The 144,179-nt window shown below is 43.8% G+C and overlaps 3 protein-coding genes across 6 annotated transcripts; all 3 read right to left on the reverse strand.

Annotated features, from left to right (window-relative positions):
* Positions 1 to 54,957: 54,957 nt before the first annotated feature.
* LOC122919800 (ras-related protein Rab-38-like) lies at positions 54,958 to 69,371 on the reverse strand. Its single transcript, XM_044268987.1, has 3 exons — positions 69,170 to 69,371; positions 56,269 to 56,543; positions 54,958 to 55,113 (listed from the first exon to the last, which is right to left on the reverse strand). The coding sequence occupies exons 1-3, from the start codon at positions 69,369 to 69,371 to the stop codon at positions 54,958 to 54,960; spliced, it is 633 nt and encodes a 210-aa protein (XP_044124922.1).
* A 5,149-nt stretch (positions 69,372 to 74,520) lies between these two features.
* On the reverse strand, positions 74,521 to 83,792 carry ITGB1BP2 (integrin subunit beta 1 binding protein 2). Of its 4 annotated transcripts, none has more exons than XM_044306282.1 (12): positions 83,693 to 83,792; positions 83,258 to 83,418; positions 83,103 to 83,152; positions 82,963 to 83,019; positions 81,652 to 81,815; positions 78,844 to 78,947; positions 78,716 to 78,771; positions 78,562 to 78,632; positions 76,463 to 76,574; positions 75,652 to 75,762; positions 75,125 to 75,187; positions 74,521 to 74,988 (listed from the first exon to the last, which is right to left on the reverse strand). In XM_044306282.1, exons 2-12 carry the CDS (start codon positions 83,367 to 83,369, stop codon positions 74,764 to 74,766), a joined length of 1,125 nt encoding a protein of 374 aa, XP_044162217.1. In that variant the 5' UTR covers positions 83,370 to 83,418; positions 83,693 to 83,792; the 3' UTR covers positions 74,521 to 74,763. The 4 variants fall into 4 exon arrangements, with proteins under 4 accessions (XP_044162217.1, XP_044162219.1, XP_044162220.1 ...); XM_044306284.1 differs by having other exon boundaries at positions 83,258 to 83,415; positions 83,693 to 83,760; XM_044306285.1 differs by having other exon boundaries at positions 83,258 to 83,444; positions 83,693 to 83,737.
* A 1,632-nt stretch (positions 83,793 to 85,424) lies between these two features.
* LOC122919801 (mitochondrial ornithine transporter 1-like) lies at positions 85,425 to 115,372 on the reverse strand. The gene is made up of 7 exons (XM_044268988.1): positions 115,220 to 115,372; positions 108,980 to 109,055; positions 103,280 to 103,538; positions 89,495 to 89,635; positions 88,326 to 88,492; positions 88,095 to 88,253; positions 85,425 to 85,552 (listed from the first exon to the last, which is right to left on the reverse strand). Exons 1-7 carry the CDS (start codon positions 115,370 to 115,372, stop codon positions 85,425 to 85,427), a joined length of 1,083 nt encoding a protein of 360 aa, XP_044124923.1.
* Positions 115,373 to 144,179: the final 28,807 nt, after the last annotated feature.

Raw genomic sequence — 144,179 nt, forward strand, 5'->3', positions numbered from 1 at the left:
TATTTAAAAGAAGAAATACTGCTACAAGAGGACATAGTTTTAAATTAGAGGGGCAAAGGTTTAAAAGTAATATCAGGAAGTATTACTTTACTGAGAGAGTAGTGGATGCATGGAATAGCCTTCCTGCAGAAGTGGCAGCTGCAAATACAGTGGAGGAGTTTAAGCATGCATGGGATAGGCATAAGGCTATCCTTCATATAAGATAGGGCCAGGGGCTATCCATAGTATTTAGTATATTGGGCAGACTAGATGGGTCAAATGGTTCTTATCTGACATCACATTCTATGTTCTATGTTCTATGATGTTCTGACAACAGGGCATTGGCCTAGAGCTTCAAACATAATGTCATTACTTTTGGAGGCATTGTGGTGGCTCTGCGCCATTTGATCGGGTAAAGGAGACAGATATTTAAAAATAAGACATTTATTAAGTATATGTTTGTTGAAATTAATGCAAATGAGTAGGCTAACCCCTTTAATAAATTGCCAATTAACACATGCATTGCAATTCTAAACCTTATGCAGAACAGAAAATATAATAAAAGCTACAAATACAACAATGCATTCACAGCATCACATAATTAGTGCAACATTTTCTTATTAAAAAAAACACATTTATTCCTATGAGAAACAGCTTTGGAAAAAGTAGAATACCTTCTGTGCCTTCTCTTACAGGAGCAAGAGATTCCAGATCAGATAAGCTAAGGACACATTGTAAAGAGAATCATTCGCTGACAATGTTTAACATTTTAGGAACAGCCATCAGCCAAAAATGCATTTATCTTTTTTGTGGCCAAAAGAAAAAGCCTAACTTTCTATTAAGAATACTCAGAAGAGACGTCCAAGAACCACATTTATAGATGGACCAATACAACAAGGGAATTTCTCTAATACCAAGCCAGATATAAAGAGAATTATCTTCTGCAAAATAACAAGGACCACCCCATCAATTCTGATGTTGCCCTTATAGAAAACATGTTTCAGATGTTCAAAATGTAAAATAAATTTATCTCAGTCACGTAGATTCTTATACATGAGCTGCAGGTACCAGAAGTGAAGTGGGTATATTCACACAGTCATTTAGTGTAATTGATTCAGACCACGCTGCTCAAAATTCTTACAGAGATCCCTTCTCAAATGTAGCCAGGCCTATACTCAAACTTAGGGTACTGACAATTTCCACCCGATTTTTATCTAGCCTTTTAGGGCTCCTCTGTGGAAAATCTGAAATCACGCAGATAGTGAAGTACCTTCAGCACAGATGGATAATAAAGTTTTTATTAAACTCACAAGACGCGTTAAAATTTAACAACATATAAAGTGGATATCTTTCGACTGCTCGACCCGGGTTTCCCATAAGCTTCCTCAGTGTCGAAATCTACAACTTTCTTTGTGACACACCTATTTAACCTTTCCCCCAAAAAATCTGGAGGGAGGAAACACGTCATCCATTAAAACATATTAAGAATTATATTAAAAATAGCTACGATCCTACAAAACATTTATTCTCACAGAACACATATACAATACCATTATACATATATGACCAATCCCTTTGCACCCTATTTTACATCAAGATCTATGGTCCTGCTGCTTTAATGTAGAGTAAACCCATTCTTCATTCATACTCAGATCACATGTTGCTTTTTAACCTATCAGAAACTACACTCATTCATATTCTCTTATGAAACCGATCACATGGTTCAAACTAGCCTATCATATATTACAACTCCATTTCACCTCAAGGCAGCGGACGGATACTCTTTAAATCAGATCCTAATGTAAGTATCTCGGACCACAAATTATTCTCCAAGTAATAGTATACCCCGGTACCGAATATACTCACATTCCCCCCGATCATCTTTTCTTGATATCCTCCCGGGGTGGCAACCTTTCAGGTGTACATTGGCATCTATCTCTAGTTCTTATCCCCAAACTTGGACCACATTCACACATATGTCTGGTATAGTAAGATATAGGTTGTCCGCACCCCTTGTAGATTTCCATATTCAAACCTCACTCTAATCAAATCAAACAGGGTTTGAGATTGAATTCAATATTTAGTCCATTAGGCTCGAGTGTATCTAACGTGTAGATCCACTGTACTTCACGCTTATTGATTTGTGCCACAGGGTCCATCCCCCCCGCTGCCAATGGGTCTTGACTAGTTCGATCCCCATGAATTTTAAACCTCTCTGGTTTTTTTCATGTTACTTTTTAAAATGCAGCGGAACACTATGTGTAACCAGACCTTTCATGATGTTCCTAATATGCTCTTGAACCCTAACCTTCAACTTTCTCTTCGTCCTCCCCATGTATTGGAGGCCACAAGGGCACTCCAGAAGGTAAAGCGGACTTTAAAAAAGAGTGCTTTTCAACTACGGAACGTGTTGTCACCTATATGTTAATAAAAATAGAACTGTCTCAATGATTTAAGGTCGTGGTTTTTGCACCAAGAAGTATCGAAAACAGTGGACCCCCATTACTCCACACCCCTAACATATCAATCATCAATGTACCGCCTCCAAAGAGACAAGGCACCATTTTGTGTCTTCTGACATAGGACTGGATTGATTTTATTCTCCTCCCAGAGCATCATAAATAGGTTTGCAAAACTGGAGGTGAATTTCACTCCCATCACCGCCCACATGCGCCGCAAGTAGAACGTTGTGACGAAACCAACCTCGCCATGGTGTTTTGGAGGGGGCTGGTTGCTAGCCTCTTGCCTCAGGATTATGGCCCATACTAACTTTAAAGAAAACAGGCCGGCCGCACAGCTTAAATCTGTCTTTGGAATTGTGTTTTATGTTATTATGCTTTCAGTTAAATTGTATGTTATGTGAGGGCACCCAGATAGCTAATATTATTGTATTCGTGTATTCTGAGTGCCATTCACCTAATGATATGCACTCAGACTTGAGCTATCTGGGGATATGTTAAATGTCTGTGTTTGCTGTGGGGGTGTGCCATTGTGTATTTGGGTGGTGATTCCTGTCCTGTTGTTCCCACATGTGTATTGGTGTTTTCCCTTTGTCCTGAGACATAATTGGATTGCTCCTCGGGTGTCGCCAGGCAGAGAGGAGGAAACCATGATGCATTGTGGGGATGTGTTGTGTCTGTGTATCCTGAATTTCTGCATATCTGTACTGTGTCGCAGTCTCCATTCTGGTCCCCTAAGGGCGTGGCCACCAGATGGGGACCTGCATAAATACGGGCGGGTAGCCCTCAATAAAGTGTTCCTGTTTTATCCTTCATCATGCTGAGACTGGTGTTTGGATAACTGATCAAACTGGGGGATTGCTATACGCTGAAGATTTGCTATACTCCCCTGGCATAACTACTAGCTCTTGTAAGAGCTGTTCCTGCTCTCTGGCTGTAGGAGAGGTTCACCCACTGGAGCCTGGAGCCTTGTCGTAGGTCCAGCGTGGGTGGAGGACGGTGAGACCCCAACCAAGCTGCGGCGGTTCGTGGGGTCTGCAGGGCGTACGGTGTCAAGTGGAGTGCTTGGAGTCCTCGGAAAGCACTAGGAGCATCTATCGACGGAGGTACCCGGTCGGGGTGCTAGGAAATCCGTTACATTGGTGGCAAGCAGTGGGATGGCGTCCTAGTGTGAGGAGAAGCAGCTCGGAGACACCGTTCGTGGAGTATATTGAGGGCAACGCTAGTATCCGTACAGCGCCCCTGGCTACAGCAGGATGGAATCGGCTAGTCTTCGAACAGCGTTCCACTACGAGGAGGATGATGACCCGGACTGGAGGGATGCAGTCCGGAAAGGCGTCTGGCACGAGGCCCTGGAAGATGTACAGCGTCGGCGGGGCGAGTGTCTCCCCAGTGAGGAGCAGCAGTTGCGGATGCGAGTGGCCCTGCGAATGCCCCTTCTGGGAGAGGAGCCCCTGAATGAGTGGGTGACAGAACTGGAGAGCCTGGTATGGAAGGAGCTTTGGCTAGATGACGCCTACCAGGCACTCTGGTGGTATGTGATTCGGCACTCTCCCTGGATGGCTGAGCACGACAGACCCGAGGGTGAGGATTATGATGGCCCTGGCCTGTTGTTTGAGGCCTTCGCAGAACCGGAGTTCGGAGATGCTGGAGGGTCCCGGTTCTGGGATATCTATGACTACAGAGATGCTATGCATGATTGGGCTACAGCGAGAGAGGTGAGACAAGACCTGGCATCTCTAGTCACAAAGGAGTGGGAGCTGGAGCAGGACTACCAATACTTCTTCAGCTCAATTCGGTCCCAATATACACTGCCAGAGAGCTGGGTGGCAGTCCCAGACCTACAACCCTACAGCTGGGAAGACCCGACTGAAGTATCCCCTGCTTCAGTACCAGCTACAGAGGTAGGGGTCCTCATAGACTGGTCCTGTGAGGAACCACAACAGGCAGGTGGAGAAGGGACCGAGGGCTCTCCACCGGGATGCTGGGATGCTGGCCCAGACCCTCAGCGGCAGCCGGAGTTGCCAGGTGTGGACGCAGGTGATCCTGACTCGCAAATGTTGAGGGACCTCACAGACTGGTCCTGGGAGGACCCACAGATGGCAGGTGGAGATGGGACCGAGGTCTCTCTACTGGCCCTACAGGGATGCTGGGCCGTCTGCCCAGATCTCCAGCGGCAGTGCATATCACAGGGAGAGGAGACAACCGGTCTCTCTCCCCAGCAGCAACCTGAGTTCCAGGGGGAGGAGATGCGGGGTCCCTCTGCCTTACAGCAACCAGAGTCCTGGGGAGGAGAGGCAACCGGCCTCACCTTCCACCAGCAGCCGGAGATACCGGGAAAAGGGGAACACAAGCCCCTCTGCATGGGCGCAGATGAGACCGCGGGCTCGGTGCCAGTCCTACAGGGATGCTGGACAGTCGGTCCAGATCCCCATCCATCTCCGCAGGGATACCAGGAGGAGGAGATAAGCGAGCCCTCCCCTTCCCAGCTACTTCCCAACAGAGTTCTGGGGGCAGGGGATGAGCCTGCGCTACCCACTGATTTCTTCCCAGCGGAAGAGATGGCATCAGGGCAGAGCGCAGTCGGCCTCTGCCCTCCTCTATCCTCTTCTCCAGAGCCGGACATCCCACAGGCTACCCCAGCGGAAGTGCTGGCATCTGGGCAGAGCGCAGTCGGCCTCTGCCCTCCCCTATCCTCTACTCCAGAGCCGGACTTCCCACAGGCTACCCCAGCGGAAGAGCTGGCCTCTGGGCAGAGCGCAGTCGGCCTCTGCCCTCCCCTATCCTCTTCTTCAGAGCCGGACTCCCCACAAGCGACCCCAGCGGAAGAGCTGGCATCTGGGCAGAGCGCAGTCGGCCTCTGCCCACCAAGTACCTACAGCTCCAAGCTGGAGAACCACAAGGCAGCAAGGAGTCGCAGATGCCCGCTCAACAGCTGGGGACATACGGAACAGAGCCAGGCCCCAAAATTCAACAGGTCCAGTATGGGGTTGTGGTTGGACTGCCAGACTAACTCAGGTACTGACCGTGAGGTCAGGTATCTGGTTAGTCTTCCCTGGAAGGGGGAGATGTGTGACGAAACTAACCTCGCCATGGTGTTTTGGAGGGGGCTGGTTGCTAGCCTCTTGCCTCAGGATTATGGCCCATACTAACTTTAAAGAAAACAGGCCGGCCGCACAGCTTAAATCTGTCTTTGGAATTGTGTTTTATGTTATTATGCTTTCAGTTAAATTGTATGTTATGTGAGGGCACCCAGATAGCTAATATTATTGTATTCGTGTATTCTGAGTGCCATTCACCTAATGATATGCACTCAGACTTGAGCTATCTGGGGATATGTTAAATGTCTGTGTTTGCTGTGGGGGTGTGCCATTGTGTATTTGGGTGGTGATTCCTGTCCTGTTGTTCCCACATGTGTATTGGTGTTTTCCCTTTGTCCTGAGACATAATTGGATTGCTCCTCGGGTGTCGCCAGGCAGAGAGGAGGAAACCATGATGCATTGTGGGGATGTGTTGTGTCTGTGTATCCTGAATTTCTGCATATCTGTACTGTGTCGCAGTCTCCATTCTGGTCCCCTAAGGGCGTGGCCACCAGATGGGGACCTGCATAAATACGGGCGGGTAGCCCTCAATAAAGTGTTCCTGTTTTATCCTTCATCATGCTGAGACTGGTGTTTGGATAACTGATCAAACTGGGAGATTGCTATACGCTGAAGATTTGCTATACTCCCCTGGCATAACTACTAGCTCTTGTAAGAGCTGTTCCTGCTCTCTGGCTGTAGGAGAGGTTCACCCACTGGAGCCTGGAGCCTTGTCGTAGGTCCAGCGTGGGTGGAGGACGGTGAGACCCCAACCAAGCTGCGGCGGTTCGTGGGGTCTGCAGGGCGTACGGTGTCAAGTGGAGTGCTTGGAGTCCTCGGAAAGCACTAGGAGCATCTATCGACGGAGGTACCCGGTCGGGGTGCTAGGAAATCCGTTACAAACGTATTCTTAAACCAGAAATAATTATGGTCCAAACAAAATTCCACACATTCTAAGATAAACTTTCTTTGTAAACCAGACATTGAGGGATCCTTTCCTAACTTATCATCAATCGCTTTTAATCCTAATTCCTTCGGGGTAACAGTGTAGAGTGAAGCGACTTCCACAGTGGCGAGACACGTGTTTTCACGGCTCAAGCTCAAATTTTTAACCAGTTCAATTACACTCCCCTTATCCTTCAAGTAAGAAGGAATTTGGGTTACGGTACATATGTCAGAAGAAAGAAATCAATGTATTCAGTTAGCCTACTAGTGAGTGAATTGATCCCTGAGACTATCGGTTTTCCTGGGGGGTGAATGAGACTTTTATGAATTTTTCGCAGATGGTATTTTACCATGTTACTGGGAACTTGACTGTGAGGTAGTCAAACTCTTTCTTATGTATAATACCTTTATCAAAACCCTCACAAAGTAGCATATCTATCTTCTTATATTCCACTGTGGGATTACCTTTTAATATTGAATATGTCTCCTGGTCAGCCAATAATCTCGACATTTCATTCTCATATTTATCTACATCCATTATCACCACTCCTCCCCCTGTATCTACAGGTTTTATAACTGTTAGGGAATTAGATTCATGTCCATATTATCCTATTCCTTCAGATGTTCTCCATGATCATAAATGGTTCCTGTGTTGGGATATAAAAAAAACTAATATAATGTTCCTGCTGTTCCAGTCCTATGAGGATGTAAATCTTTCACAATGACATATAAAGGATTCCTCAGATGCTTCCATCACTAGTACTAGTACTGTCCAGTTTACCACTTCAGTACAGTGTAAATGGTGATTTTAAAGGGGTTGTCCAAGTTATATTTATTGATCAGGATCAGGGATCAGATTCCACCATGCATAAAACACATGTCATTCAGTAGATTCAGTGTATGTTGTTAGGAGGGCTAGAACCATAACAACTCTGCAATAGTGATACTGATCCAATGGTCCATTGCCTGATTCCAATATAAACATGCTGAAGAGGGCTGTAAAACCAGAGGCACTAACATAAAACAGACTGACCTCCTTTCTTATAAAATATACAGTATAATAGAGTTGACTTTGTAACTAAAAATAAAGAACTTTAGGGTCTAATTAAAGTATTTTCAAACAACTTCACGGCTGGATCTAATAAAAACCTTAGACCATTGAAACCATTTCCCTAAGCAGAGTTGGTAAAGATTCCCTTTCAGGAAATTCTTGTTCTTATAATTTGAATCAGTCTCACATCATATTAATTCATATAAAAGACAGAGACCCTGGAGATATAATCTTGTATAAACAATCCTCATTGCTAAGCTATGATTAAGACATTGAGTCAGAAGTATACAGTGTTATTCTTCGCATTCACAAGAAGTCACTGTAAGATTCCAGCCTTGAAGAAAAGCAATTTTTTAGGACAGTTTGTTCTATTGTTTAGCCACGACATTCAGACTAACTTAACTAGCAGGCATGAGCATATCATAGGTGTGTGTAAACTATTTCTTTTCAAAGGGGATTCAATTAAAGGGGTATAAGTGCATAAAATAATTATTTTGAAAAATGCATGTTGACATAATGCCAACACATAGCAATATTCTTTAAGTCAGGGGCATAACTAAGATCTAGGAACTTGGATCTGGGCTCCTGCACACAAATTGCTCAGATGTGTGAGACCCAGTGGCATTCCTAGGGTGTATAGACATATGTCATCCCTCCCACCACATAGTGACAGAACTTTACCGCCATACTGATACTAAATAGAAACCATTGTACTAAAAGAAAAATTACCGCCATAGAGTGGCCATACATTGGTAAATACTACTTCTACATAGGTGTTCTGTAGGCTGTTTAAGTGTTTACAGTACAGTTATATCCAGTGATTTACAAGTGATGTTGTTCACTTTCCCTTTTCATCCAGCCCAGACCACCTTGAAGGCTTTCTCTAGCCACAACTATACACCTCGGCCTCAAGCGCTTACTGCACATGTCTGGATCCTGGCCACTGATGGCAGTATTTAGTGATTCAGCTCAGCGATGGACACGCCCCAGTGACTCCTCTTAGACAATATTCATGACGTCAGGTACATTTTTATAAGTAGTTTTTTTCACACAAACACACTGATTATAGTTTCCCTGGATTCTCCAATTGGATTAGCTGGATTCAGGTCTGCTAACTTGGTGAGCGGAGGTCAGGAGTTGCACCTCCGGCAGATTGTCAGAAGCAGAAGAGGGTTACGAGAAGTTCCTCACTTTGTTTTGTAGTCAGATCCTAAAACAGAATAACATCCAAATAAGCAAAAGAATCTACAAAAAAACAAGAAGGAGTAGTGCTGTAGTTATAGCTGGTGCAGCCCTAGGCACCAAGTCTGGATACTCCCTATTAGAGGCAGGATGAGGGGAGTGGTAGACAGAGTAGCGGCTGTCTGGGGTGGGCACTGACTGGCAGACTGGGAATTTAAAATGACCTCATGTTGTAGGTGGGGCCAAATTGACAGAAGGTGAGGCCAACACAAGTACATGGTGTCAACTCAATTATGTGGGGCTAACACACATAGATAGTGCCAACAATACCATAGAGGAGCAGTATATTGTGCTACACTTTGGTATTTGGTTTAGCAGCCAAACCAAATACCAAAGCACAGCTCAATATACTGCCCCAGCAGAACCAAATACCATAGTACAGCACAATATACTGTCCCATCAGAACCACATACCAGTGCAACACAATATACTGTTCCAGAATAGCCTACTACCACAGTGCAGCACCATATACTGCCCCAGCAGAACCAAATACCTCAGTGCAGTACAATATACTGCCCCAGCAGAACCAAATGCCATAGTGCAGCATAATATACTGCCCCAGCAGAACCAAATACCACAGTGCAGCATAATATACTGCCCCAGCAGGACCAAATACCTCAGTGCAGTACAATATACTGCCCTAGCAGAACCAAATACCACAGTGCAGCACAACATATTGTCCCAGCTGAACCAAATGCCATAGTGCAGCATAATATACTGCCCCAGCAGGACCAAATACCTCAGTGCAGTACAATATACTGCCCCAGCAGAACCAAATACCACAGCGCAGCACAATATACTGTCCAAGCAGCAGGGCCGGACTGGCCTACCGAGATACCGGGAAAATTCCCGTTAGGCCGGTAGCCCTGAGTGCCGCACGGCCGGCCGCAGGCGACAGCAAGGAGGCTCCTCCATGGCAGGACGCTAATCTCCTGACGTCACCAATGCGGAATGGCTGTGCGCTCCAGGGTGGCCTCGATGTCACAGCGGGCTGATGGAATGGCTGCTGCTGGCGGGGAACGGCCTTCTGCTCACTGTCCTAGTGCTGGTGCTGAGGATAGGGCTGGTGCTGCGGGGATCGGGAGACCACAAACATTACAAGAAAGACCATGTCACCATGCTGGTGGTGGCAGGTTTTGGTGAGTTCCCACTCAAAGAATGCCCCAGACTCAGGAAGGTCCAGTATAGCAGGGAGGGGACTGGTGGCTTCACATTACTTATATCTATATGTCCTGGTGGGGTGTACTGCTACCATAGAGGCCCTCTTGGCAGGTGTAGGCGTGTAGCTGACTGTCGTACTGTGTAACTACTGTAGTTACACAGCAATATATACACCACTAACATTGTAAGCAGTCACTATTTCCTTGTAGCTTGCCTTTTACTCAGTACATAAATACACAAAGGTGCACCAAACATGGCTCCTGTAGTACAGACACGTTATGAAAGCAGCTTTCACTCTAGCATTCGATAGAGCACTTACGTTGTCGGCAGCGTAACACAGTTGTGTATCTAAGGCTACTTTCACACTAGCGCCACGGACTTTCGGCAGGCTGTTCCGTCGGGTGAACAGCCTGTCGGATCCGTCCTGCTGCTAGTGACCATGTGCCACCGGGACTGCCGCTCTGTCCCCATTGACTATAGCGAGGGCGGAGTTCCGGTGAGGCACGACGAGAGGCTGCCGGAATAAAACTACGACATTTATTCCGGCAGCCTCTCGCCGTGTGCTGCTGTGCCACGCCGGAACTCCGCCCCCATTATAGTCAATGGGGACAGAGCAGCAGTCCGGGGGCACACGGTCACTAGTGGCAGGACGGATCCGACAGAACATCCTGCCGGAGGTCCCTGCCGCTAGTGTGAAAGTAGCCTAATGCTCCCCCTTGATTGGTTGCCTGCAAAAGACCGGACGTGACGTAGCCTTACACCCGGAAGTGCTCTGTGTGCATTGCTTTGAATGAAATCCAGCTGATTCACTGTTGCTGACAGAGTGAAAAAACGCTGAAAAGGCTTCGTTCTTCTACCAAAAAGTTTATTGACAGGTAAAAGGGTGATTGAAGCCATATTACCTCAGCATTTCAACCAGCCTACTGTCACCGTGGTGTGTATGAGAGCGCGAATTGTCACTAGGCCTCAGGTTCCTCCTGGGACTTAAGTAGTTTGTTCACGCGAATGCTGTGGTCGTTGTACTGGACTGCTGTATTGAGTTCTCCTTTAGGTTCCGCTCAAGTGTTTTTGATATTGGAGAGGGGCAGAGCGAGGTGCAAGCCAGGTCGGGGAAATGCTGAGTCATGTTGTGCACCCAGTGTGCCAGCCCACGCACCAGACTCTGACTGGTCCTCTGCCAAACGCTGTCTGGGCATTCTGAGAGTTGTAGTTTTGCAACAGCTGGAGGCATCCTGGTTGGGAAAAGCTGGTCTACTGTGATAATATGAACAATGGGCGTTCTACAAAAGAGCTATTGTGGGGCAAAGTTCATATTCGTGTTTACACACGTGTTTTAAAATGAATGCTTTCCCTTTTATAAACAAGTAAATAATGACGCAATGCTGTGGTGCTGGTATGCAACTTTTTCCAGGGCAGTTTTTATCCCCAGTCCGGACCTGCCAAGCAGAACCAAATACCACAGTGCTGTATAATATACTGCCCAGCAGAACTTCTTGTTGCCCTGTGGTACTTGCAGCAGAACCAAATACTGCAGTGCAGGACAAAATATTGCCTCTGCAGAACCAAATACCACAATGCCCCTCCATTCGTCTCTAAGATATTGAGGAGGGGGCTGAGGAGGTGAGACGCGGGTCACAGTGGCAAGTCAGCTCTACCAAACATACTTGAAAATACAGCACTACATACCTCTTACATTCAGTGATGTCTTCTCTGATGTAGATATTCTCTTTACTCATCTTCTCTGTTTGGCCCAGACTGCCACAACAAATTATTTCAGCCGCATCTTATCTATTCATATTTTTTTTGTTATACAGACATGCTAGATTCCTCACTTTTCCATCATCCTGCCGCCACTCCTAATATTGATCGTGCCAAGCTCCCAAATTCTCCCAATTACCATTAATAATAATGTCCCCTAAAATGCCCCCAGTAATAATAATAATGATACCCCAGTGAGGTCACAGTAATAATGCACATGTACAGTAGTACCTCTAGAAATGATGTCCCCTAAATGCCCCCAACAATAATACATCCCTATTGTACCCCCATTAAAAATGCCCATTTAGCGCCCCTAGTATTAATAATGCCCCCTATAGTTCCTCTATCAATAATAACACCCCCTATTGTGCCCCCAGTAATAATAGCAAATAATCCCCCTATAGTGTCCCAGTATTAAAACTTGCCAGTGACTCCAATACTGCCAGCTCCAGTAGTAATGTTCTCCATACTGCCCCCCACAGTAGTAATGTCCCCTATAATGTCACCCCCAATAGTAATGTCCGCCACAGTCGTAATGTTCACCACTGTGCCACCCCCAATACTAATGTCACCTACAGTAGTAATGTCCCCCACAGTGCCACCTCAGTAGTAATGCCCCACACAGTGCCATCTCCAGTAGCAATTCCCCTAATTCCCTGCCAGTAGAAATGTCCTCTGCAGTGCCACCTCCAGTTGTAATGTCCTCACAGTGCTTTGCCCCCAGTGGCAATGTCCTCCCCAGTGCCACCTCCAATAGTAATGTCCCCCACATTTGCCCCCCCCCCTTCCTTCCCGGATTGTCCCCAAGTTGTTGGTGGCCCCTTGAAGGTCCCCCATTTCTGGGTATTGAAGTGGTCTTTTCACCACCATAACCACTGTCAAAAGCTACCATCCCAACGTCATCTGCATACTAGCATGGGCCAATATAAATTTTGTTATTACTGTCACTGTGAACAGACACCATCTCCACATTGTCTGGATACTGACATCCATTCTCTCTAAAGTCATCACCACAGGAATTGTCTTTGGCATTACCCATCTCCTCTTCCAAGACACCCCCATGGTGAGGGTCCTCTAGAGAAAATGACACTGGTATCCAGGTGTGACCCCAATTAATGCTCTGCACTCTTGATATTAAGTCACAAGTAAATGAGTCATGCCCCCCCCCCCCATTATGACACTGCAAGTAAAGGAGTCATGCCACTGATTATGATATCATAAGTAAAGGCTTCACACCGTAGGTATAGCAATCAGGGGTGTAGGGAAAAAGGCTGCTGCAGGCCTCATGGCATGGTAAGGACCACCACTCTCAGGATGCCTATACAGTTAAAACCTCTGATAAAGCAGGGAGCCATAGACTCCCTTTCCTACCATTCTCTGTGTTGAAACCGTAGCCACTTTAGGCCTACTGACTACAAGCTAGAACATGCACAGGATGTCAGTGTCCCAGTGAAGGTAGTGCAATGATGTTCAAAGATGATTCACCATGCTCATTGGGGATTGAGGTAAGGTGAGTGCAAAGTTTATTTTTGTCCTCTGGTAGCAATTGTTGAAAGGGCAAGAGTGGGCATTATTATTTCTTCGGGGGGCATTATTATTGTCACGGGTGAAGTTGCAGATAGCTGTAACTTATAAATAAACAACTGACTGGCTTGATCCCAAACTAAGGAGCATAAAGGTGAGCCCTTTAAAACCCTAAGAGCTCTCCCTGACTGCTATGCACATGCAAGGGTCTCAATGTTAGACGATTGCATGCCCACGTACCTACGACTGTGTGACACCTGAAAACCCTATAATAGTGAGAGGACACGACCACCAGCCCCCTGCACTTAATACGGACGGAATCAGGGTCACCTAGAATCAAGCCAGCAAGGAAACACAATAAAGGAAAAGGCTTATATGAGCAAACAGCAGCAGCAGCCTCCAGCAGTGAAGACTTCATCCAGGAAGTATTATAAACTGCAAAGTGAGGCAGTATGGGATGGATTATAAAGGAAGACACTTAGTCTAACTAAGTGACACCTGGCAGAAGGAAAGGAGAGGACAAAGTGAAACTAAAACAAAGAACGTCATACAAGAGGTAGAGAAAAACGTCTGTCAGACCTTCTCACAGAACTGGCGGTGACAATTATTTCTTCAGGGAGCACAAGTGGCATTACTTATTCAGGGGGTACAATGGGCATTGTTAGACATCTCATGGGCACAATGGGCATTATTATGTATTTAAGGGAACAGGAGCATTATTACTTATTAAAGAAGGAAATAGGGACAGATGAGGCAACAACAGGCATATAATTTGAGATAACAGCATCATGAGGAGTTTGTGTTGGTTGGGAAAATGCAGCAAGAATGATGGGAACGTCAGGACCTAAAGATGTCTATGTTGCAAACTCTGCAGACACAAGTCGTGACTGGAGAAAGTTGTCATGGTGGTCTGGGCTCGGTGGAAAAAACATGGAAAGTGTAAATTATTGCAGTCAGAGACATCAGTTGTGAGTCACTGGTGCACAGCTTAATAAATTCCCTCCACTGTCTCCACTTATCCTATACCCTCTGTGACTTCACTTTCCTCTTACAGGGCATATAGATGATGGGTGTCGTTATGAAAAACCCCTTGTGGGGCCTGTCAAATATTTAAGGACAAGACTACATAGATTACTACATTGCTGCTGCAGCTTTGCAGTCCAAACAGCTAAACACTGTGTATCTTGAAACAATACCTGATACCTTGTTCTCACATCTGTCAATGATACTAAGGGTTGACCAACGCCTGAAAGGAACGTCAAAATGAAAACAAAAAATATTTTAATAATGAAAATAAATAAAAGTGGGGTACAGGGCCCAAAGTAATATCCAAAGATCAGGCTAAAGTGTGCATATTAGTGATGAGCGAGCACCCGAGTATATTGGAAGTCAATGGGAGACAACCAGGTACCCCCTGCTCGGAAGAGAAGAGGGTGTCTGGTTCATAAAAAAAGGTTAGAAATTCATAGAAACCCCATCAAAATGGTTTGGAAACAGCATTAGGAAGATACCTGGATGCGTCTTAGACTCCTATTATGTACGACATACAATAGACATCCACACAAAGGCTGTATGCCAAAAGCCAGGTATGTGCAAGCCATCACTTTATCTTTGAGACAGATGGCAGGCTTAGTCAGCATACCTTACAATGGCAGCCTTGTGCACTATGAGATATTCCAAACCAGCTCTCATCTGACTGAGAACCAGTAAACCTCAAAGTTATTTTGCATTTGTTTGATGGCTTGGGTGGACCTGCACACCTAGATCAATATCATTAGAGCGACAAAATGTTTTCCGATTGTCCTAACATAATATTCAATAACCTTTCTATACAGTTTTGTCATGTAAAAACTAATTTGCATAAACATGCAAATGAGCAGAATCTGCCTTGTTTTTCAGCTGTCATAAGACTATGAAAACCAATAGAGGGCACTATTGAGTTATGAACAGCGCCCTCTATTGGTTTCACAGTCTTATGAGAAGACAAATATTCTTGTCAGAAGACTATGAAACCAATAGAGGGCGCTGTTCATAACTCAATAGCGCCCTCTATTGGTTTCATAGTCCCCTGACAATAATATTAGACTGAGTCTTATGGCAAGCTTATTAGTGTAGCCTTTCGCATGGAAAATGCTCGATAAAAATTTGCGATTAGAATATTCGCGATCTACACTAGGATGATATCTGACACTGGGAAAGCTGGGTAATAACTCAGTGATAAAATCTGACACTGGGAAAGCTGGGTAATAACTCGCAATCCACACTGAGTTATTACCCAGCTTTTCCAGTGTCAGATATTATCACTGACTTACTACATAATTATTACATAATATTCGCTATATTGCTATATATTCGTTTTTTAGAATATTACGAATATTCTAAAAAACTAATGTATAGCAATATAGCGAATATTATGTAATAATTATGTAGATCGCAAGTTATTACCCAGCTTTTCCAGTGTCAGATTTTATCACTGAGTTATTACCAAGCTTTCCCAGTGTCAGATATCATCCTAGTGTAGATCCCGAATATTCTAATCGTGAATTTTTATAGCGAATTTTCCATGCAAAAGGCTACACTAATAAGCATGTCATAAGACTCAGTCTAATATTCTTATCAGAAGACTATGAAACCAATAGCTGGCGCTATTGAGTTATGAACAGCGCCCGCTATTGGTTTCATAGTCTTCTGACAAGAATATTTGTCTTGTCATAAGACTGTGAAACCAATAGAGGGCGTTTGATAATACAATAGGCCAAGAGCACTTCACATGTACTGAGTGACAGCACAACTACAGTGCCTTATGGTTATAAGACACTTTAATCACTGAACAGCAACCAGGGTGCCGTTTGCTACTGAGACACCCAGTTGTCTCATCTCAATAAGTCTGCTCAACGCATTATTTTGCGGAAGGAATAATGCAATTCATCAGGAGTAGGGATGAGCGAACTCGAACTGTATAGTTCGGGTTCGTACCGAATTTTGGGGTGTCCGTGACACGGACCCGAACCCGGACATTTTCGTAAAAGTCCGGGTTCGGGTTCGGTGTTCGTCGCTTTCTTCGCGCTTTTGTGACGCTTTCTTGGCGCTTTTTGAAAGGCTGCAAAGCAGCCAATCAACAAGCGTCATACTACTTGCCCCAAGAGGCCATCACAGCCATGCCTACTATTGGCATGGCTGTGATTGGCCAGAGCACCATGTGACCCAGCCTCTATTTAAGCTGGAGTCACATAGCGCCGCCCGTCACTCTGCTCTGATTAGCGTAGGGAGAGGTTGCGGCTGCGACAGTAGGGCGAGATTAGGCAGATTAACTCCTCCAAAGGACTTGATTAACTGATCGATCTGCAGCTGTGGATCATTGAGCTGCTGATCCTCAATTGCTCACTGTTTTTAGGCTGCACAGACCGTTTGTCAGTCTCATTTTTCTGGGGTGATCGGCGGCCATTTTGTGTCTTGTGGTGCGCCAGCACAAGCTGCGACCAAGTGCATTTAACCCTCAATGGTGTGGTTGTTTTTTGGCTAAAGCCTACATCAGGGTGAAGCTGTCACACCAAGTGCATTTAACCAGCAATAGTCTGTTCATTTTTTGGCCATATACAAAATCAGGGGCAAGCTGCGCCTGTCACCAAGTGCATTTAACCCTCAATGGTGTGGTTGTTTTTTGGCTAAAGCCTACATCAGGGTGAAGCTGTCACACCAAGTGCATTTAACCAGCAATAGTCTGTTCATTTTTTGGCCATATACAAAATCAGGGGCAAGCTGCGCCTGTCACCAAGTGCATTTAACCCTCAATGGTGTGGTTGTTTTTTGGCTAAAGCCTACATCAGGGTGAAGCTGTCACACCAAGTGCATTTAACCAGCAATAGTCTGTTCATTTTTTGGCCATATACAAAATCAGGGGCAAGCTGCGCCTGTCACCAAGTGCATTTAACCCTCAATGGTGTGGTTGTTTTTTGGCTAAAGCCTACATCAGGGTGAAGCTGTCACACCAAGTGCATTTAACCAGCAATAGTCTGTTCATTTTTTGGCCATATCCCAGTCTAATTCTGTCACTAAATCCATACCGGTCACCCAGCGCCTAAATACTAGGCCTCAAATTTATATCCAGCTAAATCTGTCCCTAGTGCTGTAGCTGGGCGAGTTATTTAGTGTCCGTTCAAGCACATTTCTTGTTCTGGGTTGAAATACAATTCCCAATTTAGCAATTTCATAATTTAGTGGTTCCTGCTATATCAGAGCTATTTGAAATCTATCCCAAAAAGGGTATATAATATTGAAGGTGCACATTGGGTCATTCAGAATAACTTCACACACACCCGCTACTGTGTATTTCCAAGTCTAATTCTGTCACTAAACCCATACCTGTCACCCAGCGCCTAAATACTAGGCCTCAAATTTAAATCCCTCTAAATCTCTCGTTACCCACCGCTGTACTGTTGTTGCTGGGCAAGATATTTAGTGTCCGTCAAAGCACATTTTTTGTTCTGGGTTGAAGTACAATTCCCAATTTAGCAATTTCATAATTTAGTGGTTTCTGCTATATCAGAGCTATTTGAAATCTATCCCTAAAAGGGTATATAATATTGAAGGTGCACATAGGGTCATTCAGAATAACTTCACACACACGCTTCTGTGCATTTCCAAGTCTAATTCTGTCACTAAATCCATACCGGTGACCCAGCGCCTAAATACTAGGCCTCAAATTTAAATCCCTCTAAATCTCTCGTTACCCACCACTGTACTGTTGTTGCTGGGCAAGATATTTAGTGTCCGTCAAAGCACATTTTTTGTTCTGGGTTGAAGTACAATTCCCAATTTAGCAATTTCATAATTTAGTGGTTTCTGCTATATCAGAGCTATTTGAAATCTATCCCTAAAAGGGTATATAATATTGAAGGTGCACATAGGGTCATTCAGAATAACTTCACACACACGCTTCTGTGCATTTCCAAGTCTAATTCTGTCACTAAATCCATACCGGTGACCCAGCGCCTAAATACTAGGCCTCAAATTTAAATCCCTCTAAATCTCTCGTTACCCACCACTGTACTGTTGTTGCTGGGCAAGATATTTAGTGTCCGTCAAAGCACATTTTTTGTTCTGGGTTGAAGTACAATTCCCAATTTAGCAATTTCATAATTTAGTGGTTTCTGCTATATCAGAGCTATTTGAAATCTATCCCTAAAAGGGTATATAATATTGAAGGTGCACATAGGGTCATTCAGAATAACTTCACACACACGCTTCTGTGCATTTCCAAGTCTAATTCTGTCACTAAATCCATACCGGTGACCCAGCGCCTAAATACTAGGCCTCAAATTTAAATCCCTCTAAATCTCTCGTTACCCACCGCTGTACTGTTGTTGCTGGGCAAGATATTTAGTGTCCGTCAAAGCACATTTTTTGTTCTGGGTTGAAGTACAATTCCCAATTTAGCAATTTCATAATTTAGTGGTTTCTGCTATATCAGAGCTATTTGAAATCTATCCCTAAAAGGGTATATAATATTGAAGGTGCACATAGGGTCATTCAGAATAACTTCACACACACGCTTCTGTGCATTTCCAAGTCTAATTCTGTCACTAAATCCATACCGGTGACCCAGCGCCTAAATACTAGGCCTCAAATTTAAATCCCTCTAAATCTCTCGTTACCCACCGCTGTACTGTTGTTGCTGGGCAAGATATTTAGTGTCCGTCAAAGCACATTTTTTGTTCTGGGTTGAAGTACAATTCCCAATTTAGCAATTTCATAATTTAGTGGTTCCTGCTATATCAGAGCTATTTGAAATCTATCCCAAAAAGGGTATATAATATTGAAGGTGCACATTGGGTCATTCAGAATAACTTCACACACACCCGCTACTGTGTATTTCCAAGTCTAATTCTGTCACTAAACCCATACCTGTCACCCAGCGCCTAAATACTAGGCCTCAAATTTAAATCCCTCTAAATCTCTCGTTACCCACCGCTGTACTGTTGTTGCTGGGCAAGATATTTAGTGTCCGTCAAAGCACATTTTTTGTTCTGGGTTGAAGTACAATTCCCAATTTAGCAATTTCATAATTTAGTGGTTTCTGCTATATCAGAGCTATTTGAAATCTATCCCTAAAAGGGTATATAATATTGAAGGTGCACATAGGGTCATTCAGAATAACTTCACACACACGCTTCTGTGCATTTCCAAGTCTAATTCTGTCACTAAATCCATACCGGTGACCCAGCGCCTAAATACTAGGCCTCAAATTTAAATCCCTCTAAATCTCTCGTTACCCACCGCTGTACTGTTGTTGCTGGGCAAGATATTTAGTGTCCGTCAAAGCACATTTTTTGTTCTGGGTTGAAGTACAATTCCCAATTTAGCAATTTCATAATTTAGTGGTTTCTGCTATATCAGAGCTATTTGAAATCTATCCCTAAAAGGGTATATAATATTGAAGGTGCACATAGGGTCATTCAGAATAACTTCACACACACGCTTCTGTGCATTTCCAAGTCTAATTCTGTCACTAAATCCATACCGGTGACCCAGCGCCTAAATACTAGGCCTCAAATTTAAATCCCTCTAAATCTCTCGTTACCCACCACTGTACTGTTGTTGCTGGGCAAGATATTTAGTGTCCGTCAAAGCACATTTTTTGTTCTGGGTTGAAGTACAATTCCCAATTTAGCAATTTCATAATTTAGTGGTTCCTGCTATATCAGAGCTATTTGAAATCTATCCCAAAAAGGGTATATAATATTGAAGGTGCACATTGGGTCATTCAGAATAACTTCACACACACCCGCTACTGTGTATTTCCAAGTCTAATTCTGTCACTAAACCCATACCTGTCACCCAGCGCCTAAATACTAGGCCTCAAATTTAAATCCCTCTAAATCTCTCGTTACCCACCGCTGTACTGTTGTTGCTGGGCAAGATATTTAGTGTCCGTCAAAGCACATTTTTTGTTCTGGGTTGAAGTACAATTCCCAATTTAGCAATTTCATAATTTAGTGGTTTCTGCTATATCAGAGCTATTTGAAATCTATCCCTAAAAGGGTATATAATATTGAAGGTGCACATAGGGTCATTCAGAATAACTTCACACACACGCTTCTGTGCATTTCCAAGTCTAATTCTGTCACTAAATCCATACCGGTGACCCAGCGCCTAAATACTAGGCCTCAAATTTAAATCCCTCTAAATCTCTCGTTACCCACCGCTGTACTGTTGTTGCTGGGCAAGATATTTAGTGTCCGTCAAAGCACATTTTTTGTTCTGGGTTGAAGTACAATTCCCAATTTAGCAATTTCATAATTTAGTGGTTTCTGCTATATCAGAGCTATTTGAAATCTATCCCTAAAAGGGTATATAATATTGAAGGTGCACATAGGGTCATTCAGAATAACTTCACACACACGCTTCTGTGCATTTCCAAGTCTAATTCTGTCACTAAATCCATACCGGTGACCCAGCGCCTAAATACTAGGCCTCAAATTTAAATCCCTCTAAATCTCTCGTTACCCACCGCTGTACTGTTGTTGCTGGGCAAGATATTTAGTGTCCGTCAAAGCACATTTTTTGTTCTGGGTTGAAGTACAATTCCCAATTTAGCAATTTCATAATTTAGTGGTTCCTGCTATATCAGAGCTATTTGAAATCTATCCCAAAAAGGGTATATAATATTGAAGGTGCACATTGGGTCATTCAGAATAACTTCACACACACCCGCTACTGTGTATTTCCAAGTCTAATTCTGTCACTAAACCCATACCTGTCACCCAGCGCCTAAATACTAGGCCTCAAATTTAAATCCCTCTAAATCTCTCGTTACCGCTGTACTGTTGTAGCTGGGAAAGTTATTTAGTGCCCGTCAAAGCACATTTTTTGTTCTGGGTTGAAGTACAATTCCCAATTTAGCAATTTCATAATTTAGTGGTTCCTGCTATATCAGAGCTATTTGAAATCTATCCCAAAAAGGGTATATAATATTCAAGGTGCACATTGGGTCATTCAGAATAACTTCACACACACGCTTCTGTGCATTTCCAAGTCTAATTCTGTCACTAAATCCATACCGGTCACCCAGCGCCTAAATACTAGGCCTCAAATTTATATCCCGCTGAATTTGAATACAATACATTGGGCCAAATAATATATTTGTTGTTGTGGTGAACCATAACAATGAGAAAAACATCTAGTAAGGGACGCGGACGTGGACATGGTCGTGGTGGTGTTAGTGGACCCTCTGGTGCTGGGAGAGGACGTGGCCGTTCTGCCACATCCACACGTCCTAGTGTACCAACTACCTCAGGTCCCAGTAGCCGCCAGAATTTACAGCGATATATGGTGGGGCCCAATGCCGTTCTAAGGATGGTAAGGCCTGAGCAGGTACAGGCATTAGTCAATTGGGTGGCCGACAGTGGATCCAGCACGTTCACATTATCTCCCACCCAGTCTTCTGCAGAAAGCGCACAGATGGCGCCTGAAAACCAACCCCATCAGTCTGTCACATCACCCCCATGCATACCAGGGAAACTGTCTCAGCCTCAAGTTATGCAGCAGTCTCTTATGCTGTTTGAAGACTCCGCTGGCAGGGTTTCCCAAGGGCATCCACCTAGCCCTTCCCCAGCGGTGAAAGACATAGAATGCACTGACGCACAACCACTTATGTTTCCTGATGATGAGGACATGGGAATACCACCTCAGCATGTCTCTGATGATGACGAAACACAGGTGCCAACTGCTGCGTCTTTCTGCAGTGTGCAGACTGAACAGGAGGTCAGGGATCAAGACTGGGTGGAAGACGATGCAGGGGACGATGAGGTCCTAGACCCCACATGGAATGAAGGTCGTGCCACTGACTTTCACAGTTCGGAGGAAGAGGCAGTGGTGAGACCGAGCCAACAGCGTAGCAAAAGAGGGAGCAGTGGGCAAAAGCAGAACACCCGCCGCCAAGAGACTCCGCCTGCTACTGACCGCCGCCATCTGGGACCGAGCACCCCAAAGGCAGCTTCAAGGAGTTCCCTGGCATGGCACTTCTTCAAACAATGTGCTGACGACAAGACCCGAGTGGTTTGCACGCTGTGCCATCAGAGCCTGAAGCGAGGCATTAACGTTCTGAACCTGAGCACAACCTGCATGACCAGGCACCTGCATGCAAAGCATGAACTGCAGTGGAGTAAACACCTTAAAACCAAGGAAGTCACTCAGGCTCCCCCTGCTACCTCTTCTGCTGCTGCCGCCTCGGCCTATTCTGCTGCTGCCGCCTCGGCCTCTTCCTCCGCCTCTGGAGGAACGTTGGCACCTGCCGCCCAGCAAACAGGGGATGTACCACCAACACCACCACCACCACCTCCGTCACCAAGCGTCTCAACCATGTCACACGCCAGCGTTCAGCTCTCCATCTCACAAACATTTGATAGAAAGCGTAAATTCCCACCTAGCCACCCTCGATCCCTGGCCCTGAATGCCAGCATTTCTAAACTACTGGCCTATGAAATGCTGTCATTTAGGCTGGTGGACACAGACAGCTTCAAACAGCTCATGTCGCTTGCTGTCCCACAGTATGTTGTTCCCAGCCGGCACTACTTCTCCAAGAGAGCCGTGCCTTCCCTGCACAACCAAGTATCCGATAAAATCAAGTGTGCACTGCGCAACGCCATCTGTAGCAAGGTCCACCTAACCACAGATACGTGGACCAGTAAGCACGGCCAGGGACGCTATATCTCCCTAACTGCACACTGGGTAAATGTAGTGGCAGCTGGGCCCCAGGCGGAGAGCTGTTTGGCGCACGTCCTGCCGCCGCCAAGGATCGCAGGGCAACATTCTTTGCCTCCTGTTGCCACCTCCTCCTTCTCGGCTTCCTCCTCCTCTTCTTCCACCTGCTCATCCAGTCAGCCACACACCTTCACCACCAACTTCAGCACAGCCCGGGGTAAACGTCAGCAGGCCATTCTGAAACTCATATGTTTGGGGGACAGGCCCCACACCGCACAGGAGTTGTGGCGGGGTATTGAACAACAGACCGACGAGTGGTTGCTGCCGGTGAGCCTCAAGCCCGGCCTGGTGGTGTGTGATAATGGGCGAAATCTCGTTGCAGCTCTGGGACTAGCCAATTTGACGCACATCCCTTGCTTGGCGCATGTGCTGAATTTGGTGGTGCAGAAGTTCATTCACAACTACCCCGACATGTCAGAGCTGCTGCATAAAGTGCGGGCCGTCTGTTCGCGCTTCCGGCGTTCACATCCTGCCGCTGCTCGCCTGTCTGCGCTACAGCGTAACTTCGGCCTTCCCGCTCACCGCCTCATATGCGACGTGCCCACCAGGTGGAACTCCACCTTGCACATGCTGGACAGACTGTGCGAGCAGCAGCAGGCCATAGTGGAGTTTCAGCTGCAGCACGCACGGGTCAGTCGCACTACAGAACAGCACCACTTCACCACCAATGACTGGGCCTCCATGCGAGACCTGTGTGCCCTGTTGCGCTGTTTCGAGTACTCCACCAACATGGCCAGTGGCGATGACACCGTTATCAGCGTTACAATACCACTTCTATGTCTCCTTGAGAAAACACTTAGGGCGATGATGGAACAGGAGGTGGCCCAGGAGGAGGAGGAGGAGGATGAGGAAGAGGGGTCATTTTTAGCACTTTCAGGCCAGTCTCTTCGAAGTGACTCAGAGGGAGGTTTTTTGCAACAGCAGAGGCCAGGTACAAATGTGGCCAGCCAGGGCCCACTACTGGAGGACGAGGAGGACGAGGATGAGGAGGAGGTGGAGGAGGATGAGGATGAAGCATGGTCACAGCGGGGTGGCACCCAACGCAGCTCGGGTCCATCACTGGTGCGTGGCTGGGGGGAAAGGCAGGACGATGACGATACGCCTCCCACAGAGGACAGCTTGTCCTTACCCCTGGGCAGCCTGGCACACATGAGCGACTACATGCTGCAGTGCCTGCGCAACGACAGCAGAGTTGCCCACATTTTAACCTGTGCGGACTACTGGGTTGCCACCCTGCTGGATCCACGCTACAAAGACAATGTGCCCACCTTACTTCCTGCACTGGAGCGTGATAGGAAGATGCGCGAGTACAAGCGCACGTTGGTAGACGCGCTACTGAGAGCATTCCCAAATGTCACAGGGGAACAAGTGGAAGCCCAAGGCCAAGGCAGAGGAGGAGCAAGAGGTCGCCAAGGCAGCTGTGTCACGGCCAGCTCCTCTGAGGGCAGGGTTAGCATGGCAGAGATGTGGAAAACTTTTGTCAACACGCCACAGCTAACTGCACCACCACCTGATACGCAACGTGTTAGCAGGAGGCAACATTTCACTAACATGGTGGAACAGTACGTGTGCACACCCCTCCACGTACTGACTGATGGTTCGGCCCCATTCAACTTCTGGGTCTCTAAATTGTCCACGTGGCCAGAGCTAGCCTTTTATGCCTTGGAGGTGCTGGCCTGCCCGGCAGCCAGCGTTTTGTCTGAACGTGTATTCAGCACGGCAGGGGGCGTCATTACAGACAAACGCAGCCGCCTGTCTACAGCCAATGTGGACAAGCTGACGTTCATAAAAATGAACCAGGCATGGATCCCACAGGACCTGTCCGTCCCTTGTCCAGATTAGACATTAACTACCTCCCCATAACCATATATTATTGGACTCCAGGGCACTTCCTCATTCAATCCTATTTTTATTTTCATTTTACCATTATATTGCGATGCTACCCAAAGTTGAATGAACCTCTCCTCTGCCTGTGTGCTAGGCCTAAATATATGCCAATGGACTGTTGCAGTGGTGGGTGACGTGAAGCCTCATTCTCTGCTATGACATGCAGACTGATTCTCTGCTGTCATGAAGCCAGATTGTCTGTTACGGGACCTCTCTGCTCTGCCTGTGTGCTAGGCCTAAATATATGCCAATGGACTGTTGCAGTGGTGGGTGACGTGAAGCCTCATTCTCTGCTATGACATGCAGACTAATTCTCTGCTGACATGAAGACAGATTCTCTGTTACGGGACCTCTCTCCTCTGCCTGTGTGTGTGCTGGGCCTAAATATATGCCAATGGACTGTTGCAGTGGTGGCTGACGTGAAGCCTCATTCTCTGCTATGACATGCAGACTGATTCTCTGCTGACATGAAGCCAGATTCTCTGTTACGGGACCTCTCTCCTCTGCCTGTGTGCTAGGCCTAAATATATGCCAATGGACTGTTGCAGTGGTGGCTGACGTGAAGCCTCATTCTCTGCTATGACATGCAGACTAATTCTCTGCTGACATGAAGACAGATTCTCTGTTACGGGACCTCTCTCCTCTGCCTGGGTGCCGGGGCCTAAATATCTGAGAATGGACTGTTCCAGTGGTGGGTGACGGGAAGCCAGATTCTCTGCTATGGAACCTCTCTCCAATTGATTTTGGTTAATTTTTATTTATTTAATTTTTATTTTAATTAATTTCCCTATCCACATTTGTTTGCAGGGGATTTACCTACATGTTGCTGCCTTTTGCAGCCCTCTAGCCCTTTCCTGGGCTGTTTTACAGCCGTTTTAGTGCCGAAAAGTTCGGGTCCCCATTGACTTCAATGGGGTTCGGGTTCGGGACGAAGTTCGGATCGGGTTCGGATCCCGAACCCGAACATTTCCGGGATGTTCGGCCGAACTTCTCGAACCCGAACATCCAGGTGTTCGCTCAACTCTAATCAGGAGCATGGAGAGTCTACTAATTGCATCACTAGCCAGTTAGTAGCCAATTAACTGCCCATAAGGAGCTGCAAAGACAATAGCAAGGTATCAGCGATATGATGGCCGTACGCGGCCATATGAACGCTGATGTTAAATAGCCGATACCCCACCCTCCATGAGACATAGCCAGTCAGAGGTAAGGGACGGCAGCTGCAGCACCCATCGACTGGCTATAGGATCAGCTGGTAAAGGGTCACGGAGGGGAGTGCTTACTGCGCTACTGGTAACAGGGAACAATCACGGCAGTTAAATTATAGGAGACATAAGCGGGAGGGGTTAAGGATGATTACTGTTAGAGTGAGACAGGACCCTAAGATTCTGGGTTTGGGGCACTAGGAATCGAAGACCGAATCTCTCTTTATGCGGACGATATTTTATCTTATTTTCAACGGACACAATCTACTTTTCTGAACATTATTCAAATGATACATCAATTCGGAGAGGTCTCAGGTCTGGATGTAAACTACCCTTATGCCTTTGGATAATAGGATCATGTCGTTAGATAACCTTTCACTCCCTAACGAGGCCCCTATGAACACTCTGAAAATTTCTGATTCTTTTGAGTATTTAGGTATTATAATCTCTCCTAGGATGGAAGACTTTATTTCGGTTAATCTGATTCCACTGATAAATAAGCTGAGGTCCAAAATAACAACATGGCTCCGTTTATCTCTATTGAGGGCTGATAAGGTATGTCTAATTAAGATGGTGATCCTCCCCCAGATATTATATGTCTTTAAGAATTCTCCAGTTTGGATTGGGGATAGATTTTTTAAATTGATAGAAGAGTTATTAGGGACTTATTATGGGGGCAGAAAAGACTCAAATTAGATTATTGGTATAAGCCCTTACAGAGAGGAGGAGTTAATCGCCCTTTCTTCAGGGGTTATTTCTTGGCCGCACAGTTCTGTTTTCTCCGTGAGTGGATGGATAGTCCGCTCTGCAAGCATTTAGTGAACAGATTTCCTTATGATAATTTTTTTACTCTGCTGGAGTCGGATCAATTGACCGACCCCGACAGAGAATTTAAATCCGCCAGGAATTTGTTTATGAAATCATGGTATTTGATTAGACTTTGGTATGGAGTGAAAGGGTCAATTGGATGTACTCTGCTGTGGTACAATAAGCACTTACAAACTTTAGCTGAATTAAGTAGAGATCTATATTGGCAAAAAGGTAATATTTTATATCTGACACAGGTAGTAGGAAGTGGGGATATTGTTTCGTTCACGGAATTATCACAAATACAAAAATCACATAAATTATCATGGTTTCGGTATTTACAGTTAAAGGGGTTGTCCAGGTTCAGAGCTGAACCTGGACAGCCCTCCATTTTCACCCAGGCAGCCCCCCTGACATGAGCATCGGAGCAGTTCATGCTCCGATGCTCTCCTTTTCCCTGCGCTAAATTGCACAGGGCAAAGGCATTTTTCTGAGTTCCGGTGACGTATCAGGGCTCTCTATGGGGCTGACAGGAACCCCGATGACGTCACCGGCACTGATGGGCGGGATTTGGCTCTGCCCTAGCCAGTAAAACGGCTAGGGCAGAGCTAAAGCCCGCCCCTCAGCGCCGGTGACGTCACCGAACACACTGCTGGGCGGAAGTTACCACCCGGCAGTGTGTTATTGAAAACACAAGAGCCTGTGCCCTGCGCGATCTAGCGCAGGGCACTGGAGCGCATCGGAGCATGAGATGCTCCGATGCTAGGCTCAGGGGGGCTGCCGGGGTGAAAATAAGGGTATGTCCGGGTTCAGCTCTGAACCTGGACAACCCCTTTAAGATCGGCACTTTTAAGTATTAAAGAAAAAAACAGGTTGCAAATTTACACTGGTACACAATTTAATATATTGATAGAGAACTTGGGGCAAAAGATTAAGATTTCTCAACTTTATAAAAGCTTAATAATAGCACGATTTGGTGATATTTGGTCCCCGGGACAGAGGGCCTGGCAAAAAGAATGTTTAACGACACATTTGGAGGATCAGGAGAAGTCAGCTCAGGATTTAAAATTGGTATTACATAATTTCAATCACGTTCTGGTGCAGTTTAATATTTTACATAGACTTTATGTCACTCCTTCCTGGCTTAATAAATGTGGTATTAGGGATCATTCTAATTGTCCTAGGTGTGATGTTTCTGATGCAGACTATCTGCACATGTTCTGGTCTTGCCCAGAGTTGAAACAATATTGGGAGACTATTCACGATTACATAGAGAGAAAACTGAATGTGCGTATTCCTTTTATTGCTGAATGTGGTATTGGGGGATCTTGCCAAGGCGGGTTGTCAACAATATAAAAAAAATCTTCTGTTTAAAATAATGTTTTTGGCAAGACTCCTAATAGCACGGTCTTGGTTTGCGCGAGATGTCCCTAGTATTAACACATGGTTAAATTTGGTAAAGACCAATAAGAGATATGAACATATTTTGTATAAGCAAAGAGATATAGAGAAAAAATGAGTAGAATTTGGGGAGAATGGAACCCATAGAGTTCCCTCTGCTCTCCATCTCTCTCCACCATTCCTCGGTCATGTTACGGAGGGCTGATGGAGAAGTAGGACACATCATGGGATGGAAGGGGGAGGGAATTGGGGGGGGGGCTTCAGTTTGGAAAATGATGTTAATGATATAAATCTGTTTGTTAATATTGAAATAATAATAAAGAAAGTTAATTATTTTTTTTAAAAAGGATGATTACTTAGTTAATAAATACAAGGGATGTATTAAATACGCATTAAATACTAGCGGAGACTGAAACATGTCATGCATTAGTATGATCGATGCATGAAGTAATTAGATAACACAGAGCCAAGGACATCATTATGACAGGGACATCATTATGACATGACAGAGTTTCACATGGGCATAGATAGGTGGGATAGGCGGGGTACTAATTGTTCATCTACTCCACAGTAGGTATAAGAATCCCCCAGTATAAGTACAAGTACATCCAGCTACTAAAACTCCCCCTGAATGTTAAAACAGCTTGGGGGCTTAAAGGGGTTATCCAATACTATAAAAAGTTCCCCCATATGTCGGGCCCCTCACAATGATTATACGTACCTGGCTCCTCGCGCTGCTCCTGGTCCCTGCACTACCACTGCTGCTTCTTCCCCTGCGTGGATGAAAACATCCGGTGTCGGGGAAGCAGCCAATGGCAGGCGAGGACGGGGACGAGCCTCCCTAGCGTCACCCTGCCTGCCATTGACTGCTCCCCCTGACACCGGATGTTTTCATCCATGCACGGGGAGAAGCAGCAGCGTCGCGATGCGGGGACCAGGAATGACGCGGGGAGCCAGGTAAGTATATTCTATGTGAGGGGCCCGGTGTATGGGGGAGCATTTAATAGTCTTGGATAACCCTTTTATAGCTGTCATTGTTGGACTGGGGTTCCTTAGCCCACCAGGGGAAATTATTCTCAAGGTCTGACCCCTATATCATCAATAAAGTCTAATGGTTTTAAATAAAATAAATCTCATGGACCTTTGGGACCCACTAAGGCATTAGAGCCTGTGGCCACCGGCTGGTCTTCAGGTACTCTGGTGGGCCAGTCTGACAGTTTTTGCTGTGCTTCTTCCACTGGAAGATATGATTTATCATCATGTGTATTTATTCTTCTGGACCCCTGCCTTCCCTTTGGCAACAAAATAGACACTGTCTTATTTGGGCTAAAGACTGGATTTCTTTCTATTAGCTCACTACCGTATAACTGCAATTTGTGCATTATTCCGCGTGCCCACACACTGGCTGATTCAGGATGGTTCTGCAGCTGTCAGCCCATTAAACTGTTACTGTTGGAAATTAGCAGTGTAAATGCTCATGTCCAGTGTTGCAGGGTACCCGACAGTATCCGTTTTTGCGGTTTGCAAAACACAGATACCTGCCGAGAGCCTCCTGCCTGTTTTTTTTCGAGTGCAGAAATGTCCTATCTTTGTCCCCAAAACAGACAAGAATAGGACATGTTCTATTTTTTTGCGAGGCCACAGAATGGACTTACAGATATGGGTGGGCTGTCCGCATTTTTCACTGCCCCATTGAGATGAATAGGTCCACATCTGATCCGCAAAAAATACAGACCAGATCCAGACTAAAACTACGGCCATGTACATGAGCCCTAAATCTGATTTAAGAGAGCTGAGGTTCTCCAGGCACTTCATACTCACACATGGCAGATTTGTTACAGAAATTATTGTGGCTATGCTATCCATCTGAAAGTCGTGTGGACAAATCCATGCCTGTGACAAAGAAATGACACTTTTTAAATGTATGGAACAGATTTCAGTTGCTGAAATGTCCGCAACAAAGATCTATGTATCCAAATATCAACTGCCTAATGATGAAAAACAGCTTTTGGGGAAAAAAAAACTGTAATGCTGATAATCTTGAGGATTCAAAAATGTTACAAAAGATCACCCCTGCCAATCATCCTTTGCATTTGTGCGTAGACATATAGATGGATTGTTCTTGTCTTGAGCATAGATGACTCTTCAGCTCACATAATGAGGCGCCTGCACCACCTAGTGGAAGCATATGCCACAGGGTATTGGTCTTGTTTTCTGAATATATAGCATTTTTTTTAAAATATTTGCTTTACATTCTTTTGTGTAGGATTTTTTTGTGGCACATGTGGTCCGCTGCCGGTATCCTCCATTGTATGCATTATTTGCTGGGGATTGCCGTTTGCAGCTGATCACATGTGGAGGTTTTGCAGTATTTGGGGTTCTGAGCATTTCCTCCCATTTAGGCCACTTTATTGTCTCTATATGTATAGAATGTGCCATATTTTTTTTATCTTTAGTAACATTCTGGTGCACCGGGTAGCCTGGGTCACACTAGCCTGTTATAGGTGGGGCTCACAGCCTCCTCCCTCATCCCATTGTATTTGTGATCTCACTTTGGAGGTTTGTGGAAGCTTGGCTGTGAGTCGGACCTTAGCACCTATCAGACAGTGTTCATAAACTATAGATAGGTTTAGCGGTAGGTCCCGCACCAACTGAGATACCTTGACAGGGTGCGCAGGCTTCGATATGTTCTTGAACGGAATATATTGGCTAAAGTCTCATTTTAACATCTAGCGTGAGGGTTTAGCCTTGTATTTTCATTTGCATATATTGTAGTGCACCTTTGCAGTGATTTATTTATTCTCATAGTCTAATCCACACATTACTCCATATTGTGTAGTATTTTTTTGTGGCACATTTGGTCCGCTGCCGGCATCCTCCATTGTATGCATTATTTGCTGGGGATTGCCGTTTGTAGCGGATCACATGTGAAGGTTTTGCTCCCCCGGTTATAAATATGCTACAGTATTTGGGGTTCTGAGCATTTCCTCCCATTTAGGCTACTTTATTCAGTGATTGGAGTCTGTGGGAGAGACACAGGGAGGCACACTAAGGGCGTAGGTAACACTACCACATGATCTACACTAATGTTATCGGTGGTTGTACATAGGACTGCAGGTAACACTACCACATTATCAGCACTGGTGTTATCTGTGGTTTTACATAGGACTGCAGGAAACACTAACACATTATCAGCACTGGTGTTATCTGTGGTTTTACATAGGACTGCAGGAAACATTAACACGTTTTCTGTACTCAGATAGCCATCACTGTGTTATCAATGTTATTACATAGGACTCCAGGTGATATATACTATATTATCCGTACTCAGAGAGTTATCACTGTGTAAGTGGGCCCACTAAGACTTTATCCCCAAGAGCCGACATGAACCTGGAGCCGGCCCTGTTCTCTATAGAGCTATATGACTGCTTCAACCCACTGGTAAAGGTTCTGGATATGGATGGATGTTAATATCTGTGTAAACAATACTAGTTGGAAAGATTTAGTAAGGGCACATGCCCATACACAGTGGTATGATATCTGCAGCAAAATCCTCCTGTGTTTCATAGGAATTTTGCTATGAATGTTTCTCCGTGCATAGCATGAATGGCTGCCATGTAATGCTACACTTCCCCCTGCAGTGGCCAAGAGGTCAACATGGTCCTTGTAGGGCAGAGACCGTCAGAGCACCAGGGAAGCGCTGGAATGGGAGCAATGAAAAAATAGCTGGACAACCCCTTTGACTTGATAATATGTTGAGGCACTTCAACTTACCTACATAGTGTGACAACAGCAAGGTTGCCAGTTGTATGAGAGTGAGTTGTAATTGCAGAATTGGCCATGTTGTTCTAGTCAGACAACTTATATCTCTCTTTTAAAGAACTTACTGAGAAAAAAGTATGTCTATTCGTGTATGAAGTTAATAGAGAATAAATGTCTTCAGTAAATATAGGAAATAGCTTTCAATAGAAATAGCCAAGTCTTAATTTTGACTTTTTAAGAAAAGCAAGATATTCTTCAGACTGGTAATGGAGTCCCAGTGATAGATTAATGTACTTAATGCATCCTTCTAGTATAGGGTGTCACTATATTTATGATTGTGCCTAATACGGGCAAGCATCAAGTTTTGATACTTTATGAACAATGTACAGTATTCTTTTAGTGAGTATGAGAAAAAAGGAAGAACGATTAAAATTATTGCTATATGACTCCTAAGACAATATATTAGGTATTCCTGTGCTTAAAGGGGGTTGTCCGGGCTTTTAATATTGATCACCTATCCTAAGGATAGGTGATCAATATAAGATAGGCGGGGGGCTGACACCCGGAACCCCTGCTGATCAGCTGTATGAGGAGACAGCACACTCATTGCATGCGGTCTTCTGTCTCTCTTCCTGCTCGCCATAGACATAGCAGCAGCGGTCAGAAAGAGAGAAGGGAGACGGCATCCGCGCAATGTGTTCCCTTCATAGAGCTGTCCGGGTGTTGGACCCGTACCAATCTGATATTGATGACCTATCCTGAGGATAAGTGAAAATCAAACAGCGGTGGCAGCATCTCCCATCATTTCATCTTTATTAGGACTTCACAGCATACAAAAAATCTGCAACGTTTCGGCTGTGCAACAGCCTTTGTCAAGCATAAAAAACATATGGCAGAATTGCATATAAATATTCTGCCATATGTTTTTTATGCTTGTCAAAGGCTGTTGCATAGCCGCAACGTTGCTGATTTTTTGTATGCTGTGAAGTCCTAATAAAGATGGAATGATGGGAGATGCTGCCACCGCTGTTTGATTTTCAAGTATTCTCTGGCTGATTGGATCCGCGGCTGGTGCGAGGCTGTTGCAACTCCCTACAACAAGGACGGACCATTAACTGCTGCTCCTGCACATTTGTCTCTACTATCCTGAGGATAAGTCATCAATATTAAAACCCTGGAGAACCCCTTTAACATGATAGAAAATATTGAATCAAGAATTAGAAGGTATACCTGTCACCGCCAGTTCTGTGATAAGATCTGGCAGACATTCTTCTCTACCTCTTGTATGATGTTCTTTGCTTTGGTTTCACTTTCTCATCTCCTTTCCTTCTGCCAGGTGTCACTTATTTCGACTAATCGTCTTCCTTTATAATCCCTTCCATACTGCCTCACTTTGCGGTTTATACTACTTCCTGGATGAGGTGTTCACTGCTGGAGGCTTCTTCAGCTGTTTGTTCAGATAAGTCATTTATTTTATTGTGTTTCCTTGCTGGCTTGATTCTAGGTGACCCTGACTCCGTCCGTATTAAGTGCAGGGAGCCGATGGTCGTGTCTCCTCACTATTATAGGGTTTTCAGGTGTCACACAGTATTAGGTACGCGGGCATGCAATCGTCTACCATACAGACCCTTGCATGTGCATAGTAGTCAGGGAGAGCTCTTAGAGTTTTATAGGGCTCACCTATAAGCTCCTTAGTTTGGGATCAAGCCAGTCGATCGTTTATTTATATGTTCAAGCTATCTGCTAACTTCATCCGTGACATTATAAACCGCCATAACCGTCTTAAGCATGGATCCAGTTTCAGCCTTGATTGACCGCATGCAAGGTCTTTCGCTGGAGGTAGCAGATCTCCGTAAAACTGTGTCTCAGTTTCAGGTGACCGGTTCTGCTGGCGTTCATGGAGTTTGTTCCGAGCCTAAGATCTCGCTTCCGGATACGTTCTCGCTTCCCTCCAATCGGTGGATTAATGTTTTGTAGCCCTGGGGCAGATATATGATGACCTGGATCGTATTGCTCTGGCTGAATCTAAACTGCGTCTTTTATGCCAGGGTAAACAATCCACAGAGATATATTGTTCTGAATTTCAGAGATGGGCAGCTGATACTGGTTGCCATGATGCTGCACTCGAAAGTCACTGTTGCCATGGTCTTTCGGAAAGATTGAAAGATGCATTTGCTTTTCATGAGAGACCAGCGTCGTTAGAGTCAGCCATGTCTCTAGCTGTTCGTATTGACAGGAGTCTTAGAGAGAGAGAGGACACTACTCTTTCCTGTCATTTTCAGCCCAAGGACAGTGGGGCTGTCTCATTCAGTGTGCAGGGGTCTCAGGCTGTCTCAATTTCCTCTGAGGAGGAGGCCATGCAGCTGGGTTTGCTTGCCTCTGATAGTAGAGGATTCAGCTCTCAGAGGAGGGTTTGTTTCTGTTGTGGGGGTATAAATCATTTGGCTTATGTTTGCCCCTCTAAGAGATTCATGGCATTTTCTGAGGGTAATAAAAACAAAACAAAACAAAAAAAAAACTTTCCATTTGCTACTATTTGCAAGGTTGATGCGGAAATTAAGGTTTGCCGTTTGCTTGTAGTTCCCATTTTCTCCAGACAGCAAGAACATTGTTTGTGAGATTTTTGTAGATAGTGGAGCAGCTGTCAATCTCAACGCATGGTTTCCAGGCATGCACTTTGGAAAAGGATATACCTGTTTTTGCTATCGATTCCGCTCCACTTTCTCAAAGATCGTTAAAGGGCATAGTTCACAATATCTGTTTGACTGTGGATGACGCTCATGTTGAGGATATGTCATGTTTCGTCTTAAGCGGATTACCTACTCCTCTAGTGTTGGGGCTACCCTGGCTCACTAAACATAACCCCACCATTGATTGGCAAGCAAGGCAAATAAATGGTTGGAGTGAGTTTTGCAAAGAGAATTGCCTCATGGCATCTCTTTCAGAGGTTTCTACCAAGGCTGTGCCATCTTTTCTCTCTGAATTTTCGGATGTGTTTTCCGATAGTGATGTCCTGGAGTTGCCCCCTCCCCGGGAGTATGACTGCCCCATTAATCTCATCCCAGGTGCCAAGCTGCCAAAATCACGACTATACAATCTCTCCCAACCTGAAAGAGTGGCTATGAGAGCCTGAGAAAGGGACACATCCGACCCTTGAAGTCACCTGTTGCTGCAGTTTTATTTTTTTGTTAAGAAAAAGATGCTTCTTTAAGACCTTGTCTGGATTTCAGGGAGCTGAACCGTATCACGATTTGTGACCCATATCCGCTTCCTCTGATCCCGGACCTATTTTACCAGATTGTTGGAGCTAAAGTTTTTTCTAAGTTGGATTTAAGAGGGGCATACAACCTGGTCAGGGTCAGAGAAGGAGACGAATGGAAGACGGCCTTCAATACCCCTGAGGGTCATTTCGAGAATTTGGTTATGCCTTTTGGTTTGATGAATGCTCTGGCCGTCTTCCAACATTTTGTGAACAGCATTTTTATCATTTAATGGGGAAATTTGTACTGGTGTATCTAGATGACATTTAGATTTTTTCTCCTGATTTCAAGACTCATCGGGACCACCTATGTCAGGTCTTGCTGATTCTGCGGTAGAATAACTTATACGCTAAACTGGAAAAATGTGTGTTTGCGGTTCCGGAGATTCAATTTCTTGGTTTTCTTCTCTCCGCTTCTGGTTTTTGGATGGACCCTGAGAAGGTCCGCGCTGTGCTTGAATGGGAGCTTCCTGAGAATCAGAAGGCGCTGATGCGGTTTTTGGGTTTTGCCAATCACTACAGAAAGTTCATTTTTAATTATTCCTCTGTTGTTAAGCCACTCACTGATATGACTAGAAAGGGGGTAGATTTTTCCTCGTTGTCGGTAGATGCACTTAAAGCCTTTTCTAGTATTAAAGAGAGTTTTGCTTCCGCTCCCATTTTGGTACAACCTGATGTCTCTCTACCTTTTATTGTTCATAAATTCAGGACCTAACCTGGGCAAAGTTAATCACAAAAGTATTTACAGATGCCTGTGAAGGCAATAGAAACCTATCTTGGCCCAAGTTAAACTAATACTTCACTTTTATTAAACTATTCATTAAAAAGTCTCACTAGTAATTGTGATTCACATGTAAAGGGACACAGACAGACAACCAGAATAACCTTCTAAGGTATTAAAAACACAGTTTATGGCCCACCGTGAGAGATGGTGAGTGTCACCGGTTGGAGGCGATATGTATGATCGCTCACTCCAAACAAAAATGAGAACAGCAAAGGTACTGCCATATGCCCACAAGTGTTTTGCCAACTAGGGACCAGCTGGAAATAATTTGTATTATCAGATATCAGTAGTGGGAGACTAGTGCCATCGTCCCACTATATGAATTGAGAGACTGTGTGACAGCCTACTATTTGCCAACACACAAAGCAATTATCAAATGTGCAGTAGACTGGAGTGTGTGAGCTACTGCTAGTGCCAGTGAGGTGCCAGTGGACGGGCCCAGCCACTATTTATTACTGACTGGGTACGTTATCACGTCTATAAATGCTGTTGCCAACTCAAGCTGGTTATCAACAAAAGGCAACAAATTTGCAAAATGTTGCCCTTTGTTTGTGAGGGGGGATTTGTGGCATCCACCCTCCACACAATTGGACGTGCTCTTGAGCAACTAGCCCTTAAATAAAGACGATGGCTACACTGTTGGTCACCTGAGTGTGCGGGCTGCTGGTGGATACCAGACAGTTCATGTCAGCACATTCAGGACTAACAAGATCGATATCTACCTAGAAAGACAGCCTGCTTATAATGTCAGGCATGTACTAATAATATATGTAGGGCTGGCAGAACTGCTGTCCTCCTAAATGTGTGGCCTGTCATTGGTGCCAAACAGGTCACTGCTAATGATCTTCAACAGTGGACCACATGCCTGCTAATTAAAACCTAAAACTGCCCCCCAACATGTTTCGCCAGTCTCTCTGGCTTTCTCAGGGGTAACGGGCAGCAATGGATGGAAACCTGTACCGGAAGACTACATAGTGTCACCGTGATTGACAGATGCTTCCAGCCCATCAGTGATAGGGGCGGAACCTGCCATCGCCCAATCGCCGTAAACGGAGGTGGCTGACATCATCTCCCTGTGCCAGCCCTCTCCGTCACCTCCCACTTAGCGCCATCGCGGCGTCAAAATACCTCAACGCGCATGCGCCGGCACTCCGATGCGAGCCCTCCGGCAAGGCAGCTCAATGCGCATGCGCTGCGCAGTGGATGGCTGCGCACAGACTCTGGACGGAATGAATCACTCCGCAGGAACTAAAGCACCAGGTCTGGTCTCACATCAAAAGAGGTATATATTGACAGTCATATAGAATACCAGATTAGGCACAATCTGGCAGTCATTGTGGGAAAAATAACTAGGATGACAGGTAACATTGCAACTACTGGATGTTCACCTGAAGCTATGCTGGTGATTTGTATCAATGTCACCCCATTAATCAAAAGAGATCTTTTTGGGGGGGGTGCTACTGCATTGTGGAACGAAGCAGAACAAACCCCCATATTGCCTAACATACGCTCACAAGTGTATATTTATATTTATATTCATCAACCAGCATAGCAACAATCACTTGTAATGGGACAATAGATGCATCTTATCAGTCCTGAACACAGTATGATTTATTATTTGACAATAGAACATTCTAAATATGTGGAGTGATAATCCACATAGTTATTGGGATTGCCAAGTGCTTATTTTAATGTGAATGCTTTAATCCGGTACAAAGGATCCAAAGCCTATTACTCTGACACTGTGTCTGTGCATGAATGTGGATTCTACTGACAATCCAAACACTATAATAGTGGATGGATGGAATATTCGAATATCTGGTCAATTCCCAAAAATACCTTTCAATAATTATAAAAAAGCTGTGAAAGCAAACCCTTCATTGAGTCCCTTTGGGTTCAGACTATCAAGGCGATAAATCCACCTGGTTTCCTCTTGTAGAAGAATAACATCCAGGTCGCCTTTTCTTGCTCCTAAAGTTTTTTTGCAGATGCCCCAAAACTTCAAAACCCTATGGTCTCCCCCATGATGACTTCTGACATGTCTGGAGATGGATGTGTCTGCAAGAGTGTTGATACTACTGATATGTTGACAAATCCTTCTCCTGAATTCTTGAGATGTCTTCCCAACATAAATCTTGAGACAGGGGCATTGAATGGCGTAAACTATACCTTTGTTCTTACAATTGATATATTGCCTAATCTGGTATTCTTTTTTGTCAACAGGGTTTACAAAGGACCGACATTTTCTCACAAGTGGACAGTATACACAGTTCCCACAAGGGTAAGTGCCCATAACATTTGATTTTAACCAGGTTATCTTTGGTGGTTCTGGACGAAAGAAACTGTGGACTAATACGTCCTTTAAATTTCTTCCACGGCGATAGGTCACACTGGGATTGGATGTAATGACTGTCCTCAAATCATTATCGGCCCACAGGACATGCCAGTGCTTCCTAAGGATCCCAAACACTTTATTATTTTGCGCATCAAAAGTGCCAATACATCTGACCGTAGGCATCTTTGAAACCTTAGACGAATTGGTCAAGAGTTCCGTCCTACTGGTCCTACTTGCCCTGGCATAGGCATGGTGTAGGACTTTTTTTGGATAGCCCCTGGCTCGGAATCGATCATATAAGATCTTACTTTCTCTTTCAAAGTTAGCTTCGTCGGAGCAATTCCTACGGGCCCTGATGTATTGCCCTATAGGTATTCCTTTCCTAAGGGGTCTAGGATGGAAACTATTCCATTCCAGTAAGCTGTTCGTTGCAGTAGGTTTACAGTAAACTTCTGACCGGATGTGGCCATCAGGGTCCAAGGACAATTTAAGATCCAGGAAAGTGATAGTGCTATCATTAATCTCTGATGTGAATGCCATACCAATGGCATTAGTGTTGAGTGCAGTAACAAAACGGTCAAAGTTATCGGTGGTGCCATACCAAAGGATTAGCACATCATCGATATACCTACCCCAAAATAAAATGTGCTGGGTGAATTCACAAAAATCAGACGTGAAAACGATAGTGTCCTCCCACCACCCCAAAAATAAATTAGCGTAATTTGGTGCACATTTACTTCCCATTGCGGTCCCGACAGATTGTAAATAATACTGGCCGTCAAACAGGAAGTAATTGTGAGTGAGTAAATAACGGAGGAGAGTTAAAATAAACTCATTATGTGCGTGAAACTGAATACTTTTTGTTGAAAGGAAAGTGGAGACCGCCTTTATCCCTAAATTGTGCCTTATATTTGTATATAGGGCCTCAACGTCAAGGCTGGCCAATTTGGTTGTCGAAGTGACCTGGATGTCCTGGAGCCTGATGACCACATCCTTAGTGTCCTTAATGAATGATGGAAAACTAGGCACAAAAGGTGCTATAAATTCGTCAATATACTGACTGATGTTTTCGGTCAGACTATTATTACGAGACACGATGTCAGCCACCTCCGTTTACGGCGATTGGGCGATGGCAGGTTCTGCCCCTATCACTGATGGGCTGGAAGCATCTGTCAATCACGGTGACACTATGTAGTCTTCCGGTACAGGTTTCCATCCATTGCTGCCCGTTACCCCTGAGGAAGCCAGAGAGACTGGCGAAACATGTTGGGGGGCAGTTTTAGGTTTTAATTAGCAGGCATGTGGCCCACTGTTGAAGATCATTAGCAGTGACCTGTTTGGCACCAATGACAGGCCACACATTTAGGAGGACAGCAGTTCTGCCAGCCCTACATATATTATTAGTACATGCCTGACATTATAAGCAGGCTGTCTTTCTAGGTAGATATCGATCTTGTTAGTCCTGAATGTGCTGACATGAACTGTCTGGTATCCACCGCACACTCAGGTGACCAACAGTGTAGCCATCGTCTTTATTTAAGGGCTAGTTGCTCAAGAGCACGTCCAATTGTGTGGAGGGTGGATGCCACAAATCCCCCCTCACAAATAAAGGGCAACATTTTGCAAATTTGTTGCCTTTTGTTGATAACCAGCTTGAGTTGGCAACAGCATTTATAGACGTGATAACGTACCCAGTCAGTAATAAATAGTGGCTGGGCCCGTCCACTGGCACCTCACTGGCACTAGCAGTAGCTCACACACTCCAGTCTACTGCACATTTGATAAGTGCTTTGTGTGTTGGCAAATAGTAGGCTGTCACACAGTCTCTCAATTCATATAGTGGGACGATGGCACTAGTCTCCCACTACTGATATCTGATAATACAAATTATTTCCAGCTGGTCCCTAAATGGCAAAACACTTGTGGGCATATGGCAGTACCTTTGCTGTTCTCATTTTTGTTTGGAGTGAGCGATCATACATATCGCCTCCAACCGGTGACACTCACCATCTCTCACAGTGGGCCATAAACTGTGTTTTTAATACCTTAGAAGGTTATTCTGATTGTCTGTCTGTGTCCCTTTACATGTGAATCACAATTACTAGTGAGACTTTTTAATGAATAGTTTAATAAAAGTGAAGTATTACTTTAACTTGGGCCAAGATAGGTTTCTATTACCTTTTATTGTTGAGGTGGATGCTTCTGAGGTGGGTGTGGGTTTGGTCTTATCGCAGGGTCCCTCTCCTGCCAAATGGCGACGTGTGCCTTTTTCTCAAGGAAACTCTTCTCTGCAGAGAGAAATTACGATGTGGGAGATAGGGAGTTGTTGGCCATCAAATTAGCTTTTGAGGAATGGCGCGCCATTGGTTAGAGGGAGCCAGACACCCTATAACCGCGTTTACCGACCATAAGAATCTGGCCTACTTGGAATAGGCCAAGCATCTGAACACGAGACAGGCCTGATGGTCTTTGTTCTTTTCAAGGTCTAATTTAGTTGTTACCTTTCTCCCTGGGGTTAAAAATGTGAAGGCGGATGCCCTGTCACATTGTTTTCCGGGAGGGGGAAACTTTGAAGACCCGGATCCCATTTTGGCTGAAGGGGTGGTCGTCTCTGCTCTTTCTCCTGATTTGGAGGGAGAGGTTCAGGCAGCCCAGGCAGAGGCTCCTGATTTTTGTCCTCCTGGAAGGTTGTTTGTGCCTCTCGCTTTGCGACACAAGGTTTTTAAGAAGCACCACGATACTGTCCTTGCTGGGCACCCGGGGAGTAGAGCCACAGTGGATCTCATTGCTCGGAGATTCTGGTGGCCGGCTCTTCGTATCGCAGATCGGGTTGACAGATTACTGAGAAGGGCTGGAGAAGATCCAGCGGTCATGGTCCATATCGGAACCAATGACAAAGTTAGAGGAAGGTGGAGCGTCCTTAAAAATGATTTTAGGGATTTTGGTCAAAAGCTTAGGGCAAGGACCTCAAAAGTAGTGTTTTCCGAAATACTGCCTGTACCATGAGCCACACAAGAAAGGCAGCAGGAGATTAGGAAGGTTAACAAGTGGCTCAAGAACTGGTGTAGGAAGGAGGAGTTTGGGTTCCTGGAGAACTGGCCCGACTTCTCTGTCAGCTACAGGCTCTATCGTAGGGATGGGCTGCACCTCAATGGGGAAGGTACAGCTGTGTTGGGGGCAAAGATGGCTAGAAGGTTGGAGGAGTGTTTAAACTAGGGACTGGGGGGGAGGGTAATTACATTATAGGATGGGAAGATAGTGCAGATAGAGACCGGGGGCAAGGTAGTGGGACTGGGGGAGGAATGGAAGGAGGGACTAGAACAGTTCAGAAGGAAAGGTGTAGGGTAAAAATATACATAAACCTCTTAATTGTATGTATACTAATGCCAGAAGCCTGACTAATAAAACTGGGGAACTGGAATTAGTGATGTGTGAGGAGGACTATGACATAGTGGGAATAACTAAGACATGGCTGAATGATAGTTATGACTGGGCAGTTAATGTACAAGGTCACAGTCTGTTTATAAAGGATTGTCAAAACTGGAGAGGGGGAGGGGTCTGCCTTTATGTAAAGTCCTGTCTAAAGCCCACAGTCCGAGAAGATATAAGTGAGGGACAAGAACATGTGGAGTCACTGTGGGTAGAAATACATGGAGGCAAAAATAATAATAAATTACTAATAGGAGTTTATTATAAACCACCTAATATACCAAAGTCTACCGAAAATCTACTACTAAACGAGATAGACGAGGCGGCAATTCATAATGAGATGGTTATTATGGGGGACTTCAACTACCCAGATATAGACTGGGAAACTGAAAGGTGTACATCTCATAAAGGAAACAGGTTCTTGGCAATAACCAAAGACAATTACCTTTCCCAACTGGTTCAGGACCCGACTAGAGGGAGGGCCATACTGGACTTAGTATTAACCAGTAGACCTGACAGAACAACAGATGTGCAGGTTGTGGCACACCTGGGAAATAGTGACCATAAAGTAATAACCTTCTAATTATCCTTCAAATGAGCGTTTCAACAGGGAGGAACAAAAATTCCAAACTTCAAAAAAGCTAAATTTAGCCAACTAAGAGAGGCCATAGGTGTAACTAACTGGGGCAAAGTCCTCAAAAATAAAAATACAGCCACAAAATGGGAGATTTTTAAAAGTATCTTAAAATCTAGTTGTGAGAGGTACTGTACATACCTTAAAGGAATAAAGGGTTAAGGAACAAGAAGAAACCAATGTGGATAAATAGAACTGTAAAGAAAGCAATAAATGACAAAAAGAAACCATTTAAATCACTAAAACAGGATGGGAGCCAGGAAGCACTGAAAAACTATAAGGAAAAAAATTGAATATGTAAAAAACGAATAAAAGCCGCCAAACTAGAGACCGAGAGATTAATTGCCAAAGAGAGAAAAACTAACTCTGAAATGTTCTTCAATTATTTAAATGGTATAAAGTATAAATCTGAAGGTGTCAGCCCTCTACAGAACAATGAGGGGGGAGTTGCAGAGAGGATCGAGGAGAAGGCAAAGCTATTAAATATTTTTTTTCTCCACTGTATTCACTGAGGAAAATAAACTGTCAGATGAAATGCAGAATGTAAAAGTAAATTCCCCATTAAAAGTGTCCTGTCTGACCCAGGAAGAAGTACAACAGCGACTTCAAAAGATTAAAATAGACAAATCGCCAGGACCAGATGGCATACACACCCGTATCCTAAAAGGATTAAGTAATGCTATAGCCAGACCCTTATTTCTGATATTTACGGACTCTATACTGCCAGGGAGTGTTCCACAGGATTGGCGCATAGCAAATGTGGTGCCAATATTCAAAAGGGTTCCAAAAAGAGGGCCCGGAAACTATAGGCCGGAAAGTTTAACATCTGTTGTGGGTAAACTGTTTGAAGGTTTTCTAAGAGATTCTATCTTGGAGGATCTCAATGAAAATAAGCAAATAACGCCATATCAGCATGGCTTCATGAGGGATCGGTCATGTCAAACTATTTTTAATCAGTTTCTATGGATGTCGTATATCTGGACTTCTCCAAAGTATTTGACACTGCACCACATAAAAGGTTAGTATATAAAATGAGAACGCTCTGACTGGGAGAAAATGTCTGTATGTGGGTAAGTAACTGGCTCAGTGATAGAAAACAGAGGGTGGTTATTAATGGTACACGCTCAGATTGGGTCACTGTCACTAGTGGAGTACCTCAGGGATCAGTATTAGGCCCTCTTAGTATTCTTAGTATTCTCTTCAATATATTTATTAATAATCTTGCACAGTAAAATATAAATTTTTGCAGATGACACTAAACTGTGTAAAGTAATTAACACTGAAGAGGACAATATACAGCTACAGAGGGATCTGGATAGATTAGAGGCTTGGGCAGAGAAGTGGCAGATGAGGTTTAACACCGACAAATGTAAGGTTATGCACATGGGAAGGAATAATGCAAATCACCCGTACATACTAAATGGTAAAACACTCGGTAACACCGACACGGAAAAGGACCTAGGAATCACAGAAATCGGACCTAAGGAGGCAATGGGGCCCGCATATACCGTGGCGTTCATCGCGCGTCTCAAAATCCTCATTGCGCATGACCGCACTGACATCATCAGATGCGTCACAGTACAAAGATCGAGCGCATGCGTTCTGTGTAGTTGACGTAAGGGCGCCATTACGTCAACTACACAGAACGCATGCGCTCGATCTTTGCACTGTGACGCATCTGATGATGTCAGTGCGGTCATGCGCAATGAGGATTTTGAGACGCGCGATGAACGCCACGGTATATGCGGGCCCCATTGCCTCCTTAGGTCCGATTTCTGTGATCCACATTCATTATATAACCACTTTTGTAACTGTGATTTATAAACTTAAACAAAGTATTGTATACATTTTTAATTCACGTTGTAGGGATGGCATCCCTAAGTTATAAATTGCACCTTACTGGTCACTTTATGCACAGGCACTTTATTGTATTGATTTGTATCAGATGTTCGTAATTGTAATAGATTGTAACCACACCCATATGGGTTGGACACTTTTGAAATGCCTTTATAATGCTTTCACTTTCACTGTTACCATGCTTGAGGAAGGCTCTTGTGAGCCGAAACGTCGCAAGACTTGCCATATTATGGGTGAATAAACCACTGCTGATTTTATCACTATTTTGGAGTGCAGTCCTATTTCTTCAATTTCTATATAAATATATATATATATATATATATATATATATATGTAGAGGGAAGTGTAATAAATATTCTCTAGCTTCAATTCCCAACTCTTATCAACAGTTCATCCCCCATGTTTAGAGAAAAACTTGTGCTGATAGCCTGTAGGATAACAGCTGATTAGTATCTAGTCCTCTTTTGTTCAGGCCCCAAACAATCAGACTCTCTGGCACCGGGGCTAAACTCCATGCCCCTATTCCAGGCACCTTGGGACTAGGGGGGGGAGGACTCTGGGGATTTGAGGAAGGCACACTATGATGTCACATCCCTGAGGAGGGGGAGGTGAGCTGTTTTTGAGGCTGATATAGGAGCCCGAAGCCAGGAACAGGGATCTCTTGCAACCGGGCTAGAATCAGAGACACATGGGAGAGAGCAGCTCCATGACCACCTGGAGAAGGCCTACTAACTCTGGAAGGATTAAGTATCTACCTGTCTAGCCCCCTACCTACCCCTCACATACCCCCTATATCCCCAACAATAGTAACCCCTTCCCTGCCACCAACAAATCCCATTGCAATCCCTATCCCTGCAGACCCTGTCCCACTAACTATACCCATACTAGTGATGGGAAGTTCGGATCTTTCACATGAATCGGTTCATTTGAATCAGCTCATTCAAATGAACCGATTCATGAATCGGATCTTCGGTTCACTTCATGAGCCGGCAGAGGCAAGTGAACTGAAGATCAATGCGCATGCTCAGCTAATCGAATCTTCGGTTCACTTGCTGAGTCGGCTCTCAAGTGAACCGAAGGTCAGGAGGGACTGGCTTCTGGCAAACACAGCTCTGCTGCAGTGAAGCAGACTGTGATAATTGTCTGAGAGTTTTAGTTAAAAGAATCGTGTCACCGAGTCCCTACCAGACTTCTTGCTCTGCTACAGCATGTAGTAAAGCTGTGTGTGTACAGGGTTCATGTAGCAGTGTAGCATGATGCTACACTGCTGCATGCACCCTGTACACACACAGCTCTGCTACAGGCTAGATTAATGCCCCCCCTTCCCCCCCGGACGGACGGACTGACTTACAGGGAGCCGCAGAGCAGGGAGCCTGGCAGGGACTCGGTGACTCACGGTTCTTTTAACTCAAAAGAATCAAATGAGTCTGACTCATTCGATTCTTTTAACTAATAGACTCAGCCGATTCTCTGAGTCCCTGCGACTCCCCCTGTGCTGGTAGGCAGTGCTGGCTGCTTCTGATTGGTTGGAGGGCGGGGAGGGGCGGGGCTAGCGTCCACTGGAGGCTCCTATTACACTGCCTGCTGCTGATCTGACTGAGCAGTTTCATTCGGATCAGCTCAGTCAGAGGAACCGACTCTTCCGGATCAGTGAACTGAATCGGTTCAAAAGAACGATTCGTTCATGATCCGGACATCACTATTCCATACCCCCTACAACCCCTTGCCCATAACTCACCACCCTATAATCCCTCTCCCTGTCATCCACTCCTACCATGGCCCTGTACCTCAGCAATCAAACCCTGGCATTGCTCACCTAACAGGAGCATTCCTGTTCCCTATAATCCAACCCTTGCATTGCTGGATCCCTACCCTTTAGTTCCCCTTACCCTAATCCTACTATACTTGCAAGGTATTAACCCTTGCATTGCTGGACCCCTACGCAATGTCCGTGGCCTGCATTCACCCCTGCAGTGCCACCAATAACCCTTCGTCGTTCTCTTAGGGATAGAATTAGACAGGTGGGGTGGGCTGCTAATACGTGTGTGTGTATAGTTAGTTTGTGGGTGGAATTTGGGAACCGTGTAGTGTAGTTTAGTGCTGTATTTATAGTACTGTATTGTTAGTGTATTGCGTGCGTAGTGTATTGTTGGTATTAATAAATACTATGTTTTACATATAACTATCTGTGTAATGTGTGGTTATTAACGATAGTTAGTTTAGTAAGGCGCATGCAGTTAGCTTAGTGATTAGCGTAAGGCAAAGTATAGTGAAAATATTGTGCATTGTTATATAAAGGTATAAATAGGCGGAGTCATCAATAGATGGCTCCTATTTATGAATATTAATTATCGATATTTGCATAAATATTGGTGATTAATATCCCCCTTTACAACATGGAAATTACAACAATAGTTTGCATTTAACATGGTTTATGCACATTTGTGAATGACAATGTAAAATCATATGAGATGACAAGGTTAAGGCTCTTAACAGATTGTAGCGGGGTAGAAGAGTGTCGTAACACAACTCTGGGGTGTTACATTTACAGATATCTCTCCCATAATCTATTTATCCCCAGGACTGTGACTGTGACGAGGGGACATCCTCTGTGTCTGGAGGAAAGAAGGTTTGCACACAAACATAGAAGAGGATTCTTTACGGTAAGAGCAGTGAGACTATGGAACTCTCTGCCTGAGGAGGTGGTGATGGTGAGTACAATAAAGGAATTCAAGTGGGGCCTGGATGTATTTCTGGAGCGTAATAATATTACAGGCTATAGTTACTAGAGAGGGGCCATTGATCCAGGGAGTTATTCTGATTGCCTGATTGGAGTCGGGAAGGAATTTTTTCCCCCTTAAGTGGGGAAAATTGGCTTCTACCTCACAGTTTTTATTTTTTTTGCCTTCCTCTGGATCAACTTGCAGGATAACAGGCCGAACTGGATGGACAAATGTCTTTTTTCGGCCTTATATACTATGTTACTTCCATTCCAGACCTGACCATTCTGCCATCTGCCTGACTTTTCAATCCACTCTGTAATCTGCCTTACCATTTGTCTCCAATAAACATGTTCTTTTTCAAGAAGAATTGTCCTAAGCATCTACTTCAGTCCAACACCAATCAGTGTTTTTTTTTCTAGACAATGTATCCAAAATTCATAGGCAGCCAAACTTTTACAATCAAATATGAATGATAGCCATGATAAGTAACCTATGTCTATAGGTCAGATAATGAACATATTAATAGCATTTACTGTGAACAGTCAAAATAATAATTGCAATCATAGTTCTCTGCACCAGCACCCGCAGCTATAAAAAAGATCACAGATGCATCTCTTTTCTTGGTATGGACACTTTGCAATAGTCCCCTATTTTTATTATTATAAAAAAAAATTATATCAACGATTTTACATTGATTTGTAAAGAACAGATACTCTTATTTTCTCTGATAATGGCGATGTAGCAGATGTGCGGTAGAGAAAGAGAGAGAACTGAAATCAAACAATCCAATGTGTTTGCTTTTTATGGAGTGGGCGCTGTCACTCATCGCTAGGTGAAGACATACCCATAAGAAGAGACAGACGTCTGCTCTTTTATTTTAGCAATTGGTGGGCGTCTAAGCACCCGAAACCCACCAATCAAAACTTCTGACATGTCTGTATGAGCTTAGTGAAAGTGCAGTTATACTACAAAGGTGCTGTCCGACCTCCAATCTAAAACAAATTAAGGGTCAAGTGACCACTGCAGCCAATGACTGGCCATAGAAGTGATGTATCACCAATGTGTCATTTCATAGGGTCATGTGATGCATGTGTGACACATCACTGCTACGGCCAGTAATTGGCTGCAGCGGTCATATGACCTGCATCAAACAGGAGTCCTCCCCTGCATAACAGAAATGGGACGGATCCGTTTTGCAGCCCATAGACTTCTATTATGACGGAATGAATAAAGGAATGCCTCTAAAGACATTCCGTTATCTATTCCGTCATAGAATTGCGTTATGGTCTGTGATAACGGAATCCATAACGCACCTTTTACCAACAAACGAAGTGTGAATAAATTTCATAAGCAGAAATTCGCTCATCTCTAGCATAGAATATCAAAGCTGCCATGGCTTTTCACAGGACATCCTACTTACCAGCAATATACATCCCCAAGATCAATTTGCATTACAGTACCGGACAATCTCAATCATGAACCTCCTGTAATTATCTAAACATATAAGGCATTTTCTGTATAAACCTTCCTTAAAAAGTCTATAATTGTGAAATATAATTCCATATTCACAGTAAAATGAAAAAGACAACATAAACAAACAAAAAAGAGAAAAATAAAAGGGGCGGAGAGAAGGGACAGAAAGAGGGGTAGGGCTACAGAAGGAGTAAAGTTCTGCGTCTCAAGCAACAACCCTAACTTCCGAGATACCAGGATTCCGTCTTAGAGCTTTCGCCAAATGCTCCATAGTAATTATATATAAATAAATGAAGGAAAAACCTTACCTAAACTCTTGAGTGGAGCGGGCGCCATAGCAACTGGGAGCCTGCTGTTTCTTACAGCTTGTGTGCGGCAGCCCCTGTCATAGTGAATGACAGGAGGCTGCTGCACAGTCTTTCCTATGGAGCCCTTGTCTATAATAGGGCTCCATAGGAAAGTAGTAAAATCATCATAGACTAGTGACTTGACTGCTAGTGCATTGGAGTCTATGATAATAGCAATCTAATTATTGCTTGTTAGAGTTCCCTATGGGAGCTGTAAAAAAGTGCAACAAAAAAATTAAAGTTTTTACAAATGAAAAAATATATAAAAAGTTCAAATCACCCCCCTTTCCCCAAAATGAGAATAAAAAATGTAAAAAAATAAAAAAGGACACATCATGGGTATCGGTGCGTGCGAAAATATAAAAGTATTAATCCCATACAGAAAAAGGAAAAATAAGAAAAAAGGGTCAAAATGGCCGATTTGCTATTTTTTGGTCACTTCTCCCACAAAAATGAAATAAAAAGTGATCAAAAAGTTGTACATGTCCCAGAATGGTATCAATGAAAAGTACAAATCAAACGCAAAAAAAAAAATACATACAGCTCCGCACACATAACTACAAAAAAAGTTATAGGGGTCAAAGTTTAAAAATAAAAATGTACAGCATCAAAACACAAGGAAAAGTATACATATGTGGTATCGCTGGATTCGTACTGACCTGGAGAATGAAGATCACAAGTCAGTTTTACAGAATAATGAATGCCGTATAAAAAGAAATTGTAAAACAGTGGAAAATTTGCACTTTTTTTTTTCCAATTCCACCACCTTTGGAATTTTGTTTCCCACTACATTCTATGCAGTATTAAATGGTGGCGTTGGAAAGTACAACTTGTCTCGCAAATAATACCTCATACGACTATGTGAACGGAAAAATAATAGTTATGGCTCTGGAAAGGTGTGCAGTGAAAAACAAAAATGCTAAGTCAAAAAAAACTCTGGGGGGGGGGGGTAGAAGGGGCTAAGCCAGGCATGTCCAAAGTGCGGCCCTCCAGCTTTTGCAAAACTACAACTCCCAGCATGCCCTAATAGCTGTAAGCTATCCAGGCATGCTGGGAGTTATAGTTTTGCAACAGCTGGAGGGCCGCACTTTGGACATGCCTGGGCTAAGCAATGATTCCAATATAGGAATCACTGAACACTAAATCAGACAGTAACCACAAAAGGCCAACTAACACCAATTGGCATCAACCCTAAAGTGGTGTACACAAAACATTACAGAGACCACCACAAGAAAATGACAAATCCCAATTGAGGGAAGAGATAATAATACTGTTACCTGCCATATAATAGTGAAGTATCTCATTAGAGATGGCCCTGTGGGCCATAGACACAATGGTCTTTGACTATGGGAGAGTCTTCTAGGCATGCTCTGTGACCTGTGCAGATGTCAATGCACAAGGAAAGAATAGATAAGCTCCGACAATCACCGATTGTGAATGGCTGATCCTGTCTATATACAGGGGTGATAAAATTACAGGCAGAATTAGAATGAGTTAACTGTGTTAAAGTGATCTGTACAAACCTGTTGCTCCTGAGCGTCCCATTTCATTGCCAGACCATGTACTTGGAAGGACAAGGTGCCCTGGGTCTCAGACACTACCTTTCAATGAACTCATTTCTTGTTTATATGTGCTTTCTAGCCGTTGGACAAACTGCTCCATGTCTTGTGGGCAGAAGTTTTCAACATGTTCATTCCAGTCCCATGCAGTCCCCTGTGTTGTTAGGGAAGTTGCAGGCTCTGACATAAACTGTGGCAAAAGATCTGTAGGCTCCAAGTCTGTATCTGAAGCCCCTGCAGGAGCCTGGGCCCCAAAGGTGGTAGCAGAAGGGAGAAGATGGCATCCGCCATTGGGGGGGGGGGGGGTCCTGAGATCGCTGCATGTCCCCACTGACTGCCTCTGACCAGTTGTCTGGGAAAGGGAAGGCAAGGGAAGAGGTTTTTAACTTGACTCATGGCCTTGGAGGAAGCCGATATGAAAAGAGTAGCCTGCGGGCTGCCAGAACTCAGGTGCATCTGGTCTCGCCATTCCAGAAGTGTGATAAGCTGCCCCTCCTGGTAAGCAGTACCGCTGAAGATGATTCTGGATTGTCTCTTTTCTTTTTTGTCACCATTGGATCTCAGAAGCAGGGTGGTTGCGCTTCAGAAGAGATCTTGTGGCAGGAGCTCCACAGAAGTGTGTGCTCATTTTGCCATTGCTAGGCCACACCTCTTTGTAGCAATTTTTTATGACATTTTGTGGGTTATTATAACTGTCTGATCCTATGATACCCAAAGAATGAAGTGGATGGCACAATTACTTTATAGAACCATCCCTTTACTTTGAGTTTGTTATGGTTGAGGTACTCAGCTGACCATATGACTTAAGTGTGTCTAGAGACTTAGGCAGGGTACTGGCTCTCCTTAAAGAGACCATCTGTGTATGGAGTCTTAGTGGCAATGCTCCATGGGAAAATAATATACAAAGAGGTATGTCCCAGGGAAGAGAACCATCTCGCTAGCGACATAGGCAGACAATTCCAAAAGATAGCGCAAGCAAGATGGTCCTCTTTCCTTGGGAGATAACTCTGTGCCACTATTTAGACCACTAATACATTTTCGAGATAAATTACATAATGGAGAATTGGACCAAGAATTGGAGGGAGTGGAAAAGGAAAGCATTGACCAGCTGTTCAGAAACTGCTAACGGAGTCTGGCAGAAACACATTACTAGGGGTGGGACATAAGTCAGGAAGCTAAGGGTCAGTAATGGGTATGCAGCATTATAGGAGTAGTCAGACAAGACCAGGGTTTGATAGTAGTTAGGCATGCCAGGGTCTGGTAATGGTGATGTAGCAGGTATATGGTAGAGCAGGAGTCAGAAACTTTTGGCACGCCAGCTGATGTGAAACTACAACTCCCAGTACGTACACTTGTTCAGCTGTTCTTGTAACTCACATAGAAGGAAATGAAGCATTATGGGAATTGTAGTTTCAGAACAGCTGAAGTGCTGAAGGCTGCTGATCCCTGTGGTACAGAAACAGAATTGAAGTCAAACAATCCAGTGTGCTGCCTTTTTATGGAGCTTTTAATTTGGATTGGCTAGGCATCTGTGTGCTCTGTGCTGCCAGGGGCAGGTTAGCCATAGACCTTACAGGGAAATTTCCCAGTGGACCAATGCTCCGGGGGCCACTAAGCCCCCCTCTTTGTCACTGGTCGGGTACATAATAAGCAATCAACAGTAATTAATGCTGTGAGAATCAGGTACTCATGTACCTGGGCAGCAACCGCACATGCCTTTCTGAATTCACTGCTGTGACCTGCATCTCACCTTCTAAGGAGGACTGAAAATGGTTCTATTAATGGCCACAACAGAGGGACAGGTTTTGGGGCATTATTTTATGCTGCTCTGTGGTATATGGTTCTGCTGGGATGGTATTTTGTGCTATGTATTGCTCACTTAGCTTACCTGTGTTGCCCTGACTTCTCTCAATTTGGACTCCTTACAACATGGAGCCACTTTTCTTTTCTTTTTTTCAGGGCCACTTTAAATATCCAGTCTGCCCCTGATCCATGCGCCACCTCCCATCCTCCCAGTTCTGTCTCTAGACTCATTGCAGTGGTTAGCAGGAAGATTCCAGCGGGGTAGATACATTTTAACACAGGATTGGATACAGAGAAAGAACAGGTTTTCCTTTTGGCTATATACATGGTTTAAATCCATGTGAGAGCAAAAAAAAACATTTTGCACCGCAATCTGTGACTTTTCATCATGTTCTATGCCTGTTTTATGCAGTGAAATTGAGGCACATAGATTTTTTTTTTTGTGTTGCAATTAAATTATTTATTTAGTTTCGCAGTAGTTTCATCCAATTGCCAAATAGTTATCTTCAAGGTACAAACAGAATATCTAGACCGGACATTTCGGTCACATCCGACCTTCATCAGCAGTCACATTTTTTATCTGTTCTGGGAGGGCAGAATGGGTCTTCTGGGCTCGGATATGCCTGTTTTAATCTTAAATTTTTTTCTAAATCCAAGCCAGCTGGCGTAGATTTAGACTGGCGGTGAATGCACCGAAGTTATGTAAATGCTGACGGATCTTCCAAGGGTGGATTAAGGGTGGACTGGCGTCTAAAATACTGGTCTTAATAAATGACCCTCTTTGTTTTTAGTTGGGAAACGCTACCAAAAATGTGCCATATACAGCTACCTATTTAGATTTTCCCCATTGACTTCAGGGGGAAGCCCAGCTAAAGTAGACTTGAAAGGAGTAAAATGCGACTTCTCAAAAGAATTTGAGGCTGCATAAAAAATACAACTATGCACATGGTCACATTTTTCCCCATTAAATTTATTTGGAAGTCTTTGGTGCCATTTTTGCTGCAGATCACAGTGTGTTAAAATGTTGTTTTACAGAATGGAATACGCCACAGATTTAAGCCATGTGAACATATCATTAAATGTCCCTTATTTGTGCATCTTCTGTCTTTCTATGTGCAATTCATGAAGAGTGAGGTCTTCTAGTCTATGCCCAACTGGCTACAGAATCCCAACTTTCTGGATTTGAAGGCTAGAAAAATAGAAGGTAATTTTTTTTATTGTTAAATTGAACAAATGAGACTGATGGTGAAACAACTGGCAAGGATCGGTGCACTGGGGCACTGAAAGGTCGACATACAACTGAGGAAGAAGAAATGTAGCCCCAAGCACAAAGTTACTGAATTAATAACCTCATGTGGAATTCACAACATAGATGAGAATCTAAAGCAAATAAAGGTTCCATTTCCTACAGGTGGAAACCTTCCAGGACTTAGGGCAGTTCATTAGCACTTACTGTAACCCGTCACTGTCATAGTGACTTGTTAAATGTTTTTATTGTTGGGGGTTTGGGTGTCAAGACCTCCTTGCATTGCTGGAAACCCTTTGTGCTCTCATTGCAGTCTTTTTTGTGGCCGATTTTCAGGAAGGAAGCGTTCCTTCTCGACAGTTAGCTGCTCGATCTGTGAAGACTTCTGCATTTACATGCAGCGATCTCCTTCACTGTGTGAGGATGGAGAATCACTATAGCGATTCCTCATCCTCATACAGAATCATGGTTTCTGAGCAGCAGATCGCCATTTAGACTACACGATCTGCTGCTTAGAAGCCATGATTGGTGGTGCCTGCATGAACAACAGGATCACCCAATGAATGAGCGTTTTGCTTGTTCATTGGGTGATCAGCGGCGCATTTAGACGGCCAGATGATTGGGAACAACCATTCATAGGAACGGTCATTCCTGATAATCTGGATAATTATTGGTGTCTAAATCCACCTTTATTAGACTTTATGCAAAGTTTTTGTATTCTCTGTACTAACCCTTTCTACCTATTCATGTGTGTAGAACAAGGACTGGCCATTGGGGCATTACAGCAGCTTAAGGGCCCATGGCAATCGTGTAAAGGGCTCACAAAAGGAATGTATGTGATAAGGGCTCCTCTAATGCATTTTATTAACCCAAATCAGATGTATTTTGACAATAGTGATTGTAAGGAGCACATGATAACTCTCTAAGGCCATACTTAGGCCACAGTATGAATAAAGCTTGGGGCCGATTGTCCTTTTACAGTAAATCCAGTTCTGGAATGGTAGTTTATATCTGGGTGAATCGTTTTTTTATTTTCCAGTGCAGATTCCACATGCAGTGTAGGCATACCTCAGCTGAACAGGGGCGGCTACTTGTGGCAATTGGTGGAAACCTAGCCATACAGATCTAACTCACCAGTTTTTTCATGTTTGTAATGAAATTGCAAAAGTGCAAATCTGGTAACGCCCTGGCATATGTAAAAATATGTCATTGTAAAACTTGGACCATTCATAAAAATAGGTTTACTGTCAAAATAAACGATATAAACAGTTCAGAACAATGCATTAAACATATATAAAGTAGCAGAGATCTGCATAGCGTAGGGCATTTTTTTAATATTTTATAAATAATGCAGATAAATGGATGTATTTTCGTGTGCAATCGCATACATACACACCTTTTACATGCACACCCCATAGACAATCACATCAATCAGTGTTCTCACAGTGTTTTCCTGCACCCGTAACACTAATGTAGTCCCATAACTCAGAGGCGACAGCATTGTGAGCAGCCTTTTGTGTAATGAAAGTTGAGATGAGATGGTTTAACAATGTTGGGATCTATTGTAGGTTCGCTGTCCATCTTGTTTGCAATCATTTCTTTAATTAAACACGACATTGCCTCGTCGATGTTCACATTATCCTGCAGGAAGAATATAGCATTATCAACGACACTGCATAGTCCTGATTTACCCGAGTAACACATAAGCACTTCTACATCACAGCAACTTATCACAGTTAATGGACTATAATCTTCGTGGAAGTTTGTTAAAGGAATGTTTCATGTTCAGCAAAAATATGATATTCTTTTTAGTCTCTCCAATATATGTTTTGTACCAGCCTTCATAGTTTTCAAATCTCTTCTTGCAGTCATACAGTAACTTCATTATTTGCGGACATCGAATAAAAATCTGTCTGCGTCTTGTAATGGACACACAGGTGCCCAGTTCCCTAGAGTTACAGTTATCACAGCTCAGGCTTCTGTCTTTAACAAAAATTGGACTTGTGTGCCCATCATATGACCAGGTCAGATTTATATCCACCGGAAGTATAAACAACGAAGGTTCCTATTCTATAGCAGTAAGAAAAGATTTTGAAAATGATGAGAAATTGATTCAAAAATATATTAAAAAATGTTATAATGTTTCATGATACGATACACACACATTGGGGGATATTTATCAAACTCTTTACGCCACTATTGTGGCATAAAAGTCACAAAAGTCACTTTTTGAGCTTCTCACCACTTTTCTACATTAGCAGGAAAAGGCGGGGCTTAGTGGGAGGGCAGTGGCTTTGCAGCAGCCAGCCGGATTAACTATAACTTACGCCAGAAACTGGAGAGAGATGCGACTAATTTATTATGGGGATGCCTGTCTTGAAATCTCCCCCAGTGTGTTAAAAAAAGCTTTGCTGACTTCACAGATATCCCAACACTACTGTTCGGATGCTTACTGGGTCATCACTGGTTTCCTCATCCTGGTCCCAGCTCTATACGCAGGAAATACCTGGAGATGCCTCCTTAGTGAATCATTGGCTGAGGCAGGTCACCACTGTGGCCGGTGATTGGCTGAGCAGGCATCTCCTGCCATTTCCTGTGTGTTGAGCCAGGGCGAAGAAGTGGACACAAGGTAGGTGTTGGAACTGCATTGGTAGAGGATTAGTGAGGTATGCTTTTATGCCCATTCTGCACCATATATTAAAAATGTAGTCTCTTCGGACAATCCCTTTAAGTGCACAAATGGTAATGTTCCAAATACATGTTTGGTAGAAGGCGGCATATTGAACAATGAGTTACCTTAGCAGAAGTCATATGGCAGTTTGTAAATTCCAACTCACGACCCAAGTCCTCAAAATTTTGGATCCTTGTTCCATGCGGAAGCAGGTCACTTTTGTTCCCAATCAGAATAATTGGAATTGGCTTTCCGTTTTTTAGCATAACCTTAGAGTCTAGGTCATCTTTCCATCGCTGAACCGATTGTAGAGTGACAGCCCGACCCAAGTCGCATACCACAAATGCACCAGCTGCTTCACGGTAATATAGACGAGTCATGTGACCAAATCGCTCCTGACCTTAATAGAAACATAAATTTTGTTCATTATATATTTAGATTCCCCAATCGTAAGATATATGTATAAATAATGCACACAAAGAATAGGATCGAAAAAGATACTACAAAACACAGTCACAGAAAAAAATAATCACATCTAAACTGTGTAGTTCTGTGTACGATTAGACCAATAAATAGTATCACTAAATATTTCAGACTAATTTTGTAACATTGGTTTACTGAGAATAAATAGTTGGACCGTACCTATATATAATAGTTTCACTGCATAAACGGACGGTCAAAAATAACAAAATAGATCTTTATTGAAAACTTTTATAATGGGGGCGGAGCTTGACCGCGCCAGATGGTGGAAGCTCGTGTGTAGCGCTCCCGCCACCAAGCCTTTCTAAAGCCTTATAATCAGCACACTAACCCATCAGGATGGTCAAGATCCAACCGAAGAACTCCCAGGGTCTCACTGTGCCCCTTTCAGAGGTTTCCCCTCATCAGAAAGACATGGAGAAGTTTGTCAGCCGGCAGTCGCTTCCAAAGACCGGGCGTGCTAACAAAATGGCGCCCAGGCTAAGAGACTCAGCGCACTTTCTCACTGACATCCAAGCGCCGGACACTGGCGAAGCGGAGGAAACCTCTCCTGGGAGACAAGAGGTGAGCGTCCCCACCACTATTACCAGATGTTATCTGGATGAGGCACTTAAAAGGGCTCTGGCCCCGATAGCCGCTGACCTAACGGTCATTAAAACGGAGGTCCGCCATATTGGAAAGAGAGTAGAGTCTTTGGAGCAGAACCAGGAAGCACTGCTCACATTCAGTTCAGCAGTCAGAGTTAGTTTGGACACTCACCGCACGGCAGTTAATAATTCTCTGCTGCTTCTTGAGGACCAGGAGAATAGAAGTCGCAGGAAAAACCTGCGTATCAGGAACCTGCCTGAGGTTGCGGATAAAGACCTATTCATAGTCATGAATGAGCTGTTTGGGCTGTTGTTGGGCCCGGAGTGGGCGGCACAAGTGGTAGTTGAAAGAGTACACAGAGCATTGCACCCTAGACCTCCCCCCTCTGATAAACCCAGGGACATAATATGTGGCTTGTTAAGCTTTCGGGACACTGAAGCTATACTGCAAAAATCCAGATCCATGATGGATATACAACTCCTGGGTTCTAAAGTACAAATCTTCCAGGACCTTGCATTATCTACTCTGCCGAAAAAGGGGAATGTTAAAACCCCTCACAGATGCATTACGTGCTTCCAGGATAATATACTGTTGGCTGTTCCCCTTTGGTCTCCTCATCACGCATGGGAATAAAAGGTACACTATCCGTACACCAGAAGACTTAAGGCAAATATGGGAACCCCTACGCCTGGAACCTATGGCTCTATCTTCCTGGATGCCGATCCCTTTGGAAGAGGACTTACCTCCGTTACAAATACCTTCCAAGTGGTTCACTGTGAAGAGACAGAAGAACAGGAGACACGGCGATCCCTCCGAGATGGACTCTAACGATTGAAAGGGATTATGTCCCGCCCCAGATGGCTTCATTTCTATTTTCTTTCTCCTAACAGAAAGTATACCGATGATAACATGTGATATCTGTCTTCATACCCCCCCCCCCCCCAAAAAAAAAAAAATCTCACTTCTTCTGTTGTATCTGGAAATGTCTGCTATCGCCCTTAATATAACAGTGATCAGATGTTAGACCTCCCTGGTTAGTCCATATGCTATGACATTAATACTATGGGCTTAGGAATAGAGGTTTGGGCAGATCAGGCTATCTGTTGTTGTTACTCCCCCCTATTCACGCATTCCTACATATAATCAGAATGCATACTTGTGGAGCTTTAAGTTTTACATTGCTCCTCCAGGTTTATGTTAAGTTATTAATGTTGGATCACAAATCGCACGACACACTATTTTCTGAGGCCTTTGTACAAATATGATGGCTGCACTCAAATCGAATGTCACCTCGTTCAATGTGAATGGGTGTAACAACCGCAAGGAGTCGCGTTTTTCAGATTCTTAGGTCAAGTAAATCTCAGATAGCGATGTTACAAGAAACACATTTAAAAAAAGGCAAGGTCCCTAGTCTGGCTCGCTCTTCTTTCCAGAGATGGTTTCACTCTTGCTATGATTCTGCTTCTTCTAGAGGAGTTAGTATTGGTCTGCATAAAAGTGTTCCTTTCTGTGTGCAGGCAGAGATGACTGACCCCGAGGGGAGGTATTTACTTCTGAAGGGTAAGGTGAGTGGTGTAGAGGTTACCTTGTGCAACCTTTATGCCCCTAACAGAAACACTGTTAAATGGCTGAACAAGATCTTGCAAAAAAATTCCATATTCTCCTCTGGGTTACTGGTTATAGGGGGAGATCTCAACCTCACACTCAACCCTGTATTGGATGCCTCCTCTCTTTACTAAATGTAAAAGCAGCCAAGGCACATGTTAAAATTAGGCACAAACAATATGCCCATGGGAATAGGGGGAATAGAATGATGACGGCCCTTATCAAAAAGCGTAAAGATCAGTCCCATATTGCCAAAATGCGCAGTGACAATGGGGAACTAGCATCTGATGCTCAGGGTATTGCTCAAACTTTTAACGCATATTACGCCAAATTATATAATATACGTACGGACGAGCCCTCTAACTCTAGTCAAAAAAGATCTGACCTTACTAATAAGTTCCTGACATCTCTCAATTTACCAACACTTTTACAGGCGGATAGTGACTCCCTGTCGTCTCCAATAACGCTTACGGAAGTCCCAAAAATACTAAATTCAACCCCCTCGGGGAAAAGTCCAGGCCCTGACAGTCTACTGATCACATATTATAAAAAGTTTTTCCATCTACTAGGTCCATATTTGGTAACATATTTCAACTCTTTATTGAATGGTTCTCCAATGGCAAGACAAGCGCTAGAGGCCCACATAGTAGTCCTCCCTAAACCCAACAAGGATCCTGACCTTCCGTCAAACTATAGGCCTATATCCCTTCTAAACACGGATACCAAGTTGTGGGCCAAGTTATTAGCACATAGGATCACTCCATTCCTGCGTACCCTCATCTGCCCTGAGCAGACTGGTTTTGTTGGGGGGACGGAGTGCAGGGACAGCACCTTCAGAGTCCAAATGTTAATACAGCATGCTATGCGTAATAGAAGGGGCCTGACTCTTCTGAGTACAGACGCAGAAAAGGCTTTCGATCAGGTGGATTGGAGATTTATGAAAGCTACTTTACACAGATTTGGTTTTCATCCTAATTTTATTAGAGCGGTGCTGTCCCTGTACTTGGCTCCTCATGCGAGAGTGCTGGTTAACGGTATACTTTCCCCACATTTTGATATTTCCAATGGACCTCACCAGGGTTGCCCTTTATCCCCTACTATTTTTATACTATAAATGACAAATTAGATAATATTGAGTGACCACCTGAAAACAGACAGAAAATTGTGTAATGAGTGGTCAGATTTAAAACTTAACATTTAATCGGAAAATATTAGAAAATAGGTCCCATGATAGTAAATAACAACATATAGATACGGAGCAACGCGGCGGTTTATCACACAGGAACTAGTGGTGCACAGAATCAAGTCATACAATTAAGTGATGCTCGGCGGCACCAAAAAATATCCAGGTGGTCCTACCGCTCCGATGAGGCGCTCCAGAGACAACAATTGACTAGCCGGTGTTGATAGATGAGCACACCGTTGCTAGCGACAACTGTGCAATGCAGGGTAGTCTGTAGTGCTGGCTGGCCCTAGTGATGCCCTAGAGCCCTACAATGGCCTATGTGACCGGATGGCGGGAACCGCCACCAGTCACCTACAGGAACCTCACCCTGGAATTAGTGCGCCCTAATTAGCCCTTGCTTACCTGGTCCCTACACGCATGTTTCGCTAGGGGATGAGTAACAAGCTCATCAGGGGAAAAACACGGGAGCTTGGGCTGAGTCTGTGCAGGATGCACTGACAGTGGTGTCAAACGTGCGCCCTGCACAGAGACAAAGTCACACCACGATCCGGATATGGATCAATGTGGTATAGGGGAAGAGGGGGATTAGGATATGAGGCCCCTCTCCTAATAACCAATTCAGACGCATAGGCTGATGTATGCGTCTGAATTGGTTATTAGGAGAGGGGCCTCATATCCTAATCCCCCTCTTCCCCTATACCACATTGATCCATATCCGGATCGTGGTGTGACTTTGTCTCTGTGCAGGGCGCACGTTTGACACCACTGTCAGTGCATCCTGCACAGACTCAGCCCAAGCTCCCGTGTTTTTCCCCTGATGAGCTTGTTACTCATCCCCTAGCGAAACATGTGTGTAGGGACCAGGTAAGCAAGGGCTAATTAGGGCGCACTAATTCCAGGGTGAGGTTCCTGTAGGTGACTGGTGGCGGTTCCCGCCATCCGGTCACATAGGCCATTGTAGGGCTCTAGGGCATCACTAGGGCCAGCCAGCACTACAGACTACCCTGCATTGCACAGTTGTCGCTAGCAACGGTGTGCTCATCTATCAACACCGGCTAGTCAATTGTTGTCTCTGGAGCGCCTCATCGGAGCGGTAGGACCACCTGGATATTTTTTGGTGCCGCCGAGCATCACTTAATTGTATGACTTGATTCTGTGCACCACTAGTTCCTGTGTGATAAACCGCCGCGTTGCTCCGTATCTATATGTTGTTATTTACTATCATGGGACCTATTTTCTAATATTTTCCGATTAAATGTTAAGTTTTAAATCTGACCACTCATTACACAATTTTCTATTTTTATACTATGCCTAGAGACTCTTATTCAGGCCATTAGGCAAAATGATAACATTAAAGGGGTAAAAATTGGTTCTATTAAACATTCAGTGGAAGCTTTTGCAGATGATATGCTGCTAATCTTGTCAGACCCTGTCACCGCCTTCCCAGAAATATTAAAATTATTGCAGGAATTTGGCCAATTGTCCAATTTTAAAATTAATCTCCCAAAATGCTCAGCCATGGGTATCAATGTTCCTCCCAGCATCATTTCCTCGCTGTCTTCCTTCTTTCCATTTAAATGGGCAAAATCACATATTAATTTAACTAGTGACCCTAACCAGCTTTTTCACTCAAACTACTCAACCCTATTATCTGAAATTCGGGCACAACTGGCAGACTTAAAAATTCCATATGTCTTGGATAGGCAGGAAGAATCCATTGAAAATTTATGTTCTCCCCAGACTGCTTTATCTTTTTCAGACCCTGCCGATCCCTCTTCCCAAATCATATCTGCTTCAGATACGTAGACTTTTCTCTTCTTTTATCTGGAAGAAGACTAGGCCTCGATTAGCATACACTATTCTATCTCAACCAGTCTCTAGGGGTGGTTTTGGTTTACCAGATGTGCAGGTATACTATCTAGCTAACCTATTGAGGTTACATTCAGAAATATTAAACCCCTTTTCTAGTAAACTGGGATGTCACCTGGCTAACGCTACCCTTCTGAATTGGCTGGCCTTTGGGCATCCCCGCCATCTGTGGACACTGAGCCATAAATCAAACCCTATATTTCTAGGTATCAGTAAGGCCTGGAACATGGTTTCCCGTCTCCTGAAACTGCCAAGAGGTCCATCCCCCTTCATGCCTATCCGTTTAGTTCCTTATTACCTAAAGCACGGCTACAGAGACGACCTTAATTTGTGGCGTTGTTTCAATAGAGGAGTTGTTGGAGATGTGTTACAAGGGGGTGTGATTCCGGAGCTGCATAGTTTAAAAGAATCTTACAATGTGGAAAATTGGACACACTTGAATTATTGTCACTTTAGCAACATTTGTAAGGATTATCTGGCCAGGATTCAAAAAGATTATATCCCCTCTTGGTATGACATTGTCCTACAATCCCCCGTCCCCAGGCGTAAACTACTCTCTAGTCTTTATAACAAGATAATTGACTCTAAGGCGATAGAGAGGCCTTCCTATATCAAACAGTGGGAGGTAGACTTGGGAGAAAGTCTCACAGACTCTGAGGTCGATAGGATACTCATTCACTCACATGGATATTCTCGCTGTACAACTATACAGGAGAATTCCTTTAAAGGTGGTCACTAAGTGGTACCGCACCCCAGATATATTACATAAAATGTTTCCTTCAGTGCCTGAGACTTGCTGGAGGTGCCATGTAGCCAGGGGAATGGCTTTGCATGTTTGGTGGTCGTGCCCTAGGATTCGTCCTTTCTGGGAAAATGTGACTAATGAGATTAAACGGCTATGTCCAGGAGGTGTGGTTCTGTCACCCAAAGCTGTTCTCCCAAACTTGCCAGAACTGCATTGCCCTCTCAGCAAACACTCGCTTCTTTCGCAACTGATAGCTGCGGCGAAACTGTTGATCCCTCTCAAATGGCTATCTGATGAGGCTCCTTCGATACCGATGTGGAAAGACAAAGTTCGGGAGATTTGCAGGTTTGAGGAGTTATCCAGTTGGGAAAACCTGTCCCACGAAAAATACTTAGTTACCTGGTCATCATGGCTTCAAAAGCCCTAAAGGTGCTTCCCCTGGATAGGTCCTCGGTCTATGTCCCATCCCTTCCTTTGCTATCTTAGGTTTATGACTGCACGATTCTACCACCCATCCACTGTATTATTGGATTACCATATTTCTAGTAATTTACGTTTGATAGTATCAAGCAGCCTAGTGTGCAAATTAGTGATGTTTTACTATGCTCTAGTAAACATGTATCTAATGCTCTTGTGATCCTGGGGCATGTTGCCCTCTTTTCATAGATTTACATTTATGTTGTTATGTATGTCTGATATTTCAATAAACAGAAATTTGAAAGAAAGAAAACTTTTATAATGAAATTACTCAGCTTGCGTTGCCTTAGTAAAGTCACCAAAAAGACAGGAAGATCGGGACTAATGTCTGACATAGGCTCCATTCACATGTCCGCAATTTCGTTCCACAATTTGCGGAACGGAATTGCGGACCCATTCATTCCTATGGGGCAGCACGAGGTGCAATTTTGGACAAGATTAGGCATTTTCTATTAAGTGTCGGTGATGTGCGGTCCGTGGAGCCGCAAAACACACACAGACGTGTGAATGGACCCTTAGACTCTGGTATGTATTCAGTCTAATCAGCACTAAATATGGTCAGAGCAGGAGGTATGCTTATCGATTTTAGCAATAGCTATATATGCGCAAACAGGTGCAGATTTTCTGCTTTGGCCAGGTTCCTGTAAGTAAATGGTACTATCACCGATCACTAGACTTACAGAGTTAGTCCAGTGATGTGTACCATAAATTCACTACATAGTCACACGCTATTCGCCTAGAGTGGGTATATAGTCCCACTATACCAGCGATATAGCCTTATGGCTACTGTCACTCATGGCCAGGTGAAGGGATAACACGATTTCGTACCCCCTGATGTAACTAGCCAGAGCTTTTGTAACGCACTCAGGGTAAGCTAAGTAGTCCAGCACTAATGGAAGCTCTAACACGGCTATTCTCCTGACCCTGAGAATTTTGCATGGGCATAAGTATTCAGACCCTTTGCTATGAGGCTTGATTGAAGTGAACCTGTGGTAAATCCAGTTGATTGGACTTTATTTGGGAAGACACAGTCTTGTTTATATAAGTTCTCACAGCTGATAATATATATCAGAGCAAAAACCAAGCCATGAGGAGGAAAGAACTGCCCGCAGAGCTCTAAGACAGGATTGTGTGAAGTGTAAAAAAAAATCTTGGAAAATATTTTTTTTTCCAAGGGCACAGTGGTCTTCATTAGGGATGAGCGAATCGATTTTGGATGAAACATCCGAAGTCGATTCGCATAAAACTTAGTTCCAATACTGTACGGAGCAGGAGCTCCTTACAGTACTAGAATGTATTGGCTCCGATGAGCCAAAGTTATTGCTTTGCGAAGTCTCGCGAGACTTCACGCAATAACTTCATAAATTAATTTGTACTGTAAAAATCTATTTCCCTAACTCAGGTTCAGTTCCAAGTGGCACCTTGGAACCAAACCAGAGTTCGGGAAATGTTTTTTTACAGTATAAATCAATTTCTGAAGTTATAATGCGAAGTCTCTCGAGACTTCGCGAAGCAATAACTTCAGCTCATCGGAGCCAATACATTCTAATACTGTAAGAAGCTCCTGCTCCGTACAGTATTGGAACTAAGTTTTATGCGAATCGACTTTGCATGTTTCTATGAGTGGAATCTGGTTGCTATGAGCAACAAAGCCAGTTTTTGTTTAAACCAATTTTGATAAATCTCCCCCCAATGACCTTAAGAACACAGCCAAGACATGACTGGCTTAGGGACAACTCTGTGAATGTCCAGCCAGAGCTCTGACTTGACCCCAATTGAACATCTCTGGAGAAACCCGAAAATGGCTGTCCACCGATGATCCCCATCCAACCTGACATAGTTTGAGAGTTTCTACAGAGAAGAATAGCAGAAAATCCCCAAATCTAGGTGTACAAACCATGGGGCATCATACCCAAGAAGACTGGAGGCTGTAATCACTGCCAAAGGGGCTTCAAATAAGTCCTGGGTAAAGGGTCTGAATACTTAGGTCAATGCAAGATTTTAGTATTTTATTTTCAATAAATTAACAAAAATTTTGAACATTCTGCCCCTGATTTATCATACCTTCACTCTAGATTTTTACACCAGTCACTCCTGTTTTATAATATGGGTGGGAGTGGTTATCTTCTCTATCACTCCAGATTTATCATTGAGACTCTTTAAAAAAGTTGCAATCTCACTCCAGGAGGAGGGTGGAGTAGGAAAACTGGAGTAGCTTTTCTAGACAGAAGTGCAAGGTTTAAGGACAAGCCAAATGTATTAACCGCATGCCGCACACGTAACGCCGATAGGCGTCAGTGCGGCGGTACTCTCAGGTCTCAGCGACGCCTATTGGCGTCATCTCGTGAGACCCAAGATTTTGCGTGAACGCGCGTTCACAGCGGTGCACAGCTATGAAGTTAAACTACAGCCTGCCAGCGCTGATCATTCGCTGGCAGGCTGTAGATGTTAAAAAAATTGCATCAGAAAGGTATATTAGATGCTGTTTTGTTAACAGCGTCTGATATGCCTGCTACCTGGTCCTCTGGTGGTCCCTTTTGCTTGGATCGACCACCAGAGGACACAGGCAGCTCTGTAAGTAGCACCAAGCACCACACTACACTACACCCCCCTGTCACTTATTAACCCCTGATCACCCCATATAGACTCCTTGATCACCCCCCTGTGATTGATCACCCCCCTGTAAGGTTCCATTCAGACGTCCAAAACACGGACACTGGCAATGTGCTTTCCGCATTTTGCGGATCCGCACATTGCCAGAACTATATAGAAAATGCCTTTTCTTGTCTGCAATTGCGGACAAGAATAGGACATGTTCTATATTTTTGCGGAACGGAAGTGCGGACCCAGAAGTGCAGATCCGCAATTCCGGATCCGAGCGGGACAAAGTCTGTCCCCATAGAAATGAATGGGTCCGCAATTCCGTTCTGCAACATGCGGAACAGAATTGCGGACGTGTGAATGGGCCCTAAGGGTTCCTTATCACCGTCAGTTAGTTAGCCACTTGTTAGGTAGTTAGCGCCCAGCTCACCGCACCGCAGTCACTGATTAGTCGCTGATTAGCATCATCGCTGTCGCTAATCTGCACTAGTACTATATAGTATCTGTAAGTGATCAAGACTGATCGCAATCAGATCTATATCAGTACATTCGAGTCACCTTAGGCTCAAAAAAAACGCAGTGTTCGCCCGATCAGGCCTGATCTTGTGCCCACACTTGTGTTCAGTCCGCCCCACCGCAGTGACAGAATTTTTTTTTTCTGATCACTGCAAAAACACAGTAAAATCGCTGCGGCGCTATGAAGATCACTTTTGAGGGGCATGGCGAGTTCATAGAAGATTTTTTTTTTTTCGGCACAAGTTAGCGGAAATTGAAAAATCTTACATGAACTCACCATACCCCTCACGGAATCCAAATGCGTAAAAATGCCCTGTGAAATCCTAAAGGTACTCATTGGAATTTGGGCCCCTTTGTGCATCTTAGCTGCAAAAAAGTGGCACACATGTGGTATCACCCATATTCAGAAGCAGTAGGGCAATGTGTTTTGGGGTGTATTTTTACATATACCCATGCTGGGTGAGAGAAATATCTCTGTAAATTGACAACTTTGTATAAAAAAATGGAAAAAGTTGTCATTTACAGAGATATTTCTTACACACAGGATGGGTATGTGTGAAAAGACACCCCAAAACACATTGCCCTACTTCAATACCACATGGCGATACCACATGTGTGACACTTTTTTGCAGCCTAGGTGTGCAAAGGGGCCCAAATTCCAATGAGTACCTTTTAGGAGGGCATTTTTAGACATTTGGATTCCAGACTTCTTCTCACGCTTTAGGGCCCCTAAAATGCCAGGGCAGTATAAATACCCCACAAGTGACCCCATTTTGGAAAGAAGACACCCCAAGGTATTCTGTGAGGGGCATGGCGAGTTCATAGAAGATTTTTTTTTTTTCTGCACAAGTTAGTGGAAATTTATTTTTTTATTTTTTTCATACAAAGTCTCATATTCCACTAACTTGTGACAAAAAATAAAATCTTACATGAACCCCATACCCCTCACGGAATACCTTGGGGTGTCTTCTTTCCAAAATGGGGTCACTTGTGGGGTATTTATACTGCCCTGGCATTTTAGAGGCCCTAAAGCGTGAGAAGTAGTTTGGAATCCAAATGCGTAAAAATGCCCTGTGAAATCCTAAAGATACTCATTGGAATTTGGGCCCCTTTGCGCACCTAGGCTGCAAAAAAGTGTCACACATGTGGTATCGCTGTACTCAGAAGAAGTAGGGCAATGTGTTTTGGGGTGTATTTTTACATATACCCATACTGTGTGTGAAAAATATCTCTGTAAATGACAATTTTTTTATACAAAGTTGTCAATTTACAGAGATATTTCTCTCACCCAGCATGGGTATATGTAAAAAAATACACCCCAAAACACATTGCCCTACTTCTTCTGAGTACGGTGATACCACATGTGTGACACTTTTTTACAGCCTAGGTGCGTAAAGGGGCCGAAAGTCCAACGAGTACCTTTAGGCTTTACAGGGTTGCTCACAATTTAGCGCCGCCCAAAATGCCAGAAGAGTAAACACAACCCACAAATGACCCTATTTCGGAAAGTAGACACCCCAAGGTATTCACTTAGGGACATAGTGAGTCCGTGGGAGATTTTTATATTTTTTTTTGCCAGAAGTTAGCAGAAATGGAAACTATTATTTTTTTTTCCCTCAGACAGTGTCATTCTCCGCTAACTTGTGATAAAAAAAATTTAATCATTCATGAACTCCCCATGCCCCTCCGGGAAAACTTTGGTGTGTCTTCTTTCTAAAATGGGGTCATTTGGGGGGTATTTATACTGGCATTCTAGCACCTCAAGAAACATGACAGGTGCTCAGAAAGTCAAAGCTGCTTCAAAATGCAGAAATTCACATTTTTGTACCATAGTTTGTAAACGCTATAACTTTTGCGCAAACCAATAAATATACACTTATTGGATATTTTTTTTTATCAAAGACATGTAGCACAATAAATTCTGACACAAACTTGGAAATGTAATTATATTTGAACAATTCTACCAGAAAAAGTAAAAAATACACTTTTTGAGAAAATTGCAGTCTATTTTGATTAATATCAGAAAAACGAAAAATGTCAGCAGCAATCAAATACCACCAACAGAAAGCTGTATTTGTGAGAAGAAAAGGAGGTAAAATTCATTTGGGTGCCAAGTTGCATGACCGAGTAATAAACCGTTAAAGTCGTGGAGTGCCGATTTATAAAAAAAGGGCCTGGTCACTAGGGGGTATTAAACCTGTGGTCCTTAGTGGTTAAACAACCTGTGACATTTGATAAATGTGGCACAAAGTATTCCAACACAAACTCAAGCAAAACTGACTTCAAATATCCTCATGATAAATTGTCCCCCATCATTATGCAGTAATGAATGCAGAATGATGGGGGACAACTTACATTTTTATTTTACTTTAGCCCAAGGCTCCAACATAAAATGTGAAATAACAGAAAGGTTGGTTATGATTGATCTTTTGGGCTTTACACTTTACCTTTAGGATCAGGCTAAACAAAAACTTTGTTAGGGTTGCTGTCATTCCATAGTTAAAATAAATCAGTAGAACTACAAACTTGTCTGCAAAGTAATTCTTGGACAGTCGCCAAACCATCTAGAAAAATGTGTTATGGATAGATAAATCAAAAGCACTCCAGCTCTTATAGAAAGCGGTGGCAGATCGTAATTGGGGCACATTCACTATAGCTGTCCATCAGTTTTATGGTGTAAAAAAGTAGCAAATTTTTGCTCAAAACAGCAGTTTGTAAAAAAATATTCAACTTTTTTAGGGGAAAGGGATGACTACTGTAGAACTGGAGGGATGTATTTAACATTTAAAATGTCAGCAAATTGATGTAGCTAGCGCATGAACAGAACAAGATGCAGCAAAGTGATTGAGATGTCAGTGACTTTTTTAACGTTTGTATTTACTACATAATTTTTGCAATAATTCACAATTTGTGTTATGGGATTACTCAGGTTTCCATTACCCAACAAGGAAAAACTCACCAGCAATGTCCCAAAGCTGAAGTCTCACAACAGTGTCCTTCTCCCAGTTCAAGATCTTCAGGGCAAAATCCACACCAATAGTCGCTCTGTAGCAGTGGGAGTAGATGTTGTGTACATATCTCTGTATGATAGAGGTTTTGCCAACTCCGAGGTCACCAACTACTAGCACTTTAAAGAGGAACTCTCTCTTTGGGGAGCTCATGGTCCTGTAAACGACGAAGCTTCAACATCTGACTGACCTCTGAACTGCTTGAATTGCATATAAGCCACTACTTGTGTACTCACCACCATGTGTGTTAGAATTCCACACGCAAGTGACAAAAAAGTTTCTTAACAATTTCATAGAAGGTAGCTATCCCACCGCTGAATTTAATTACAGTGTACATATCATTCAACCAGCAGACAGAAAAGTTTTCACAAAGCAGGGCATCAAAATAAGAAAAATTGCAGACTGTTCCCACTGGTTACGGGTTAGCTATAGTGGATGCAGGGGACGCGGCTGCTACTTGGCCTGAACTCAGAAAGAGCCCATCCAGGAGGAGAACTGAAAGGTTTTATTGTCAGGGCCCCTATACCATGGCATTATATACAATGACAGTATATACAGTGACATACAGCATATGCACGTAGGAAACGGATGGAGAGGCTGCGGGGCCTGGTCTGAGAGATCTATTTTGACTAGCCATGGGAGTAAGGGTTGCACTGGAGGAGGGGAGTTCTAGTTACACCAATGCCCCCCCAAAAGATCATTATCATGGACAATTTTTGAAAGATGTGTTTCCATACTAGGAGTGGTGACTGTCCTAAAATTTTCCTTTGGCCTCAGATTTTTCTTTGTGTCCAACAGATGATCACTTCAGATTTATGTGATACAGTACATTCCACGTACATGTATGTACACAATTAATGGACCCACCGATCAAGAAAAAGAAACTATATATTTGGTATCTATCCAGATCTGTAAAGTAAGACATATTATGGAGGTGATCTCCTTTAGAAGCATTGATTCTACGGGTGAATGCAACACCTACTAGAGTCAATATATAGACCCTATGGCCAGCAATATGGAGCAGTTAGGACTCTGTGTACTGCCTTACATGGTTGCTACTTTCACACTCGCGTTTGGTGCAGATGAGTCAGGGATCTGCACAAACTCATCCGTTCAGATAATACAACCGTATTCATCCGTTTGTATTATCGTTAACATAGCCAAAACGGATCCGTCTTTAACACCATTGAAAGTCAATGGGGGACAGATCCATTTTCTATTGTGCCATATTATCCGTCCCCGTTGACTTACATCGTGTGTCAGAAACGTTTGGCTCAGCAGCATTTTGGTGTCCGCCTCCAAAGCGGAATGGAGGCGGAACGGAGGCAAACTGATGCATTCTGAGCGGATCCTTTTCCATTCAGAATACATTAGGGCAAAACTGACCCTTTTTTGACCGCTTGTGAGAGCCCTGAACGGATCTCACAAATGGAAACCAAAACGCCAGTGTGAAAGTAGCCTTAATTCACGCAGCAATGCCATTTACTGAGCATCAATTAAAGTTTTTTCCTCTCTCTCTTCTACTACATCACTTTGTCACTGTAATATCGCATAGTGTGCAGGGATGGATTGGAAACCTACAGGGGTTCTCTGATACTGGGAACCAAGATGGTGGCCAGTCTATGGCCTTAGTGGTGACCTGTGCGGGAACACACAGCCATTGACTGAGTGGCAGCAGTGACTTGCATATAGACGACATGTCGAACTTTCAGTCCAGCAGGGGCCATAGGTGGAGGACTGATGCCTGGCACTGGATCTCAAACACTGTGAACAGGTGAGTCTTTCTTTTAGACTTTTACACCATGCCCAGACACCTAACAATTGGTTCCGAGTATCGGAGAACCCCTTTAAATGTTCTCTACTAAGAAGAAGAAAAGTGATACTATATTGTGGTTGGGTTTAAACTGGAATCAAGTGGGGTCAACAAATATGAAACACCATCATCATTACTAGGGATGTGCAAATTTCATATTTTGAAATTCATTTTCGCGTTGTGTTGTGGTATTTACTGAATTGCGTTATGTATTCCGTTACCATGGACCATAACGCAATTCTATGACGGAATACAAGTCTATGGGCTGCATAACTGATCCGTCCTGTTTCCATTATGCTGGAGTCCTCTCCTGCATAATGGAAACAAAATGGATCTGTTATGCAGCCCATAGACTTCTATTATGATGGAATGAATAACGGAATGCCTCTAAAGGCATTCCGTTATGCATTCTATGAAGGAATTGCGTTATGGTTCGTGGTAATGGAATCCATAACGCAATTCAGCAAATACATGAAGCAAAAACGAATTTGAAAATGTGAAATTCGCTCATCCCTAATCATTACCTATATTTGTGGTCGTGGCTAAAAGTTGGACCCGGGCAGGCGTGCCCGTCTCAACACCTAACCGGCTGAGTTGTGCCTGGAGCTGGGAACGAGGACAGCCTACAGTATAAGGGGGCTGCCCTGGGGAAGAAGATTAGAAAAAGGGGGAATGGGGGGGTGGGTCATAGACCGGATCGCCTGCCGGGTAGCGGTGAGTTGGGCTGATATAGGCTCAAGCTCCTCCCACAAATACAGGCTGAGGTTCCAGCCTTCCTAACACATATATATATATATATATATATATATAATCCTACAGTGAGTCAAGGAGCACCATAACTAGAGAGCTATAGTGAGATATAGAGCACCAGTAGTATACAGTATACACAACCTACAGTGATATACTGAGCACTATTATATATCCAAGGGATCGGCAACCACCAGCACTCAAGCTGTGGCAAAACCACAGTTCCAAGCATGATCCATTCACTTATATGGGAGTCCTGAAAACAGCCAAGCAAGTGTGCATGCTGTAAGTTATTGTCACCACAGATGGAGTGCTGGAGGTTGCTGGTCCCCGATATATACTATATGTAGGATGCCATGTACTACTTGTATGTATAATAATAATAGTGCTCTATGATAAACGAGGGCATAAATACAGGCAATCTGTTGACACTGTAAATGGGGGCACTCTTGTTGCATGATAACTGAGGACACTTTGATAGTACCATAAATGCAGGCAATCTGATAACAGATCTGTCATCTACCTCATAGTATATAGCAGTGGTAGAAAACCTATGGCACAGGAGCCAGAGGGCCACTCAATGATATCTCTGTGGGCACCCACACCCTGGAAAAAGTCTAAGGTGTACCAATATGCCTTAGACCAGGGTTTCTCAACTCCGGTCCTCAGGGCCCACCTACCGGTCATGTTTTCAGGATTTCCTTAGTATTGAGCAGGTGATATAATTAGTGTCCATGCATCAGGACTTACCACAAGTATTCATTCTGTGGGATATTCTCAAATCCTGACCGGTAGGGGGGTCCTGAGGACTGGAGTTGAGAAACCCTGCCTTAGACTTTTCCTGCCATTCATCAGCACAGGGTGCACTATGAACAATGCAGGCAGCGCATTGAATATAGGCAGGCTATTATAGCTAAATGATGAAGTACATGGAAGATATACTATTGGACTGTAGTATTCAGGTTAAATTGCTGTGTTGGCACTTGGAGGTAAATAAATGGGTTTTGGGTTGCAGTTTGGGCACTTGGTCTCTAAACGGTTCGCCACTACTAGTATATAGGTTTTGGCACTCAAATGCTCAAAAACGAGTACTAAAATGTTTGTAATTTCATTATATTGATAGTGTAGGAACAATTAAAACGTCTATGTGTATGCACCTAGAATCGTATAACAATAAATAAAATTATCAAATAAGTGAAAGTCAATAGTTAATATGCAAAATAAGCATAAAAAGAAGAAAAAGGATTAACGCCACATGGACATCAAACTGGGGTGCAGGAGGCTTATTCACACAGTGCCTTGCCTTTTGCTCTGGTGTACAAAGATCGAGCAGTACATCAATTGTAGTAGATAAATTCCCAATAGCTCAGTAGTTTAGAAATTATCCAAAAAGTTTACACTGTTAGACCTATTTCTGTCATCCTGTTTTATTACTCCAATAGTGAGTAATAAAACAGGATGAGAAGAATACATTATTATGTGATCACTGTCTCATAGAAAATAATGGAAAATCATCATCCAATATGCAGTGAGGTATTTCACCAGCCTCAGCTATAAACCAAGCAAAGGTGAAGGGCTTAAAACGTAACATTTATTGGTTAAACTGAAATTTGTATAATCTAGACAAAACAATAACTCTCATAGATATAAATCTGTCCTATATAGAATAGCAACATATAGAACAATCTTAATGAAAAGAATAAGAGAAGGGAACATGGCAGTACCAAAAAGAACCAGATGGTCCTCATGCATCCTGGATGTTGTGGGGTTTCGGTACTGTATCCGCTCGGTCCGGAACGGTGTCCTTTTGATGATGAAGGAAATGGGAAAATAACCACAATTCAGAGATGAAATCTGTCCCTTTTAGTGTCCTAGTGGGGGTGCTGTGCTGGCCCTAAAGACCTAACTATGGAGCACCACTCCGAAAAGGGTGACCTTGTCCAGAACTCTCGCCCTATTACTCCATCCCTACATCTACTTTTTGTCACTACTCATCAGCAAATTCCCAGGTGAAACTAGAAATAAAGGAGAGGGTTAATAAAACAGTTACCACCACCAGGGCGTAGCTGGGTGTTAGTTCAAGATTCACTAACTAACAAAGCTATAGTGAACAGGAGTAGGAGCAGTGTTATACTCCCCCTCCCTAACATATACCAGATACAGCCTGAGCAGGGTGTACGTCACCCGTCTCTAGCAACCAAAACACTGTCTTATAGTATAGATGTTATAAGACAGACATGGTGTAGTTGCTCACCACTCCTTCAGCATATTATCTTACTGCATCTCACTGTCTTGGACAGTGTAGCGATAGGTCAATGGTTAGGCTTAGCCTAGCTGCACTTGGGAAACTGAGAACTCTGGCTCCACTGGTACGCCACTGGTTCCAGTAGATTTTCGAGTCTCCAATGCTGCCTGGCCTTGATTACAATGAGGTTGTGACATCTAGTCCAATGCAATATGAACCATATATCGATCGGCACAACGGTAAGTTTAGAGTGGCAGTGTGTGTATCCTAGGGCTGGCGTCCCGTGAAGATAGCAGTGTGATTTGGCGGGCTATTTAAATGGGATTATGTTGCTTGTATGTTCACAGTTTGAGAAAGGCACATAGCATGCCGAAACGCGGCACCAATATGTGACAATAAACTGAGTAATATTATTACTAACAGCGAGTGCTGATCCTCCTTTACTGCAGTCATATAGTCCAAATCGCATATATAGAAATAACAAAAACAATCAAATCTATAAAAAAATATGTAATAGTAAATGTAGCAAAACCTTTATTAAAGAGAAATACAATATCCTCGACAAAGGAGACATGAAGATAAATGATGTGCATTAGATACACAGTGTACAGGACTAACATGTAAAATGTAGCACTGAGAGGGGATATGTGACATGGAAGAGAGGAAAGTGACAAGTCCATGAGGTAAAAGGTTATTTTTATCTAGAAAAAGAAACATAACCGACTTAACAGGGCCACCGCTCAGTCACAAATCTCATCTTCTGACCAGCTGAGGTCATCATCTGAGTCTTCGTCAACATCCACTATGGGGGCTGCTGCAGGCACATTTGGTTCTGCTTCATTTGTGATCTGTGGAGCAGCCACTGTAAGCTCTAGTCGGCTCCATGTCACTGGGTCAGATTTCTTAAGTGTGATCTCCACTTTCGTGGGCAGCATATTCACAAAGCAACTTTTGGTATTGATAACCTGGAAATATAAAAGAAGAAAAAATAAAAATTTGAAACAACAGCCGTGTACCATGATTGGTGAGATGTCAGTTCATTTTGTATAAAGACGTGATATGATACAAGATCATAAATGTTATTAGAGATGTCATACTTACACCCCACAGCTCCAACTCTTTTCTGAATTCCTTCTTGCCTTCAAAAGTAATTTGAATGTCCACCTGTGAGGAGACAGATGGTGGTTTACAAGTAGTTGCCTCTCTTAGGGTACGTCCACACGGGACTGAAGCGCTGCGGATTTGCCAATATGGATTTGCAAATCTGCAGCTTTTTATAGTATCTGCAACGTGAATGAGATTTTAAGAACTCATACTTTATGCTTCGGTTTTGCCCTTTCCAATGCACAAAGTGAAATCCATGGCAAAACTGTAGTGAAGTCCACATGTAACTCATGCAGAGTTCACTGCAGATTTGGCAAATTACACCCCGTCTGGACATAACCTTACTCTGAAGAAAACACTCTCCTAGTTTTGTGAACTTTGCTACACAGTTCAGGGCAGAGGACTGGCACAAGAGAAAGTTTGGTTGGCATCAGCATGGAGCTGTAACTAGCACAAAGCACAGTTGAATATAACAATCCTCCTCTCCATCTCACTATCCGGTCAGATCAGTTTTGATTCCTTACCTGGGTACAATTGGCAAGAACCTTTGTTAGATCTGGCAGAGCTGTTTTGGCATAAATTGTGATGACGACGAGACTGCTGGTTTGGTGCCAGTCATACCGACATGACACTTTCTGAAAAGAAACATAGAGAGATACATTCCAGGTAAGCTGTGTCCTATACTCAGCAAAGCAAATATGACCTTTTATATAAAGCTTTTTAAGTATAATTAGTAATGTTTCAACCCTTTAAATGGCATTTGACAATGACCCAGCCATTTTGAAAGGTTGTAACATTGCTATCATTTCCCTGTATACTGTTATGGGCCAAGTAAAAACAGAAAAGGACGCAATTGATATGACTACTTTCTATATTTGAACAGTTATTGCTGCTGACTAGTCGGAGTCCATCAGGATTCCAGCGTAGAGTATTTGAGGACAAGAATGGCACTGCGCCCTGCACTATTCTTGCCATGCAAAATTCCTGAAAGGGCAACATAAACCCTGACTGAGGCAACGAACAACATTGTATTATCAACTGAGAAGTAAGGCTGTGTTGCTTAGTATGGGTTGTCCCAGATTTTGATATTGATGGCCTGTCCTCATTACACCCCGCACAGCCGTCGTTCAGCTGCTACCTTGTATCTCCAGCAGCAGTGCACCAGTTGCCAGCAATGTCCACTGCACAATGGACGGAGCTACAAGGTAACAGCTGGTTGACGGGGGATGTGGAGTGTCAGACTCATGCTGTTCTTATATTGACCGCCTATCCTGAAATTAGGCCCATCAGTATCAAAATCCTGATCAACCCTTTAATTTTACATTCATCTCTTACTTGCATCTCGGGAGGCTGTACCCACAGATGTGTCCCGGTGCTGCATCCTTTCTGGTCCAGAAACTCATTGAAGTCACTTGTTTTAATAGCACAGCAGGACCAGTACTTCATCCTGTAAAGAAGTCATCGAAGACAATTGTGTACAGTATATTATGAGAATCAGTGCCTTCAAGCAATTTACTGTACCTACAGAAAAGGAGGCGCAAATAATAACATGAATACAAAACAGTAAGTGCAAATTGTAGGGAAAAATAGGATTCCCAGGGCCGAGAACCACACAATAAATATTGGTTTGACCTTCAGGGAGAAGGATGACGTCTCTGAAAGTGGATTCTATAAACGGAAAGAACAAATATGCAGCTGCCCCACTGACCGAAACTAAATGGAATAAAAAAAAAAAAGAAAAGCTAAACACTGGAGAACAAACATAAAAATAATAATGTATAGAAATACAAATTATTATATTTTATCAATTTTACTATGAACCCTGTATGACTGACAATTCACCATCTTTTACCGGATGGAGGTGCAGGTCTTGAGTCTGCAGCAAGAACTTTTGGCATTGCTGCTTTAAAGCTTCTGCAATTAAAGACGGCCAGAAATCCTGAGAAGACAGAAGCCGTTTGTAACCATTTCTGTCTTCTTTTGTGAAGTCTCAATAATGAGCGCTATGTAGTGACTAGAGGATTTGGCAGTGTTTCTATATCTAGTTGACCTAGCAATCACATTACCCCCACCAGCATGGCAGAACCAAATCAACTCTTCCATTGACTAATGTCACAACAGGGGGCCATTTGTGAGATGGGAATGCCCCATTGCCCAAGACAACCCAAACCATCACCGTGGCCACCCCATTCACCTGACACTATGCATAGTTTGCATCAAAACAACCGAAACTAAATGGGGAAACCCATTTTAATACTTTGTTTCAGGTTTAGTTTGCAGATTTAAAGAACTGTAGTTCGGTCACAAAAAAGTGCAATAACTAGTTTAGAATTTGCGCAACTTACGCTTAGGGCAGTTAAATCAGGCCATGTGCAAAATCATTAAAAAAAAAAGTTTTCCAGGCTCTTGATATTGATGAAGTGCCCTCAGGATAGATCATTAATGTGTTAGTAGCCAGCCTGTTTTAGGCCCTTGTGACCTAGCAATTGTTTTCATTTTTTCATCAGTGCATTCCAAGAGCTATTTTTCATTTTTCCGTGGATGTAGTCATATGAGGGCTTTTTTTGCGGGACAAGTTGGAATTTTTAATGCCACCATTTTGGGGTACGCATAACTCATTGATTCTTTTTTATTAACTCTTCCGGGGGGGGGGGGTTGGAAAGAAAACAGCAATTCCACCACGGAGTACTTTGTTCATTTTGCGACATTCACTTTGTGGCATAAATAAAATTATAACTTTATTCTCTGGGTCGGCATGATTATAGCAATACCAAATATGTATAAAATTTTCTTTTAAGTTTTACTACTTTTGAAAAAAAAAAAAAAGATGTTTTTTATGAATTTGTGTATCCCAAGACCCATAACTTTTTTTTTTTACTATCTTTCTACGGAGCTGTGTGAGGGCTTGGTTTTTGCAGGATAACTTGTAGTGTTCATTGTTACCATGTGCCTCTGGCACATCCTGATAGGTATACACTGAAGGCAGGCCTGGGGACCTTCATTAGGCTAAGGGGATGCCAATGCCTCACAGAGAGGGCCCCTCCCTTTGAAACCACAGTTGCGGTCGCTATTGACTGCATCTAAGCAGCATCTGAGAGGTTAAACAGCCAGGATCAGCACTTCCGCCAATCTGAGCCGTTGGAGCAGGAGCCTGGCTGTCCTGGAACATTTTTAAGTCAATTCTTCAATTGTGTTTTTTTTTTTTAATCACAAAATAAATGCAATTCAATTAAAGAATTTATGCAAAGTTGTCCATAGCCTTTAAGTTGATGAACCATAAAGAGATGCTACATGTAGGCCAATAGCATCATTAATCAAGATATTTTACAGTTCCATTGCGTACGTATAGTGTGAATGATCTGAATGTGAGATAAAAGACATAAGACTCTCTGAAGTAAAATTAATTAAAAGATAATAAAAAGTATATGTCTTACCCTTCATGAAAAACTGGCACCCCAGGATGATACACACAGTTTGCTTCTTCACTCTGTGGCCCTTCATAGATCTGTATAAGGAGCCCAGAGTATGCCATTAGTTCATTGTCCATATAACAAAGATATATGGTAGTAGAGGACTATGTCTACTCACCTCTTTACATCCTGAGTGCTTACATCTTCTCCCTAAGAATGTTCCTGAAGGTTCAACTGAAACAGGAGAATAATGTCAGCAATTGTGAAGTTCTGATATAATCCATATGTCTGATGATGACCACTGACCTTTGTTTTCAGATTCTTTATTGGACTTCAAAGTGAGCTTTTCTAATTCTTGTTCAAGTGACCGAGACACCTTGAGCACAAGAGTACTCATTGGTTCTTGTGTGCTGGAAGTAACCAAAACCCGACAATGAGTTCAGGTCTACACTGGAGAAATGTATTCCACACTTTCTATTACATTGTGAATACATTTAGTTTAGTCTACTGTAATTACTTCGCTCCGGGGTTCCTGAGATACAGTTTATCTATACACAGCTGACGGCCAAACATTCAGCTATTCCTCCCCATCGCCATACGCATGTATTCAGCGTGGAGAGGGGAATAAGCTTCTGCCAGAACCAACTTTTACAGGGACCAAGGCTTAGGCGAGTTGAGGCTCAGCATGCTGATCCATCTTTCCTAAAGTCTGCCATTAGTGGAGAGTCAGAACATCCCCTTGCACATCAGACCAACGTCTGGTTTCCTCTGATCTGTGTAGGCATTTTAATAGCTGAGATAGCTATTGTTTAATGGGGTATTCTGGTTATGTAAAGTTATAAGTATGAGATCGGTAAAGGTCCTACCACTTCATTTTGAGGAGCTACACGGGGTATGGGACCCTGTTTTCGGGATCAGCGGAGGTCCCAGCATTAGGACCGCCACCAATCAAATATGCAGCTCTCAAATACACAGCTGTAAAATTGTTTTAACCCCTTGAGGACCAGACCCAAACACAAGGAAACAGCCGGCACTCCTCTCTTGCGTCGTGGTGCTCGCGTCTAAGGTATAAAAAACCCACTTCAATATTCAGAAAGAGACCGGCACTCACTTAAAGTGAGTGCCGGTCTCTTTATGAATATTGAGGACCAGACCAAATTTTGGCTTTGAGATTCTGGCAGTGATAGCTTTGTCTTGTGCGACACAAGTTGTACTTTACATAGAAGCCATATTCTGGCACACATACTGAAACATTGCACCCACATGGTATATACTAATCATTATAAAAGATGTAATAAATCTATTGCACATGCTGTGAAGATAAAAAAAAGTGTCATTGTACTTTGAGTTAACCCTTTAAGGATGTAGCCAAGTTTTATTTTTCCCTCCCTGCCTTCCAAAAGCCATAACTTTTTTTACTTTTCCATTCACATGGCCGAATGAAGGTTTTTTTTTTTTGTTGTACTTTCTAATGGAACCATTTCATATTCTTTACACAAGCTAAAAAAAAATTGGAAAAAAAACACAACTTTGCAATTGTCTTACAGGTTTTGTATGTATGCATTCACTGGGCAGTAAAGATGACATGTACCTTTATTCTGTAGGTCAGCACAATCACGGCGATACCAAATCAATATAGATTTTGTTATGTTTTAAAAACTAAAAAGTTTGAAAAAAAAATAGATTTGTTTGAATTGCCATATTCTGAAACACTTTTTTTTTTTGATTTTTTTTACGATTTCAGTCTATAGAGGTGTGCGAGAGCTCTTTTGTTGGGCGATCTGTAGTTTTTATTGATACCACTTTGAGGTATGTATGACTTTTTGATCACCATTTATTTAAATTGTTTGGGAGCGAAGCAAAAAAAAATAAAAAAAAACATGGTGATAGAAATTACATTTAGAATTTGTTTATTTTTATTTGTAAATTTGGGAAAGGGGTTGATAATTTTTTAGATATTTTAAAAAACTTTTGATTATATTTTACTTGAATGTGCAGTTGTCACAGGCTTAATAGGAACTTTGCTACGGCAACACATATCAACCAAATGTCGGTTTTGTCACAGAGAGGCTGTTTGGCAACCGGGAGCAGCCGGTTCCTAATAAATTACCCCTTAGATGTTGTGGTCGAACAACAACTGAGGTAATTAGAGACAAATCTGTGTTCAGAGTTGTATCTAATTACAAACTGCCAGGAGATGCCTACTGTATAACACAGACAAAAAAGAATGGGTTAAGCAGCACTCCAGGTTTTAATCTGGGGACAGTTGCCAGTAGAAAAATAGATAAGTCGGTGCCCGCGGATGGGGATCCTGGCTGGGGGTCCCATACGGTTACAAATAGATACAAAATCCACAGCACTCCTCAGTTTTGGTGAAAAAGACGGTTATTTATTGTTAACAGCAGCAAATGGATAGCAACGTTTCAACCATCTCTGGTCTTTATCAAGCTATATATAGCTTGATAAAGACCAGAGATGGTTGAAACGTTGCTATCCATTTGCAGCTGTTACCAATAAAGTAACCGGCTTTTTCACCAAAACTGAGGAGTGCTGTGGATTCTGTATCTATTTGTTACTGTATAACACAGCAAGTACCAGCCGGCTATGGTGCCTGTTCAGCGTGGACACCATTTTTACCATAATGTACTAGACTATATCTACATACCAGAAAATTATGCTGTGTACTAATAGTACACCAGCAGTTGTAAGGATATCCCAAAATATGCTCTAGCAATGGGGAATATGGCCAAAAAACCTTGGAGTAGGTCAATGGGCCCTGGATTGTTTGCCCATAATATGTTTGGGCCCCAATCACGTCATGATGCACTCTCACTGCTGGATTGAAGGATTGAACAGTGAAGTTCTTGGTTCCTCTGAGCTTAGCATTTAGAGTGAGGTTTCATTTCGTATCGTCCGAAAATGACAATTTTGGAAATATTTTGTATTGAGACATTTTTGGGGTTTTATATTTACAGCTACTATGCAAACCTGTGTACATCTATATGGTTACAGACTACAAACAAACCTTGAGCAGTGATCCTGTGGTCATACTCCCATCTGTTCCCTAGTTCTTTCTGCCATATATTTGGATATATCAGAAGGTTTTGTTGTTACCTTGGTCTCTCCTTTTGCATCTTTTCTGCAGATTTGGGGCCTTGTACAATGATTTCTGTACATGATTTTGATCCGGGGCTGTCCGATGCATTTTTACTTCCAGAAATGTCGGGTTTTAAAGGTCCAGCTGGTTTCTCGTTGTTGTGAAAACCTTTGGTGCAGCCCTGGAGTGGACATGGATAAAGATAAGAAAGAAAAAAAAGAAAAGCAGCACAGTGTATCAAACAGTAATAGGGTTCAGGCTTCTAAGAACTCTGCAAATGAAGGACCTTTAAGGCCACCACACACATTATTGTAATGTTGGCTGGTTCAGTCGACAATCTTGTGTGTGTATATGGGGAGATTCCGACTCTCCCGTCGGGAGAAAAAAAAGATCTGGCAAAGTGAAGATTTTCGCCTGATCCTTTGTTCTGCCAGGAGACGAGGCTCCTTTACTCTCCCCAGTGACTGCACATACACATTGGACAGAGACGAACGTGTATGGGGGAGTCTAGAGTGAGTCGGGAGAGAGAGATAATTTAGCCAACAGTTACTGAATGTATATGGAGCCTATACTTACTAGAGGAGACATGGCCAACCTGAGGCTCTCCAGCTGTTCCAAAACTACAACTCCCAGCATGCTTAGACTGCCTACAGCTATCAGGCATGGTGGGAGTTGTAGTTTTACAACAGCTGGAGAGCCGCAGGTCGGCCATGCCTGTACTAGTGTGTGTTCTTCCTTTGTTTTCCGTGTCTTGGATAACAGAGCACATGAGTGCTCTCATCTCTTGGGTGTAGTGATAGGTGAGGTACACCAGTATGTATTTATATCCCTGTCCTATGGCCCGTCCATACTGTACATTTACCAAAACTATGACACAGCCATTGACACCCCTGTCCATTTCTCCCAGAGTTCCCAGCTTTTGGCAAGTGACTTTAACAGGACCCATATTAGTATGACTACTAAATGAACACATATCTATGTTATTGTAGATAAGGGGTACACAATCTTCTGTAGTCTAAGGGCCACAATGCCGTGCTGAACATCTCCCAAAGACCACAATAAAACTTAAGGGGCATTACAATCTGATTTATCTATGACTTATCCAAAATACACGCTCAATTTCCAGGACTCCCACAAAAAAACAAGCCTTTCTGTGTATATAGTTGGGGGCTACACAGAATGGCGTTGCAGGCTGTATGTGGCCCCTGGGCCACAGGCCGTGCACCCCCGTTTTAGATGTATTAATATCATCCCATAGATCCACTTTCAATAATCACAGCTGTGGTAACGTAGGCATGCTGACATTCAGAAAAGCTAATACTATATACCTTGATATCTAGAAATTCAGAAAAGTCTGTAGTGCGTTTCCTACAGCAAGACCAGCCCTGTGAGGAGAAACACATTATGGAGGGGCTATGAGAGACAATTTAAGGATATTGTCTAACCAGGAAAACTATTTGGGACTGACCTTTAAAGCATCGTGAAAAATGGGGTACCCCGGATGGAACAGACAAGAGTCTAGAGAAAAGAAAGATTTAGTATTCCAGTGTCATAGCCACATCACTGTCCACTACATGTACATTTCCCACCCCAATTCTACACAATGGACATTAAGGCACTGACCTGCAGTGTTGGCGTCAGGAAGGAATCGTTGTCCACATCCCTTGTTGTAACACAGCAGGTACGTATCCAGAGTGTCCTGTGCATCATTCACACCAATGCCCTGACAGCTCATGATGTCAGGAATATGAAGAATAGTACGAGGAGAGGATGAGGAAGGTCTGCTATGAAGCAGGTAAAGAAAAGGTAACTAACAGAGAAAAGAATCCAAATTCAGCTGTAAAATAAAATGTCAGAATCTAATTGTAGCCATTACATGGAAAGTATCTATAGTGCTAACTATTTAGGGGATCAGTTCAGTATCAGAACACTGGAAGTATTAACAGTAAAAGATATTACTTTCACATAGAATTAGAATGAGACCATGAAAATACTGATCACTTATAAGAGGGCAGAAGACACAACATAGGACTTGTACAAATGAGAACCCAGTGTTACCTGTAGAATGGAGACTGTTGCAGTGTAAGGTCAGCCCAAGCTGAGAGGATCGCACTGTGGAGACCGGACACGTGGCGCTATCTTTAGACTCTATGGGTGCCAGCCCAGCACCAAAGATGGCAATAAGAATGTCATCAGCTGTGACAGGTGACAGGAAAGAAAGCTGTAGAAAAAACTGCAAAGAAAGGACGGGAAAGATCTGGAGACAGGAAGAAGAGGGACAAACATCCAGTAGAAGATACATGAAAAATCAGAGGCACAGGATAGAAAAACAAAAAGACAAAAGTAGAAAATAGTAGAAGTCCTGTTTCACATTAAGTTCTCTGTCCGGCTGCAATGTGTGCAGTGAACGCATAGCATCCGGACTGGATCCTGGCCCATTCATTTCAGTGGTTCCGCGCACATGAGTATCATTTTTCATGCATCATCTCTGCGTTCAGGAAAAAAAAAAAAAAAAAACTCAGCATGTTCTATATTGTACATTATTCACACAGCTCTGGCCCCATAGAAGTGAATGAAGCTTGTGCGAAAAATGGAAGGCATATGGATGTAACGTGTTTTTCACTGATGGTTGCTAGGAGATGTAGAGTGTTTTTTTACCGTTTTTCTTCACGCACGTGAAAAACGCACGCAATCCGGAAGGAAAAACTGTAAACAACGAACACAAGCACAGACAAAACATTCACTTTCTATGCAAAACCATCAGCATTTTACTGAACACACCCTGCATTCTGTATCGTGTTCTCATGAGAAATAAGCCTTAGGCCTCATGCATGTGAGCGCTTTTTTAACTGTAATACCGTATACAAAAAAATAAAATAAAAATCTTGCACCATATGGCGGGTTACTTATTTCCAGGTGAAGGTCCCTTTGAGCACTGAAATTAGCTGGATATGCAGCATGCCAATATGCGGAGACTGGCAAATCGGCCTATGTTGTGTTTACCACCGTATTCAGCTACATGCAGTTATATCAGATTTGGGATTCATGTGCATAAGGTCCAATCATTATGTCCACTTTTAGGGCACTGTAGCCGAAATATTTATGGACGAAAATCTCAATCAATTCAACTGAAACATAAACTCCCATAAATGAGATGATATAATAACTGCAGATGATGTAGGTTTGGATGGAGGCTATGGTGACAATATATAAAATAGTCTGCAGTTAGTGGGGGATAGTTCACTACTAATTAGTAGGCACACGACCGTTCGTTTTTTTGCGGTCCGCAAATTGCGGATCCGTAAACACAGAAGCCGCCTGTGTGCCTTCTGCGGACCGGAACAGGCGGCCCATTGTAGAAATGCCTATTCTTGTCCACAAAACGGACAAGAATAGGACAGGTTATATTTTTTTTGCGGGCCACGGAACGGAGTAACGGATGCAGACATTTAAGTGAATGGGTCCGCAACTGAGCTGCAAAAACTGCGGCTCGGATACGGACCAAAACAACGGTCGTGTGCATGAGGCCTTAGATATGATTCTTCATTAAGCAAGTTTGTAGTCTCATATAACATGCATTTGCGTTTATTACATAATATTATATATACACATATATAAAACAGCAGTGGAAATAGAGAACAGCATTCAAGGACACAAGATACCGTAATATAATATTTAGTCTATACGTAAAGAATAGTAAGGAGTCGGATTAAGTTCACAAAAACGAGAGATGACACCAGGAGTCCACAGAAATACAATGGAAAGGCTGCAGTAACACTGGCTTCTTCACTCAGTTCTGATTATATGACCATTTTGTAAGAGTCCTCTTCGTCATCTCATAGGCCAAGAAGAGGGCAGCATTGGAGGGGAATGCCCTGATGACAGTGGGCACCAATCCACTGTACAGAGTGGCGATTCCTGTAGATATAACATTTTAGACTGTTAGCTTTGGGCACTTCATGCCTTCCTAAGATCTTCTGCAATCCAGCAGGCCTGCATTAAGTGACGTCCTCCTGCCGACTACAGGCCAAAGCTGCACTCATCTCTTTCCAGTGATGAATTACAGCAGTGGAGATGGTGTAGGGACATGGACCGCTTATAATAGGGGTCTCATGTACCAAGTGGACGAGAGAAGCCCTTCTACTATGAGCCAATAAACTGAGCAGCATTGAGAAGATGCTAGAACATGAGTCATGTACATAACCAAGGGGCCCTCGTACATCACCAGGGAACAGAGGCTGAATAAAATATGGCACTTAGTGACCAGAGAATGGGTACAGTATGTACTGTACATTACATGGTATGTAGACATTATATGCAAGATGGAGTCACCAGCTGTATAAAGTCTCTTGGTACAAACTACTTATGTATCATTAGTCCTGATGAGGTTGTCCAAAAATAAATGAGTTCAGATGGGAAAATTGTAAATTCCCTGCAGTTACAGAAATCCCATTAGCAAGGTATGGGGCACTATGAAGGCTATCTGTATTCTGCATAATGGTCCCGACTGTCCTACAGATGCCCAGATTCATGTGGCAATATATTAGGGAATACAGACATAATAAATCTCCAACATCCAATAAAGCATGATAGTAGTGTGGTGGGCAGGTTATTCAGACACCGTGGAGGTGTCACCACATGTTTCTGCTCTCCAGAGGGGATGGTAAGGCGTGGTGCACCCCAATGGGAAATAAGTCCAGAAGTGCAAAACAGTACAGGCAAAGCACCAAGATGGCCACTCCAATCTCCTCCTTGGCAGAAGAAGCCTCTGGGTGGAGGAAAGTCATAAGCTAGCTTGTCCCTCCACTTTCTCTCAGATGGCTGGTGTCCTGGCAAAATGACTGGTTGCCCGGAGTCTGTGGCAGGGTATCCCCGCCTCAGTGTCTGCTTCTGGTCACTTCTGCAGTCTGGCAGAGTCTCTTCTACTAAACACTGCTCCCTATCTGCAGACAACTAGGGACTCTAACTACTCATTACAGTATATAGAGCTTATAACTGAACTAGAACTTTCTAGTGGGAGGGGAAAAGCAGAGCATAAAGCCTCATTCACACGTCAGTGTTTGATCAGTGATTTCCATCAGTGATTGTGAGCCAAAACCAGCTGGGGCTCTAAACACAGAACAGGTGCAGATCTTTCCCCTATACCTTTTGTCTGTGGAGGCTCCAATCCTGGTTTTAGCTCACAATCACTGATGGAATTCACTGACCAAACACTGACGTGTGAATGAGGCATTAGCTGGCTATGTATTAACCCTTTCCACAGTGCAATGTAGATATAGTGCAATAACATTAAATGCAGTTCAACAATATAAAACAGTATAAGTGTAAAGAAATGCATAAATCACAGGGCAAGTTAACCCTTCAAAGTGCAATAAATTAGAAAGCTGATCGCTAGGCATATTAGTAATAGGATCAAATGTCCACAAACTTCCATACTTCCAAGTACCCTTGCTTCACAGCAGTGGCATTGCCAGAAATGACTGGGCCCCACAGCAAAATTTTTGAATGGGGCCCCTCTCCCCCCCAAATTTTTTTCGCAACCCCTTCCTTTCAATCCGCCTCCATTCCTGTGGCTAGTATAGATCGCTCTCTCAGACCAGGCCCGGCAGCTGTTCCATTCGTTTCCTACACTGTCTATACTGTCACTTTATATCATTTCGTTGTGTAATACTGTTGAGGGGGCCCTGACCAAATCTTTTAGTCCTCCTCCTCCTGGATGGGTCCCTTTTGGGTCAGGGCCCCAAAGCAGCCGCTTCCCCTATAGCTACGCCCCTGCTTCACAGCACTACAGTAGCATTTTGGATAACCCTTCATTACTCGGACTCCACTGAAGCTTGTGTGCTGAACTCCGGCCAGATTCCCAAAGGTCAGTTTGGTGCAGTTTTGCTGCATTTCTTCAGCCAAAGCCAAGAGTATGTACTAATGAAAGGGAAAAGTAGAATGGAAAGTCTCATACTTCTCTTTTATTTGTATCCACTCATTGCTTGGGCCAAGGCTACTTTCACATCAGAGCTGTGCTGTCTGGTTTTCAGATCCAGCATAGGCTTTCAAAACTGCAGCACAATGCTTCAATTATGTCCCCATTTATTGTTCTGGTTTATTGCATTCCCATGCTGGACACAAAATCGCTGCAAGCAGCCTTTTTGTGTGCGGCATGGGAAACCGAACAAGTCGGCACCAAAAACCATGTAAGTCAATGGTGACTAATCCATGTTTTTTTCCCCATCATTTTCAATGTAATACAACCATATCCGTTCGGAACAGATGCAGCCGGTTGTATTATTAGAACGGAAGTGTTTTGCCGTAGTTTTGAGATCCCATGCCAAATGTCAAAACCGTACCGCAAAAACGTTGATGTGAAAGTAGCCTAAAAGATGCTTTAAAAGCAGCACTTTGTGAATCTAGTCTTACCCATGCAAATACATGCAATATCCCACAGAAATATGGTGCTACTACTCACCTTCAGTCTTCAATATGTGCAGAAAAGAGAGAAGGAAACCTCCAGAGGGAGATGCCATGGATAAAACCTGAATTCTTGACTTTACAGAGTCCACTGGATATACAGAAAGCCAAAAACAGGCCCCACCCACACCGCCACTTACTGTGACCACAAATGCGCCTGTAAATAAACACAGCCATGTCTTATATACAACCTTGTAAGGAACCAAGCCCATAGGTTTCTTCCCATTACCTGGTTGATCTCTAGAACTTCGATTTAAAATACTGATGCTCGACTCATAGCCACCAAAAAAGAAGAAGTAGCCTGGGATTTCTCGCAGCCATGTGCTGCTGAGTCCACGGAAAAGGCCACAAACACCTTCAGTTTTCAGGATGTGACAAACAATGGACCATGGCGTGCTAGACATTCAGAGAAATATTTAGCAGTGAGAAAGCAATGTACAACTAAACAAAAGTCACCACATTATGTGTGATGAGAAATCACAGGTAAATATGATCTTCATTTGGCAAACTTGTCCAACAAGACATTTTCCCCTCCCGTATGACCACATAAGGCTGCGTTTCCACATTCAGGTTTTATGATGCCGTTTTTGAAGCCAAAGCCAGGAACTGGTTCATGAGAAGATTTAGTATTTGCTTTATAGATCTTGTAGGTATACGACCCGTTCCTGATTATCACTTCAAAAATCGCATAAAAAACCTTTATTCAGCCTAAAGGGCTGTATGGCCTGGCCACAGGGTTTGCATGCAGATTATTGCTAATTGCTGGGCTGCTCCTGTACTTGCCATTTGAAACAATAGCATGTACAGCCCAGCAGTTAGTGATAATCTACATGTGGATGCCATATTCAGGTGGTCACATGGGCAAACAGAGTAAGATCTACTCTATGATGTCTATATGTTCTAACACAGCATATAGAAATTGGTTGCTGTGATTAGACAATGCCTCTAAAGGAGAACCTGTCACCTGGTGTAGGGCCACTAAGCAAGCTGTTATGCAACCAGCCCATATCAAAACCAGCCAGGTCTACCAAGTATAAGAAAAGGAGATCTAGCTTACCAGGAGTTTAATCTAGGACTCATCTCCGGAGGCATCGGGTGCATGTGCATTGCACTGATAAAGTCAAGGATGATACACCTTCCTTCACCACGCATGTGTCTGATGGAAGTGAGCCCTGACTCATCTCCTGGTGATTCATTTACTATACTTTGCAGGGACAGATGGATTTAATATTGGTTGGTTTGGGACCTTAAAACCCACCTCATCCTGATGGTTTTGTGGACCCCAACCAGGCAACAGGTTCCCTTTAGGATGCCTCCAGACATTATAAAAAATGATCTGAAACAGATAACCTTGATATAATTGTATGATAGATATTGGCTATGATGAATTACACAGACCTCTTATGTGGTATGCCCTTATATCCAGATATTCGCATTTCATGCTGTGTTTGCATACGGCACTTCACCAGTTCAGTTGGACAAAGGACCAGTGAGGAAAAGACTGAAGCCAAAGAGCCTGCAGAAGCCTTCTGGTAGTCTCTAGTGGAAAAAATAATTAGACGGGAAGGATAAACATACCATACAGGTAAGATACTGGTTTACACTTCTGCTCTTATAATCCAGTACACAAAGATGTGAAAATTCAGTATAACGTTTTAAATTGGCTTTCTGGTACTATAATACCGATGACCTATCCTTAGGAGAGCAAATGGAGAGGTAGCGGCAGCATCTCCAATGAATCCTTTATTGGACAGACTTTACAGAAAGTGTGCCATAAAATCAAGCAGCAACATTTCGGCTGTATCCCAGCCTTTGTCAAGGCAAACACACTTTCTGTAAAGTCCGTCCAATAAAGGATTCACTGGAGATGCTGCCTCTACCTCTCTTCATTTGCTATACGGTCGACTGCTGAAGATCTGCGGTCGTGGCTCGGCTGTTGCATTACCGGTGTAGCCATTTATGTCCGTGGGTGCTGCTCTACAAACACTTTTGTCTACTAGCCTTAGGAGAGGTCATCAGTATCATTCAGGGAGGTCCCACCATTCAGTTGTTTGAAAAGGTCTCTTTATTCACTAAAAAAGGGTAGCAGAGCCGAGTATCATTCACAACTACCCAGTGTGTAGAGCTGTTCAGGTTCATAGAAGCCCCAAGTTGGACCCCACAGATCTAATATCCTAAGTATAGGTCATCAGTACTATGGTCCTGGAAATCTCTTTAATAGTCTGTTAAAGGGAATCTGTCATCACGATCCTGGACTATTATATGCAGTATTACATGTAGTACAGTACTGCAAATAAGGAGTCCAGTTCACCAAACAGTCATGGCTGTAAATGTTGGCACCCCTGAAAATTTTCGAGAAAATAAAGTATTTCTCACAGAAAAGTATTGCAGTAACACATGTTTTGCTATACACGTTTATTCCCTTTGTTTGTATTGGAACAAAACCCAAAAAGGGAGGGAAAAAAAGCAAAAAATTGGTCATAATGTCATACCAAAAATGGGCTGGACAAAATTATTGGAACCCTTTCAAAATTGTGAATAAATAAGATTGTTTCAAGCATGTGATGCTCCTTTAAACTCACCTGGGGCAAGTAACATGTGTGGGCAATATAAAAAGCACACATGAAAGCAGATAAAAAGGAGAGAAGTTCGCTTAGTCTTTGCATTGTGTGTCTGCGCCACACTAAGCATGGACAACAGAAAGAGGAGAAGAGAACTGTCTGAGGACTTGAGAACCAAAATTGTGGAAAAATATCAACAATCTTAAGGTTACAAGTCCATCTCCACAGATCTAGATTTGCCTTTGTCCACAGTGTGCAACATTATCAAGAAATTTGCAGCCCATGGCACTGTAGCTAATCTCCATGGGCGTGGATTTGGAAGAGAAAAATTGATAAAAGGTGTCAACGCAGGATAGTCCGGATGGTGGATAAGCAGCCCCAAACAAGTTCCAAAGATATTCAAGCTGTCCTGCAGGCTCAGGGAGCATCAGTGTCAGCGCGAACTAGCCGTCGACATTTAAATGAAATGAAACGAAACAATGGCAGGAGACCCAGGAGGATCCACTGCTGACACAGAGAAATAAAAAAGAAAGACTACATTTTGCAAAAATGAACTTGTGTAAGCCAAAATCCTTCTGGGAAAACGTCTTGTGGACAGATGAGACCAAGATAGAGCTTTTTGGTAAAGCACATCATTCTACTGTTTACTGAAAACAGAATGAGGTCTACAAAGAAAAGAACACAGTACCTACAGTGAAATATGGTGGAGGTTCATTGATGTTTTGGGGTTGTTTTGCTGCCTCTGGCACTGGGTGCCTTGAATGTGTTCAAGGCATCATGAAATCTGAGGATTACCAACGGATTTTGGGTCGCACTGACGCACTGTAGAGCCCAGTGTCACAAAGCTGGGTTTGCGTCCGAGATCTTGGGTCTTCGAGCAGGACAATGACCCTGAACATATGTCAAAAAGCACCCAGAAATGGATGGCAACAAAGCACTGGAGAGTTCTGAAGTGGCCAGCAATGAGTCCAGATCTAAATCCCATTGAACACCTGTGGAGAGATCTTAAAATTACTGTTGGGAAAAGGCGCCCTTCCAATAAGAGAGACCAGGAGCAGTTTGCCAAGGAAGAGTGGTCCAAAATTCCGGGTGAGAGGTGTCAGAAGCTTATTGATGGTTATACGAAGCAACTGATTTCAGTTATTTTTTCCAAAGGGTGTGCAACCAAATATTAAGTTAAGGGTGCCAATAATTTTGTCCATCCCATTTTTGGAGTTTGGTGTGACATTATGTCCAATTACCTTTTTTTCCTCCCTGTTTTGGTTTTGTTCCAATAGACACAAAGGGAATAAATATATGTATGGCAAAACATGTGTTACTGCAATACTTTTCTGTGAGAAATACTTCATTTTCTTGAAAAATTTCAGGGGTGCCAACATTTTATGGCCATGACTGTATTTAATTTTCCTACTGCCCCCTGTTCCCCTCTGTCAGCATTTAAGGCTGCACTGAAATAAATTGTTGGGACCGGTGTGCATGCACGTAAGAGTCCTCTCCATTATGTTCGCATACAAATAAAAATAATTTATCAGGATTAGGACCCATTCACACAACCGTATTTTTGTGTCCGCACCTGTTCTGCAATTTTGCAGAATGGATGCGGACCCATTCATTTCAATGGGGCCGAAAAAGATGCAGACAGCACAATGTTCCTTTCCGTAGCCCTGGATAAAAGATAGAACAAGTCTTATTCTTGTCAGTAATTGCGGACAAGAATAGGAATTTCTATAATGGACGTTCCAATCTGCAAAATGTGGAACACACACGGTTGGTATCTGTGTTTTGCAGATCCACAATATGCGGACTGCAAAGACGGTTACGGTCGTGTGAATGCATCCTTCGATGGGCATATGTTCACAAGATAGGTACAGTTATAGTTCAAGGCACCTATCCTACATGCTGGTATGCTTATTTTGAAGGTGGCAGACTCCCTTTAAGTCTGCTAAAATGTTAGTAGTTAAAGCATCTATACAGTGCCTCGAAAAAGTATTCATACCCCTTGAACTTTTCCACATATTTTCACATTACACCCAGAAACTTAAGCAAGTATGTGTGAAGTGAAAAGAAAATGACACATGGTTTTCAAGATTTTTAACAAATAAAAATCTGGAAAGTGTTGCGTGCATTTGCATTCTGCCCACCTGTCAATACTTTGTAGAACCACCTACAGCTGCAAGCCTTTTGGAGTATGTCTCTACCATCTTTGCACATCTAGAGGCTGAAATTTTTGGCCATTCTTCTTTGCAAAATAGCTGAAGCTCATTCAGAATTGGATGCAAAGCGTCTGAACAGCAATTTTCAAGTCTTGCCACAGATTCTCAATGGGATTTAGGTCTGGACTTTGCCTGGTCCATTCGAACACATAAATATGCTTTTATCTAAACCAGGCATGCTCAACCTGCGTCCCTCCAACTGTTACAAAACTACAACTCCCATCATTCCCAGACAGCCTACAGCTATCAGCCTACAGAAGGGCATGGTGGGAGTTGTAGTTTTACAACAGCTGGAGGGCCGCAGGTTGAGTATCCCTGATCTAAACCATTTCATTGTAGGTCTGGCTGTATGTTGAGGGTCTCCTGCTGGAAGGTGAACATCCAGTCTCAAGTCTTTTGCAGCCTCTACCAGGTTTTTCTCCAGAATTGCCATGCATTTACCTCCATCCAACTCTGCCCAGCTTTTGGCTGCTTCTCTAATTAGTGCTCTCCTTGCCTGGGCTGTCCGTTTAGATGGATGGCCATGTCTGGGTAGGTTTGCAGTTGTGCCATACTCCTATTTTCGGATTATGGATTAAACAGTGCTGAGATGTCCACCATTTGGGATTTTTTTTTTTTTTTTTTTTTTTTTTTTTTATAACCTAACCCTACTTTACAGTTCTCCACAACTTTGTCCCTGACCTGTCTGATGTGTTCCTTGATTTTCATGGTGTTGTTTGATGACTAATGTTGACTAACTGTAGTTATACTGAGAATAAATTAAACACAAGTGGACTCCATTTACTAATTAGGTGACTTCTGAAGACAGCTGATCACCTGGATTTTAGGGGTATCAGAGTACAGGGGGCTGAATACAAATGCATGCCACCCTTTCCAGATTTTTATTTATTAAAAATTTTGAAAACCATGTACCATTTTCTTTTCACTTAACACATACTTGCTACTTTGTGTTGGTTTATCACATAAAATACATTTAAGACTACTTTCATACACGCGTTTTGGGCGGATCAGTCATGGATCTGCAAAAACGGATTTGTTACAATAATACAACCGTATGCATCTGTCATGAATGGAGCCGTTTGTATTATCTCTAACATAGCCAAGACGGATCAGTCATGAACTCCATTGAAAGTCAATGGGAGACGGATCAGTTTTCTATTGTTCCAGATTGTGTCATTGTGTTTGGCTCAGTTTCGTCAAGCGGACAGCAAAACTCTGCAGGTAGTGTTTTGGTGTCCGCCTCCAGAGCGGAATGGAGACGGAACGGAGGCAAACTGATGCATTCTGAGCGGATACTTTTCCATTCAGAATGCATTAGGGCAAAACTGATTCATTTTGGACCACTTTTGAGAGCCCTGAACGGATCTCACAAACGGAAAGTCAAAACACGAGTGTGAAAGTAGCCTAAATTTGTGGGTGTAACATGAAAAAATTTGGAAAAGTTAAAGGGGTATGAATACTTTTTCAAGGCACTGTATGTGCTTAACCTCAGTACATTAGATGAATAGACAAAGAAAAGACTAGTATGTTCAAAGATTAACATCCTAACAACTGTTCTGATGGATCACCTGGTTTTTAGGGCACAATTTTATTAGGAAGTGAAAGAGGACCTTTCATGGGTTCAGACATAATCAAATAAGTAGTTGGTTGTGTAGGGCATAGTGAAGGAAAGTAAGATAGTTTACTAGTTTCTCTGTGCGCAGCTCCATTCCCCCGCTGTGCTCCCCTTTTACTTTTCCCGCCTGGTATGTAAATTATTATCATCATTACAGGGAGGAGGATACGGCCCTGTTTCTCAATAGGCGTCTCCTTCTCCATGGCTGTGAGCTGTCCAATTGCAGTGGAGAGCATCACAGCCAGGGAGAAAAAAAAAACCTCACCTTCTCCCTGGCTGTGACGCTCTCCGCTGCGATTGGACAGCTCACAGCCATGGAGAAGGAGACGCCCATTGAGAAACAGGGCAGTCTCCTCTTCCCTGTACCGATGATATTAATTTAAATACCCAGCGGGAAAAGTAAGAGGGAAACAGTGGGGGAACAGAGCGGCGCACAGAGAAACTAGTAAACGATCTTACTTTCCTTCACTATGCCCTACACAACCCACTACTTATTTGATTATGTCTGGACCCATGAAAAGTCCTCTTTAATGTTCATGCACCACAGATTCATTGCAGAAATTTCTTTAAAAAAATAAATAAAATTACCCCATCTAGATGGGGTTGTTTCTGCATCATTGGTGCTCAGATTACCCTAATGGTTCATTCACACGTCCGCAATTCTGTTCCGCATTTTGCGGAACTGAATTGCGGACCCATTCACTTCTATGGCACCGCAGGATGTGCTGCCTGGATCCGGAATTGCAGATCTGCACTTTCGGGTCCGCAATTCCTTTCCCCAAAAAAATAGAACATGTCCTATTCTTGTCCGCAATTGCGGGCAAGAATAGGCATTTTCTATTAAGTGCCGGCGATGTGCGGTCCGCTAAATGCGGAACGCACATCACTGATGTCAGTGTTTTGCGGATACACGGATCCGTGGATCCACAAAACACACACGGACGTGTGAATGGACCCTAAGGGGCAGGTTTATTTGTTGCCCAAAGAAGTCAATCATAGCAGGCCTTTTTCATTTTTCCAGAGCAGACTACGTACTGAAAGCTGCTAGTTTTATTTTATTTTAGACAGTTTAATAAATATCCCCCCAAGTCTTGATTGTGACAGCTGCTGCTCATTCACATTTCTGCTGTGCACACAATAGTAGTAAAGGATTCAATACAGACGTGAGAGAAAGATATAAGATTTTGATAATACCGAATTAAGACATTGTTATATTGTCAAATGCTCTTTATGAGTTATGGGTGAGAGGGGGTCCTGTGCTAAACTCCTCAAGTTCCCAACATAAATACACTACATTTTCCAGTAGCCACCACTAGGGATAGCACAGTGAAAACAGATTTTTAAAAGGGTTTTTGCAAGATTTTTTTTTTACTGATGACCTATCCTGTGAATTGGTCATCGGTATCTGATAGGTGGGGGTCCGACACCTGGGATTTCTGTCGATCAGCTGTTTGAGAAGGCACTGTGAGTGCCGCTGCCTTCTTGCATCTTACCAAGCACAGCACCATCCATTGTATATCAGCTCAGCTCCATTCACTTCTATGGGACTGAGCTGCTCCTAGGCTATGTGCTACTGTTAGCGCTGCTACCTTCTCAAACAGCCGATTGTCGGGAGTCCTGGGTGTCGGACCCCCACCTATCAGATACTAAAGACCTATCCACAGGATAGGTCATCAGTAAAAAAAAAAAACCATTTAAAGATGACATTGAGTAACTGTATAAATACATATACATGAAGCTGTGTTTAGTGGTGGCTGTCTTTAGAGAGACCGCCATCAACCTAGTAAAGAGAGACTTTATTTATTAAAACCAACTCGCATGATTATAGTCTACAATATCCACTGGTCCTGCCAGCCACCCAACCAATTTATCTACCATCAAAAGGTACCCCATCTACCGCATGGAGTCCCAATACCAGCTGGTCCACTGCATCTGCACTCTTGCCTTTAACACAGCCAAAATGTTCACCATTTAGGGCATCACAACCAGCACCAAGCAGGAGCCCTAAGGAAAGAAAGGGTGCGCCCTTCAGTGACTGCATGGCTCTAGGGAGCTCCAGAGTGGATATTGTTCTGTGAGTACCACTAGCTCTCTCAGGACCACAACCAGTCCCATCCTCTCTGCCCTGCACCTTCGCTGTAGATGCAAAAAAAACTTTATTTTTTATTTTTATTAACATTTAATATGATTCTGTTCAGTAGTCACGGAAGGTGTACAGGAAACTAGAAGACACAAAATGAAGATCCGACTGACTGGATCCAAAACTAAGGAACAAAAGGGAGAGCCCTGCATCAGACCTGGCTCTCTCCCTAACTGCTCAGCCTATGCGAAAATCCCAATGGTAGATGATCGCATATCCTCGTACCTCGACTGTATAACACCTGAACACCCTATAATAGTGATGGTCACGACCACCGGCTCCCTACACTTGATATGGAGGGAGTCAGGGTCACCTGGGATCCAGCAAACAGGAAAACACAAATGAACGAACAAAACTTATCTGTAGAAGAATCAGAAGTAGGATCAGCATACACACACTCTAGGAAGTAATATAAACCGCAAAGTGATGCAGTATGGGGAGGGATTTAAAGGGATGCAATCAGTGCAACTACATGACAGCTGAGAGAGGCTAACGAGATGAGAAAATGAAAGCAAAACAAAAGGAACCTCAAGGAGGAGGTTCTGAAGGACGTCAGTCAGAGCTTCTCAGATGTCTGGTGGTGACATCAGTGGTGTAACTAGAAATGATGAGCCCCACAGCAAATTTTTGAACAGGGCCCTCAGCCCCAAGCAACTTCTTTGCAACCACCAACTCCCATTTAACCCCCACTCCAGTTGCTAGTCAAGAACGCTTTCTCAGACAAAGCCCGGCAGCTGCTTTATCCGTTTCCTACAGTGTCTCTGTATAGAAATTAATTGTATATTACTGTTGTGGGGGCGCTGACAATAAAAAGTATTTTAATCCTCCTCCTGGATGGGCCCCTTCTGAGTTCGGGCCACAAAGCAGCTTCTTTCCATCTTTCCCTATAGCTACGCCCCTGATTCCATTACAGAAAGGTCATGCAGAGGCACACAGCATTATCGATAATGATAATGCTGTTCGCTTCCTATGTCCAGAATGCACAATCCCTCTCTTACATGGACACACTCGTGTGAAAGAGCCCTCAAACAGAAAATAATACCAATCACTGATAACACCTCCCTCGTGTACTGAAAGCTATCAACGGGGTGGTCTTAAAGGGGTTGTCTCATCTCACCATTACTAAGGCGAGACGAGACACAGTGCCGACCACCAATCGGGAAACAGCAAAGCGTGCCAACACTTGCAGTCCACGGGAGCTTCACTGTTTTCTAGTCGGCTGGTGGTCGGGATTGTGTCTCATCTTGTCTTAGTAACAGCAAGATGACACAATTCCTTTAAGTTAGAAATAGAGATTTTAATCGGGTATTCCCATCTCAGACAATGGGGTATATCGCTAGGATATGCCCCCATTCTCCGAAAGGTGCGGGTCCCACCTTTGGGACCCGCAACTACACTGAGAACGAAGTGGGGAAGGTGGTGGCCAGAGAACCGCAGGTTTACCGGGGTACGGCCACCATCAAGCGCTCTCCCCATAGAAGTTAATGGGAGCGCACTGCTCTTGCGAGGGCCAACGCTCCCATTAATTTCTATGGGGCCGACGTAAATAGCCTGGCTAGAGCTCGGCCCCATAGAAATGAATAGAGAGCAGCTGCGCATGCGCAGTGTGCCCTCCACAGATCTGTTCTCGATCAGACAACGGGGGCATAATCCTAGCGATATGCCCCCACCATCTGAGATGGGAATACCCCTTTAACCTCTTCCCGACATTTAACATACTAATGCGCAATAGCAGGAAGTAACTTCCCGCAAATTGATGTACTAGTACAGGGGTGGCCAGCCCGTGGCTCTTCAGTCAAATGCGGCTCTAGCTGTGGGGCCAGGAAGCAGTCAAGCCGGCTCACTATCCACCCCATGCTCAGATCTCTTTTCCTGATTGGGCATTCTTGCTACTTTGCAGCTCCAGCTCACTCTCCACTATGTCCTGATGCACAGTGTGAGAACGTAGTACGTGGAGACACGTACTATGACCTGACGTTGTGCTCATCAGGTCACAGTGGAGAGCGTGTCAGACCTGCAGCGTAGCAGGTGCCCGAGCAGGAGCGAAGAGATTTTTTTTTTTATTATAGAACTGAGCATGGGGGTTTGATCTAAGCATGGGGGGGTTCTGATCTGAGCATGGGGGGGGGGGGGGGGGGAGGTCCTGATCTAAGCATGAGGGTATGATATGAGCATGGGGGGGCAGATCTGAGCATGGGGAGGGGGTCTTATTTGAGCATGGGTTGGTCAGGTCTGAGCAGGGGGAGGAGATCTGAGCACTGAGGGTCTGATTTGTGTTGTCTGATCCAAGCATTGGGGGTCTGATGAGGTTTGGGGATCTTATTTTAGGTCAGATGAGGATTGGGGATCTGATTTATTAGTCTGATCTGAGGTCTGATGAAAAATATATTTTTTCTTTTTTTTTCTCTGCTAATGAAAAATAAGAAAAAAATATTTTTAATCAGACCTCAGATTAGATGAAAATACATTTTTCCTCTTATTTTTCTTTGTTAAAACCTAGGTGCATCTTGTAGGGCGAAAAATACGGTGACTTGTGTATAAATGTATAGCTTGTGGCTCCTAGTAGTCATACGGTACATTTTATGTTTTGGGCTCTTTGTGTCTGTAAGACTGGCCACCCCTATACTAGTACGTCATGCTGATCAGGCGTGCACAATCCGTGCAGGGGACCTGCTGTGACTGGCGATCAACATATATACCGCGATCAACACTGACAGCAGCATATACGAAGATAGCGGGGATGGGTTCCCTTTGCCTCTCCGTTACACCCTTGCACTGCGGTGACAGGGGACCAATGGCTGCCATGGCAACCCAAAGCCTCGCAAAGGCCTCAGGGTCTGCTGTGTACGGAAGCCTAAGACACCCATTTTCATTGTAGTACAATGCATGTATTCTTTAAAAGTTGAAGTCCCTTACTGAGACAAAAATACAAAGTGAAAAAAAAGTGCCCCTTTACCTTCATCAAGCCTTTCTTTCTTAAAAACGAGCGGCTCTATAAAATATCAAATGATGTATCCCTTCAGGTGCATGCCGTAAAAAAATTAATAAAAATGAATAAATAAAAACTGTGCCAAAAATGAAGTTTTTTGGTTACCTTGCCCCAAAAAAGTGTAATATCAAGTTTTCAAAAAATGTACCCAAAAGTGGTACCAATAAAACATCAACTCTTCCCACGAAAAAACAAGCCCCGACACAAGATGATTGGCAGAAATGGCTTTCAGAAAATGGCAACACAAAAAACATTATTTAAAATGCTTTTATTGTGCAAAACTGAAACAAAATAATTAAAGGAAACCGCACAGAGCTCTGGGTATTGCGGATGTGCTAGCGGCCATCTAGCAACCCATGTCCTCAGCTCTATACACAAAACCCCGGTGACCGGTTCCCTTTAAAATAGACATATTAGGTATCGCTGCGTCCGTAACAAACTGCTCTGTAAACATTATCTACAACCTCAGGTTAACGCCGTAAAAAAATTAAATAAAAAAAAACTGTCAAACCGGTTACCTTGCCTCACATAAAGCATAATATCGAGTGATAAAAAATATGTACACCAAAATAGTACCAATTAAACTGTCAACTTATCCTGTAGTTTCCAAAATGGGGTAACTTTTTGGGAGTTTCCACGGATGCATCAGGGGATCTTTAAATGCGACATGCCACCTGAAAATTATCCCAGTGAAATCTGCCCTCCAAAATCCATATGTTGCTCTTTCCCTTTTGCGCCCTGCTCTGTGCCCATACAGCAGCTTACGACCACATAGTGGGCGTTTATGTAAACTGCAGAACTGGGGTAATAAATATTGAGTTGAATTTGTCTGTTAACCCTTGCTACCCTACAGGAAAAAAATGGATTAAAATAGAAAATCTGCAAAAAAAAAAAAAGTTACATTTGGAAATGTCTCCTCTATTTTCCTTTAAAGGGAATCTGTCACCTGCTTTTAGCATTTTAAGCTTTCAACATTGCCATGTTCAATAAAGTACCTTATTTCCTGCAGTGGTCTTCTTACTTTATTTCGTTTTACCATTTTGATTTTAAAAAAAGCTCTTTTTCTGATATGCTAATGAAGCTCCAAGGTGCCCAGAGGCAGTGGTGTATCTTGGTTTTGTGCTGCCCTAGGCGAGACTAAACTCGGGCACCCACCTAATATAAATTTGCCCCGCCCCGTCCTGTCAAGGCCAAACCCCTTCCTCTCTAAACCCCACCCCTATGTGCCATCCACAGATCCCCTAAACAGTGCCATCCACAGATCCCCCTCCCCTAAACAGTGAGATCCACAGATCCCCCTCCCCTTAACAGTGAGATCCACAGATCCCCCTCCCCTTAACAGTGAGATCCACAGATCCCCCTCCCCTTAACAGTGAGATCCACAGATCCCCCTCCCCTAAACAGCGCCATCCACAGATCCCCCTCCCCTAAACAGTGACATCCACAGATCCCCCCTAAACAGTGACATCCACAGATCCCCCGACGCTCACAGGAGTACATTTACGAACTGTAATCAGTAAGGCCTCATGCACACGACCGTTGTTGTGTTCCGTTCCGCAAAATGGGGTTCCGTTGTTCCGTGATCCGTTTTTGTTTCCGTGTGTCTTCCTTTATCATTGGAGGACCACCAGACATAATGGAAAGTAAAAAAAAAAGTCCAAGTCAGGTTTGCCATGCAAATGATAGGAAAAAAAACGGACGCGGACGCGGATGACAATCTTGCGTGCCTCCACTTTTTTTGCGGTCCCATTGACTTGAATGGGGCTGCAAACCGTGTTCCGCGAAAATAATAGGACAGGTTATATTTTTTTGACGGAATGGGACCACAGATGCAGATGACAAACGGTGCATTAGCCGAGTTTTCAATGGACCCATTGAAAGTCAATGGGTCCACAGAAAATCACGAAAACGAAACAACGGACACGGAATAAAACAACGGTCGTGTGCATGAGGCCTAACTTTAACTTTAATCATCGCTGATCTCTTTACTTGGATACCTTACTCTTAGCTCCGGTAACAGCGGGCGGCGCTCACTCACTGACGTCACGCGCCTGCGCCGCCTAGTGGGAGGAGCAGGCGCAAGACGTCAGTGAGTGAGCGCCGCCCGCACTGCCTGCTGTTACCGGAGCTAAGAGAGTAAGGTATCCAAGTAAAGAGATCATCGATGATTAAAGTTACTGATTACAGTTTATAAATGTACTCCTGTGAGCAGCGTGGCCCGGTATATTCTAACCCCCAGGCAAGCGTCCCTGTCATCATGGGAACACCTGGGGGTTAGAATATACCATCGGATTTGAGTTTTCACGATCTCACTGAGTTCGTGAAAACTCAGATCAGATTGTATATTCTAACCCCCAGGCAAGAGTCCCCGTCACCATGGGGGTTAGAATATACCATTGGATCTTCTGAGTATACCGCCGTATTAGACGAATGGGACAAGGAGCAAACAAGGCATTTTGCCGCCCCATTGGCAAGTGCTGCCCTAGGCAAATGCCTTGTTTGCCTCGTGATAGATACGCCACTGCCCAGAGGGGCGTTTTTTTTCCCTCTCTGGAGCCCAATAACGCCCCCCTGCAGTGCCCAGCCCGCCTTAATTTGAATCCCAAGAACGCCTCCTGATCCTGAAATAACCTCCCACAGCCCCGGCAAACGGTTTTGCCCCCTCATCTTCTACCTTCAAGAAATGCCCCGCTCTTCTTCCTGTCGTCCGCCAGAAATCTTGCACAGGCGCAGTACTGCCTGCGGCCTGCGCGATCATCAAGCTACCGAGGCAACAGCGCTCAGATTGCATCACTGTGTTCGACGCATGCCCAGTGAGACTTTTGAGGCTGTTGCCCTCAGGAGCTTGATGATCGCGCAGGGAGCAGGCGGTACTGCGCCTGCGCAAGATTTCTGGCGGACGACAGGAAGAAGAACGGGGCATTTCTTGAAGGTAGAAGATGATGTGGCGAGGGGGCGGAACCATTTGCCGGGGCTGTGGGGAGGTTATTTCAGGATCAGGAGGCGTTCTTGGGATTCAAATAAGGCGGGCTGGGCACTGCAGGGGGGCGTCACTGGGCTCCAGAGAGGGAAAAAAAACGCCCCTCTGGGCACCTTGGAGCTTCATTAGCATATCAAAATAGCAAAACGAAATAAAGTAAGAAGACCACTGCAGGAAATAAGGTACTTTATTGAACATGGCAATGTTGAAAGCTTAAAATGCTAAAAGCAGGTGACAGATTCCCTTTAATTCTTGTGCAACACCTAAATGGTTAAAGTTTGTAAAATCAGATTTGAAAAATTTGAGGGGTGTAGTTTCTAAAATGGGCTAATTTATGGGTGGTTTCTATTATGTAAGCCCCACAAAGTCAATTCACAACTGAATTGGTCCTTTAAAAAGTGGGTTTTGGAAATGTTATTAAAAATTGCATCTAAATCCATCTAACATCCCCCCAAAAAATGAAATAAATAAAATGACATTTACAAAATGATGCCAACATAAAGTAAACATATGGGGAATGTAAAGTAATAACTATTTTATGAGGTATCACCATTTGTCTTAAATGCAAATCTCAATCTGCCCCGCTCCTCCTCGATAACATGCTGCCTGCAGATGGCACTGCCGTTTGTGGTGACAGTTCGTCTTTAAGCAGCTGAATTACAGAAGAAGGTGACTGAGCACACACCTAAGCCGTGATGGATCCTGCATCCCCAGGACATGACACACAAGGTTCTGACAAAATCCATAACATGCAAACAGCACTGCATTTTCGGACACATTTGCCAACAAAGCAGGGACAGTGCCATGATACAACCCTCGCAATCCCTCTGTGCGGTAGGTTCGCACGCTGCAGTCCATGAAACCTCGATACATAGATGGGAAAGTCTGCATCTTAACCTTGGCTGTATCAAAGGGCTGTCCACTGAACACACATGCCACGCCACCTAAAGGAAATTAGCAAGATAAGACATATATGTAAAAAATACATAAAACGTACCATATAATAATAGGAAATAAATGCATACATCAGATAATTATTATTAATGTCCAGATTATGTTTCTTTAAAAAGAAGGCCACATGGCCCAAGAAAACACCAATAAAGCGCACATCTACCAATTATTAAAAAAAAAAACCTTGTCTTTGTAGTCCAATAAAATTCATGCAGACAAGATTAAAAATGGTATACAATGTACTATGTGCTGATCCCAAATAAGACAATTTTTTTACCAGCGATAAGCACGGGGTGACATTTCTTCATTCAGACCCACCTGGATAACCTTATACCTTTGTATCTCACCCAGGTATTAGGTGCTTTGACGCCACATTATCGATGATTATTTATTATACATCCTGGGTTGCATTTTATGCTTTACTTTTGGGTATTGTCATTTTTGACTATCTATATTGTATCCACATTTGTGGCTATTGGTAGGGACTGTATGTGTGTCTGGTCTTATTTGGGATCAGCACATAGTACATTGTATACCATTTTTTATCTTGTTTGTATGTCTCTGTAGTCCAATCAAATTCAAGTATTGGTTTTATAATTGGTGGATGTGCGCTTTATTGGCGTTTTCTTGGGCCATGTGGCCTTCTTTTTGAACATATATGTGTTGAAGTGCCAGTGCACTCCATTTGCCTTTGTGTGTCCCCCCCCCCCCACATCATTTAGGCCAGATTATGTTTCTTCACTTTAGGGCTACTGTATTACAGTCTTAGGTCTCATGCACATGGCCGTATGTATTTTGTGCCCCGAAAAAAAAAAAAATGAAGACGTCCGTGTGCGGTCCGTATTTTGCGGAACTGAACAGCTGGCCTCTAATGTAACAGTACTATCCTCGTCTGATGTGGACAATAATAGGACATGTTCTATTTTTTGGCGGAACGGACAAACGGAAATGGAATGCACATGGAGTAACTTCAGTTTTTTTTTTTAGAGGACCAATTGCAATGAATGGTTCCGCATACAGTCTGATCGGACACGGAAAGAAAATACGTTCGTGTGCATGAGCCCTATGCAGATACTGCCAAAGAGGGGAGTAACTCTGGTGCGCTACTCAGCTATGGGCATTGTGTCGGACTACTGATGGGATATTGAAACGCAGTGGGCATGGAGACAAGGTAGGACCACTAGAATGGAGACAGGATGAGAGGTCTATGCAAGATTTTGAGCTTTGACAACAATGTGACAAACTAGAAAGATTTTAGCAAAAGTGACATATTGTATACTCATTCGTTTCAGGGGTTTGACGTTGTCACCAGTGCTTTATAAATTACATTGACTTGGACCACACTCCCAAGCTATGAACAGAAATGGGAGGCCTGAAACTGTACAATAATCTACAAAGCCAAAGTGCTATGTATGGCTGTAGTGTGTTACTGATGGAGGCCAAGGCCTCATTCACATGACTGTGTACATGGCAGCCTGTAATACACTGCTCAGTATAACCCAATTGTCTATTGTGATGCTGCTTAGGTCTGTGTGGGGCGCCATATTATGGACAGAGTTTTCAAAAACAGGCTGATGCATAGCCTGATGGAGCGTGCTGTCATTTTGTTGTGGAAACACTATTTTATATGACACTACACATGGTCCCACCATATGTATTGCCTCTTACCACCACCATATTTAAAGGGGTTATTCAGGAAAATATATTTATGACTTATCCTCTGGATAGGTCATCGGAATCAGATCTGTTGGGGTGCAATACCCAGGGCTCATGCCGATCAGCTGTTAGAAGAGGCCTTGAGTGCCACAGCCTCCTCCTAGGCCAGCGACGTCACTGTACATCTGTCACATGCCCTAGTTACAGCTCAGCCCCATTTCAGTCAAAATGGTGCCGAGCTGCAATACCAAGCACTGCCACTATACTATGTACGGCGCTGTCCTTGGAAAGCTGTTGGGAGCTTGTATCGCTCACCAGAGCTCCCTGAAACAGCTGATTGGTGAGGATGCCAGGATTTGGAACCCCGCTGATGTGATAATGATGACCTATTCTGAGGATAAGGCATCATTATCTTTTCCAGGATAACCCCATAAAGATCCATATTGTCATAAGTATAAGACCTCAGACAGAAGGTAGACATCACATATGAATGGTATATCTAGTGAAAGGTTTATTAGTGGGATTTTAAAAACTTAAAGAAGATCAGATATTCAGTTTTTTGATATGTCAAGGTAAAAAAACAGTGCCTGATGGGCAACTGCATTGCTCACTGGATTTCTGGGTTCTTCTGACACCTTGTGGTACAGGTCAGTAACTAAAGAAATCTATCATATGGTATTGATAAAAGAATTACATAGAGGGATTACATCAAAGTTTATATATCAGCTAAATAATACTATAGGAAATTTACAAAAGCCAACAGATATGAAAGTTATAGCAGTCTTTAGCATAATGATGGCACCAGGGTAGTTGTCAGTTTTACCTGTGTTGCAATACAGTACTGACCTATAGCCATGGCCAAAAGTTTTGCGACAGACACAAATTTTGGTTTTCACAAAGTTTGCTGCTTCAGCTTTTATGGTGGCAATTTGCATTAACTCTAGACTGTTATGAAAAGTGATCAGATGAATTGCAAAGTCATTCCTATGCCATTAAATTAACTTAATAAAAAAATTAGATAAATAAAAAAACTATTTCTTTTGCATTTCAACCCTGCCACAAAATGACCTGCTAACATTATTTCAGTGATCATCTCTTTATCTCCGGAGAAAGTGTTAACAAGAACAAGGCAGCAGAGTGAATTAGTTTTCTAATGTTAAAGGGGTTGTCTCATCATGGACAATTGGGGCATATCGCTAGGATATGTCCCCATTGTCTGATAGGTGCGGGTCCCAGCCGCGGGAACCGCACCTATATCAAGAATGGAACCCCGCAAGGTGGTGTCTGGAGGACTCCGGTCCAGCCACCACCAAGTCGGCTCTCCATAGATGTGAATGGGAGCATAGGCACGTGCGCCCCCCGCGCCCACTCAGTGCTTGGCTATTTTTGCCAGCCCCATAGAAAATGAATGGAGGGCGGCTGCTCATGAGTAGTGTGCTCTCCTTCACTTGCGGGGCTCTGTTCTCAATATAAGTGCGGGGCCCAGCGGGACCCACACCTATAAGACAATGGGGCATATCCTAGCGATATGCCCCCATTGCCCATGATGCGACAACCCCCCTAACCATGGTTACCTCCAAGGAAACAAGTGTAGTCAACATTGCTGTGCATCAAAATGGTTTCACAGGCAAGGACATCGCTGCTTCTAAGATCACACCTAAACCAACCTTTTATCAGATCACCAAGAACATTGAGAAAAAGAAGGATTCAGGGAGCCGAAGAAAATCCAGCGAGGACTGTCTCCTAAAGAGGATTCAGCTATGGGATTGGGTGACCAGCAGTGGAGAGCTTTCTCAGGAATGGTAGCAAGTGGCATGCACAGTGAGGCAAAGGCTTTTGAAGAGTGGCCTGGTGTCAAGAAGGGCAGCAATGAAGCCGCTTCTCTCCAAGAAAAACATCAAGGACAGACAGACATTCTGCAGGAAATATAGAGATTGGACAGCAGAGGACTGAGGAAAAGTTCAGATTGTTTGGGACATCTGGAAAAATGAGTGCCCCCATGGTTCCTGTGCCATACCAGCATAAAGGATCCTGAGACCATTTATGTGTGAGGTTGCATCTCATCCACGGGAAAGGGCTCGCTCACAACTTTACCCAAGAACCCTGCTATTAATAAAGAATAGAATCACAACATCCTCCAAGCGCAACTTCTCCCAACCATCCAGGTGCTCTTTGGGGATGAACAACATGTTTTCCAGCATGATGGAGACCGTGTCATAAGGCAAAAGTGATAAACTATTGGGTGCTTGGCCATGAAACTCTGCAAATCTCAATCCGATTGAGAACCTGTGGTCAATCCTCAAAAAGAGGGTGGACAAACAAAAACACAGAAATTGTGAAAAACTCCAATCACTGATTAAGGCCTTTTGCATCCGTTCCCTGCATTGGGGACCGCAATTTGCGGTCCCCAATGCACGGGCAATGTACGTGCGGAGGCCGGCACGGATCGAGACCCATTAAACTTGAATGGGTCAGTGATCCGTCCGAACCAGAAGTTCTATTTTTTTTGCGGTGCGGAGGCACGGACAGAAACGCCACGGAAGCACTACATAATGCTTCCGTGGGGTTCCGATCCGTGCTTCTGTTCCGCATCTCCGTGATTGCGGACCCATTCAAGTGAATGGGTCTGCATACATGATGCGGAGTGTACACAGGCCGGTGCCCGAGTATAGCGGACCCACCGTATGCGAGTCTTTGCATAAACTTGATGGATTTGTCAATAGAAGTTAAACATACGAAATACTTATAATTGTCCTTCATCTGACAAAAAGACTGAAAAATACTGAAGCAGCAATCTATGAAAAACTAAATTTGTGTCAGTCTCAAAACTTTAGGACATGACTGTACTTTCTGTTCATTAGAAGCATAAGGGTGCCTTCACATGTGGCAGAAAAATCTGCCAGAAAATACACAGGAGTGGATTTTTACAAAAGTGTAGCTTTTGGAGAGCATTTTTGCACAGATTTCTTTGCAAACCGCCCATTGAAATAATTGTTGGCATTCTGTGTTTGAAAAGCAGCTACACGTCATTATTTACGCAGCAGTGTTATTCTGCAGCGGAGCGGGGATTGACGCTTTTTAAACCCATAGGATAACATGGGCGAAGTTTTTATGTTGCATATTTATGGTGAATATTTCTGCCACGTGTGAAAACACCCTAAGGGCAGTTTCAGACGAGTGTGCCCACTGTGGGGCCTCTTGCCCACAACCATGTGTCCCCTGTGGCCGCAAATTCGGAGATGCAGCCATTCCGTTCTTCCGTTCCGCAAAAAGCTAGAACTTGTCCCATCTTTTTGCGGAACAGACGGATTGCGGACCCCATTCAAGGTAATGGGGTCACGATCCGCCTGCGACTGGCCCACGGTCGGTGCATTGCAGTCCGCAGCACACATTCGTATGCAAGAGGCCTGGGAAACACTCGCCACATGGGAGTCCAATATACTGGACTGGACACCTCCTGTGACAGGACCAAATAATAATTTATAATGCTGTGTGTCTCTGGCTGACCCCTGCTGAAATGATTAGGCTGCATTCACACAACCATGCTTCGGGGTCCGTGCGGCCATACTGCAAAAGATAGGACATTGTCTGCAACATGCGGATCGTGAACCCAGAGACACACAGCATTATAAATCATCATAATGCTGTGCGGTCCTTTCACAGGAGCAGGTTCACTATGGGAAACGATCCTATACAGGGTGTTTTACGCACTAACAATTTTTCGTACTTCTTTGTAATCAATTGATTCTTTCTGTAAGTTTTTCTCCTCATCACTCACCCATTGCCCCTGACGTCAAATTAATTAGAACCTGCACAAAATGTGAGGGGTGGATATGATCAGGTGACATATCAACCTACAGAAAATCATAAAAAGATGACATTAGACAGCGTCCATTTATCCCATAGTCAGCGGAGCTCATTTATGAAAAATACAGCAGTTGCCCACAGCAACCAATCAACTTGCAGATTTTATATGTGTAAGGCCTCATGCACACGACCGTGATGTGTTTTGTGGTCCGCAAAACACGGATGGCGTCCGTGTGTGTTCTGCAAAATGGCAGCTCGGATGCGGACCAAAACAACAGCCGTGTGAATGAGGCCTAACGCAGGTTAAAAAATGTAAGCTAAATTCTAATTGACAATTGTTCCATTTATAATAAGTGAGTCCATCCAAAGAACGTTGCAAATCAATTAATTTAGTTTTGGAGCACATTTCAGTAGGGTCAACCCTATTAAACTAGGCATACTGCCTGGTAGAGTTGATCCTGCAGATTTAAATTATAACCTTCTTAAAATTGGTTTTGGCGTTTCGGAGAAAAAAAAAAAACTGTAAATTTTAATGCAATGCTCCTTAGCTTTCCAGTGTTGGCCAAGCCCTCATCGGCATCGAGAATAAGGCCCCTTTCACACGAGCGAGTATTCCACGCGGGTGCAATGCATGATACGAATGTATTGCGCCAGCACGGAATCCGGACCTATTCATTTCAATGGGGCTGCGTTCATATGCGTTGGTTTTCACACATCACTCGTGCGTTGCGTGAAAATCACAGCATGTTCTATATTCTGCTATTTTCACACAACGCTGGCCCCATAGAAGTGAATGCGGCTGTGTGAAAATCGCAAGCATCCGCAAGCAAGTGCAAATGCAATGCGTTTTTTCAGGAATGGTTGCTAAGAGATGTTGTTTGCAAACATTTAGTTTTTTTATCACGAGTGTGCAAAACACATAAAATCGCATTGCACTCGCGTGGAAAAAAACTGAACAACTGATCGCAAACAAAACCAAATGGACTTGCTTGCGAAATTACGCAGTTTTCTCTGAACGCATCCACAACGCATCCTAATCCAGACACTCACCTGCAAGGGGCCTAAGGGTACGGCGCCAGGATCGCAGGAGCATCACAGTGCAGTGGTGATACCATTGAAATAAATGGGATCGCAGTGCAATTGAACCCGACACGCAGGTCCTACAAAATACAGCAGTAGTGGATTTTTCACGAGTCGCAGTAAACATTCAAGTCATGCTGCAATTTCTATGGGATCACCGTCACAATGCCTCTCCTTTTTTCTCAGGAAGGCCACAACCTATTTTCAAAAGGCAAGTATCATTGTAATCAGCAGGATCTACCCTACCAGGAAGTATACCTGGTTTCATGGGGTTGATCCCGCTGTCGGGTGCTCTTTAAGCTAACCTTTGTAGCCTCCACCACAGATTCAGTCCTCCAGCATACTGCACTATAATGACAGACTCAATGGGGTCCGTCGGGCGCTGTCGGTGTCTAGAACACCTGTACACAAAAAAATGCACCAAAAATGGCAAATAAATGTCCCACATTTCTATAGACCCTCTACATTTTTGTTGGGTTGTATTGAATCCTAAATGTGGAGGCACAATAGAAACCTACCTGGAAAACCTATTATGACTCTGTAGTGCCATGTCATTTCATGTGCGTGATGCCCTATAGAGAACCCAATTACAGCCAGATAAACGTGAATTGAATCCATGGCCGAAAACAGAGGCTGCACAGAAATCATCTGTGGCGGTATGGACGGCAGTGTGGACTTCCGCTGACAATTGGGGCAGTTTCCAGCCCAGAAATCTGTGCATAACAAATGCTTTGTGAAATTAGGCAGTGGATTTAAAAGGAATGGAAAATCTAAAAGGACTTTGCACCTCAAACTCCATGTGTATTTGCAGCCTTCCAGGTGCACATAGAAGCCCATAAAACCACAACCAATACACACCGTACACAAACCTCTGTGACTCCAGATGAATGACAGCCAGACTCTGATCAGAGGTTTTGCATGAGCAGCACCTGACTGTGGAATGGAGGTGTGTGTGTGGCCATATTGGTTCCTCAACCCCATCTGGGGAGAGGCCAGACCTAGAATTTTGACTCTTGGCCAACACCAGGGGTGGAAGCCAGAGCAAGACTGGCACGTCTCCAGCTTCGGCTGTGGGATGGCTCTAGTCCTGGTCCAGAGGAGGGATTGGTTTATGGGGGGCCCTTCTCTTACGCTGGGTTCACACCTGAGCGTTTTACAGCGCGTTCCTACACGCTGTAAAACGCTCAACACAGAGAAACCAATGATTCCCTATGGGAATGGTTCACACCTGGGCGTTTTACAGCGCGTACGATCGCGTTGTAAAACGCCCGACGCTCAAACAAGTACTTGAGCTTCTTTGGGGCGTTTTGACGCGCGTTTGTGGCCATAGGACACTGCAGTCAATGACACAAACGCGCGTTTACTATTACATAAAACGTGCGTCAGAAACGCGCGTCACAAACGCGCGTTTGACGCGCGTTTGGGAAACGCTCAGGTGTGAAAGCAGGGTTATGGAGGGAGAGGGCCTGCGATGGATCGTGACCTAATGCACAGTTTTTGTGTGGCACACTGCACGATTTTGATGCGCAGGTGTAGAAAGCAAAAGAACCTAACTGTGGAATGGTGAGGAGACTGTCGAGTTTCAAGATTTGACATTTTTATCATATCAACTCAATTTTAAGCAAATTCGACAAAGGAGCAAAATGTTACAAAAATGGTGCACTCATTGGGGGTCCTTTACAAATACCAGCTTTTTACACCAGTCTTTGTTTCCCTTCTGCGCTGCCAGTGGAATCATAAATTAGGCGCACCTCCGGCAGATCATGTGCTAAAGTAAGGCCTCTTGCACACGACCGTATGCCCTCCGAGATATACGGTCCGTGAACAGGCCATATGTCCCGGAGCGGCATTGATTTGCTGTGTGCTCCCGTGCGCACACATAGATTACAATGATGCTGTGCATGTCGTGCCACCCGCGGGACTATTGTCTCACACTCCTAAGATCATAGTAGTGCGGGTCAATAGCACCGCGGGCGGCCCGACGTGCACAGCATCATTGTAATCTATGATGCTGTGTGCTCCCGATTAATGCCTGCTCACGTACCGTATATCTCGGAGGGCATACGGTCGTGTGTAAGAGGCCTAAAGACTACACCAGTTCCTAGACAATGTAAAAACACCGTGAGGCAAAATATTGTCACATGGGTGTTTAAAGAGTCACAGAAAGGGGTCATGCAACTATTTTTATGCCAAAAAACGGTGTAAAAATCTTCATAAATGACCCCTTTGTGCTAGCAGCACTGCTTACAAGCGGCACTGTGTAAAGTTCTTTGACGTTTCACTTAGGGCTCATTCACCGGCAATTTGCGGTCCCCAATGCATCGGCAACCTCCGTATCGCCACCGGGATGAATCCAGACCCATTCAACTTGAATGGGTCTGCATTCGTCCGTTCCGTAAAAAGATAGAGCAAGTTCTATCTTTTTGTACGGAACAGAACCCCACGGAAGCACTCCATAGTGTTCCATCCCGTGATTCTGTTCTGCATCTCCGGATTTGCGGACCCATTGAAGTGAATGGGTCCACATCCGTGATGCGGAATGTGGTCCGCAATACGGCAACGGGCAGCACATGTTTGTGTGCATGAGCCTTTATGGTGCTTTCACACGCGGCAGATTTTGTGGCAGAAAATTCAGAGTCTGAAAATCAGTTCCATTTACCTGAATTGGCCTTGCAGAAATCCATGTGCTTGCTGCCACAAAATCTTCTGCGCGTGAAGGCACCCTTAGGGCTCATGCACCTACACGTATTTTCGTTCCGTGTCTGTTCCGGGTTGTTTTCAGACCGTATGCGGAACCATTAATTTTAATGGGTCTGTATTTCCGTTCCGCGAAAGAATAGAACATGTTCTATTATTGTCCGCATTACAGACAAGGATAGTACTGTTCTATTAGGGGCAGCTGTTCTGTTCCGCAAAATACATACGGTTGCGAGCAGTAGCCCTTATGGTGTAATCGACTTACGGGCACTAGAATCTATATTGTCATTCTTGTGGTGTCCATGCTGCATGCAGGTGAAACACCAGGCTCATACAAATACACATACTACTTAATCCAGATACTGAAAACCTGTTTTTCACACATGATGACTTGGTAAATACCTGTGCTCTCTAGAAACAGATCTGTATTCCTACTAATTGGCCATGGCTGAGCATTGTGTCCAGGTGGCTGCACCCACCAGCATATTCCTCTATGAGACACTTCACCAGCACTGCTCTCTGTGGTCATAGCTCTCCATTTAAAAAAAAAAGTGGAGCACAGCAGATCTCCCTAACCTTGTCACAATCAGCTCAAATCCCTTGTGGGTCACACCCCTCTCTTCAAGGCCCCTCCTGTTTCTGGGTGTCAGCATGTACACATGAAAACATACAAGTAAGGCCCCATGCACACGGCCGTGTTTCACAGCCGTGTGCGGGCCGTGGAACCGCGGCCTGGATCCCTCCTGAGAGCAGGAGCGCACAGCGTCACTGGTTGCTATGACGCCGTGCGCTCCCTGCTGCCGCCGCAATACAGTAATACACTGGTATGATCTATACCAGTGTATTACTGTACTGTGCCCGCAGCAGGGAGCGCACGGCGTCATAGCAACCAGCAACTGGCACACCGACCCACAACCATTCCCCTACCCCACCCCTATCCCCCATCCTTCACCTATCCACCATCCCACACCTATCCCTCTTTACAGCCTCCACAGGCTCTGCATTCCCACCCTCCCCCGTCCCAAACCCCCGAGCTCTTTTCTCAACACTTTTCTTCTCCTCCTTCTTACTATGCTCCTACCTCTTTCACCACTCTCTCTACTGTTGCTCGGGAAACTCCTTCTCCTGCCCAAACTATACTTAATACTCCCTCTGTTCCACTTGCACCAACACGTACTTTGTTGTCCACAGCAGCAGAACAACAGGACAGAGTGGGCCCAAACTAATCACTTCCCTCCACCCCCACCCTACCTTCCATAATTTGATAATATTTATTTTAATATTTTTATTGTTATTTATAATAAATGTTATTTAAATTCAATGACTCTGTTTTATTTTTTTAAATTGTTTTTAAATAGATCCAAAATGTTTTTTTTTAATACAATTTAAATCTCCCAGCACTGGCGGAGCGACACAACTAATTGTCGCTCCTCCAGCATTGGGAGATTGTGGACAAGCTAGGTGTATAAGAGGCCAGACATAATGTCCCAGGACTGGCACTATTCGCTTCTCTAGCGTGGGCAGATTTAGGCCTAGTTCACACGACCGTATGGCTTTTATTGTTTTTTGCGGTCCGTTTTTCACGGATCCGTTGTTCCGTTTTTGAGTTCCGTTGTGTTTCCGTTTCCGTTCCGTTGTTCCGTTCCGTTTTTCCGTATGCCATGTACAGTTTACAGTAATTACATAGGAAAAATTGGGCTGGCCATAACATTTTCAATAGATGGTTCAGAAAAAACGGAACGGAAACGGAAGACATACGGATGCATTTCCGTATGTGTTCCGTTTTTTTTGCGGATCCATTGACTTGAATGGAGCCACGACCCGTGATTTACGGCCAAATATAGGACAAGCTCTATCTTTCAACGGAACGGAAAAACGGAAACGGAAGGCATACGGAACACATTCAGTTTTTTTTGCGGAACCATTGAAATGAATGGTTCCGTATACGGACCGTATACGGAACACAAAAAAACGGCCCGTACACCCGCAAAAAAAACGTTCGTGTGAACTAGGCCTTAACCTCAGTCTCCATAACAGGTCTGATAAAATTTACCAGCGCCAGTGGAGCAACACAAGTTCGTGTCGCTTCTCTAGCGTGGGGAGATTGAAAATGACTGTCTATAAACATGCCTCACATTATATACCATCGCCAGTGGAGCGACGCAAGAATGTGTTTCTCCTCTATCGTGGGCACATAAATATATTTTAAAAAACTTTCAAGTACATTAAAAAACAATATTTATTGAACCAAAAATCCAATAAAAAACAATTACAACACACTGTAACCACCAACAAACAGAAATTAACAATTATTTGAAAATAATAACAATTCAGAGCAGAAATAATCCGCAAAACAGTCTCTCTTGCGTGAAACCGCTACACTTGACCAAGGTCCAAAACTTTGAATGCTTGCCATCTCGGTGTCCTCCGGTACCTGTTCCAAGTTGAGTGGTTCTTTTTTAAGGAGGTAGTTGTGTAACACCACAGCAGACTTTACAATCTCGTAGACCGATTCAACCTTCATATGAATTGGTTTAGTGAAAATCCTCCATTTTGCTACCAAAATTCCAAATGTGCATTCAACCATTCTTCGAGCCCTGGTCAAACGGTAGTTGTATGTGCGTTTTTTTTTTTTAAATCTAATCCACGGCTTGAATACGGTTTAACAAGATTTCCACACATTTGGATGGCCTATACCACCAACCAATAGAAACGACATGGGTGGGGCATCAGTACCTGGCAGTGGTTGAGGCAGAAGAAAATCAAATTGTCTGTTATATAGACTACGGCCCATATAAGAATTTTTATATACCATTGAATCGTTGGTGCGTCCATAGGCCCCTACGTCGACGGCAACAAAACAATATTGTGCATCTGCGATGGCCATTAGGACTATCAAAAAATATTTCTTGTAGTTGTAAAACTCTGATCCTGTTCCTTGGGGCTTGATAATCCGAATATGTTTCCCGTCTTCCGCAGCTATGCAGTTGGGAAACTGACAAACGTTCCAAAATTTTTCAGCTATTTCTGTCCAATGCTGTCTAGTTGGATGTGGAATACATTCATCATGCAGTTGTTCCCACAAAACACGGCATGTCTCCTTCACAATCGGACGCAATTGTATGGGACCTTATTTTCATATTTTTGTCTGGTCAAGATTTTTTATGTGGCCAATATAATTTTGGGGAAAAATCAACGATAAAAGTTTGTTGTTGTTTTCCATGGTGACCCATATTGATCACAGTTCATTCTACATCATTAATGACCATTATATGGATTAAAACTTTAACATACAAGATGTAGAAGTCAAAATAATAATGCTGAGCATCAATTGTGGCCAAAATTATGCACTTTGTACAGTGATGCTAGAATAACAGAGCAAATTTGGGTTAAAAAAGATCTATGGTTTCACAATACCTAAAATAACATCTTTAAAAAATGTATACCGAAAATATTTTTACTATATATACTAGGAAAATAAGAAAAAAAAATCTTTTTAACCAAAATGTGTGCTTTTGATGGGTTTGAACTAATGGCGGTCTGTGCATGACACTATTATGGGGGATCTGTGGATGATGCACTGTTATGGGGTGGGGGATTTGTGGATGGCACTGTTATGGGGGGGAGCTGTGGATGGCATTATGATGGTGGGGGGGATCTGTGGATGGCATTATGATGGTGGAGGGATCTGTGGATGGCATTATGATGGTGGGGGGGATCTGTGGATGGCATTATGATGGTGGGGGGATCTGTGGATGGCATTATGATGGTGGGGGGGATCTGTGGATGGTATTATGAAGGTGGGGGGGATCTGTGGATGGCATTATGATGGTGGGGGGGATCTGTGGATGGCACTATGATGGGGGGATCTGTGGATGGCACTGTTATGGGGTTGTAGATCTGTGGATGACACTTCTATATGTGTCATCCACAGATTCCCCCCCCATAACAGTACCATCCACAAATCCCCTATCATAATGCCATCCACAGACCCCCCCATCATTATCCCATCCACAGATTCCTAAGGAGGGTCTGTAGTAGGCGGGGAGAGCGGCGGGGCCGCGCAGGCACTGTACTCTGGCCCCGCCGCTCAGTATGTACTGTATACGTAGTGTTAATCATTATATCTAAACTGCGCTCCCCCTGCTCCCCTGTGTACTGTACTTACCGGTACACGTCACGCTCCTGTAGTAAGCACTAGCAGCTAGCAGGCAGGCCGGGCTGCGGATGGCCGTAACTCACAGAAGTCACGTGCCTGCTCCGCCTACTTTATGAATGAAGTAGGCGGAGCAGGCACGTGATCTCAGTAATTTACATTTTTTAAAATTTTTACGCCATATTTTGGAGTAAATATGTCACATGACATAATAATGTGACATTTTTACTCCAAAATATGGCGTAAAAATGTTTGTAAATTACCCCCAGTGTCGGAAATTTGGCCTCAACGTATTAGCCAACATCTACACATGGCGTAAATGTTGGCAAAAAACTACTCCAGCCAGGGCTTGGCCTAGTTTTTCCGCCAGGCACTCAGACTGCTGAAGGTGGACCTAATTTATGACAAGGCACACATCTTTGCATAAATTTGGCATTTTCCACCAGCAAAAAGGCAGTAAAAGACTGGAGTAAAAAGCCTGTCTGTGTAAATGACCCCCATTATGTATCACTTTTTGAAGCAAGCTAAATGCATGGAGGATAGGAGTAGTAGGCTCTGAGGGTGGTAGTACTCACAGTTCTCCTCCGGCCTGGAGACCCCACCATACTTATCATCTTCTACACCAGTTTTCTGATTTCTGTTGAGGTGCATATAATACCAGATGCTGCGACTAATTTATGACGAGGTGTACGTCATAGATTAGGTGCAGTATCCAGCAGTGCATCTGGGTATCATAGCCCCGCACCAAACACCCCCTGGGACAATAATTAACCCTTTGCAGTAGTCCCACTGGGGTACTGCACCAGCACATGCATTTTGTTCTTTACATACAAGTATATTTTTGGTAAACCACAATTTGAATCAAACACATACCAGTACTCTCCAGCTCATTCCACTGCCTCGTCTATTTGGTCACATGGAAGAAATTTCTAAAATCTAAAATAAATAAAATTCAATACCATACGCTGCTTCAGTTTTCCCTGGCAAAACGTGTTTACCTGGCTACAGCGGGAATGTCATGTTGACCACAGATGACCGCTGCGGTCATTGGTATTTTTTGTGCACTTCTGAGGCCAGTGATTGGCTGCAGCAGTCACTTGTTGTTGATGTGACACCACAACTGCAGAGGGGTAAACTGATCCTGACTGAGAAACAGAGCATTAGCAATATGAAATCTGGGGGGTCCGACACCCCTGCCGATCAGCTGCATGGAGAGGCTGCGGTGCTCCATGAGTGCCTAGGCCTCTTCCTACGCCAGTGACGTCACCGTACATTGGTCACGGGGCTGTGCTGTGATACCAAGCACAGCCGCCGTACAGTGATGTGCTTTCTGAGCTGTGAGGAGGCTGCTGTGCTCACTGGAGGTCTGGTTAGCAACGCTGCTTCCTCCCGAATCCTGGGACCCTGCTCATCTCATATTGATGTCCTATCCTGAGGATAGGACATCAGTATGTAAATCATGGATAAGTTCATTCATAAAAAGTTCATCTATAGTTACAAAATTATGATTCTTCACTTTCTTTTTGGAGAAAAAGTCAGAGAAGGATTGTAAGTCCCCTTTCACACGGGTGAGTTTTCCGCACGGGTGCAATGCCTGAGGTGAACGCATTGCACCCTGACTGAATCCGGACCCATTCACTTCAATAGGACTGTGCAGATGAGCGGTGATTTTCACGCATCACTTGTGCATTGCGTGAAAATCGCATCATGTTCTATAGTCTGCGTTTTTCACACAACGCAGGCCCCATAGAAATTAATTGAGCTGCGTGAAAATTGCAAGCATCCGCAAGGAAGTGCGGATGCGGTGCAATTTTCACGCACGGTTGCTAGGAGATGGTAGGGATGAGCAACCCCGGATCCCATTAAAGTAAGGCCTCTTTTACACGGGCGTACCGGATTTGCTCCGGATGCGTCGCGTGTGCATTGCGGGAAACCCGTGCGAGTGTTCATGCAATTGGTTTGTTCAGTTTTTATCGCGTGGGTGCAATGCGTTTTGCACACGCCTGATAAAAAACTGAATGTGGTACCCAGACCCGAACTTCTTCACTGAAAGTCGGGTTTGGGTTAGGTGTTCTGTAGATTTTATCATTTTCCCTTATAACATGGTTATAAGGGAAAATAATAGCATTCGTAATACAGAATGCTTAGTAAAATGTTGATTGAGGGGTTAAAAAATAAGTCACCTTATCCACTTGATTTCGCAGCGAGCATCGTCTTCCTTCTTATTCTTTCAGGACCTGCAAAAGGACCTTTGATGACGTAAGATCCTTCTATTTTCATTCAGCAGGACCTGCGCTGACGTCACCACATTCACCACGTGGTGAGTGCAATTACATCACCAAAGGTCCTTTTGCAGGTCCTGAAAGAAGAAAAAAAGAAGATGATGCCGGCTGCACGATCAAGTGTATTCTGTATTAAGAATGCTAATACACTGCCTGTCCAAAAAAAAAAAAGTCACCACCTGGATTTAACTAAGCAAATAGTTACGAGCCTCCTATTGGATAATTACTGCATGGGCGATTATCTTTCAGCTGGCAATACGTTATTTAACCCCAACTGGTGCAATGAGTTGCTTCTCATTTCTTAACCACTTCCCATCTGGGCCATTTGCCCCCTTCCTGACCAGGCCTAATTTTGCAAAACTGACATATCTCACTTTATGTGGTAATAACTTTGGAACGCCTTTACTTATCCAAGTCATTCAGAGATTGTTTTCTCGTGACACATTGTACTTCATGATAGTCATAAATTTGAGTCAATATATTTCACCTTTGTTTATGAAAAAATCCCAAATTTACCAAAAATTTGCAATTTTCTAAATTTCAATTTCTCTGCTTTTAAAACAGAAAGTGATACCTCATAAAATATTTATTACTTAATATTCCCCATATGTCTACTTTATGTTGGCATCATTTTGGAAATGTCATTTTATTTTTTTAGGACGTTAGAAGGCTTAGAAGTTTAGAAGCAATTCTTAAAATGTTTAAGAAAATTGCCAAAACCCACTTTTTAAGGACCAGTTCAGGTCTGAAGTCACTTTGTGGGGCCTACATAGTGGATACCCCCATAAATGACCCCATTGTAGAAACTAAACCCCTCAAGTTACTTAAAACCGATTTTACAAACTTTGTTAACCCTTTAGGCGTTCCATAAGAATTAAAGGAAAATGAAGATCAAATTTTTTAATTTCACTTTTTGGGCAGATTTTCCATTTTAATCCAATTTTTTTCTTTAACACATCGATGGTTAACAGCCAAACAAACTCAATATTTAATACCCAGATTCTGCAGTTTACAGAAACACCCCACATGTGGTCATAAACTGCTGTATGGGCACACGGCAGGGCGCAGAAGAAAAGGAATCTCTACTTGGTTTTTAGATGCCATGTCCCATTTAAAGCCCCCTGATGCACCCTTACAGTAGAAACTCCCAAGAAGTGATCCCATTTTGGAAACTAGGAGATAAGGTGCCAGTTTAATTGCTACTATTTTGGGGTACATATGATTTTTTTATCATTCATTATAACACTTTATGGGGTAAGGTGACCAAAAAATTGGTTGTTTTAGCACAGTTTCTATTTATTTATTTTTACAGCATTCACCTGAGGGGTTCAGTCAAGTGACATTTTTATAGAGCAGATTGTTACGGACGTGGCGATACCTAATATATATACTTTTTCTTATTTATTAAAGTTTTACACAATAATAGCATTTTTGAAACAAAAAAATTATGTTTTAATGTGTCCATGAGCTATAGTTTATTTTTTATTTTGAGAGAGATTTCCTTATGTAGGGGCTCATTTTTTGCGGGATGAGGTGACGGTTTTATTGGTACCATTTAGTGCGACATACACATTTTTGATCACTTGGTGTTGCAGTTTTTGTGATGTAAGGTGACAAAAATTGCTTGTTTTGACACAGTTTTTTTTTTCTTTACGGTGTTCACCCGAGGGGTTAGGTCATGTGATATTTTTATAGAGCTGGTTTTTACGGATGCGGCAATACCTAATATGTATACTGTTTTTTATTTGATTCACTTACACAATAATAGCATTTTTGAAACCCAAAAAATTATGTTTTAGTGTCTCCATGTTCTAAGGGCTATATTTTTTTTTATTTTTTGAGAGATTTTCTTATGTAGGGGCTTATTTTTTGCGGGATGAGGAGATGGTTTTATTGGTACCATTTTGTGGGACATATGCGTTCTTGATCACTTGGTGTTGCACTTTTTGTGATGTAAGGTGACAAAAATTGGTCGTTTTGACACTGTTTTTTTTTAGTTTTTTTTTTACGGTGTTCACCCGAGGGGTTAGGTCATGTGATATTTTTATAGAGCTGGTTTTTACGGACGCGGCAATACCAAATATGTCTATTTTATTTTATTTTTTCTATTTTTACATTTTTTTTATTCCTTACTTGGGGAATTTTTTTTTTACATGTGAAACCTTTTTTTTATTTTATTTTTTCAACACTTTATTTTTTATTTTTTTATTTTACACTTTTCATCCCCCATAAGGTCATACAAGACCTCTGGGGGACATTTACATCACTTTTTCTTTTTTTTCTTTTTCACTGTTGATTTCTCCTGTAACTGGGGCTGACATAGTAGCCCCAGTTACAGGAAAAATACACCCCCCAGAGAGGCTGTACAGCGCAATACAGCGCTGTACAGCCTCAGTGCAGGGCTGATTGAGGTCTGTGAAAGACCTCACACAGCTCCTGCACTCTCCGGTCCCGGCGGTCACATGGCCGCCGGGCCGGAACAGGAAGCGCTCGGCGAGCGCTGTGTATGCAGCGATCTAGAAGGCAGGGACACCTGGGCACTGTCCCTGCATTCTCTTAGGGTTGCCCTGCTGTCACTGACAGCGGGCAAACCGATCAGCAGCTGCACGATTAGCGTGCAGCTGCAGTTTCTGAACGGATGTTTTAAAACGTCCATTCAGAAATAGAGATCCACCTCCCGGACGTTTATATCCTATGGGCGGACGGAAAGTGGTTAAACAACCATGTCGAAAGACACATCTTGTAGTCGTGGAAAAGATGTTAGTCTGTTTGAGAAGGGTCAAATCATTGGCATGCATCAGGCAGAGAAAACATCTAAGGAGATTGCAGAAACTACTAAAATTGGGGTAAGAACTGTCTAACGCATTATTAAAAACTGGAAGGATAGTGGGGACCCATCGTATTCGAGAAAGAAATGTGGAAAAAAATCCTGAATGATCGTGATCGGCGATCACTTAAACGTTTGGTGACAACAAATTGAAGAAAAACAACAGTAGAACTCAGGGCTATGTTTAATAGTGAAAGTAAGAGCATTTCCACACGTACAATGCGAAGGGAACTCAAGGGATTGGGACTGAACAGCTGTGTAGTCGTAATAAAACCACTAATCAGTGAGGCAAACCAGAAAAAAAGATTTCAATTATCTAGGGAGCATAAAGATTGGACCCTGGAGCAATGGAAAAAGGTCATGTGGTCTGATCAGTCAATATTGACCCTGTTCCAGAGTGATGGGGGCATCAGGGTAAGAAGAGAGGCAGATGAAATGATGCACCCATCATGCCTAGTGCCTACTGTACAAGCCTGTGGGGGCAGTGCTATGATCTGGGGTTGCTGCAGTTGGTCAGGTCTAGGTTCAGCAACAGTATGTGCTCCAAGAATGAGGTCAGCTGACTACCTGAACATACTGAATGACCAGGTTATTCCATCAATAGATTTTTTCTTCCCTGAAGGCACGGGCATATTCCAAGATGACCATGTCAGGATTCATCGGGCTCAAATTGTGAAAGAGTGGTTCAGGGAGCATGAGACATAATTTTCACACATGGATTGGCCACCACAGAGTCCAGACCTTAACCCCATTGAGAATCTTTGGGATGTGCTGGAGAAGGCTTTGCGCAGCAGTCAGACTCTACCATCAATGCAAGATCTTAATGCAACATTGCCACAGCGAATGCGTGCCGTAATCAAAGCTAAAGGCGGTCCAACGAAATATTAGTGTGTGACCTTTTTTTTGTAGCGACTTTTTTGGGGGACAGGCAGTGTATTTTTTCTTAGGCCTCATGCACACGACCGTTGTGTGCATCCGTGTCCGTTGTTCCGTAATTTTTTGCGGACCCATTGACTTTCAATGGGTCCGTTGCGTTGAAAACTCGGAAAATGCACCGTTTGTCATCCGCGTCCGTGATCCGTGTTTCCTGTCCGTAAAAAAAATAGGACCTGTCCTATTTTTTTGACGGACAACGGTTTGCGGACCCATTCAAGTCAATGGGTCCATGAAAAAACACGGAGGCACACAAGATTGTCATCCCCATCCGTGATCCGTGTTATTTTTTTTCCTATTCTTTTCAAGGCAAACTTGACTTTTTTTCTCACTTTTCTGGTCTGATGATCCTCCAAAAATCAAGGAAGACACACGGAAGAAAAAACGGACACGGATCACGGAACACCATTTTGCGGACCGTGAAAAAATACTGTTGTGTGCATGAGGCCTTATAACTATGTTATAAGGGAAAATAATAAAATCTGCAGAACAGATGAAGAAGTCTGGGTTCGGGTCTGGGTACCACATTCAGCTTTTTATCATGCGTGTACATGCATTGCACCCGTGCAATAAAAACTGAACAACGCAACGCAATCGCAGTTAAAACTGACTGAAATTGCGTGCGCACTCGCAAGGGTTTCCCGCAATGCACACGCGCTGCATCCGGAGCAAATCCGGGACACCCGTGTGAAAGAGGCCTAAAGGTTGCTGGTGGCCACTGTGACATATCCCCTATGCATCATGTCACTGGGTCACGTGATGCGTGGAGGACACATCAACCTGCAATGAATATTCTACAGAAATTTGATCCATGGCGATCAAATTTGAGTTTCAACAAATTGCCACACATTTACCAAATGAAACAAAAGGCATATTTGGCTCAGTAGTCCCTAAAAATGGACTTTGGTTCTGGGATTTTACAGTTGCCAAAATAGTCTATGGCCCATTGCCGAATTCCTGAACACTCTGACAATTCCGCAAGTGTTCTTAAAGAAGTTGTCTGGGCTTTTATTATTGATGACCTATCCTGAGTAAAATGTATTCATTGTCCATATTGCCTCTTTTGCTGGCTGGATTCATTTTACATTATACAATGCTCGTACCCAGAGGTTATGACGGCTGTTGCAATCAAACAGCAGTGGCCGTGCTTGCACACTATAGGAAAAAGCACAGGCCTCTCTGGTGGCCGGGACAGTGGGAGAGCACATAAGCCAGCTCTTCTTCTTATAATGTACAAGCACGAACACCGCTGTTAGATTGCAGGGTGGTCATAACCTCTGAAAACAAGCAGTGTATAATACATGGAAAAATGAATTTAGTCAGCAAAGGAAGCAATATGTACAATCACAGCACATTAGTAAGTGCCTCGTATTAACTTTGTCTACATGATAAATGAAAGGTCTGAAAGGGCCTTGACAACCAAAAACATGTTTTCATTTTTTCCTCTCTACATTGCAGCAGCCATAACTTTTTTATTTTTTCACTCACATGACTGAGGGCTTCTTTTATGTGGGAGAAATGTTATTATTTTTTGATGTTGTTCAGAAATATATACAATGTATGTATAAATTTCATATATGTATAAATATACGTATATATGTAATTTATATATATATTTTGGCTGCAGAAATATAGAAAAAATATATACATGGTGCTGTTTTGTTTATTTTTTTACACCGTTCATGTTTTACACTAAATAACCTGATATTTTTCAGGTTATTATGGTTGTATGGCTACTTAATATATATATTTTTTTTATTTACTGTGTGTGCAATAAAATGTATTTTACAGTAAATAATGGCAATTTTTTTTGGGGGGGGATTGTGATTTTCTTTACATTATTTGCAAACATTTTTTAATCCCATTAAGGCTACTTTCACACTAGCGTTCGTCGGTCCGCTCGTGAGCTCCGTTTGAAGGGGCTCACGAGCGGACCCGAACGCAGCCGTCCAGCCCTGATGCAGTCTGAATGGAGCGGATCCGCTCAGACTGCATCAGTCTGGCGGCGTTCAGCCTCCGCTCCGCTCGCCTCCGCACGGACAGGCGGACAGCTGAACGCTGCTTGCAGCGTTCGGGTGTCCGCCTGGCCGTGCGGAGGCGTGCGGATCCGTCCAGACTTACAATGTAAGTCAATGGGGACGGATCCGTTTGAAGATGCCACAATATGGCTCAATCTTCAGGCGGATCCGTCCCCCATTGACTTTACATTGAAAGTCTGGACGGATCCGTCCGAGGCTATTTTCACACTTAGCTTTTATATGCCAAAATAATGCAGACGGATCCGTACTGAACGGAGCCTCCGTCTGCATTATTATGATCGGATCCGTTCAGAACGGATCCGATCGAACGCTAGTGTGAAAGTAGCCTAAAGCACTTCTTGCATAACTTTATTTCACAATTATAATATAGTAGCATACTTCTGCTTCACATAGGAACACATATAGACCCTGCAGTGTGAGGGGACAGCAATTCTGTGTCACTAATCTGTCATGGCTGCCCCCGGAGGACACAGGGCAGTGCAGTGTGGTGACATTCCGCCCCCTCTGTCTCCGCAAGGCTACACATGATGGGAAATGTAGGACTCATTAGGACTCTTTAACCCCGTCAAGACTGTTCCACGTAAATTTATGTCTGCGGTTGGGACTTTAAATATGGTGCCCACTTGCACGCGCCTGGGAGCAGGGCCGGCCTATGGGGTGTGCGAGCTGTGCGGCCGCACAGGGCGCCATGGCAACAGGGGCACCCGGCGGCCGACACGGGGGGAATTGCACCCCCCCGAGCTGGCGGTGCAGTAGGGGGCGGCGGCTGGGGGGCACAGGAAGATGAACGCTTCCATTGTGGAAGCGCTCATCTCCATGGTCATCTGTATCGCCGTCCTCAGGACAGCGATACAGATGCCTGTGCTGAGGCAGGGCAGGAGTGGCGTGTCCCTTTCTCTTTCTTTGATAGGCTGCCGACACTAGGCCGGCAGCCTATCAGAGGCCGGCGCAGGCGGCATGATGACGTCATAGCGCCGCCTGAGCCGTACAGTGCGGGACACAGGCCGGAAGAGGCCTGCATCGCACTGCTGACACTGAGGTAAGTAATTTTTTATTTTTTTTATATATATATATATATGCAATACTTTTTACTGGCACATTGGGGGGCTATAACTGGCACATGGGGGGCTGTTATTTCTGGCACATTGGGGGGGCTGTTATTACTGGCACATTTGGGGGTCTGTTATTACTGGCACATTGGGGGGGTCTGTTATTACTGGCACATTGCGGGGGCTGTTATTACTGGACCATTGGGGGGGCTGTTATCATTTGCACATTGAGGGGGCTGTTTTTACTGGCACATGGGGGGCGGTTATTACTGGCACATTGGGGGGGTTGTTATTACTGGCACATTGGGGGGGCTGTTTTTACTGGCACATGGGGGGCGGTTATTACTGGCACATTGGGGGGGGCTGTTATTACTGGCACATGATGGGGGGATGTTATTACTGGCACATTGGGGGGCTGTTATTACTGGCACATTGAGGGGGCTGTTATTACTGGCACATGGGGGGCTGTTATTACTAGCACATATGGGGAGCTGTTATTACTAGCACATTGGGGGGCTGTTATTACTGGCACATTGGGGGGGCTGTTATTACTGGCACATTGGGGGGCTATTACTGGCACATTGGGGGGGCTGTTATATTTTTTTTCAAATATCATTTTTTATTAGAATAGATAAGTCATATCCAATCAAATCATTACAATATCATACAGGTGATTACAGCGATATTGGTGCAATATTACATATAATATACCATTTTCACATTACAATTGTTGCACAGCTTGAAGTTTTACGTATTCATGTAATAGTACATATATTTTATATCCTTCACAATACAATTGTCAGATATCCTCATGTTACACACAATTGCGCTATAACCTCTTTTCGACCTCATGACTATCCATTTTCATTTTCCATATAGACTTAACTCACAACTTCAATTTAACATAGCCTAACTGACCCCCCCCCCTCCCCCCCTCCCCCCCCGCCCCTTCACTTACAGGTCTTCTGTATATTCCAACACCTTCTCTAATGTGCTAAATACTAAGCTACCCTCTTCTCTTCAATCTACCTGTAACGTCCCTAGGGTGTTGATTAATCTCCTTTTCAGATACCACTCTGAGCCTGTGAATGGTTGCATAGTTTCTAACACCTCAGCATTACTTAGGGCTACTCTTATGAATGGTTCCCATCTGCTAAAGAAAGCATTGACCCACTTCCCCTTGAATTGATCTGCCTCTGCTCTTTCAAGCAGAAAGCACGACTTAGTATGCAGAAAAGGGGGGGCTGTTATTACTGGCACATATTGGGGGGCTGTTATTACTGGCACATGATGGGGGGCTGTTATTACTGGCACATGATGGGGGGGCTGTTATTACTGGCACATATTGGGGGGCTGTTATTACTGGCACATTATGGGCGGGCTGTTATTATTGGCACATGATGGGGGGGCTGTTATTATTGGCACATGATGGGGGGGCTGTTATTACTGGCACATGATGGGGGGCTGTTATTACTGGCACATGATGGGGGGCTGTTATTACTGGCACATGATTGGGGGGTTGCTCTTGTTACTGGCACATTATTGGGGCACTATAGGGGCATCTACTGAGGCCACTAAGAAGGGGTATTTTATATGGGGGCTCTGTACAGTAGAATTTTATACTGGGACACATTATAGTGGGCACTATGGGAAAGGCGGGAGAGGAGTACTATGGGGTCATCTACAGGAGGCACTAAGAAGGTGTATTTTATACTTGCAAATTAAGGGGGACACTGAGGGCATCTACTAGGGCATTTTATACTGGTACATTATGGGGGGCACTAGAAGGAAGGGGGGAGAGGAGCACTATGGGGGCACTGTATAAGGGGATTTTATACTGGCACATTATTGGGCACTATGGGGACATTAGCTCAACTGGGGGCATTACAAGGGGGTATTTTTTGCACTGTCACATTATGAGGAGAATTATTTCTACTAGGGGGCATTATGGTGGGCTTTATTACTCCCCCATGGTATGACCCCCTAGTAGCAGCACCAGCCTATCCCTGCTCTGCTATCCCTCTGCCCCTTCTCCAAATCCTTATTATGAAATCTTTCTTATTAGGGTAAAACACATCAGCTCTACCAAGCCCCCCAGCCAAGTGTTGAAGTGGTGTCCGAGATCCCCAAGGGCCAAGCCAAGTAATTGTAAGTTTTCATATGAAATATGTTTGTCATACACATATAGCATACACTGTGCCTCGCAATATACAGTATACCTCTACACTGTTTAGTCTGTTCTATAAGCACCATTGTTTTGTGGCGGCGGACAGAAAATAATCTGGAAGTGCCCCTCCTGAGACCAGGCTCTGGATCCGCCACTGGACACAGCTCGCAGTCGGTCTTTTACAGCAGGCCGGCCCGAGAGTGTGTAAAAAAAACTATTTGTTACAAAGATTGTTTTCCTTTTTGTGTATGTTTAGGTGAACCGGGGGGCGCCACAAGATTAGCTCACACAGGGCGCCTGAACACGTGAGGCCAGCCCTGCCTGGGACTAATGTATGCAATCTATGATAATGTGGATCAAGTGTGACCATGCAAACTGACACCAAAATAAATTATTATAATTAGTTCCCTATTTTGTGTTGGTTGTTTTGTTATATAATATGTATAGTTTCATGTGAATGGGGCGGTTTTGGTTGGTGTGGGTTTTTTCTTTAATATAGTTTATTTATTTATTTAAATCTTTTTTTAACTTCATTTTGATATATTTATGCAACATAATATGTCCCTTTGCAGGTCACTGACACTTTTTTTTAATTTTCCCATTTTTTTTACTTTAATTTGTATTTTATTAATATTTTACCATTTTTCTTTTTGAATTGGTATATTACCGTACTTATTTTTCTTCCCCAAGAGGTCACTGAAAGGCCTTTGGGAGAGAATGAAACATTTTCTGCACTATTTCAACTGTAACTGGGGTGTATTGAAAGGAGCTCCAGTTACAGGGGAAACCAACCTGCTGTGGGGGCTTTGTACAAGGCAGAGCTGATCAGGGTCTACTGACCCCGCAGCTCGGTACTCCTCTGCCCATAAGATGCCCGGTGTTAATGTGATCGCCTGGTCCAAACTGCATAATGCTCAGGCCTCATGCACATGAACATATGCTGTACGTTCTGTACATTGGGGCCCGCAATTTTTTCAATTTTTTTGCAGTGCCAAAGCACAGAGAGAAACCCAACGGAAACACTTGGGAGTAGCTTTGAGCTCATTTACAGCTTGCTCGTGACGATCACTTATTCCCATTTCACCCCTTTCTTCAGCAATTGCAAAAGAGGTTTCGTACTCTCGGCATAGTTGTCTATGAACTTACGTGAATAGTTCGTCATACCCAGGAAGGATCTCAACTCCTTGAGACTTCGTATTGGTAACTGCTTCCACCTTCTTTTTCCACGGGGTGGATTCCATCATCAGTGATTTTGTGACCTAGGAAATTGACTTTGGTACAACACCATTGAGCTTTCTGCAAAGAAAGTTTCACACCAGCTTTCCTCAGTTGGGTTAGTACATGCCTCAGTTCTGCAATGTGTTCCTCAAAAGTCGTGCTTTTGATCAGGACGTCCTCCACATAGGATAAGGTACCTTGTTCAGTGGCATCAGGCAAATTCTTGGCCTGCATTAATATACCCGAAAGGCATGGGGGTCCAGGCATATTGCTGCTTCCCGAACGTGAAGAACAATTTGTATTGATCCTTCTCGTCCACCTTAATCGTCCAATATCCTTGCGCACAGTCAAGAGCAGTGAAAATTTTGGACCCCTGTATCTGCGCCAAACACTGGTCAATATATGGCACGGGCCATCCGGACATATATACCCGTTTATTTAACTGCCTCAGGTCCGAACAGAGGCAAAATTGACCATTTGGTTTGAGAATCCCAAGTATAGGATGGTTGAACGAGCTGTGCACCGGACGGATGATTCCCCACCTCTCCAAGTTCTTGACGATTTCCAATAGCGACTCATAAGCTGCCAGCGGAAGTCGGTACTGTTTGACATATACAGGGGGTGCATTGGGATCTGTCTGGATTCTTGCAATGTGTAGGTCAGTTTTCCCACAGTCATAAGAATCCTTAGCAAACATGTCCTGGAATTCTGCGAAGAGCCCCTTTAGCTGTTGACACCAACTCATCGGAGCATGCGTGAGCTATAGAGATTTGCTCTTTCACCCGTTCCTGAAATTCTGGAAAGATTACAGGTTGACTTACCTCATAAGCTTCTTCAAGCTCATTAGTTAAATCGCTTTAAGTATCGCGTACCTTCTCTTTTCCTTGTTGGCATGACTCATACTCCTTCTCATTGATCTCATGGTTGAAAACCAAAGATGATTCTTCAATGTAGCATGTAACATTCTTCAGGACTGAAAGGATAAACAGAATGGATATTAAAGAACCCCTCAGGTGTTGAGGAAAAACGTTGTTAAACTACTTGTTCTTCTGTCAAGTACTCATCCGGAATAAGTCCAATGACGTCTTTCTGGAATCCGAAAGTGTACTACCCCGAATTCATACCTAGACCAATTATGGTACCTTTTTGTAAGGATATGGTATGGGGAGCCATATTATGAATTACCATATGCAATGGATTCTGATGGATGTTTACCATAGGAGTGGCCTTTACTTTTAGGCCTCAGATGCTGTATCCGGTTAGACAAATTGATCAAAGCATCTGCATTCTTCAATTTTTGCCCCTTCTTTACTTAAATGGGAAGAAGAAATGGCTTGCACCCTTCAGGGATTTTACCTCATCAGCAACCATGATACTTACAGCATAGGGCATCGGTTGTCCCTATCTCAAGGGTTGCTCTTCATCCTGGAACCCCTCTGGGTCTCCAGGTGATCTGGACCATAGAGTATTGTTGAATAGATCAATCTGCAAAGCAAATCGGTGTAGAAGGTCATTACCTAAATATACCTGGTCCCGTGGTTCATTCAACACGATGAATAAATGTTCCGTAGCCTTATCCCCTATGGAAATAGACAATACACATCTTGCAATCACATTATGACTTTGAGAATCTCCATCCAGATCATGAATCCATTGGTCCTGTGGAGAGGAAGAGGAACCTTTAATCACTTTAGGGTTGGCAACCTGTTTTAAGAGACCTAGGCTTATATAACTGGCTTCGGATTTTAGATCCAACTTGGCATATTTCACCTGGGCTATATTGTTCACCTGTATGGGAATCAATAAGTTATCACTGACCTTCTCAAGCCGTACCATGGATCGAGTATGCTTGGTCAGGTCCGCAACTTCGTAATTTACCCCTTCAAGAGAAATAATTAATACATCCCCATCCAAGGTTACCTTTTTAATTCTGTCCTTCTGAATGGTTATGGTATGAGCGGTACCATTGACATCTTCCCCAGGCTTACTATTTTTCAGGATCGTGACATCCGGCATCCGATTGTTCCTAAAACTTCAACAGAGTTAAGCCTTTCTCAATCACATGACAACTACATTGAGGTTGTGCATTGGAAGAGTACTTATAGGCAATAGGTGCCTTTACCTGAGTCCAGATTGCTTCATTGAAGTCTACTATGGAAATCAATATTTTCAGGAGGTCGATTCCTATGATCAGCCGATCATAGGGAAGGTCTACAATGAGTGTGGGATGTCTAATTACTTTCTTGCCTATTTTAAATTTTAACCATGCTCTACCTCTTACCTGCAAAGCGTCTCCGCCTACACTTATCAAAGAGCCATCAAACGATTTCAATCTCGGCCTCTTTGCTGTCAAATCCATAACCTGTTGGAAATAACTATATGACAATATAGTGGCTTGTGATCCTGTGTCAAATAAACCCCTAATCGGCCCTATAAGTTCATCTTGGAGATAAGAATCAACAAAATATCGGCCTTCAACCTGAAACAAATCACATAAGAAATTAGTATGTTCACTTATCTGACGCTTTTTGAGTATTTGATCCTTTTGCAGCGATGCGACTTCTGGAGAAACACTCTCACTGCACGCGGCAGCAGCCCCCTACTTTTGGGGAAAACTGAATTATATCATAGAAAATATAAATTAGTAGGACGCACAGGGCTACTAGTCACCAACCAGGGTGCTCACAGTCCAGTAGTTTCACCCCACTTACTCAGTGCAACAAAATATAAATATATAAAAAAGACTGGGCACACCTGAGGAAATTTGGACACTACATTTAATGGATAATTGCAAAATTGAGGAATTATAGATATATGACTAAAAGGGTGATGCGTTGGATCAATACCAATATAACGATCTAATAATCATAGATGTACCACCAGGGGTATACAGTACATAGAATCTAAACTACTATAAGTCGATTCCAATACAACACTATAAATATATCATAGGTGTACCACCGAAGGTACAAGGTATGCAGGGTATATATAAATAAATTTATGGACCTCCTGTAAATGAATAGGGTTAAAACATCACATAAAATACAATAAATATGGCAGCATCAATATTACACCGCAGTGTTAGGTAGCAGCATATAACAACGTGTAACAAATGTCTCCACTTTTGTTGATCGAATGTATCAATGTAGAAACTTAGTTGCAACAAAGGAATAATGTTGAAACGATTAAATGAATCACTAGATATTTCTCTGGAATATATCCATTCCAATAATCATATATAGAGTTCAACACACTCTCTAATATTGCAAGTGTGGGGTATACCGCCTATACGGTCGGTCAGTATCGGTACAGCAGGTGCGTCTGAAGAAGCAGTGCTCAGACTGGATGCAGCGGCGTCACACTGTATTTGAGCCTAGCGGCGTCCCGCTAGAGGTGAATATTAATGTTTGTGATCACACTCCTATTGAAACAATCTTACCGGTTTCAGAGGTATTGTACCGTCCTATGGACTCTGAAGTCATCTGCTGTCCTGTGGGCCCTGATGGGATACTTTCCCTTTTTCTTTTCCCAGGATCCACGTTAGCCGCGTCAGTGAACTGCTCCACTTAGGCCGCTCGTTCCAATCCAGGCCTCGGATAACCGTCACTTTCTCCCGCGGACCAAACTGTAAGTGGCTCAGCAGATGTCCTTCATTGACTGTTTCTAGTGCACTTGCGTTCAGGTGGGGGGTCTGACCAGATGCGTTTTGGAGTTACAATATCCCCTTCCTCAGTGGACTTGAGAAAGCAGAGCGAAACGTACGTCGGGGTGTGCTGACAGCTGACCGGAGGTTGGATCCTTGTTTGTCACCATAGCCCAGGTATTGTCTGTTACTTCCTTCAGTTTATTGCTGCCTGTATGCCCACTTTAGGTCACCTGCAGGGACCTCATATGAGGGCTTGTTTATACAGGGCTCTTTTGGTATATCAGACACCTTTTAGGGCAAAATTGGGACATGAATATTTTCTTTTTAGGCACTGCTGGTATTTACTTGGTGCCTAGTTTATTTTTTACTTTTTGAGTTCTTACACCATGCCGGTCAGCATGTGAGCTACCATTTGCTACATCACCTGTATTGCTGCTTTATATTTTTTAGATTCATTGTCTTACATGGTCTTGTTATTACTTGTATGTAATTATTTAATAAAATTTCATATTTTGTGTATGTATGGGTGTTCCGTTTGGATTACTTATTGGGTTTCTATGTGATGACATACATCTTACCAACTGGTTGTTGGTTTAATAGGTTGTATCATTACTGAGTTCACATTTGGAAGTTGGATTTCTGTTTTGGGGGGGTTTAGTTTTTTTGGGAGGTGTGGTCCCAAACTTTTGATCAGCTGAAAAACAGCCTGTTTCAGTTTATTCGTTGTTTTCATTAAATTGAAAGCTCAAAAAATGTTTTGTCTCACTCCCATTTCTTCTTGTTGCATGTTGAAGCTGTACTTGGAACCTTGTTAAGATCCAGCCATGCTAAATATGAGTTTTTGCCATTTTTCAAGTGGTCTTAAACTTTTGATCAGGACTGTATTACACTTTTTGTGAGGCAAGGTAACAAGAAATAGCTGTTTTGGCACCGTCTTTATTTTTTGTTATTTACAACATTCATCTGACAGGTTAGATCATGTGGTATTTTTATAGACCAGGTTGTCACAGACGCAGCGAGGCCTAATATGTATACAATTTTTTTTATTTATGTAAGTTTTACACAATGATTTCATTTTTGAAACAAAGAAATCATGTTTCAGTATTTCCATAGTCTGAGAGCCATAGTTTTTTCAGTTTTTGGGCGATTATCTTGGGTAGGGTATGATTTTTGCAGGATGAGATGACGGTTTGATTGACACTATTTTGGGGTGCATATGACTTTTTGATCTCTTGCTCTTACACTTTTTGTGATGTAAGGTGACAAAAAATTGCTTTTTCACCCCCCCTTTTTTTTTTTTTTTTTTTACGGTATTCACCTGAGTGGTTAGGTCATGTAATATTTTTATAAAGCAAGTTATTATGGACGCGGCAAAACCTAATATGTATACTTTCTTTTATTTATGTAAGTTTTACACAATGATTTCATTTTTGAAACAAAAAAATCATGTTTTAGTGTTTCCATAGTCTGAGAGCCATAGTTTTTTCAGTTTTTGGGCGATTATCTTGGGTAGGGTATTATTTTTGCGGGATGAGATTGGCACTATTTTGGGGTGCATATGACTTTTTGATCGCTTGCTATTACACTTTTTGTTAAGGTGACAAAAACTGGCATTTTTTACACCATTTTTATTTTTTTACGGTGTTCATCTGAGGGGTTAGGTCATGTTATATTTTTATAGAGAAGGTTATTACGGAAGGCGGAGATACCTAATATGTATATTTTTCTAATTTACTTACGTTTTACACAATGACAGCTTTTTTTTTTGTGATGTAAGGTGACAAATGGTTTTAGCAGTTTTTATTTTTTACTGTGTTCATCTGAGGGGTTAGATCATGTGATATGTTTATAGAGCCGGTCAATACGGAGGCGTCGATACCTAATATGTCTACTTTTTTTCTCCACCTAATTTTTACCAATTTATTTTAACTTTATTTGGGGAAAATTACGTTTTTGTTTATTTTTACTTGAAACTTTTAATTTTTGGGGGGGCATACTTTATTTTTTGTCCCACTTTGGGACTTCAACTTTTCAGGGTCTAATCCCCTTTACAATGCATTCCAATACTTCTGTATTGGAATGCATTAGCTGTATGAGTAATACAGTGTTTATTACTCATACAGGTTCCTGCCTGTGAGATCCAGGGGGCTGGATCTCACAGGCTCGTCACCGGAAGGCAGCACCGATGCCTAAGGAAGGCATCGCGCTGCCTTCCATGCCATCGGGTTCCACTTACAGCCGCACGGGGACCCGATGACACCGCCGCCCGCAGCTGCAGCAACCTGTAAAATTCGCAAACCGCAGGTCAATTGTTGACCTGCGGTTTGCGGCGATCGTCGACACGCATTGTCCCCGGGTGCCTGCTCAATTAGTTGAGCAGGCACCTTGTTCCGATCACCGCCGGTGATCGGAACTACACATGGCGTACCAGTACGTCATGTGTCCTTAAAGGGTTTCTACCACCAGAAATACCGTTATGTAGCTGACTGACATTAGCGATGCGCCCATGTCAGCACTACATAACAGTATGTTTCAGAAATTTGTCCCTGCAGCCGTTTTTGTAAAATAACCACTGTTATAATATGCTAATGAACCTCTAGGTGCTATGTGGGCGTAAAATCAGCACCTTACAGCCGCACGGGGACCCGATGGCACCGCCGCCCGCAGCAACCTGTAAAATTCGCAAACTGCAGGTCAATTGTTGACCTGCGGTTTGCGGCGATCGCCGACACGCATTGTCCCCGAGGTTGCCTGCTCAATTATTTGAGCAGGCACCTTGTTCCGATCACCGGCGGGCCTGACCGGTACGTCATGTGTCCTTAAAGGATTTCTACCATCAGAAATACCGTTATGTAGCTGACTGACATTGGCGATGCGCCCATGTCAGCACTACATAACAGTATGTTTCTGACATTTGTCCCTGCAGCCGTTTTTGTAAAATAACCATTTTTATAATATGCTAATGAGCCTCTAGGTGCTATGTGACCCTGCATAGCTGCCAAAATCCCGCGCCATTCACTTCTGTATTCGGCGCAGGCGCAGTGAGTGAATGATGCGCTCCTGGTGCCGGATTCCTCACTGCGCCTGCGCCGACTACGTCACCGTGAGGAAGCCAGCATCAGGAGAGCGGCCTTCACTCACTGCTGCAGGGAGAAATTAAAAAAACACAGTTATGTAGAGCTGACATTTGCGCATCGCTAATATCAGTCAGCTACATAACGGTATTTCTGGTGGTAGAAACCCTTTAAGTACCAGGACATTATGCCGTAGCGGTATGTCATGTGTCCGCAACAGGTTAAAGGGGTTGTGAAGTGGCGCAAATGTTATGACCTATCCTCAGGATAGGTCATCAATATCAGATCAGTTGGGGCCCAACTCCCGGCACTCCCGCCAAACAGCTGTTTGAAGGAGTTGTGGTGCTCATACAAGTGCTGCTTCCTCTTTTAAATTTACCCAAGCACCATCTTCCATGTAGCAGCGATGCAGTGCAATTACAACTGCTGGTCATATTTATTTGAATAGGACAGAGCGTTTGTGATTACACTACGCCACCACTACAAAGATAACAATAAACGGTGAGAAGCAGCGCTTGCACGAGTGACAGGTCCCTTTCAAACAGCTGATCTGTGGGGGTGCCAGTTGGAATCCTGATGATCCTGCATGTGAAGGAATCCATAGGGTGGATTCACACACATTTTTAGTGGTGTTTTACAGCAGTGTTGCATATTTTACACATGCGGTTTTCGCTCCAGATGTTGGCTAAAAGTTTGTGGGAAATACAGTATCAAATGCAGGATATAAAAGCGTTTTGCTGGGTTTTTTTTGTTTTTTTTTCAAATTGGTCGCACAGCATGTCAAAGCAATGGGGTTTTTTCAGGCATTTTTCCATCTCATCTACTGTTCTAAAATAAAAAGTTATCCACACATTTCTTTTTTTTAAACACATCCAACGTATGTGTGAAAGAAGGCTTTTGGGTATAGCTAGTTCTGGAGCCTGTGTTTTATGCTGCCCGTGGTTAGGGAAATCTTTTGAGAGGTTCTCTTTTTTTATTTTTAAATACAATTATTAACTGTTATCCTAATTCTACAATTATACTAACTGACATCTTCCCCTCAGAGCAGCAGTAAACTGACTGAGTTCTTTATATCAGGGATGCCCAACCCTCCAGCTGTTGCAAAACTACAACTCCCAATATGCCCGGACAGCCAACAGCTATTAGGGCATGCTGGGAGTTGTAGTTTTATCTCTGTGCTGACTGCAACAGAAGGACAACATTGTATTTCATTTTCAATGGCATGAAATGTAAAAAAGCCAATAGAACCTATGAATTTTTCTTGCCACCTTGGCTGTGAGCATACTTTGTGTGTTTACAATAGGACTAGGACTGTTTTGAGCACTAAGGCCTCATGAATGTTGTCGCTAAAATATAACTTTTATTCATACATAATATAAAAAGGATTTCTCCACTAAACATGTAAAAACACAATGTGCACAGGACGTCCTAGGTGGCATAGTTGCCGGGTATGAGTATGTTGTGTGACACTCACCCCTACACCTAAGGCCTCATGCACACGACAGTTGTTTTTCTCGGCCTCCGTTCCGTTTTTTTTACAGATAGGATAGGGACCCATTCATTTCAATGGGTCAGCAAAAAAATGCCGATAGTTCATCCGTTTGTGTTCCGCGTCCGTTGTCCGTGTTTCCCTTCAGCTAAAAAAAGTGCATGTCCTACTTTTTTCACTTTTGCGGACAAGGATAGGCATTTATTAAAAGGGATCTGTGGGAAAAAAACAGATCCTCCATATAAAAAAAAAAAAGATGCCTCTTTTTTTTTTTTTGGGGCGGACGCAAAAAACAACTGTCATGTGCATGAGGCCTTAGGCCTCATGCACACGACCGTTGTGTGCATCCGTGGCCGTTGTGCCGTTTTTTTTGCGGACCCATTGACTTTCAATGGGTCCGTGGAAAAATCGGAAAATGCACCGTTTGGCAGCCGCATCCGTGTTTCCTGGCCATGAAAAAAATATGACCTGTATTTTTTTCACGGCCAACGGTTCACGGACCCATTCAAGTCAATGGGTCTGTGAAAAATCACGGATGCACACAAGATTGTCATCCGCGTCCGTGTCCGTTTTTTCCCATCATTTCAATGGCAAACTTGACTTAGATTTTTTTTTCATTTTTCATGTCCGTGGATCCTCCAAAAAACAAGGAAGACCCACGGACGAAAAAACTGTCACGGATCACGGACCCCGTTTTTGCGGACCGTAAAAAAAAACGGTCGTGTGCATGAGGCCTTAGTCTGTGTGCAGTGAACTAACTGGATATTAGGGGGAGGTGGATTGATTGCACAATAAGCTTCTCCTCCTACATTTACACACCCTAACTGGAGTCCAGTGACTCAGAGCCACTAGCGTTTCTCTGGCTGCCTCTTTACTGTACAACCACTTCATCAGGAGCTTTTAGGACACACAGTGTACTGCAAGCTTCCATACACTGCGTGCAGACACGTAGCCTGCGGCACTGGGACAACCAATCCACCTCCCCTAATATCCAGTTAGTCCACTGCACACAGACTTAGGTGTACGGGTGAGTGTCACACAACATACTCATACCCAGCAACTATGCCACCTAGGACGTCCTGTGCATTGTGTGTTTACATGTTTAGTGGAGAAATCCTTTTTATATTATGTATGAATAAAAGTTATATTTTAGCGATACCATTTGGATAGTGAAACGTAGTATTTGGGTTGTCGCCTACCCTTTACAAGATTAGTGAGTTAACCCAGCACGAAGGCATCATGAACACAAACCCATGCATTAGGGACCGCAGATTGTCATTTCCGATGCATGGGCACTGTCCGTGTGGCCCGCGCTGACAGATGCAGACCCATTGAACTTGAATGGGTTAGTGATTCCATCCGTAATGCAGAAAAAAAATAACATCTTCTAGTTCTTGGGTGCCACGGAGACATGGACAGAAATGCTACAGAAGCACTTTATAGCCTTCTGCTCCATATGTTCCAGACCCATTTAAGTGAATTGGAGCTCTTTAATTTGTGTGCATGAGCTCTAAGGGTCCATTCACACATCCGCAAAATGGGTCTGCATCCGTTCTGCAGTTTTTGAAACAGGTGCGGAACCATTCATTTTCAATAGGGCTGGAATGTGCTGTCCGTATTTGCAGATCCGCACTTCCATTCCGCCAAAAAATAGAACATGTCCTATTCTTGTCCGCAATTGCAGACAAAAGGCATTTTCTATTAGTGCCGGCGATGTGCGGTCCGCAAAATGTAGAACGCACATTGCCAGTGCTTTGCAAAACACATACAGACATGTGAATGGACCCGAAATCTAAAGTGCAGAATTTGGACCACTACATTTTGTATAAGTAGATCATCTCTTTGGATGGAATATACAGTCCAATGCTATATGCTTCCAACATAGGTTACAATCACTTTCAATTGCAGAGATACCTGCAAAAACTAAGTTACACACTGTATAAGCTAGACACCTCGTCTCTTTCGAAGGAGAAGATATAGCCTGATGGATTGTGCTAGATGCGGCTTTCCCTTTTTCCCCCTAACTTTCTCTGCGCAGATATAGGATTAGGGATCATTTGGGAAATATCTATAAAGCTATACATTGTAGTTGGGAAAGGTATAGACTGTTAAAGGGCTTCTGTCATTCCCCAAAAGTCATTTTTGGGCTACTTAAAATCCTTATACTGCGATTTTTCACTATATAGTGCTCTTACCCTTTTTCATTCAGTAGTTTCTTTAAAAACTGCACTTTTATAATATGTGACAGAAGCCCTTTAACTCCTGCAGGAGCAAGCTAATTTTGGTAGCATTTCATCCTTCCGAGAGCTATAACTTTATTCTGTAGAAGAGCACTCCATGGCATGGAGACTTACCATCAATGTTCCCAGGAAAAATAAAAAATAAATATTCAAAGAGGAATATTGCAGGGAATCATCTCACTAGCGCCACCTTCTGGAAGTAGCTCTCTCTGAGTCAAAGTCTGACTTCTTAACAAGCCTTGGAACATGACAGGGGAAAATAGCAAAGCCAAATCTCCATCTGTAGACAGCTGTCAGGGTGTGTGCCCCTTTGTCAGTAGAGTAAGATTCTGACTGGCTGTGGGCGATGCCTTGAACGCAGTTTAGGAAGGGTACAGGCTCTTTAGAGACCAGTTGTGTATGGATACTTAGCGGCACTGCTCCATAGCAAAAGAAAAAAAAAAGAGAAAAAATGATGCAGAGGTATCTCCCAGGGAAAGAAAGAAACATGTGGCTAGCTCCACCTACTGGAAGTGGATCCCTATAAGTAGAAGTCTGACTCATAGGGAAACCCTTTGAGAAGGTGGTGCTAGCAAGATGGGTCTCTTTCCTTGGGAGATAACGAGATTTTTGTATAACTTACCAGTAAAATCTCTTTCTCGCTCTTTCCTTGGGGGACACAGAAGACCTTGGGTATAGCTCATCTCCCTAGGAGGCGTGACACTAAGTAAGAACTGTTAGCCCCTCCTCCACAGCTATACCCTCAGCCTGGAGAGAGAGACTGTCAGTTGCGTGTCCAAGTAGTGAAAACAAGGCAAAGTCCAAAAGTGGAACCAACAAGCCAACTACCCAACGGGTAAAACAAACCCGGAAACCGTGCAGAGAAGAACAAAGAATGGGTGGGTGCTGTGTCCCCCAAGGAAAGAGCGAGAAAGAGATTTTACTGGTAAGTTATACAAAAATCTCGTTTTCTCGCCCAGTTTCCTTGGGGGACACAGAAGACCTTGGGACATTCAATAGCAGTCCAAGAGGGGAGGGACCACAGCACCAAGGCGAAGCACCCGAAGGCATCAAGAAACCGCCGCCTGCAGACCAGGCGGCCCAAGGCAGCAGACGCTGAAGCCCGAGTACGCACCCTGTAGAACCTGGTAAGGTGTGCAAGGAAGAAGTGACCGCCTTGCACAAATGCATGGCCGAAGCCTAATGCCTCTGACCCAGGAGGAACCGACAGCTCTGGTGAAATGAACGGTGACACCAAAAGCAGAACCCTGCCCTTGGTGCGGCAACCACAGCAATAGCCACTCTGAGAAAGAGGAGGAAAGCCACCCTGGATGCCGTCAACCTTTCGCGCGGACCTCCTGGAACCCAAGAGGCCGAACGTAGACAAGAGTCGGAGATCTCCAAGTAAAAAACTGCAAGGTCCAAACAACGTCCAAACCGGTGAAGTGTCCGTTCCCGGGGGTGGGAAGGGGAGGACGACTGCCTCGACGAAATGAAAGACAAACACCACCTTCAGAAGGAAGGAAGAGACGGAATGGAGAACAGCCCTGTCCTGGGGAAAGACAAAAGGCTCGGAACAAGAAGGGCCGCCACTCAGGCACCCGCCAGAGACACGATGGCTACAGAAACACAACCGTACAGGACAGAAGGAGTAGAGAGAACCACTGTAACGGCTCCAAGCGAAAGATTGGAGCGCCAAGAGCCCAGTATGTAGGTCCCAGGGCGGTACCGGAGGGCAGCACAAAGGAACCCAAGAGCCGCTCCACGGAAGAAGGTCCAGACAGGCCCAGAGGGCCGGGGAACGCTGAAAGAAGAAGGGCAGCGCTGACACCTGATACTTCAAGCGACAGAGTCCCAGTCCCAGTTCCAGGCCGGACTGGAGAAAAACAGAACCATGGAGAGAGAAAGGAAGAGTGGGGGAACGCCCAGCTTCCCACAGAACCCCAGGTAAAAACCTAAGTCCTCCAACAGATCCTGGACGAAACACGGCCAGGAGCGAACACTAGCGAGCCCACTAGAGTCGCCTGGGCAAGAGGGTGAAAACCCAATGATCAGGCGCAGACCAGGAACACGGGTAGAACGGTCGGTAGAACTGGTCCCGCCGGCCCCCGAGCAAGTTGTCCCGGATCCACCCTGAGTGGGGGAGCAGAAGGACAAACGGACAGGAACCGAAGGGTCCGTCCAGCAACCGCCAGATGCCAGGACAAGACAGGCTAAAACCCAAGCCGATGCAGTCACCACAGGAAGACGGACTACAGTCCCGGTGTGGGAGATCTGAAGACAATCTTGGCAAAAGGCAGTCCTCCCAAGCTACCGAGAAGGTAAGTCCATAGCAGAAACATTGCCTAGAATTGAAACCAAAAAAACAAAAACGCAATCTGCACCCAGCGGGAGGACAGAACGCCGTAGACCCGGTAACTAGGTACACAGCTAGTACAACCAGTGTGGACAAGGGGGACTCAAAGGGAACACCAGTACCATCCACATGAACAACCACGCTCTCCCCCGAGGGAAGGGCAGTGAAGGAACAGCCTCTGAAGCGCGGCCGGAACAGAAGCCACATCGGAGTGATCTGTACCGAGTGGGAGCCAAACCGACCGGCGAGAAAAGGCGGTCGAGACAGAGGCCGGCATCCTGAAGAACTCAAGGCGGAGGTCCTCCGGACCTGGGTAGGCGAGCACCCAAGAGAAGTTGGGTGACCTTCCCAAGAAGAGCAGCCCGAACCTGGTAGCAGATCAGACTGAAGCACCGAGGGCGCCAACCGGAAAGAATCATACCACACTGCACCCGAAGAGGAGGAAAAGGTACTAGGCGAGGGGACCGTAGTCCTGCCAGAGCCAACATAAAATGCGAAGGGCGCTGCAGACAGCACTCTCGACCATGTGACCACTAGCGCAGGGAAACAATGCCGCGGAAGGACGAATGGGTACGTATCTAGGAACCACGAACACTCCCCGGGCGGAAGGGCCAACGAAATGAGTGAGTACCACCCAGCTCGGTGCAGTAGCAAGCAGCAGAGCCCGTCTACTTAAATATAAGGTATTCATCTGTTGCTTATTGGACAACACCTTAGGCTCACACAGGTGGACAGAATGATCTCCTTAGAGAATAGTGCAAGGCTTGCTGCAAACACCGTCTCCCAAGAGAAAAAATATGTCGCAGGGGGAAAGGAGGCATACGTACGAGTAGCCCCGTAAGCAGTGAGAAGGCTAACCCACCTACGGGACGAGAAGGCATACACGGCCCAAACAACGCACAAGAACGTCCGCTCACTGCAAAAATATCACTCAGCGAAGAAGGCCAGCCACAGAGTCCCACAGTATCTACGGAAGTGCAACTGAAAAGGAGTTATGCACAAGACTAGTAAGGTATGCGATAGAACGCAAACTGACCTCCTCGAAAGGGGGGGACATGTACCTGGCAAACTGCAGTCAGCAAGAGTGCAAGGGCCCGCCCCAAAAAGGGGGTGATGCCCAAGGTCGTAACTACGTCAGAGAAGTAGGGCATACCCTACTTCGCCCAGAAGGGCGCCATGCACATGGCCACACAGTATCCAGCAGGAACACAGGAGGTCCACCTAGTGAAAGGGGGGTCATGCACAGGGCTATCCTAGCATTAAGTGAGTGTGCAACAATTCACCCAACACCGAAATTTTGTGAGAGTGCAACTACTCCACCAATGAAGGGGGAACATGAGCAAGTCCAGCACAGCACATACAAGGACAGCCTTGAATCCCGTGAGCGTGCAAAATTCCGCCCATGGAATGAGGGGTGGTCACGCACAAGGCCAGCACCGCATCCAATGGGAACACAAGCGTTCCACCCATGTTAGAAGGCCATGCTCAAGGCCAGCAATGTATCCGGTGAGAGTGTAGTATGCCGCCCAGAACACGAAGGGTGGGGGGGGGGCCATGCACCTGGCCAGCATCGCATTCAGGGAGAGTGCGAGCAGCCGGTGAAAATGTGCGTATGTCACCTAAAGGAGGCATGCCCATGGCCGGCAGCGAATCCAGTGAGAGTGCGTACACCGCCCACGGAAGAGGGGTCATGCATATGGCCGGCAGCGGATCCAGAGAGAGTGCAAGCACCCCGCCATGCATAGGGTTCATGCACCTGGCCAACAACGTACCGGCGAGAGAACAACCACCGACCGAGGGAGTGTATGTATGCCGCCACCAGGGAAGGAGGCATGCCCAAGGCCGGCAGTGAATCCAATGAGAGTGCATCATACCGCCTATGGAAGGTGGTCATGCACATGGCTGGCAGTGAATCCAGTGAGAGTGCCGAATGCCGTCC

The sequence above is a fragment of the Bufo gargarizans genome, chromosome 9 (assembly GCF_014858855.1).
Source record: "Bufo gargarizans isolate SCDJY-AF-19 chromosome 9, ASM1485885v1, whole genome shotgun sequence".
NCBI classification, from domain to species: Eukaryota; Metazoa; Chordata; class Amphibia; order Anura; family Bufonidae; genus Bufo; species Bufo gargarizans.

Bases quoted from the DNA above. Each gene is read 5' to 3' on its own strand.
- LOC122919800 (XM_044268987.1), bottom strand. From the start codon at position 69,371: ATGAGCTCCCCAAAGAGAGAGTTCCTCTTTAAAGTGCTAGTAGTTGGT. The intron at 56,544-69,169 runs GTGAGTTTTTCC...GTTTCTATTAAG, and splicing joins TCAGCTTTGGGACATTGCTG to GTCAGGAGCGATTTGGTCAC. The intron at 55,114-56,268 runs GTAACTCATTGT...TTCTTCCTGCAG, and splicing joins GCCATATGACTTCTGCTAAG to GATAATGTGAACATCGACGA.
- ITGB1BP2 (XM_044306282.1), bottom strand. From the start codon at position 83,369: ATGAGCTGTCAGGGCATTGGTGTGAATGATGCACAGGACACTCTGGAT. The intron at 81,816-82,962 runs GTATATAGTATT...TGTCCACTCCAG, and splicing joins CTGAATTTCTAGATATCAAG to GGCTGCACCAAAGGTTTTCA. The intron at 78,948-81,651 runs GTAACAACAAAA...GGTTACTTCCAG, and splicing joins ATGCAAAAGGAGAGACCAAG to CACACAAGAACCAATGAGTA.
- LOC122919801 (XM_044268988.1), bottom strand. From the start codon at position 115,372: ATGGTTGAATGCACATTTGGAATTTTGGTAGCAAAATGGAGGATTTTC. The intron at 88,493-89,494 runs GTCTGTGTAATT...CTGAATGTCTAG, and splicing joins AAGGGCATACCACATAAGAG to CACGCCATGGTCCATTGTTT. The intron at 88,254-88,325 runs GTAATGGGAAGA...GTTTATTTACAG, and splicing joins AAGTTCTAGAGATCAACCAG to GCGCATTTGTGGTCACAGTA.